The sequence below is a fragment of the Parasteatoda tepidariorum genome, chromosome 2, assembly GCF_982258835.1.
Source record: "Parasteatoda tepidariorum strain Cologne lab strain chromosome 2, Ptep-v5.0, whole genome shotgun sequence".
NCBI classification, from domain to species: Eukaryota; Metazoa; Arthropoda; class Arachnida; order Araneae; family Theridiidae; genus Parasteatoda; species Parasteatoda tepidariorum.
The window spans coordinates 65,881,987-66,003,265 of NC_141756.1; the positions used below are offsets into that span (position 1 = coordinate 65,881,987).

Below are 121,279 nucleotides of genomic sequence, written 5' to 3' on the forward strand. Positions count from 1 at the left end.
TTCTAAAAGAAAGCGTCATGGAAATTTTAAAAAATACTTTTAACAATTAAATACGAAAAATATTAAGAAAGGGAAAAATATCGTAGTACATTCCTATACAACTGAAAAAGGGAGGAGAGGGAAGGGCTAAAGGCATGAAACCGGCTTCTCCCCTGATGGCGTATTCGAGCGTTGCTATCGCCCCTGTATGTCCTCAAAGCACAAAGTTATAATTAATAAACTGGTAAAAGTTTCTAAATCAAAAACCCTTTAATTTTCATTTTAATTGAAATAGTTATGAGTAACAAAACAATAGTAATATCCTTAGATTATTTGACGGAGAGTGTATATGGACGAGAGGTATAGTCGGGGAAATAGCGAGAATTCAAATCGTGTCAACACGCTGCATGCATCTAAAGAGCCAGAAAAAATATGGACGGCATTTAATAGCATTCGATCGTCGACATTTAATAGCATTCTTGAATTACGTGGCCTGGTTTTTCACCCAAATTTCTATGCATTGAATTCGCATATATTGATATGTGAAAGAGGCTCTACAGAACGAAGCAGACCCTGCTCTGCAAACATGTGTGAAAGTTGCTTTATTGTGCTATCTGAAAAAAAACTTGTTTTAGAAAAATTAGGTGTTGCATTAATTTCAGAAAAGAATTATTATACCCCAATTTATTAAAACCGATACAAGTAAAAGCAGACATTTTGAGAAAACAAATCTACTATTTAGCTATCACGAGCACTCTTCCCGACTGAAATTCCAACTTGTTTGACGTTATGGATGGCGTTTTTACCACTAGGGAAAGCTGCAAACTCTTGAATGCCTATACTTCTGGATTTCTGTTTCCGTTACATTTTGAAGCCATTTGGCTCACAAAGTGATCATTGTGTTTTGAGATTCTTTTGAATAGTAGTTCTAGCATACGTTGGGTCTCACAACATACTGTTCAGCTATCACGAGCACTCTTCAGGATTGAAAATCAATGCTTATAATGGATAATACTAGATTAAATTGAACAAATGTCAATGAATATTCCAATTACCCTTTAGCTTAGAAAAGTACATGCAAGACTGCAAAAAGGAACTACCTGCATCTGAATAAATCCCATTTGCGTCTGTTGAAGTGATGAATGCCCTTCCTCCCCCAAGTCACAAAATTCTAGCATTTGACAACTTTATACACTGAACCATCATATTTGAAATGGTAAACGAAAAAAGGTTCCAATCAACATTTTTAAATAAAATTTTAATTTCTCAGAGAAAGTTGTTCTTGTTCATTTACGTTGCACTAAAGCTGCACAATGGGCTTTTGGCGACGGTCTGGGAAACGTCCCTGAGGATGAACCGAAGACGTGCCATCACAATTTTGATCCTCTGGAAAGGGGATGGCACCCAAACGACCTGCACGCGATGTCGATCATTTTACGGTAGAACAGTTTGACGAGGATCAATACTGCACACCCATTCACAAGTAGTACACACGATGTATGTCAGCATGCACATACAATTTAAGAAAGTATGTAAGCAAACGTACATGAGTGTACTGGTGCCCATACAATGTATATATACCACACCATTGGGACCCTTCGGACATTGGAAAACAATGAAACCATATTTTGCCTCCTCGTGGGCCAATTTGTCTAGAATTATTTCCATTGGTAGGATTGTATAGTATGTTAAAATATAGTATCCTGTCGAGATTGAAAATTATAGGTTAATATTAAGGGTATATATGAGGTCATTTGACAGGGTTTATACAGAGATCAGAAGAAATCCAAGGAGTTCAAAATGTTAAGGACTTATCAAAAATTTTGTGTAAAAGATAACTAGACAGTTTTTTTTAAAAAAATTAAAAAGCAGTTATTATTAGAAACTTGCAAAAATGTTTATTTTGCATATTTTTTTCTAGCTCTTTTGAAATAAATTTTGTCATAGTCTAACTTCATCAAGAAAAATAAAATAAAATCATCACTTCTACACACAAGTACATTTACATTTTCCAGTTTCAAATATTTTAATAAATCTTGTTTAAGTACAAAAGTTAAAGATTACCATAAAAAACTGACCAATCTTTTATTTTCAAAAAATCTAAGGCATTTTATACACACAAAAAAAAAATTAAAATCATGGTAAATTATTAATTAAGTTTGCTTGTAACAAGTAAAATTAAAATTATTTGCTGTTATTTTTTTCTTCTAACTCTTTCGATTAAATTTTTTTTTCTTTTAAAGTTTTTCTTAAACTATTATATTTTGACAGCTAAGTCAAATGCCCATACAATGTATATAATACATTTAGTTTCCAGTCTGTATGCACCCTGTTTATATACATAGTATGAGCAAAAATTTCGCTATTTTTAAGCTATTATTCGCTCTTATAAAAAGAAAAATAATAATTTAAGGAATATTCTATTTACGTTACAATATTGAAAAAAAAATGATGAAAGATAATTTTTTAAATATTGACCCTTAACCCGGTTTGAACACTGGATCCGTGGGTCTAGTAATTTGTTGCTTCCTATCACGTAACACAAATACATGTAACACAAATTGCTATAAGCTACAATTATTACAGATGTTATCTTTAAAATAGGTTACTTGTTGAACAGTCTATATTTAAATTTAAAACAATGGCTAACACTAATAAAAAAATTACTTGTTTTTGTGCATTGTAGAACGTATTAATGTGACCTTCCTCGTGCTTTGAACTATCTGCATCCCAAATTTCACCGCTTCTGGTAGAATGGTTTAAGAGTCTATAAAGGACACACACAGACAGACCTTCATTTTTACATATATAAATAGATCAAAATAAAGTTAATCTTCAATAATGGCAATTTAATTAAAAGCAATCTTGTTTGAATTTGGTGTTTTAGTTTTTTAAATTCATGTATTCTGAAAATGGATTATTGATTAAGGTAGATTCTGCACACTATATTCTGAAGATCTCGTTTATATCAAGTAGGGTTAGTGTAAAATTAGTTAATTATTTGAAATTCTATTATACATAAACCTAATATGACCTATTAAGGTGATTATGGGCTTGTTAGCATAAATATTACTAGAAAAAGGTGGTATGATCTGGACAGCACAGTCTAATTACATAATTAAGAAATTATACGACAAGGGAATGATTCAAATTGCATAGTTATTTTGTTCACCACTTCATTTCAAATAACCACTAACTGTCAGATGTCTTGACTTTTAATAGCACAAATGGTGCAAAATTAAAATCTTCGGGAAACCCCTTAATTCATACTTAAAACAAGACTACACATATAAAAACAGATCTAAAATTCATCTTTATTTGATATACATAAAGCAAGATACAATTTATAACAGCAAACAAGCTGAAAACACAATTTAAGCATAGTTAAGTTCAATATACAAAATTGAATCCTTGCAAATTGATCTAAAACAATTGAGGACCAACAAAGTCCCAGGAATATGAACTTATTTTTAAAATCAAGTCATCAAAAAGGTAACAATAATGATCTATCATTTGAGTATTTATAGAAATATTTACATAAGAATTTCCCTACTCTTCAAGTTATATATTGACAAATGATCATCTGGAGATGCGAACTGGATATAAAAAAATAATCAGTAATGCAGTTCTTTGATTTGGGGGTTGTGATGCCGTTAGCGGACTATGATTATATTACAATAGTTTCTGAAAGCACAAAGCCGAACATGCATACAGACAGGCCGTAATTTTTTTTTCTACGCAAAAAGAAAAGCAATCTAATAGACAAAAACAAAAATTTATTTACAATAAGTTGCTTACTTCATCAATAAAATTTGCAACAATGTTAATAGATTATAATACATACAGTTTAACTTTGTGTAATACTAAAAGTTACAAATAGGCTTAAAAATGAATTAAATATCTCTACAATTCAATTTATGTAGGAATATTCAAACAGAGAAGCATCACACGCTTCAAATGCTTATTGTTTCAACAACAATAAATAGAATTTTGTAACAATTTGATAAAAAGTATCTCACACTCTTAAAGTTTGGTTTTCCCTTAAAGACACATTAGTTAAAAAATATTGAATAGGTGCAATCAATTAGTACTTCAACTGAAACATCATCACACTTGATTAAAAAATGAAACTTCAAATGTTTCTCCATCTCCAAAGAATGTGTACTTGAATAAGAGAGGGAAAAATGGAATACTTTATTACAATATGCACGATGGAAATGATGTAAGGAAACGAACGAACAAGAATTTACAGTATGCATGAACAATTTCATGAAAAACAAAATATACAATTCTCAGTTTCAGCAAAATGATAAAAAATCTCTCATATTCACGAATCTTCTAATTTCATTTTCTTTGATACACTGTTGCTTTTCCTATAATGAAAAATAGTCATACAATAAGCACATAAAAACAACATTCGCAGATAAATTTGTTCCAAAAATTTTATTTAGCTATAATTTTTATAGTATTGTTCTTTTTACAATTTTGAACATGCGCAATAACTATTTTCACTTAAAAAAAAAAAAGAAAAAGTTAAATTTCGATTGAAGCAAATTTTCTAATTGATTGAAATATTATAGAATAAATAACGAGATAGTATCGATTATTATATAAGATGAAGGCTGCAATCTTTGGGCTTCTATCACAGACATATTTTGAGCATTATTTTCCTTATGTAAATATCAATCGCAAGGACAACTCAAGACTTGATATCTGACTCTAAAAAAAGTTTATCTTCCATTCTATAGTTTGCTGCCTTTCTAGAAAAATTTTTAAAGAACAAAATGTTACATCTGAAAATACTTTTGAGTAGCTTTATTTAAACTAAAATACATTACCAAAGAGGGTATTTTACAGTTGGCAAAAATTTACAGAAACTATTATTAAACACAGGTACATTATACATTAACAAGAGTAAAACTTGTCAATCTGTTGATTTTACAAACAATTTTTGCTTCAGAAAATTAAAATTTCATCAAATACACTTCAGATCTTCCACACTTTCAAAGATTGCATAAGCATTATCACTTATCTATATTTTAATAATTTAAAGAGTATTTCCTTTAATATATGCTAATTTTGAAATTATATTCCTAATGATTTCCTTTCATTGTTGTGTTGATGTTTAATTCCTAAATTTTAATATTTCAATACTTTTAATTGTTTTGCCATTTACTCAATAAAAAATTTAACATTCATTGTTAATATATATCATTTTGGAGTTTTTGATATTATTAAAAAAAAAAAGTAAACCAGTCTTCAAAAAATATATAATATATATAATGTTATACTATTTTTATACTATATTATGCAAATTTCATACTATTTTTTTTCGAAAAAATTTATCATTTACAAAATTAGATTTTTATTAAAAAGTGATTAAGAACAAATAAACAAAATTAAGAAGAAAAAAAAACTATAATTATTGACAAAAAAATTTTTTTTTGGAGGGGTGTAGATATAAGTATTTAATGGTCAAATAGAACTTTATTAAAAATTTCTGTAGTTTTTTAAAATGAATAACATATAATTTATTATTCTGTTATTGCTTGCTGCATATAAAATACTCAAAGAGAAAACACAATGAATGACTTACTCAGTTGTTCGCTTAGTGGCAGTTTTGGTATTGTTGGTAGCTGAGTTATCTGAAATAAATTGAAATTTCATTTAAGTACATAATTAAATAAACAAAATTTTTGCAAAAACAGAAATACATTTTTATTTTTGTGAAAACATCTATTTCTTTCTTTAAAAAATTAATAAATGGATATCTAATAGTACATTATTGTAATTATGTATGTAGTATTAAAAGAAAACAAAGAAGCAACATTGCAACAGCAAATTAATAATAATTTTGTTTAAAGGAGTCCAAGTATGAAATTTAATACTTTATATTATTAATTATAGTTATTTAAACTGTGATAGTAAGATACTTAGGTTTAAAAAAAATCCAGCTTGTCAGCATCTGATCTCATTTGTTATCAATAAATATTTACAATTTTATTTTATTAGTTCATATATAATCGGTGAAATGCATGACGGAAAATTTTGAGGCACATGTTCATTTTTCACTCTTTAAGGGAAAAAATTATCAGGAAAGGTTCAAAACACAAAAAATAAAAACAGACTGCATACAGGCAAGCAAAAGAATAAAATTATTTATGTATACACAGGGGTCTGCCCAGGCCGAATTTACTACAGTTTAGCAATACCTTCACAAATTCAATTTTAGGAACTTTTTCTTAAAATTTTATTTTTGTATCCCTTAAGAAACAATAAATCCATATTTTTGCGTAGATTTTTAAATATAATTTTTCACAAATTATGTCTAAATTTTCACAAAATAGGTATCTCTCAGAAAAACCTAGACAGACCCCACATACATCAAACTAAAATGCAACAGAAGTTTCTTGCTAAAAAGCATATTTAGGAGTTTTTTTTAATACTACAAAAAATATCAATTAAATTGTTTCTACTTCTCAGAACTCCAGATTAAATTAGGAAAAAATATTGATGAATACATGAAAATTTAAGACATACAATTTTCAGTTCAGATTAGGAGACTTGAATAACAGTAGCAATTAAAGATTGAAAACAACTAGCCATCTCTTGAAAACATATTTGAAAAAAATTATATAAGTATATGTATGTGTGAGCATCAATAAATATGTTATCTTAACGAAACAGTCCTAACATACTTGTATAGCATTGTTTTAGTTATATTACATGTGATTTCATTTTATTAAGTTTGCAATAAATTGTGCATTCACCCTCTTCCTTCTTTCTGTCAAATGTATAGTGTGAGGTTTCTGCATTACAGTAAAGCTTATGTCACACTAAAGCTAATTACATATATTGCACAGAAGCAGAATGCTTAGAACTATGGTAAGATGGACAATAGCCTGTCCACAAGATGAATTCAAGATGGTCGACACATTGTAGTAAGACAGTCACTATAGAAACGAATTATTCAAATCTTTTGTAGGTATAAGCATGCAAGGAAAGAAACCCTTTTTTGCATTTAATATTTTACATTCACTAAATACCATAACAGAAACTTTTCAATCATATATATCTAATAATAACAAGTTGCGAATTGCCATATCATATAATACGTCAGCTGTCATGGCCCGATAGATGTTTTCAAAAATTAAATAATGCAGATTACCTTAAGTTATAATCAAAAAATTTTCATTTTTAGAGTTTTAAGATAGAGCTAATATCTCTAATTTTAGAGAATTGACAATTATCACACATAAGTGAACAATTATAGTAATTTGAATTACCTTGAAGCCACCTCACTTGAGTGGCAGGACCATAACCTTTTTCATTTCGAGCAGCTATTCTGAAGATTATAGCTGCTTTAGTAGTCATATCAATGTGTGCCGAGTTTAAGTTCTGACTGTTGACAGTACAAGAGGGCTCTGGGCCACAGTATACACGAACAAATGCTAACTGAGATGTGTTGGATTGTACAGTCTGTTTGCCTTCACCCTGACCACCTGTAGTGGCTGACCTCATGGCCAAGTACACAGAATATTCGGTTATTTCTCCTGAGGTTGTTTGAGGGGCTTCCCATGACAGATGAGCTCCATCAAGACTCTGAAGAGGAATACGAAATATATTTATCCATAATATGAAAATATGACTGAACATTCTTATTACATGAAAAAATAAAGACAGTAAACAAACAAGGCAAAAAGTTAAGCTACCCATATCATAAAATTTATCAACATGTGTGCAAATTTTCAGAGTAGAAATAGTATTTTTAATTATTCAGTAACATTATATTCTAATATTATAAATATTGTGCTGCAAATTCTAAATATTATGGTTGGCAATTTTAACAACCAAGTGTTTCATAATCATCTAATAAAAATGAATTATTATAGCTATTTTTCAGTTCATTCTTATGCAGAATTTTGATCAACTGCAGTCAGATGAACAAATTAGGTTAAGACCATTTTGCTATTTCTAATATAAGGAATTCTGATGCCATAGTCCTAGGAAATTTAAACACTTTTTACAGACGTAGAAGAGGCAGATGAATTTATGAAAGAAAAAATATATAATTATTTACTTTGCTGATTTTGATGGCAGATGGAGCTCCAGGGTAACCAGGCAAACATGTTTTAAATGCAGACACTTCACTCCAGGGTCCTCTACCACATGTATTGACAGCAGCAACTCTAAATTTATAAGCTGTGCCAGGTTCCAAATCTTGTTGTTTCATATTTGACAAATCTGGCAGTGGTTCAAATGACTGTAAGAGTGCATAATATGAGTAACAAATATAAAGTTTTTTCTTGATGAAAGGATTTATCATTGTTTCAGGTAAAAATTAGTCATTTGTAAGCCAAAATAAAGCCTTGAAACCTATGTATTTGTTAATTTAAATAAAAATTCCAATCTTATTTTCTTTTTTATAGATAAAAAACATCCTACACAACATTTTTAAAACTAAATGAAAAAATACCTTAAATATTATGACAAAAGGACATATCCAATATATTATCCAATTCATTAGTAATGCAAATTTAAACAAGATACTCAATAACTCAATGAGCCAATATCATCATATAAGAGCATGAAACTTTTCTTTTTATACCCATCACAGCATAAACATTGAGTTAAATTACTAAAAAAAAAATTTAAAAAAATCTAACAAATAGGTAAACTTCAGGCTTTAAGATTATACCAATATTTATAATTTTTAATAGCTATATAATATATATTCACACTTTTCACTTACACTTTTCTTATCTTCATTATCAGGTACATAGAACTGCGTGACTAGAGCACAACTGTCCTTGTAAATGCCAACATCGTACCATTGAGCATCTTGATGACGATATATTTCAGATTTGATCGGTGTAGTTGGTTCCTACAATAATATATATAGATTCAATAAACAATCCAAAAAATGTTAAGAAAATTAAAGTAGATAAAAAAGAAATAAACCAAGCAGATTGAAATAAATAAATAAATAAAAAAACAACTATTTAACAAGCAAAATAAAATCTAAGACAATTACTTTGCAGTTTTTCTAACTCGGAATATATAAAATATCAATTAGCACAACTTTTAATGCGGGGTTTTGATTCACAAGCTAAAAAACTTAGGCAAACAGCATTACAAACAGATTATGTGTGGTCAAATAATCAAGTCCAAGAGCACCTGGACTGTACGATTTTGTTACTCATAAGCTTAACCAAAGCAGCTTGTCACTGCACAAATTAGTTACCATTTAAGGTTAGACCAGGAAAAATTCATAGTTTCTAAAAGATGGTGCAATGCTGAGTGAATAAAATTGTGAAATCAATGCTCTCCTGACTTAACTAATGGAAAAATAGTTTTTTTTTTCTTGGGGGAGGTAGGACTATATAAGTTTCCTCACAATTAAATCTCAAAACATGTATACCCTATGTAATTTCATTTAAAAAATTCACCTACTTGTTTTATACTTGTAAGATCCAACTTCAGAGCTGAATCAAATCCTTCTTCAGTATTAGAATTGGCAATTCCATTGGAACAATCTCTTTTTATTATAAGAGGAGAAGTAGGACTTGCAGTTGAAATGGCTGCAGTAGCAAGTGTTGTTAATGAATCTAAAATATAATAGTTTTCAAAAATTTAATCTTTAAAAGCATAAATGATAAGGTCACAAAATAATATTTCAAATTAAGATACTTCTCAACAATATCACAAATCTAATTTATAATTAATTACATAAAGTTGAAATGGCTGCAACAGCAAGTGTAAAATTTTTTTTTATACATCATTAAACAGTTTGCCTTAGCCTTACTACAAAATAACAGTCAGAAATACAAAATGCAAGAGAGTAATTTACAAATGTAAAATACACAACACATTCCTAAATTAATAATGGTATTAAAAATTACTTTTCTCCTTTTTTATTCATACTTTTATAAATGTAATAAATAATTGTAACAAAAAAAAATTGTTAAAGCTTTTTATAGCAAGAAAAAGTAAAGATATTTGTAATAAAATACATACGCCTGCCTGACACAAGCTTTGATAGAGCATTGTTGTTTGCAGCTTCAGTAGACTGTTCATCTATTTGAACTGGAGGATCATCTGACAACATTTGAGCAGGAGGTTCAGCTCCAGGCTGTTCCAGTGTAAGAGGTGTGATATGGGATGTAGGTTGAGAACTGGTGACACCTGAATAGTTAAATATAAATTATAAAGATAAATGTCATTAAATAAAGTTAAGAATGACTGAAATGTTAACTTTAAGTCAAACCTAGAAGGAATTAAAAAAAATTATACTGGTAATTAAGTCTAACCGTCATTGATCATGAAAAAATATTGATGCATTACAAACAATGAAGTAGGTGCAAATAAAATAATTCTGCATTTATTGTTTTCAAAAACTGAAAATGTTATATGCAATTAATTTTATATTTTCTATCATCTATCTTATCTTCTTTACATCGGAAGGCTTGTTTAGAAAAACTACTTTAAATTGCTTTTAGAAAAAAAAAAGGAAAAATAAGAAAAAGAAATGTTACAATTTATTCACGAGTATTTCAAAAAATATAACAAAATGAAAACACAAAGCTGCAAATTTAAAAAAAATCCAGATAATCTGTGTCGGATTCAAAAATGATAGCCGTGGCGTCATACGGACCCCACTCTGCAATGGATTATACTTCCTCTGCTTAAATATAAAATATCAGCTTTTCAGCAGTCAACTTACATACCCAACATACTAGATATTCGCTACCTTGTTATCAAAATAGCAAGTTAGATAATACACTCAGGGTTGCCACAGAAAAAAATGAACAAAATAGTTGCTTTTAGTAGCCTAAAACATGAAGTTGCCTAAATAAGAACAAAAATATGACTAAAATTTTGTTATATATATATATATATGAAAAGTGATTATTCAAATTCGAAATTCATGCATCGTAATATCATCGTATTAAAAATAGTTCTTTTTTGTTGCTTTCTTTGAAAGAAAAAAAAAATTCATGCGGAATTTCGTAGCAATAATCATTGAAAAGGCGATCGAGAAATGAAATAAACTAATAGATGTGAATTGAGTCTGTGCAGAGTGAATTAAAAAGTGAAGACTCAAATTTGCAATTCAAAATTTTTTATTTTTTAAGAAAAAAAAAAAGTTCAGTGTGTTCAGAAACTATCTCATGGGACGCAGATTTTCCACCCAATTTATGCTTTAAAAAAAAAATTGATAGGAGTTTAGAAAAGTTTCCCAATAGTCTCCTTTTCCTGAAAATAGTTGCTTTTTTTTTTTTTTAGCCTTTTTAGGCAAAAAAAGTTGCTACAGTCGCTTCACGCCAAAAATAGTTGCATTTTAGTCGCCTGTGGCAACCCTGTACACTGAGATATACAGTAAATCAAGAAAAAAAAAACTCTTCATAAATTGAAAAAAAGTATAATTACATTTTGAAAGGGAAAAAAAAGGCATAATTTATAAATGAACCAGTAGTGTCCTATTGAGCAACAGTTACAATAGGCATAAATCAATATCAGTGAAGTACATAGTTGAAAATACAAAAGATTACAGAGTATAAAAGACAAAAAGTAAAATTATGGTTCAAATATACAAATAAATAAAACATTGAAGAAGTTATCTATTTCACAAATTAGGGTAACAAGGTAGAAAGTTATTTACTACAGTGGTAGAAACCTATTTCTTCCACTTTTTTACAATTATTGGAAAACATCAATTAAAAGGAATTTTATAATATAATACAAAACACTTTAAATACAATTTAAATTCTCTTCTTACTGCAGATATTAACAAAATTGGTACGCCTACAAAATAACTTCACATTATGTTGTGGTACATTACTAGAACATTATTTAATTATAAGAAGTGTTTGGAAAAAACTATTCTTCAGTCATTTGGAAATAAGACTGATATTTTCATACATTCAAAAACATCCTTTTCTCAAGTTCACAATAAAAGATGAAAATTGTTAAATTTACAAAGTTTAGATGCCTGAAGCTAAGAAAATTTTAAAGTATTAGATTAATTACTTTAAAGGATAAAAAAAAAGTTAGAAATATTGAGTTAATTTAGTATGATAAATAGGATTCTAGGCATGAATTTATAAATAAGACATCATTAACCCTTTAGAAGGCCGTGGTAAGTATACTTACCACCACGTTTTACCACTTTTAATTTAGGTTTCCATTTTTCAATAACTTCAGCTTTCCTGAAGTGAGTTTGAATAAATTTGGTAACCATTTGTCACTTTTTAAAAACGTATAAAAGTTATAAAATATATAATTCCTTTTGAAGTTTGTAGCATTTAAGGAATTTATTTTATAAATAAAGAAAAATAAAAGTCAGTAAGTTTCTAATAGGTCATGTTAAGTATATTTTTTATCTAATGAGTTTTTTTTTATATATATCAATTACTGTTCTTAAAACAATTTCAATTCCAAAAATAATTTAATTTACATTTACTAGAAATAAAGGGCCCGTTAAAGGGTTAACAGAAAAAAGTCATTCTTATATTAGCTATTAGAGTCCAAAAACAAACCTGTAAACCTAGACAGATAATTGTACAGTGCAGGAAAAAAATTAAAAGATGAATTTTTGATCAAATAATCACATTTTCACATACAAAGATTCACTCTTAAATGGTTGAGAGGGCAACATCAAATATACTAATTAGTTAGTGGAGACAATATTTTATTACTCTGAATTAACACACTTTTTTCTTTTCTACAGATTCGGATTTCAGACCTTCAAAATATAAAAGGTAGCCGTAATCCAAAAAATATGGTCCAAATAATTAGTTCAAGAGAGCAGACGAAAGTTTTGGACACCTACATGTTAATTTTATTTTTGCACATTTCGAGAGCTTTTCAAGCAAATTGAAACATTTTTGCACATGCTTTTTTAAAGAATGTAATTTCAAATACTTTTATATAAAATTTGAACAAAATCAATCCAATAGTTTCTGAGAAATCAAATTTCAAATGCATGTTCATTGGAACTATTCAATCAATTTTGCGGAATATATAATTTTTTTTTTTTTTTTTTTTTTGCCAAAAGTATAAAAAGATCTGCAAATCTTTAAAAAGATGTAAAAATTTATATACCTTACTATTTAATTTTCTTACATTAAGTAATAAATAATAAAATAATAAATAATCATCAATAACTTTTATTACATGATAATATCTTTATATTATGCAAATTTTATAATAGTGTGCCATTTTTTTTTCAATTTGCTAAAAAAATTAGCGAAACATACAAAAAGAAAAATTACCATAAGGGGTCCATACGTTCAACTGCTCTCCTGGGGACCATTTTTTCCAGATTGCAGCTACCCCCATATTTTGGGAGGCAGAAATCCATATATGACGGGAAAAAAAGAAGGCATATTTATTAAGAGAAAGCACGTTTTTGTGTCTGATTTCATAACATAAAATATCGTCTGCACTTATTAATTATGATATTTGAGGTCACCCCTTCAAGATAAAGTTCTAGTATGTAACAATCTGATCAGTAGATCAAAAACTAGTCAGAGTTGCTTGTCCTTTTTTCTTTGCACACTGTACATGCAGCTATACTAATTGACAGAACACATTGTATTTACAATAGAATGCCATAATTAGAGCTTATTGAGGTTGTGGATTTCTGATACTTGGGTGAAGCAATTTTTAATATCACCAAAATATTACTTTCAAATATAAATATAATAGGCAATTTTATGTTGTGAAAGTCGAAAGACAGTAATAAAATTGCGATTTAACAAATTACATTATTACGAATGTTTGCTTTTAAAAGCTATCTTCCTATGATTTAAGAATAATACCTCTCAACCAGGGCCGGATTGACCTATAGGCACACTAGGCACGTGTCTAGGGCATACGAAAAACTTGGGAGAAAAAAATTTGTTGTCGAAATAATTTAGCTTTAAAAACAACAAGTGTATTTTGCACAAAATTATGAAGATACAAATAAAAATATAATATTTTACGGTAATAAATATTTTTGCAGAATCTTATGATCTAATATATTACTTTTTTGCGATTTTTGGATTCAACGAAATCTTGCATTATGCTGTCGAATTTCAAACTATGCAAAATGTCGGATTCAATAGACATAAGTGCGAGCGATGCCAAACGATCTTGATTCATTGTTGAAAGCAAATAATTTTTTTATCAATTTTAATCTGGAGAAAGATCTTTCTCCTTCTGCACTTGAACCAAGAATCGACAAATATATTCTTAATGCAATGTGAACGTTAGGAAAAGTATTCACAAGTTTATCTTTAATTTGAGCCTTCAACATTTATTGTGCAGACTTATGTTCATACAAATTTGAAAATAGTAAAAATTCATCTACAAAGTTTTCCTCTAAATCGGATGAGTAAATTTTCACCAAATTTTGTGCTTTTAGTTTAATCTCAGATTCTGACAAATTTTTGTGAACAAGAAAACCGAAATTATCGTACAAATCACTGTAAGCCTTACGCCTTTTAGTCATTTCTGAAATTAATACATCTAAAATGGCGTAATACGTTTCCATACGAAGAGAATTTTAGCATATATTTTGAAAAGAGGGGAGGAGTGGGGGAAGAAGGGGAGGGCCCATAAACGGCTGTGCCTAGGGCCTACGAGAGGTATAATCCGGCTCTGCTCTCAACTCAATTTGAAATCAGTAGTAAGCCCAGACGCAGAATATTCTCAAATGTTCTGCAACAGGACTTATTAATTTATACAAATGTTCTGCAAGCATTTCACAGCGAAAAAAGTCAGCTTTACGTTAAAATACTATATTTTCATTTATTAAAATACAGGATCATACACAGATACTCTACATTATTTTTTAAACCAAGGCAAATATTCTTGATTTGTTACTTTTTCAATCACTTTTGAAGTGTAAAATTTTGTTAATGACTATGAATTATTATCGCAGGCACTGGTTTAGGCACTGTCTGCTTCTGGGGTAGTAAGTAGCAAAATAAAAAAAATATTGATGCAAAAAAAAAAAAATTTTTTTTTAAAAAATAACTTCGTGAAAAAATTTATGATTTACTGCCTGCATAAGTGATACGTTTATGAAACCTGTGTGAATGAGAAGAAAAAAAATTAACTTAAGAAACGCTCATTACTTTGTAGGTCCTCCTATAAAAATGAAATGTCTCATATAAAAGGCGCGCGGATACATATTTAAAATATTTTTATCGGTTAATTCTGAAAGTTGCCAGAAATAGTTATCAAAGCAATAAGAAAAACATATAAAAAAAGTAATCATAAGATAATTAATTCAAGTTAAAAAAACAAAATGAAAAATATTATTACATTAATCTACTTACTTTTATCTTCACTATTCTGTGATTTAGCAACAGAAATATTTTCACTATTTTCACCGGGAGTATCATTTTGATTAGTATTGTCTTTAGTTGATGTTTCAGTAGATTCAGAAGTATCAAGTTTTTCACCATTATCTTCTTCATCTGTACCACAATGAATACCATCATCACAAGCTTTACGAGTCTTGGTTGGAGTTTGTTCACTTTCATCATCAGTGCCACAATGGATACCATCATCACACACTTTACGAGCCTTACCTTGAGGTTGCTCATCTTCATCATCAGTACCGCAATGAATGCCATCATCACAAACTTTTTTAACTTTAACTTGTGCATCTTCCGTTTCATCATCAGTCCCACAATGTATACCATCATCACACACTTTTTTTGATTTGTGATCTACTGCATCTGATTCATCATCAGTACCACAGTGAATACCATCTTCACACACTTTTTTATTGGATACATCATCTGCTTCATCATCTGTTCCACAATGAATACCATCGTCACAGACTTTTTTAGACTTGGATGCTGGCGTTTCTTCGGCTTCATCATCCGTACCACAATGTATGCCATCAGCACATTCACTTACTGGCTTAGTCCTATTAATAGAATCGGCACTAACCTCACCTTTAGGTAAAGTATCAGCTGTTTGAACAGAGATAATACTGTCACTGTCATTTTGACATTTAACTTCATCACCACAAGTCTTTACGGTATTTTTAGTGTTTGGAGTCCTGTTTTCTCCACTAGTTTCTTCAGATTTAGAGCCACTTAGACTAGAATCATTTTCTGTGGAGGAGTTTGCTGTGGAAGCAGTTCCAACATTTTCAGGATTATTAGGCTATAAAAAATATTAAACTTTATTAAATTAACAAAACTTAAAAAATACAAGTTAAAACAATAAAACATAAAATCATTTATTCAATGTGAATTTTATAATACATTAAAATAATAATGAGTTAGGAAAAGGAGCATCAATGAGAAGTTCAGTATCATGAACCATTTTTAAGATCAACTTCCTAAAATAAAAAGTAAATAATTTTTAATATGTGGCCAACAGATGGCCATCTAGAGATAATTTACAGGGATCTGTCTAGGTTTTTCTGAAAGGTACTTATTTTGTGAAAATTTTGACATAATTTGTGAAAAATGAAAAATTATGTTAAAAAACCGACACAAAAACATGGTAAAAATATAGATTTATCGTTTCTTAAGCGACAAAAAAAAAAATTCACGAAAAAGTATTTTGTGAAACTAGTTTTTCCCAAAGTTGAATTAGTGAAACTACCGTTTTGCCTAAAATTGAATTTGTGAAGGTATCGCTAAACGGTAGTAAATTTGGTCCGGACAGATCTTTGATTTAGTAGTACTTCAAAACATTTTTTAAATAAAACGGACAATTTGATACTAAGTCAAGCATAAAACTGGTAAATCAGTACACAGAAAGAAAACTATAATAAAACGCTCACTAATAAAATAAATTAATGATAAGTTATTTCTTTCTTTCAATGTGATCTAAAGATAAAAAGTAGTCTCAACTATTTCAAGGTAAATTATTGGGGCATTAGAACGTGCCCCGATAAATAGTAAAGATTGAAAACGATTCACTAATCATTCAACAGCAAGTGAAAATAGAAACATGATAAAAACAAAGAAATAATAAATCTGTGAGAAAAAAAATTGTTTGCGTTTCACACTTTTGTAACCAAAGAAATCAGAAAACTATCTTCAGGTTGAAAGATGACAGGCAATCTATTCTGATGACTAGCCACAGTCATTGAAGAAAAGAAAACACAACCTTTCCCCCCTTCTTTGAAACAGGGATGAGATTAGCCAAAAGGCAAAAAAGCTGAATTTCCACGATAGTAAATTTTACGCAAGCGCAACCCTTTAATAATAAATTCCAGACAGTTTAAGGTAATAAATAATGTGTTGACATATAATTGCGTACTAATCTATTATTATATAATAATATTACATTGATACTTAACATTTAGTGAAAATAAAAATTACCAATTGAAAAAATAAAGCTGGAAAATATATTTTTCCTCAGTTAACATAAGAGACAATTCCCATTCGATCATTGGATCTCCCAGAGTAAGGTTGTGTTGAAACCAAGCTCCGGCAACGATGACTTCCATTAGATTCGGCCGCAGCGGGAAGGTGTTCCGACCCAACCGCGTACCTGCAATTCACGTTGACATAGATGCGATTCGGAAAGAATCGAAAGACTATTTTACTGCCAGATTGCCAAAGATTTTGCTTAACTTCGATAAGGAGTTCGCTGATGCAGAAAAGCATGCACGCAACATTGATGATGAAATAGAGAGTGCACGAAGCAGAAAATCGACCAACAAAAATTATCTCGAGAACTGCTACAGAGTGAAATTCCATTACGAGGAAATGCTAATTCTAAAAGCATCCAGAGACAATAAGAACGCCTCACCTCCCAGCAGTCCTGACCCAGAAATGGAGACTACTGAGCCTATGTTAACATCAAATTCAGTTAACTGCTCTGAAACACCAGAAAACCAGATGAAGGAGAAAGAGCCAGCAGCCGAGCCATTAGAACCCTCAGAGCCAATGGAACCTGAAATGACTACAGATCCCACAGCAAACATAGAGCCAACGCTGCCTGAGCCCTCACCCGACATCATTACTGATATTCCCACTGAGCCTGAGACAGAATCACCTGCCCAGGAGATAGAACCAACGAAGGAGGAAAACACCGAGCCTCCAAAAAAGAAGAGAAAGAGGAAAAATTCTCCTACTACTACTACAGAGAGTACGGACATCCCCCCTACTACCAACATCCCAGATCCTGTAGCCTCACCAGTGGAGGAGACCACAGAAAAGATACAACCAGAAATTCTACATAAGAACAGTAGAAATTTAAAATTCCTCATCAAAGGACTCCCATCTGAAACCAAGATTTCGGACTTGGAAGAAAATCTCACAGTTTTTGGTCATCGGCCAATCAGAGTGGAACAGTTCAAGAAGAGGCGTGACGAAGGGTACAAGCTCCTCCTCCTTTTCCTGATCATACTTCCAGACAGCCCTATGCATAGGGATTGCATCAACATCAAGGAGATTCTCCATACAACTGTGCAGATAGAGCGATTTCGAGGAGGTCGCTATGAAGTGCAATGTTTTCGTTGCCAAAAATTTGGCCACACACAAAAGAACTGTACCAATGATCCTGCATGCATGAAGTGTGCGGGAGCACACTTTTCGTTTGAATGCTCCAAACCCAGAAGTCTACCAGCCACCTGCATTAACTGCAATGGAGCGCACCCGGCCTGTTTTACAGGCTGCAGTGCTAGGCCTAGGAGAAAGCCCAAACAGAAGAACAGGCAGCCCAGGAGTGCTACTGATTCAGCCAACCGTTTCCTGCAGATCTTCCAAGAGCTGCAAGACCTACTTAAGAACGAGGAGCTAGTGCAGCTTCTCAGATCCCTACTACCCGAGAACAAGTCTTAGTGAGCATCACTACTCCACCATGCCGACTACGCAGCCCAGTCACCATCTTTTACATCTACTTCAGTCTTTAATTTTACCTAAAGACAGTACGACAGGCGCCCACGGGCACTATTTTAGTTGAAGGAGTGAAGTGTCCGCTTCGCGGACAGGGACTCCGAAGAAGAACTCAGTCTAAGTCTAAAGAGACAATTATTACTTGAAAAACTACCTGGTTTAGCAAATTAAAACTACTGAGAATATACATTAATATTTCATTTCTTTTAATAGATATTGTTATGTGATTTATAGCAAATATATCAGTAATATTACTTTTTAAATGATATTGGAAAAAAAAACTTTAACAATGGACCGAATCATTATGTTCATATTATAGTCTAATCTAACTAGAGCACTCTGAAACATATCAATAACAGTGAAGTAGAAATATATAGTAACTCCCTAACATACAAAAATTGCTATTTTAGTTTGAAAATTACATGACAATCAGCAACTGTTTAGATAATTGTTTTTTATTTGATAAGAATTTTGCATTTTATAGCATAAATAATAGCAATTACAAATAAAATTTTGATGATGAGTTAAATAACTCTTTTTCCAAAATTGATGTGATTGCTTTTGTTTGCTATATCTTATATGCTTGCTATATTTAGTCGTTAGTCCATCTTCAAACATCTTGTGACAAATCCTATTTTTTCTTCTTTGCAAACACAGAATGTAAGTTTTGAATATATTCCCTTCCACTTTCTCTGATGTTGGTAACACTTACATATACTAATAATCGTCATTAGAAAAACAGTCACCTTTATAGTAACTAATTAAAATAATAATTTACTTCTTACAAGAATCGCGATAGTTGATCTTAAAATTGCGTGAATATGAATAACAATTATGGATTTTGAAATCACATGAATATGAAACTAGATATACGATTTTGAAAATAAGAAAATACAAACTGGGATATAGAATTTTTGAAACGCGTAAATACAAATCACGATTCATAATTTTTAGATCGTGTAAATACGAATCATGATGCGTAATTTTTAGATTAAATAAATAAGAATTATGATGTGTAATTTTTAGACAGCGTGAATGCGAATCCAAATGCCTTATTTTAAAATCACATATAAATACGAAAATCAATGCTTGATATTACAAACCGCATGAGCAAATCAAGACATTGAATTTTAAAATTGCGTGAATACCAATCGCTACATAGGTTTTTAAAAAGGCGTAAATACGAATCACAATACCGGGATTTTAAGTCTCGCAAATAAGAATCGCAACGTACAATATTCAAATCGCGTGAATAAGAATCGCAACACGCAAATACGAAAAGCTATGTTTGATATTAAAATCGTGTGAATAAGAATCGAGATATTAACAGATTCCAGGCTTGGGACCTCTAAAAGGCTTGTCAGAAGCAGCGTCGTTTGAACTACGAAAATCGGATCTATCTGGAGGGCGGGAAAAAAATTAGGAAAATCTTATCTGCTGCGTGTAAAAGAGGAGAGAATAGCTAAAATAAGTAAAAATGAGAAAGGATTGGTAGCTATGTAGTTTGAATTTTCTGTTTCTCTTTGAAAATCGGTGAATTTTCTGAAAAAGCGGAATACTTATAAAAAAAAAAGTGAAATTTTTAGAAAACCTGAATTTTTGATAAAAAGGCTGAAATTCAAGAGATAAAAGTGAAAAAAGCGGAAATCCGCTAAAAAGCGGAAAAATCTCATCCCTGTTTGAAAAGTGATTGAATCTGTCTCTTATCTGCAAGAACGGATTCCCCCCCCCCAAAAAAAAATTTGCAATATTGCAGTATTTTTATAATTTTTTACTTCTCATTTAGGGGAAGATTTTTTTTCTTACTGGTTAAGAATTTCTTTTTTTGTTAGGTCACATTTTAAGGAAGTCTTAAAAATACTGAAATTAAAACTTCATATCAAGAAAAAATAAAGGACAAAACATTTTTTAAATGTAGGACATTTAACAGCAATTTTTATGAAAAAAATTACAGGAAAACAAGGAAATATAGGAGAAGTGTAAGGCTTGAATTAGTGTTCTGTCGACAAAGGAACCAAAAAAAAGGGGGGGGGGAGAAATTTATATAAATTTGATTCACTGGCCTTAGATTCACTCAGGAATAAAAACTCAATTCGTTTACTGATTTCAGTCTGCATTGACCATAGAACTGATACAAAATAGTAGGCATAGAATGGCAGTCATAGGTTATCTAGCTTATTGCCTTAATTTGGATTTTTTCCCCTCTGTGTCATGCGAATGCCAATGAGTTTCACTACATAAGAACTCTGCTTAAAGTTGAATTTTTTTAAATGATATAATCCAGAAGTTTCTTTGCCTTCATAATTATTAAGTTTAACATTATAACCTGCTGGTAGGTTGGCCGCTGATGAAAAAAATTAAATTATAATATCTTAAAATTTTAAATTAAGTATATAACCCACTTAACATAAAAAAACAAGCATGCAAAAGAGGTTTATTTCAACTAAAGATCAAAAAGAGTCTACACTAAAAAGGTACATGGTAAAGCAAAGTAGCCCAATCACCAAAAATATAAAAATTTATAACACAGCATGCTTATATTTTTAACGAAAATACCTCAGGTGCTGAAGTTGCAACTGATGGAGGAGGTTGGATGAGGGTTAAAACTTTTTGCCCTCCAACTACAGATTGTTTAGCTTGGAGGATGCCTTGAGTTGGCAATGTAAGTATTTGTGCTCCACCACTTGAAATCTGAATGGAATCAAAAGTCATTATAGAAAAGAAATAAAATCTATCCTGAGATTTTTACTCCATGCAAAACATACATTTTCCTGGGCTTTGAAATAGTTAATAAATAAAATTGAATGGCTGAAGTAAATTAAATTGCAAGTAACACAATAAACATAGGTAAAGTAGCTGGGAGACAAGCAGTCATTCTAAACTGCCAGTGCTCTCACTGGCTTCTGAATAACCATCCTCAAGAGTGATTTAGCTGTAGAAAAAAATTATCAATATAAATACACCTCACCTTCTGTTACTGATTCAATTCATCTATCGGCTATATAATCTATCAAAGCAATTATACTCTCTGTTTAAATAAAAATTATAAACAAGCACCATAAAAAAATTTAATTTAACATATTCAATTTTCAGGTGTAAAATGAGTAATGTGCAGATTAAAAAAGTGTTTTTGTTGATATTGAAATACTTTGTTGCCAAAGTAGTTAGTCCAATGCTTTTATTTTAATAATGCATATTATATTATTTTTATTTATCACATCATTTAGGTTCAAATTTCATCTGAATTTATAAGACTAGATAGTAAAATCAATTGTTATTATCAAGAAAATTAGGTGAGTACGATAAATATAAATTAAGAAAAAGAAATATATCTGTAAGCTCTAACATGTGTAAACTCTTATTTACTGGGCAAAAAATAAAATAAACATAAGAGAGAGAATATAAATACCTGATTTGTATTCGTAGTGGTTAAAGATTTGGCTGGAATAGAGATACTGCTGACTTTATTTGTCAATGAAGATGGCATGGTAATAGTAATGGGAGATGTTACAGTTGATGATGATTGAGATACTGAAAATAAACATTGAAGTTATAAATATGAATTATAGCTTGTATATTTTATTTACTTCCGACATTTTCTTTTCTAACTTCATTAAATACACAAAACAAACAACGTAAGAAATATTTTAACTATTAATACCTTGAAAATGTTACTAAATTATAATTAATTAAAAATATAAGTAGATTAAGTAGAAGTAGTAAGTAGAATGTATTTTAACAAAAATTTGAAATAACTTTCAAATCTTCAAGATATAAGTTTCTTTATTGATCTTCTAATTCAGTGTTTCCCAAACTTATGACTTTTGTGTACCACTAACAAAAAAATGAATGTATTTTTTAAAAAATATCTTCATTTTTCTTTTTTGGTACAAAGTTTTGTAAATAAGTTTATTTGCACGAGTGAGAAGGATGATATTTTCACTGTGATAAAAAAAATTGCACAAAAAGTTAAAAATCACAACTGTTTGTTGACACCACTAATTATTAACTGTTAACTCTGCAAAAAATTGTCAGTAGAAAAATACGTAATCGTAAATTTACATGGCTAGCTTTGTTTTTAAATAAAATTTTTTGAAATTTTAGTTTGTTGCAAGATATTTCGCTAAGAACATGTACCCCTGCTAAACTCATCCTGCACCCCTGGGGCTACATGTACCACACTTTGGGAAACACTGTTCTAATACATTAGCCTCAGAAAATCTAAAATATCTCTCAAATAATAATACAAAAATCAGGTGAAAATTTTTATGATAAAATTCGAAATCAATTATAATTTTGCATAATAGGAACTACATAAAAGACAAAAAATAAATATCAGTATTAAAAAAACTATTAGTTCTAAATTGTTTTAACAAAAATTTAATTAACAATACTTTCTTGCTGTTTTAAAAAGTTGAGCATAAAACCTAGACTTATAATACATTAAAAGACAATTTCATATTGTTGCTAACTCAACTTAAATTATCATTCGCATGGAATGTTAGACTGATTCCAGAAAACTAAGGAAATCAAAGATAAAGGAATAACACCTACCATTGGTTGATGTAGTAGTGATGATGGTGATGCCTTGCTGTCCAGAGGTCAAACCAGCGGAGGAAACTACAATCATTTTAACACCAGAAGGTGTAGTAATGGTATTTAATGGTGTAGCTCCACCAAGAGGAAGCATAGTTTTTCCTGAAAAAGACAATTTTAACCATTACTCTAAAAAAAAAAGACAGTTAAAAATTAAATAAAAAACTATAAAAACATTAGCATTAAAATTGACTCCAGTCGGAACAAAACTTTTGTATGGAGAAAAACCTTTTTATTTATTTTTTTTTATTCACATAAAATTAATCATTTTATACGAATGAAAAAAATTAATTTTGTTAGTTAAGTTGGTTTTGTCAGGGAAAATAGATTTAGCTAAATTGTTTTTCTAAACACTGCAAATGAATTATTTACCTTTAAAAAAAAAAATTTCAAGTTTTAAAAATTGTATACCTTAAATTCTAAAGTAGAGTTCATACTTAATTTAAGGAAGACCACTCTTATTGATAATATCAGAAATATTCTACACTTCAACGAACGAAATTGATTTTGAAGTTCATCAACTGTTACATCTTTAGATTTAATTAGTGATAGAAATAAACTAAAAAAAAAAAAAAAGAAAAAAACAACAACTGAACAATAGAAAATTTTGCAGATTCTATTCTGGTCACTTCAGCATCAATTATATTCTATGAAAAATGCCATAAATAATATTTCAGCGTTAAGTACATTCGTATAATCATTCTTCAGATATCCATCTAATTTGAGTTTGGGTTGACTGATTCAGTGAATTTTCCGTGCCTGATGAGAAATGATAAAATAGTAACGACAAATCTGTTAAACAAATAAACGCTAAAGGGTTGTTTTTTCCCCCTATTTTGATTAAATAACATAAAAATAAAGGGTATAGGTTCGATCTTCATCAGTCGTTCAAGATGACGGTTTCATACATTCAACTTCAGTCGGCAACGTCATAGCCAGAGGGGATCAGCCAGTTTCTTTTAATTTACTGTTAGTCGTTCTTGCGTGGATCATGACGTCATCTGTTTAAAGAGTATTGAAGCTTCTGTTGAAGCTGATTATTCTGCATTATTTCTTTTCGTTATTCATTTGTCACTGTGTTTGGGAGAGTATGTCTACCAGTTTAATGCTTTAAAAATAAAATTTATTGCTATAGAAATTTCGTCATTTATTCGTTTTGTTGACAAACAGATGCAATGATATTCTACAACAATCTCGGATGTCAAAATCTCGCAGAACAAGCATTTACCGCCAAGTTTAGAGGGTCTTAAAAATGGAAATTCCTTTGAACATTTTGCCTAAGTCTTTTTATTGCCATGACTTTTATCATAAGTGAAAAAAATATTCAAAATAAACAATAAAAATTTAAAAGTATTGCTCGCCATCCATGTGATCTATACAAAAACAATCATTGAGTTGCACATATGACACAAACTCCTATGCAAGAAATGCTTAAGTCACGCCTACATAACACAGTTTATCTGCTGAAGGTTGTTCTCGCTGCTATGTTTTGGTACATCAGTTCCCTTCTGCATAGGTATCTGCACAATGGGAAAACCAATTCCATACACAAGAAACGCACTTGTGGTGCAAATCTAGAAGCGTCATTTTTAAAAAAATGTACTCGGAAAAAATAATTTAAAATGCATAAAAAATGGTGTACAAGCTTAGAGGTGACTGGAAATGCATAAAAGTTGGCAGGTATGAAAACTTATTACTTTTTCTAAAATTCTTACCAGGGGTCTGTTTAGAAGAAATTTGAGTTTGTTAACGGACCCTTCACAAAATAATTTAACCTAAAAACGGACCCTTCACAAATTTGATTATCTTCATTATTGTTTTGTTAATTGAATAAATTCTTCCCAGGGAAGTGGTAAAAGAACTAAGTTTTGTCATAAATGCGTTTAACGCTTCTTGTTTAAGACCACTAAGTAATGTGCTTTTTTATAAGTTCATTGCTGAAAAGCCCCTTTCAACCGTTGCAGTACTCCCAAACAGAGAAAACATCAATTCCACCATGCGCAGTATGTTGCTCAGGGGTCTGTTTAGAAGAAATTTGGGTCCGTTAACGGACCCTTCACAAAATATCTTTTCATAAAAACGGACCCTTCACAAAATATTTTAACTTAAAAACGGACCCTTCACAAAATGATTTTTCTTTTAATCGGACCCTTCACAAATTTGTTTATCTTCATTATTATTTTGTTAATCGAATAAACCCTTTCCAGGGCAGAAAACAAGAAAGATGGATGTAAACGAATTAAGTTTTGTCTTCGGCTGACGCTTCTTCCTTTATTCGACCGAAATGAATATTCTGCATTCAGCAGTATAGGCTAAATACCGATAATTTGTATGTTGCATCTCTAATTTAGTACCAGCAATTGCTGTTTATTTTTTAAAATTAAATTTTATTTTATTATAATTTTACAGTGTTAAGCATAATCTTGTATCTCTTTACAATTTAAAAACTCCTTGAAAAAGTTTTTTGCAATAACAGGACCCTATTTGTACAAATTCACAAAAGCAGAACCTGATTGAAAGAATGTGACTTAACGTTTATTTTATATTCACAAATTACGAGTAATTTGTTCATAATTTTACAAAGACGGACATCTAAAAAATTATTCAAATATTACAGTAAATGAACAATTATAAAGTTTCAATATTGTATTGGAAAACTAACAAGTACAATAAAACTGACATCTAAAAAAAATTTAAAAGGGTAAAAATTGTCTCAATGCGTTTCAGGCTCTTTGTTTTAAGGGTTTTTAATAAAAAATCTCATTCTCACAGAGTTTTCCAGAATTTGGTTGAAGTGTATGAATCCAGCTGTTTTTAAACATCTTCTAGCTTTTCTTTTACATTATAGCTTTTATTTTTGATAATTTTGGCAGATTTGGCTTTAACATGGACCTTGATTTAACGAGTTCAACTGCATGTATACAAATAAAATATATAATCAGAGAATATATACTTCATTAAATTTTTAGAAACAGGTACAATTTTACAATGCATACAGTAAAAACACAATTATGCATACCTTTTCCACTTTCTGCAGCAACAGTTGTTAATATTGATTTAACTCCACTGGCAGAAGAGGATACTAAAAGTGAACTTCCTGATCCAGCCAACTTTGGAACAGTTGAAATGATTTTTGCAGGTGTGCCTGATTTACCTGTTCCAGGAGCTGCTATGACAAAAGTTTGCTTTGGTGAGGCAGATATAGTAGAGACAGAATTTGTACTAGAGGTACCAGCAGCAGATGGTTTGGCAACACTTATTATATTTGTTGGCAAAGTTCGGAGTATTGTTGTCATTAATTTTGGCTGTAGACCTCCCTACAAAAAACATTCAAAAAGAGATTAATAAAATGACATAAATATTAAAAATATAAAATAAAACACCTACATAAAACAAAACAGGGTTATCACTTTGTTTAAGTCATGGTTAAAATTTCATTAGAGAAATGCTAAAATAAGAAAAATGCTTAGCCAAAATGACACAAGGCTTATGAATAGGAGTTTGTAAATCAATTTAGAAGTTTAAATATGTTTAGTTTTTATTAGCAAAAAATCATAAATTTTTTGAACAGTATACATGAACAGGGTGCCAAGCATAAAATTTTTTAACATACATAATCATTTCTCTATTTATCTGTGACCCAGGATTCATATTTTTTCTTTAGTAAAAATCATAAGAATATGTGTTACTTTTTATTAAACACTTAAAAAAATCTTTAACCTCAATTATGACATTTTTATATTCAAAACAACTGAAAACCATATTATACTTAAGTTTCACCAATGTTTTCAATGCTAATCCTATTTTTTATGATTTTCACGAGATTTAATTTTATATCAACCAATTAAGAATGTTTTAAAGTACAGTTACAAACACAGTGCCTTTCAATGCATATATTCTAAATTTGGGGGGAAGAAGTCAAGAATTGCATATTTGAATATGGATCATAGAGAATATTTCGTAATAAATGAAGAGATGCTTCTGATGTTGAGATGTAAGCATTAATAGTAGTTTAGCAGAATACTAGTGAAAATGGTAAAATGATTAAGATCTAAAATCCAGCTATGCAACTTGACATTACCTGTGGCGATAGTCCAACAACTGTTGCTTGGCTAGTATTTGGAGAAGATGCTAGAACACCACCAGGTTTTCCTGTAGTATTGGCTTGAGTTGTAACCAGTTTAACAATTGTAGCTCCTTGAGGAATCGTACCTTTTGTCTGTATTAAATGTAATGAATGTTTAATTAATGTTTGAAGAAAAAAAACAAAGTAATAGGTAACAATAAATTATTTGAAAAAGTACCTGTTGTCCTTGAATGCCAGTGGCTTTGCTTTGTACTAGACTTACTTTAGGGACCTGAAAAACAAATTAAGCATATTCAGTTACCATAAAACTAACATGTAATATTATGTAAAGCATGTCACTTAGTTTTAAAAAAAGCATTCTTTCTTTTTTTTTCCTGCAAAAAAATTCATTAATTGCATAAATGTAAATAAGTTCATAAATTATTTTTCTTAAACATTTTGCCACTGCTTATAATTATCTGCTCTAAATAATTATCTTAAAAACAATATGCAGTTAGATACTCATATTTTACAAAAAATGTACATTTATTTGTGGATTTTCCAACTATATATAGAGAGAGGAATGTGTAGGGAACTGCTGTAAAAAACATCCAAAATGTTTAAACATTTTAAAAATATATATTTCTAGTTTTACTCTTTATGAGCCATAAAGCTTCAGATATCATATAAGAAACAATAGTTGTAATTAAAGAAAAAACATTTTTAAAAAAAAGAAGCTAGGGACTAAAATTTTAGGCATTATAAAAAAATGAAGTAGAAATGACAATTACTTTCATACATAAATTTTTTTTAACCTTCCTATAAAATAAAAATTTATATATATCATATTCATATAATAAACAAAATCTGTATCTTAAAAGTACTTAAATAATTTTAAACAATAATATCAGGGGTCTGTCCAGGCCGAATTTACTACCGTTTAGCGGTACCTTCACAAATTCAACTTTAGGAAAAACGGTAGTTTCACAAATTCAATTTTAAGAAAACCGGTAGTTTCACAAAATACTTTTTCTTAAAATTTTATTTTTGTATCCCTTAAGAAACGATAAATCCACATTTTTACCATATTTTTGTGTTGATTTTTAAATATAATTTTTAATTTTTCGCAAATTATGTCTACATTTTCACAAAATAGGAACCTCTCAGAAAAAACTAGACAGACCCCTGAATATGAAAAGAAAATTATTATATAGGTACAATTATGATTGCAAAAGCACGCTTTTGTAAGTAGCGAAAATCGACATGGTAACATAAAAAAACCTCATTTTTGAAAAGGGAAAATTAAGCACTTTTTAAAAACACCCAATGAAAAAAGCACCTTTAAAGGCTTTTAAATAACGAAAATCAAAAATAAGCACCTTTAAGTACTTTTTTAAAAATGCTATGCACCATAAAAATCTTTCTGCAAAAACTCTGTAATGTATCTCTGTATGTCGTCTGGATTCTGGCTCTGGATTATTAATATTATCTAGAGTTTAACTTTGGTTTCAAGATTTTGCTGAAACAATAATCGAATTCAGAAGGAAAAACAAGTGTATCTATCTTAAGCTGTGCGAATTTTTACCTCCTCAACTCCAGTTAAACATAAATTGGCAAGCAGACACAGAAGCTAATTTACTAAGAAGAATTCATGTTCTGCTCCTCATGCCCCCTTTCAAAATGAATGAATTGAAAAACAGGTGCAGTTGTAATACTTGACCTCGAGTCATTATTCCGTTTTCTTGGCTGTCACTATGCTTTTTAAAGGAGGAATAGCAGAAATGAGAAGATTTCATAGAAATAAGAAAAATAGGAAATAACATGAAAAAAAAGGAAAAGTGCCGAAATAGAAAAAGTAGGAGATATGCGGTCCCTGCAAACTTCAATATTCCAAATCGAACCGAACATCAAAACAAATTAATCTGAAATTGCATTTAACTACTGGCCCATTATTCTTTCACACTACACATAAAAACAGGGAGTTTTATTTTTTATCTGCTACTGAACAGTTGAATTTGAAACTTGAATTTCTTTTCTCGGTTCGAATTTGCAGCTGCTTAGTTAGAGTTAGTTAGTTAAAAGAAATATTGCAATTTAATTCATTTCAATTTTATTCTGTTTATTTTTCATAACTGTCACATTTCCAAATTTAATAATTAAATAAACTTTAGTAATACTTTTGAGCTGTAATAAAACGAAGTATCCTATGAAGGTCAAACAGTTTTATCCTTTGAAAGGTTAATAAAAAAAACAGAAGTAATTAAGTGGAAAATCTTTGGGAAGAATTAAAACTCAGTAAAAACAATTGAATTTAGAGTTACACATCCATTTAAGTTAGACATACTTACTGTTGCCACTGTCACACCTTGGCTAGTTTTTACTAAAGTAACAATCTGAGGCTGACTGCCACCACCAGGAGCTTTGTGCACAATTATCTGCTTTTGACCTTGTGCACCAACAGTAGCAGGTGATTTTAAAAGAGTAGTAGGAGTACTCATCCTCACAGTTTGATTACCAATACCTAGAAACCAGCATTTAATTTTTTAAAGTTTCGTATATTATATGATACACTTTTTTGCAGTGTATTGTGAAACAAAGTGTTTATTAACATTCCAAAAACCAATAGCATAAAACCAAAAAATCTTCAAAATACACTTCTAATTGTTTGGGAAACAATTAATATTTTCCAAGTAAAATTTTAACAGCAAAATTGGAAACTTAAAACTTACATAACTTGAAAGTATTTTATGTAAATATTAACAAAAAAAACTTCAATTTAATATATAATAACCATAACTTAATATATGTATAAAAGCAACTTAATTTATAATCAATAAATTTTTCAACGTTATTCCATAATTTTTATAAATAACGTACACAATGCCCAATTCAGAATGTTCAGTTGTTGTTAAATTTTAAATACATAATAAATGCTTAACAGTAAGAGTAACTTTCATGTAAATTTGTGATTGCACAGTTTACACCACTCAGTTTTTTCTCTATGTTTTTTTCCTTGGTATGGTATCATATACTCTAGAAAATAAAGTCAAAATGGACTTTTTCACACTGGATAGCTTTTTTTTCTACGTAATAATTTAAGTTTTGATCAAAAAGCATCAGCAAAATAAAGCATGAAATTTTTATTTGCAAATGGGTGATTCTTCAAAAATTTAACATCATGCTAAAACAAAATTGATTTTCGGGTGAAAATTATTTTTCATGTTAAGAAATAATTTTTACCATACACTTCCATGCATACAAAAAAAGATTATCTATTTACAATTTCTGAAAAATTTCTTATAATAACCTAAAAATCATTCTACTGCCATATCCAAAACTTTTTCTTAAACTTATTTTCTTTATTTGAAATTTTTACACCAACATTTAACATAAGTAATACCAGTACACTAAGTATTTGAAGGTGAAAAATAATATCTTAATATATCTTTTTTTTTAATCTGTTTAATTATTTAACTCACCATTTTAAGTTTTTTTCAAGGTTTTCATATCACTCACTTGACCTAGTGAATTTTTGGATTATTTTAGGGAGAAAAAAAAAGAGATAAAACATTTAGCTGTTTATTCTTACGATTTTGTATGATCCCACTATCCTTTTTAAGCCTAAATATGCTTTTAGAAGTCAGTAGCAGGTCTTACAAAAACAATTAAAAAAATTTCACGCTTTTATTATGCAAAAATGTTATTCCACTCTCATAGCATTTTCTAAGCCACGAGATTGACTTTTATGACAATAGTTATTTATTGACAATGTTTAAGTGCATTCATCTTTATTTTTATTAAGTGTAAGGATGATATTTTTAAAGAACTATTAGTTTTTAAGATTTTGTGATTTAAAAACATCAAGTTTTTTGAGAATCAATCATACATTTCTTTAAAAAATTGTGCAACTTAGAGAAAATGACTTGTTAATCAGGTAGGCAACTGTTTTAAATAGCCTGCAATTTGCAATAACTAAAAGTTGCACAAATGTACAAGATAGATGGGCAAACTGTAAAATACAATAGACAGATTTAATAATAAGTTATCTATATATAAAAAATATTAATCACCTCCAACTGTATTAAGTTTCAAGCCTTGAGAGCCTAATAAAGATGGGGTGACAACTCTAATATTGCTTACAGTAGAAGTTGCACTTGTTGTTAGTTTTTGGGTAGAGGCTGCAGCATGAGCAAGTGCGGCCATACCTGTCATTGGTTGTACTGTTGTTGTAACGGCTGTTGTCTAAAATAAGATTTTATTTAAATTTTATATAAAGTTAAAATAAACAAAATAATAACTTACAAAAGCCAAATAAAAACATTGCACAGCAAAGGATTGTTATTTTTCTGATTACACACAGCTATGATGAGTCAGAGATACGATTATATAAATTGCAGAGTTAAGTTTACAGTGTATACAATATATCAATACACACATATATAAAGTTATTTAGAAGTTAAATGCTGTCTAAGATATGATTTCGCTGAAATTTTATATTAATATATAAGATTGATTGATAAGATTATATTAATATAAATTTTATATTAATATATAAGAAACAAAAGAATATATTTTAAATATTTTAATGATTTACAGCTAAAGATGTTATCATTCAGATTATATCAAATATATACGTATACTGTTTGTCTAAGATAGGTACCCTTCCAGACATTCGTCTGGAGCTGTGGCGGTGACTATGGTAATGAGGTATGATTATTTTAAGTAGGGGTGCGGGGTCCCTCTTTAGGACTGGTTTCGGCGAGAGAAAAGGAGGCCTCTACATCGAAGGTACCCTCCCTAAAATGCCCTCTTGTTTCCACAGCACCAGTCTGCCGCAGACTTTGTGGTGGGAAGAGTATCTATCTTAGACAAACAGTATATATATATATATATATATATTTATATATATATGTGTGTGTGTGTGAAAAATTAGGTGCTCTAATATGACTCATTTATAACAAAATCAGATAACTTCAAGTGGTTCAAATTTTCGTTTCAACCTTCACTTATTTTCACTAAGATTCTTAAAAAAAAAAAAAAAAAAAAACTCTTTAGCAAAGGATAATGTTGCTGACCAAAATACAAACACTTCCTTTGAAAGCTATAAATAATAATATTAATAACTTACAGAGGTGGTTGTCAATGGACGTACAACGTGAGTTCCACTAGCAGTTTGAGTGACTACCCTTATTTGCTGCTTAGGCATTGATTGATTTTTTGACTGCAAAACTGTAACAGCTACAATGGAAGAAAAGAAAGAAGATCCAAATCAATTTTTAAACAGTTTTTAAATTGGTAGTGTTATAAAAAATTTATAATTACTCTAGTCATAAAAGCTTAGTTCCATAAGACTTAAACAGATTTCTGCAATATCTTTTATAAAATATCATGATTCAAACGGAATTTTTTTTTTCTTTCATTTTTTAAAAATTATTTGGAAATAAATAAACAGAATTTGAAGAACTGATAGAATTCATATTTCTTTTTTGCCACAGATTTGTCTATAACTATTTTAAGATTTAAATATATATATATTTTTTAAACAAAAGATTGAAAATTTGGTTACCTCTTGGAAAATTTTAATATACATACTTTTATTAGCAGAGCCAGCTGAACTAACCGGGTTCACAGAAAATCGAACAAGAGTTTGAGGTTGAGCTGTTAGAAGGAAAGAAATTTCAATTATTATTTTTTTAAAATAAGTATTTGATATCAAAATTTTTAATAAGATTACAAGATTGAAAAAAAATAGACAATAAAAAAGTGCAAGATTGTAATAAAGATTTGTAGTTCAAAAAATATCTCTTGATATAACTTAAAAATTAAATTAACAAACACAGTTAATATGCTCTAACCTGTAGTAGTTACTGCTGATGTTGCTAATGAGAGTGATGATGTAACAGGTGTTGAATTCAATGAACTGGCTGTTGAAAGAATATTATGAGGCACAACTGGTGTAGCAGTTGAAGCAATACTAGACGAGGCAGATATCTGCTGAGGTGTGGTAGGGGTTGGCAATTGAGGGGATGTTGGAGGCATATCATATTTCTGAAGTTGCAGCAAGTAAGAATCAGCTGAAAGAAAAATAATAAACCTTTCACTCTTGGTTACAGTTGCATATTTAATATTTATACAATATTTTGCTCCTTTATGTTTCACACTGATGAGTACATTTATAAAACTGCTAAAATTTATTTTAAAATTCATTAAATTTAACACTACAGAAAACACTTTACAAGAACAGAATTTTAAGAACATTAATATATCTACAATCAAGCACAGCTAACTCCTTAACATTTCAAATTGTGTGACAATTTACTGTTTTAAATTACTATATATGTGTAAAGTATTGTTAGATTTATTCATTAACAGAAGACAAATTAACTATCAATATTTAATGCATATTATTACATAAAGCTTTTAAAATTAGTTATGACAATCTTTTGATTAACTTTATTATAAACAAAGTTACATTTTTTCCATAGCAAAACAAAATAGTCACTATAAAAATTTATGCACTTTATTAAAAATCTTTTATTTTGTCAATAAATTACATATTTAGTCAATAAATTCAACCTGTAGGAACTGCACCCCAATGAACTTCAAGAGAGTTAGTAGAAGCACGAATAAGTTGTACACGGGGTGGAGCAGCAGGCTTGTCAGTTTCCAAAAACCACAAATCTTTACAACACACCTAAAAAAAATCAGAGTTAAAAAATATGTCGAAATACAAATATAGAGAAAATATATGAGCAAACTTAATGTTTTAGGCAATAAGAGTGTTTATTATCTTCCTATTTTTAATCACAATTATGAGATTATGTGTAAATGATGTATACATACACGAGGAGCAAAACTTTTTTAAAGACAGGAAATATATGTTTGCTAATGGCATAAGTTTGTAGTGAAATATACTGGAAGGGAATGAAATAAGATTGAATAATACAATTTTATTCAATAAAGAGAAATGCTTGAATAGACTTAAATCAACCAATTAGTTATGAAAAAAAGAAAGATAAGACTAAAGACTGTCATCATAAACTTAATAACTTATTTTCTACAAAAAAATTATAAATGTTTCATCGAGCTAAACCAATGCATATATTATTTGAGTATTAACTTTTAATGAGGTCTTTGACAATTTCATCAGGATTTTGTGTGTTTTGTTAATCGCATACATAATTTTTAAAATCTAAATTACATTAATAAATAAACATTCTACGTGAAATTTGTAAAACGAATGAATAAGCAAATCTCCTAAAATGTTAGAACTTACTCATTTTTGAAAAGAGTTCAAAAAGTGTAAATGTTAATTTTGGTAATTATTTTTAAATTGAAATGGAAAAAAAAAAGTGCCATGAACATTACGGGTCACTTAAGATCAATGGTATTTTTGTTGCATTTTCCTTTTTCAGTTCTATGCATTTTCCTTTTTCTCCCCAACTTTTTGAGTGTAGAATGAACATTTTTAATTTATAAATAAAACAATATTCATCTGTTAGAGGGTCTAAAATTTTTTTTTTAACTAATCTCTTCTTTTTTCGATTAAAAAAAATAAAGAATGTTAGAATATAAACATACTGATTAGATAATTCTCCAACAAGTCTTTAATAGACATTTGCCGGATCAATAAATAGGTAAATACTAGTTCTTTATAAAATGTATTAAAATAAATCCAAAAGGAACAGAACGATAAACACCACCTGGTTATTCCAAGCTTTCCTGTAGCCATCTCTTCCACTCCATATGTAGAGCCTGGAATTTATTGCTACTGCACAATGTCCCGCTCGAGCTCTTGGCACTGCATCATCAAAACCCTCCATTGCAAGGGGTTCCCATGTCATTGTTTCTGTTAAATTAGAGAGAAATTGGTATTTTAAACAGATAACATATTACTATGAAAACATTAATCTTTTTGATTAAAATTCTAAAAAATTCATTTTAGAAATTTTAAGTCAATTTAAAGACATATAATTTTTTAAAACTAAAAAGAAAGTTACATTGATTTTACAAAGATAAAGACCAGCTAAAATCACTTATTGGACACAATTTGAAACTATCATGCATTCAAAGAATGTATGGTAAAACAAAATTAAAATAACAGGTGAACTTCTTTAGTATTAGCCGAGTAAACACAATCATTGATGATTTAGAGATATAGTCAACACATATTTAAAAACCATGTCTAAAAATATATTCAAAATATACGATTAAAACAATTTCTGTCAAACAAAAAAATGTTTCACAGACAAAAACTTACTAATTATCAAGGTTAAGAGTTAAAAAACAATAGAAATGTATGGAATTACAATAGGATTTATGCCAGTATGGCTACAACTGTCATCAAATGTTTTACAAATCTCACTAAAATCATACACATGGGCAACAAACTTGTTGGATTGGAATATGTTTGAAATTTACAAAATAGCAATGAGAAAGAAAATAGTTTTTTTCCCATCAAATTCCATGCATTTAAAATAAACCGCTCTACAAATTTTATTTTTATATGCATGGTAATGAATTCAAATGGAATAATTGAAAATGTCTGGTAAAAATTTTTTATTTTGTGCTCTACCTTGCAATCTCATACAAGTGGTATATTTCTTCAATAAAATAATATATCTGGCTCTTTTTGAATTGCTTTATTTAGAATTTTAGATAAGTAACCTTTAATATAATTTCTTGTTTGCTCTTACTTTATCTGTTTTCTTTATTTATTTGTTCTCAGCATTTTAATCTCTATGTTGAATCTATTTACTAATATTATTTTAGCTTTTCTTTTACTTAATTTTAATGGAAACTAATCTTTAATAATTACGGGGGTAATGCCCCTAATTAGTTTTAGAATGTTAGAGGACAATTAATAACTTTTGATACGTACCACAATGTGTTGCGGTACATTTAAATTATGTAATTGTAAAGTTTGATTTTTTTTATCAACTTTTCTACCACGACTTTGAACCATTAAATTTTCATTGCTGGTGTGAACTCTAGGAATTAAGAAAGCACATTCTCTAGAAAAATAGTACCCTAGACAAAAACAGAATTGAAAAAGAAAATACGAGTAAAATAAGACAAATTAAAGATATGCATAAGTGTTCTTTTAATTTCTTTAATCGAAACAATATTATGAGAGAAATTGAATATAATGTTCATTTTACTTTGAAATTAAAATTAAATATCTACATTTAAAAATAACTTCAGAAATAGATATAACTGAAAAAATGAAAACAGCATACCAAGATTTAAAGAAGCTAAAGTATTTGTACACTTCCACTCTTTTTCATGGGTAGCTGCTTTATTATCATCCATTACCAACGGTACCCAACCTCCAAACACAAGCATCCGATGTCCAATCAGTGTAGCAGAATGTAAACTTCGAGGCAAAGGTGAAAGACCCTGAACAACAGGCTTTGCCCATGACATTGATTCTGAAAGTAGAATAATAGAAATTTCATTTACAAGTACATACTTTATAAAGTTGAAATTTAATTCTAAAATTACACAAAGATCACATAAAAACTAATGAAATTCAACGAATTTCTCTTTATTAGGGTTTACTAGGATAAGAAATAATAATCACATTTCTCAATTTGCCTTATTTTGTCTTTTGGAGAGAGTAATTTCACCAAATGTATTCTTTTTCACGTTCACACATAAAACTTAAAATTGTTATTACAGAAAATCCTTAAAAAATGAATTTTTTAAAATTTTAATTGGTTTTATTATTTCCTATTGCAGAATCGTTACAACATGGTCCCAGAAAAATACAGAGTTCCTGCAGAAGATTTTTTATTTGGGAAGCAAGGTTTTTTTTATCAGTAGAAGTTTTCAAAAAATATTTTTCTGTAGAACTTTTTTCCCCCTTTCTGCAGAATTATAATCAAAAAATGCCTTTTTCGCATGTCAGAGGTTAAAAAAACGCTTGTGATTTTTTTTACTTCTACTTTCTTTTGAGAATTAAAAATTCTGTAATGACTGGCTTTAGATGGAATTTCCGATTGATATTATAAACTATAAACAATATTTCTAAACAGTAGAAATTTAAAAAAAGTTAACAGAATTTAAAAAAAGCAAATAGAAATATTTTTTCGGAACAGAAGAATATCACCAATAATATTAGAATATGTATTCTTTCATATGCAGATTAAAAAAAAACTCTTACATTTATAATTAAAAAATGTATATACTGTTCTATTCTATACATTAAGTTCTAGTCTATACAGAAAGCGCTTCTGTTACTTTTAATTAGTAAAATATATATTTGCTACAATTAAAAATGTCTCTCAGAGAGATATTAGTATTTGAGAAAATTGTCGACTGGCACCAAGTTTTACTGCGTATAAATTCATATTAAAGTAGGCAAGTTTTAGAAGTACGGTTCTTTACTGTCCTTTCAAAACCATCTTTGTCAAAAATATCAGAAACCCAGATCTTTGGTAACATTGTATTTTCATTTTATTTCAATTAATTACAATTTGAATAAAAATTGTATCTTAAATCTTACGTCATTAAATTAAAAAAAAAAGTTATGAAAGATATTTGACAAAAAAATAACTTAAACTTATAACTTAACTATAAACATTTAACTAAGTTTTTAACACTACTTAAATTATTGGTTAAAACAATCTATCAAGATGAATAATAACTATAGTGTTGCCAACAGATAGAGAAAATTCTCAAATTTATGGTGCCACTTAAATGAAATATATATAGAGATAAGCCATAAAGAGGACATAAAAATACATATATATGAGCACAATAAATTTACCCATGTCTAACTGCCACAGATCTCCTAATCTGCATCCACTCATTCCTCCATATATGATTAGTCTTGAATGCTTATCAAACTTTCCAGTATATGCTACAGCAGTATGTGACTCTCTAGGAGGGGGTGGCTGACCACCAAAATTGGGAATTTCCCAATGGATGGCATTAGATTGACCTCTTAACTCTAATGCATACAAATCATTTAAATACCTAAAAAAAAAATTATATGAATAGCACAACTTACTACATTATGAAACAAAAACAGTTAAAGTATCATGATACAATAAAAGGTATAAAACCACTATAACAAGAAAGGAACTTAATTAACGAGTTTATATGACTTGAGGAACTTTTGATCTACTAATCCTAAGGAGTCATAAAAAATTCTAGAAAACTAGGAAATAAGGTTTTAAACATAGCATAACTTTTAACAACCTAGTAAACATTTGCAATTACTCATACATTTTTATTTATATTATCATTAACTTTCTTTTTTCCTCTTTGATGAATAAAAACTATTATTAAGAAAGCACGATTCTTAAAGCCAGTATTAACATAATGTTATAATTGTAAAAATGCTTTGAGTTATCAGATTCTAATTTAAAGTAACATGATGACTTACACAAGTAAAAATAATTTTTTCCACGATTGCAGATATTAAAATTTATTTAGCATACATCATTTTAAGCAAGCATGCTTATAAGGTTATAGAGAAAATTAATGGGGCAAACTTACAGTTATTAAAGAAAAAGAAGCTGTCATTAGACTTTCAATTTTTGCTTATTTTACATATCTTTTTCCTAACTTAATTGCAGGAATTTATAAAAAGTTCCATTTCATTACAAACACTGCTTTAAACAAACAAAATTAATTGTTTGAAAAAATGTTTGAACTGGATCAATGATTTACTGTTACAGATGACGATGGAAAAAATTTTTTGGTTCATATTTTCATATTATTTACCCAGTTCAATTGGCCAACCAAATTAAAAGATTTGAGGGCTTCTTAAAGCTTAGTGATTTTTTTAGACTTTGGAAACTAAGGGTCCTCCAAGAAAAGCAAGCCTTATTTAAAATAATACAATTCTTTACTTTAAAGGCATACATAGAAAATATTTCACATTAATTGATTTATTTCACTAATTAGTAATTTTCATTAAATAAAGAATTAAAATCAAAATTTATATTATTAACTCATTAAACTAAATATCATTCTTATGTTCTCTTTCTGATTTTAACACAGAAAAAAAAGTTGCAATTTGCCTACAGAAGTTATTTACTTAGCGATGTAAAATTATGCATCCTGAGGAAACATCTTTTTGGGGTCATAGCTTTTTCATATCTTTCTAACGATTTTCGACTTCCAATAGAGAAAACTCTAAGGCCCAGATATGTGTAGTATAAAGGAACCAGGAATGTTGTGGAAAATTCGTCACCTTCACAGAATCTTTTTTTTTTTCACTCATTATAAAAATAAAAATGTTAAAATTCCCTGTTAATCCATAGTACAATATATTTTTAAACATCGTTTTACTCATTATAGCAACAAAAAAAAGAAGAAAGAAAGAATAAAATAAAAGACAAAATTCTCTAATTTTATCCCGTTGATCAATTTCATAGAGATTGATCTTAACACTTTTCACTCTGCACTTTACCAGTGATTACGTCATTACATTATTTATAATAACCAACAATATAGTGTTTGTTTTATAAAAGTTGAGACATTTCTTAAAAAAGCAGTGATTTTCAAATTTTGCCAAAATAGGTGGCAACAAAAGAGCTGAAACTAGGGTCAAGAGTTAAATATAATTACATGCAGAAAGTTTTTCATTTTATATAAGTCTGCTGAGGCCCATGGGCCATTGGTTAAGCATCCTAGCAATTTATACAAAAGAAACTACAAATATAAAACTATTTCAATGAATAATTTTCCACACCAATTAAAAAAACAAAACAATTACCTTGGAATATTGTTCTTTGGATCATCACTATCATTAGCAAGACCACCAAAAAGATAAACTCTATTTCCCATTAAAGTAAAACTGTGACCCAGTCGAGGACAAGGTGGAGGCTGACCTTTAGGAGCACGAGGTTTTAATCTTTTCCATTCCCACCTGCTAGCCTGAAGTTCATAAAGTTCATTTGAATACTTGCCATATTCCACCATGCCACCAAATACCAGAAGTCTGGTATTATCACACACAAATCCATAAGCTGCACAACCAGGTGGTACATCTCCTTTGACAGGTGGTATAAACCACTGATTACTTGCTGCAAAATAAAATAATGAAGATAATGAATCATGAAGCTAACAATCCAAAACAAATTATCATTAAAAAAAATTTCATTACAAATTTGCTATAGTTGATTTAAATTTTAATAACAGTAAACTCCTGATCAGTCTGGCCTTTTTCTATAACAGAATATTCCTGTATTTTGTTTGCGTTTGACTGTATATTACAAAATTATTTTATTTCTGAGAAATTCTGTCCCTGAATATTTTTTCTTAGTATGAGTGATATTCTCTCCCAGAGTAACATTATTCATGAGTTTCTCTCGTCAAATTATTTGGTTCAAAAGAATTCATTCTGTAACATTATTATCCAGGTTGATTGTGACACAAAGTGAAACCTCCTGAAAATTTCATGTGCAAAAAAACAATATCAATTTATGTATCATGCATGCTTCAAATTTCAAATAATTGTTTGAACTAATATTTAAAATTAAATTACCTACTAATAAAGAATATCACCTTTTATAATAACTAATAATCACAATATTGGATTTCAAAATTTTGGAATATGAATCGCTATAATGAATTTTTAAATTGCGCAGTTTTTAAATCATGCATTAATACAAAAATAGATGTTTGATATAAGAACAGCGAGAATATGAACTGCAATATTTGATTTAAAAAAAATGTGAGTACGAACTGCAATATCGGATTTTAAACTAGCATAAAAACGGATGGATTTTAAGAACGTGCACGTACGAGCCGTGACATTGAATTTTTAAAACGCATGAACAAGAATTGCAGCGTTTAACTTTTAAATCAAGTAAATATGAAAATCGATGTTTGATAGTAAAATCGTGTAATAAAGAATTGCGATATTAGCACATTCCTGTGCAGTTCCTAATATTCAAAATGGAAAAAATCCACCAAACCAAAACTATCAAATTGGGGTAAGAATCTTCTTGTTAACAGGATTTAGCAAAATTTTTCTTCTGATTATAAGTTTCTAATTCACGGAAGTATTCGAATTAATGGTCTTGAGATAAAGAAATTCTGTGAATATTTGTGAAAAAATTACATGCTCTGCTTCTAGTTTTTAGACCTGAAAGAACGAAAAACCTGGGACTCTGGGTACACACGGAATACAATAATTCTCCCAGTGGCAGAATTGGAGTGACACTGTGGCAGAAAGTTAGAGTTCTTGCACAAAGATTTTTTTTAGGAAGTAAAAAATTGTGATTTCGTAAATGCATACTGTTACGATTGTATTTTCGGCAGATATTGATTTTTGCGTGGTCTTTAAATCCAACATTCTTAATATAATGTTTATTACAAAAACAGAATCTCGAAACAAAACACGCAATTGAATAACACACGATTGAATTTTTGAAATCTTAAATTTATATCATTCGACAAACTTCGAAGGATTCCCTTTTTTACGCAATTGATTATAGACGTTTTACCACCAAAATACACATGGTTTTATTGATTACAACATTGTTAGCTACTGCCACAGATTTTAAATAGATTAGTTTCTTAATGAAATATCGTTTTATATAGGAAATTTTCAATTCCACATTTGAAGAATCAGTTTCTTACGCACTACATTACTAACGATTAACACGCAAGCTCACACAGATTGTATTTTAACTAGTTCTTATTACCACGCAATTCTCATATCGTTTTTAAAATTTAGATTTTTTAGTACATTATTTTTTGCAGAATATTTGGAATTGCACATTTGAAGAATAACTTTTTGATGCATTTGATTAGTGACGATTTTATTATTCACCTGGTTTTGTTGATTCTATTATTGAATTTCTACAGAATTTTTCAAATTTTGATTCCTTTTTTTATATAATAGAGTTACGATCTGCAAATTACAAGTCACGCGTTTGACTAAAGATGCTAGCCAGACTAAATTGCTCAACATTAATTGCAAGATTAGTGAGTTGCATGATCATTTACTACACATAAAAGCAGATGTTTAGTTATGTCCTTCTTATACTTGGGCAATGCAATATGATTTTCCTGGAAATTTCATAATATGTTGCATATGTATATGATAAAATTACTAAATTTATTATAAGATTAATCTGCAATTACTACCGCCAGAAGTTTATTTTGTAACCGATGCTTTTTCGCATAGATTTCTTGCTTTATCGAATTAAACTCCTCAGAATTATCATTTTTATTATTCTTATTCTGAAATGTTATATAAAATTTATATTTAAAAATTGCATTCGTAAATAAATTGCGAATTTTAATCGAGCAAAGCGGTTTTTATTATTCAAAATTCGTGCAGAGATACTGTAACAGATTGTAAATTAGCTTTAAATTTAATCAGATCAGACACAAAATTTATTTATATATATAGATGTACAGAAATGATTCAAAGAACAAAGTTTAAAAAAAGTATAACAAATCGACAGTTAAAACTTAACAATTTAAATAATTCAAGCGCAATCAGAATATTGTATTCTCAAAGTTTATGTTTTCAAATGACAATCAAAATGTTAACATACATAAATACCCGCCACTTTATTTACAATTAATATAAGTCTGCTTTGAGAGTATGGCGGCCAAATGCGGCTGAATATGACATTTCTATAACGGATGTTGATAGAGTGCAGAAAAAAATATAAATACAAAACCGAAACTTTAAATATGTATGTAAGTTATAGGCATATGACTTGGTTCTGATAAAATTAGCTTATTTTGACATTATAATGTCTTGCAGGATGAATGTATCAGTTTGTTTTTATTTGTCACGACGTACTCACGGGCGCCGCCATCTTGAAATCGCTATACAGTAATAAAGTATAATGAATATAACTAAATTTTATTATGTAAATCGATGAAATAAAGAGATCATCGACATTAAGATCATTGAAAAATAACACATAGTTTTCATAATAAAAATATAATATCAGAGATTTCATCAAAAACATTACAGTAGTAAATAGCGGTATAAAGCTAAGACACTTATTTATTTACTTGTGTTATAAACATGAAGTTCATCAACAATTCCTTCATTACCACCACCAAAAACGATCATTAGATCTTTGATTGCAACTGCACGATGTCCATGTCGAGGTCTAGGAGCTTGTCCACCAGTATTTGTTACTCTTTTCCATTTCAGTATGGGTGCCGCCATCTTAGGCTTATATCCCACAATTCACACTTTTGTATTTTGTATTGACGCGATCTCAGCCCGAACCTGCTATAATCTCAACACCGCTGGGAGAACTAAGTAAGAAAAAAAAAACTGTGAAAACAAATTTTAAATAGAAAAGTAAATAATAAATCAAACATTTTTTTTAAAAGATTTTATACTTTTAAGAATTTAAAACAATTTGTTATTTTCTAAAATAATTTTGTTGTAGATGAACTTTATGGTAAAAGGCATTATTTTAAGCCATATTTTCTGCGGAACTTCTTTGTATTGATGTTGAATTTAATGTTGTTTTGTTTTCTGTCACATGCTGTTGGACTTGGGATCCCTAGATCCGAAACAGAAATAAAGATCCCTGTGAAATTTAGTTATATTAATTTTACTTCGTAATTAAACAATCGTTTAAAATCTTTTTCATGCTACTCTTGATTAGATATGTAATTTAAAATAATTTCTTTGGTGCGCTCAAAATTTTAATATTCCACTACGAAAATTATTGAAGTTTTATTCTCCGCGAATTAATTCTCTTACTGTTATTTGAATAATCTAGAATTTCACTTTAATTAAAAAGTCTTAGCTGACCGAACGATAAAGAATGCTCATTATATTTATAAAGAATATGAAAAAAATATATTTTAAACTTTTCTTTTTATATTGAGAAACAAATATCAAATAGAGTTTTATTTTATTTTATAACCGTTGTTGAACAGACGACTCAATTCTGGGTTTATGACTATCAGTTCATCTCCGTATCCTTGTAATTTTCATCCCATTTCAAAAGACAAGGCAGATGCTGAATCAGTACCCCCAGAGGAATTGATTTGTTATGGGAACATGGAGGACTCTGTGCCCTGTCAGATTTAACATGCACCAGACACCATTTACTACACGGGGAGTCTTCGGTCGCGGAGTTCAAACACACGATCTCTTCACCATGAGCCCTACCAACCTGGATTTAGATATTTGTAAAAAATCATTAAAATTACTTAATCTTGATTATTATCGTTTGGTGGTCTTATTCTAGGTGATATTTCATTTGGAAGTGTAACAGCTTGCAAAAAATTCTGCCCCTTTTACAACGCTCCTACTAATTAATATATTTTACCCTTTAATGCCCTTTACTTATTTAAAAGGAAAATAATTGTACTAATTAAGAGGGAAAATAATAAAAAATTCACTTGTTTTAAAAGAAATAAAAATAATTGATGATATTACTTATTTGTAAAGGGAAAACCTTTTTTTTCTCTCTGCAAAGTTTTAAAAAAAACTATGCAAATGATAGATTTTCTAAAAAATCAACCAACTTTTTTAAAAACATGCTGAAGATATAGTTCCAGGATTTTTCAGGAATAAAAAAAGCATAGGTTTGGCTGTAAAAATTTTATATTTTTAACTAGTATTTTAAGAAGTTTTTCATGTAATCAAAACATCCTTAAAATGATGATGAATGACGAGATCCTACCTGATTAACAGCGAAACTTATTCTTAACAAATTAGAAATTTTAAAACTCTTAGTCAAAGCAACTTAATGTTTTTATTTTGCAGTCTCATCTACTTTGCTGATTTACTAAATGTACAGATGTCATGTAAATAAACATGTTTAAAAAATATTTTTCTGTTCACCCTGATTTTTTAAAAAATAAAAACAAATTGAAATTAGTTATTCTGACCTCATATTAACAAGTACCTTTGTGAAAAATTATATAGTTAAATGTTTAAAGGTGACATATGTTAGAGCTTTCTAAAGATCTTAAATTAAAAATTGATTTTAGCAGAAATTAGGTACTAAAATGAGTTTTTATTACTAAAGATGTGAGTGGATTCTGTTTCAATTAAAGTCCTAAAATGATCACCAAATAATGGTGACATTCTTAAAAAAATTAAACATTGCAGTCGAAAACCAATTTAAATGGTAAAATTCATAGCCAATTCTGAATAAACCACTATATATATATTTTGAGTATATTTATTGGATACTTCTTGATTAGCTAGGCTAAAGAAAATTCAACAATTCTTTTTTAATTTTTTTTATTTATTTTCCTGTAAACATCCATTTTGTTCTGTGTTTAAAAAAATTGACGTAAGTCTACATTTTTTGGCGACTTTCGGCTTGCGCCCTGTTAACCATGAAGTACCATTTATTGCAAGTGAATGAACAACATTGTAGAGCTTTCTTGATTGTTGTTAAATTAAGCATTCTTGATTCGCCCCAATAATAAAGTGACTACATTTTTCTTTTTAGATTTTAAAAAAGGATTGACTAAACTAATTTTTTTATTACAAATGATTAGATATCAAACAAGACTGGGTCTCATAATAATTATCGCTGCGTGCAGATCTCAGAGAGGAAAAAAAAAAAAAGCCTGTAAAAATTTTTTTAATTAACTGTAGGAAAATGATTAAACATAGCTTTTCTATTGGTCTCATTTCATCCTTTTTCAGATTATTTTGAAATAAGTAGATTCTTGCACCTTTTTTTTATCAGTAGTTTGCAGAGACTATTTTTATTAATGGTAACTTATCGCTTTATTAATCACATATTTCAAATGTATGAAATAAAATAAACCATATTATTATTTAAGTTTAACCCTCAAATTTCCAAACGTTACCATTACCTGTAATATACTTTCTATGTATCTTAGATGACAGATAAGCATATGCATAAAAAATCACTGTTTTTCAATTGCATTATAAAGCATGTTTTGTCTCCTAATGTTCTATTAATATACTACAGAATGGCAAAAGAACAATGTTGGGTATGAATCTAGAAAAATGAGTTAAATGTCAGGAAATTTCTTTTTAAAAACCAAAGAAATTAGAATTAATTTGAGTTTAGCATCTAAAAATTTCAATATTTGTCCTTAAAATAAAAAATACTGATTCTGAAAAATACTTTCTGGTGCTTAATTTTAGTTCAATTCATATTGTTAAATATCTACCAAAAAATTTTCACCTTATATTTATAAAATTATATCAAAATTTTGCTGATTATTAAAAAGAACTTTAGCAAAAAACTGACATAGCATTATCAGAAAATATTGGATTATTAAAACCAAAACTTAGCTTTTTCAACTGACAACAAATGTTTCTCACCATGTTACAAAAATTACTCTTACTGTTACCTTTGATCTGTCATAAGTATAGTGTGCTAAAATAAGAACTCCTCCAGACATTCGTCTGGAAGGGGTGCGGTGTTACTGTTTTGGAGTGGTTTCGGCTCGGGTCGGCGGGAATCTTTTTCTTCAGTCTATTATGTTAGTCCTAGAGTGAAGCTACCCTCCCTAAAATACGCCTTGTTTCCATAGCACCAGACGACCTCAGACTTTGTGGCGGGAGGAGTTCTTAGCTTAGACAGACTATAGTAGTTGCAATATATATCTATATTTTATTTTGAAATAAAACAAACTATCTAATTAAATAAATGTACCAATTTCATCACTTAATGCAGTGGTCCCCAACCCTTGGTCTGGTGCCAGTGTATGAATCAATTGGTACTTGGTTGCCAAAGAAACATTCCATACAGAATTATTATACAGAAATAGAGTTATTTCCATTTTATTTATTGATACATTTCTCTTGAGTTAGTGCAACTTTTAATGGACGAGAAATTAACTGGGAGCTGAGAGACATATACTGCATCTGTTACAGTATTTTATTTCGAAGGCATTTATAAATACAATAAAATTAAAATTACTCAACTAGAACCATCTATAATTTAAACAATCAACGCCCCCCAGCAGATCATGGTAAAATTATCAAACGTTGACCAGTCCGTGCCGATAAAAAGGTTGGGGAGAACTGGCCTAATAGATACATCAAACACTTTCTTTTCCTTCTTATATTCATTATTCTTAGTAGATAATTTTTTTCTCTCGTTTTTTTTAAAACTTTACTCCCGGAATACATATTTTTTTATCTCTAAATTCTTCATTTCTTTGGCCAATTTCAAAAAAATTCAACGTAATGATCCTACTCAAATAACCACATATTTTCAGTAGCTGCTCAAAATTTTTACAGAACTCAGTTTTATCATGCTTGAACACCCAAATTTTTTTTTCAAAGGGAAGCACAAAAGCTGTTGAACTGGAAGGCAAATCACTAAAAAAGAAAAGAAAAAATGGCTTTTAATAAATTAGCTCATATTAACATCAATCAATATTTTTTACCTTAAACTACTTTTTATGAATTCTTTCAATTTTCAACATAGGTGTAAATTAAAACTTCCAAAAAAAATCTTATCTTATAAAAAATTTTAAGTATTGACTACATTTTAAAAAAGGTAGTTGCAGTTAGATACCGAAAATTTTAGTTATTCTGACCATTGTATGAAATCCATCAATGAGTGGAAGGATGTACATTGTAACTCTGTACCCTTATAAACGGTTCAGATGTGAAGCAATTGTTTGTTACTAAGGCACCATATCACTTGAAGATGACATATTCAGTAGAGTTCCAAAGCATGTTGCATAAATGAAAGATCCTACGAAATCGGACATTGCAGAAACATTTTTGCAGCAGTAGGGCTATGCTGTGGTATTGTTAAAGTCATCATCATGAACATTTTAAGTAGAGGCCACAAAGGAACTTCTGCATAAGTTCAAATGGGAAGTTTTGTGCCACCCACACAGTAGTCCAGATCTGTCCCCATGTACTTTCCACATCTTCAGTCAGCTCAAAAAAGTACTGTAGGGACGATAACTTCAAACAGACACTGAAGTTAAGGAATAACTTGCTTAAACAGCAGCCAATGTTTTATTTTATTATTATATTTTTATTTTGTTTACTATTTTTTTTATTAGCAAGCATGTCATTGTGTAACTTGCGTCAGTATGGGATTGAAACCTAAGCAATAGCGGACAAATTGTCCCAATAGAATAAATTTGGAAACTTATACTTTAGAGTTTCATTGCATAAATTTTTCTAAATTAGCCTTTACCTCGTTATTTACTGACTGGAACTACTGCATTAAATAACATTTAAAAAATTTTATTGACACTGAATAATAAAAAATATATACTAAGATATTATTTAAAGTTCTTTGACTTAGAATAATATTCAGGTGCACAAGAAGAAATTCGGTAAGTGGTATGGGAAATAGTATTAGCTACATTAAGGATAAATAAACAGCTACAAACACAATAAAACAATTTTATTGTGAACAATTCAACATAAATGCTTTCAAGCAATAAAGGTAAACATTCTTGACACAGTTATTTTGTTTTCAAACAATAACTGAAATATAAAAGTAAATAGTATTTATACTGATACATTCAATGTAATTTAATTTTCTGATACATTTTACACAGTTAGAAATTAGTTTTGATACAGCAAATTTTAGAAATACAACATTACATTGATCTATTAATAAATAATGGTATTCTTTTTTACGCTTCACAAGTGTTATAACAAGCATGTGATATTGTATAAAATTTTAATATATAAATTAAAATGTTATATACATTGTAGTACAAAATAATTTCTGATGGAAATTTTATATTTACAAGCTTAATGGTCAAATCATAATACATAGTTACTTATTATGCAAATCAATTAAACAAAACATTTAAATAATTATTATAGAGATAAAATTTTAAGTGGCAATTTTAGGCAAACTGTTAAGACAATATTTTTTTTCCTTTGAAAAGTTATTTTTTTAAACTTTCTGAAATGTTAAACATTAATTCTTTTTTGAAATAATTTTCAGTTGTAGATAAAAAATAAAAAAAAGAGAAACTAAAAATTAATGTTTTTTTAAAAAATTTAAAAAAAAAGAAAATTTAAATAAAAAAAGATTTCCATTTTTTAGAACAGAAAATTGCTTTAAGACTCATTTGAAAATTATTGAACAATTAAAAATCAAATTTTTAAAAAAAATGTTCATTCTGTGTCAGGTGTTGATTAATAAATCATTAAGCCTTGAATAAATTTTCCAGTAAAAATTAAAATAGGTATAATTCTATAGTATACTAACTACTATAGCTATCAAGAATCAAAATAAGATTTTTAAATCTCACAGTAGTATTGCCTTCATTAAGACCCATAATCCATTGCAGCAATTACATTTCATTTTAAAAGCTCTGTCAATCATTCACACAGATAATTTGTGGGAGAAACATGACACATAAGCAATAAAGTTAACCAAGGTAAAATATTGACTAGTGACAAAAATTATTGAAGGAGGAAAAACAAGATATTTTCAATAAAGGTTTTTTCATACCCTTTAAAACTACCAGAATTAAAATAATTTTAATAATCTGTGAAGCAATTAAATTGCACCCAACAAATGAATCTTGTTATTGAAACAATCCTTTTGCCAAAAGTAAATAAGGAATATGACCAGGTGTTGTTTGGAGAGTTGAAGCGATAGGCTTAAACCAAAAGAGTGATGTTCCTTTGTAAAACAGCACAATACATAGAAACATCTTGTCTTCATAGAAATTATAGTGTTTCTAATCAAAAAATACTTTCAACAATTTAAATAAACAGCTTATTAATATACTGCCTAAACCTTTCCACTTTATGCTATTTCCAGAAATTTCTTTTAAGGGCCATTTCTTATATGATAAGATTTTGTCCTAATTCATCATCAGCATTGGCACGACAGCCCTTTGTGAGCCTGGGCCTTCCTCGGAAGTTTTTCCCATTCTGCCTTTCTCCCTTTGTCCTAATTAGGTGTACTAATATGTTAAAGAAGGTTTAAAATTCATATCTTCTTTCATTTTAACAAGGTATGTTTTGTAAGACAGCAATCACAGACTTTGTCACTATTCAAAAGGAAAGCAATCTTTTTTTTTTATAAGCATTGAAATATTTTGTCCATATTCATTGAGCCAATTTTTCAAAGATATTATCTTTTCCTGTTGCTAGTAAAATAACTGCAGTTAATCACTGAAACTAACCCTAAGTATAATTTTAAAATAAGTATAACTTAATTTTTTATGAGGCCTCCACCTTGCATTACATCAATAAGTAAACATCTTGACACCTTGTATCCACTATCTTTAATCTTGTATTAATTTTTCTAGGTTACTAGAGATTTAGTTCCATAAACGCAATTTTTTTTAACTTGATCCGACGTTATATAATTTGTCGGAACGACTTGTGTCAGCATTAGCGAAAGGGTTTATGAACTTGCATGCAACAATATTACATTGGATTACATGCATTGAGATTTTGAAATGAAAGTATTCAATTCAGCTGTATGTATTCAAATTTATCTCATTCATTTAAAACCCATCAGGTTTCAACGGACTTTGTGTTTATCATTTAATATTAGATTTTATGTGAAAGAAGTGTTATCACTAAAGATGTCTTGGCAAACGTTAAAAAGTCTTTAACCAGAAGGATATAATTGAACTATGAAGAATGATATAGGGTTGAATTATCACGGATGATGATGATTTAAGTGTAAGAGAAAATATTCTTAAAAGCTATGTATTAACAAATGCAATATAAAAAAAAAACAATTGTTATTATTTTTAAATTGAAAACCAACATGTCAAGTTTTCATAGAGTTATTATAAATCGACTGTAATAAGATAAATTTCACTTATTGTTAGCCTAAAAATTGAAGTATTTAAATGGTACAAAAGTCTTGGTATTAATTATAAACTACACTTATGTAAATCAATGAGCAGAATAAAGAATATATGGTTCTAAAAACATTCCCTGCCTATCATCTTAAAACAATAATTTGAAACTTTTTTTTTCAAATTTGCTCCCAGATTAACTTTTGTAATCTCTGATTAACATATTTACACATATATAAAGCGACTAAAAAAAGGCATGTGATATCAATTATTTAAAGTAAAAGCTGAAACTATCAATATTTTTTCAATGCTGTGCAACACTTATGAACTAATCCAGGCACTTTATCCAATTATCAGTAACCAACTTCACACAAATTTTCTATACAGTCATGTGAAAGACAATTGTGCATGAATTTTAGATACACTAGAAATGGCATGCATATGCAGATAAGAAGAAAAAAAAAAAGAATTTAGAAACATTACATTTAGTAATAGTCTTTCACTTATCTTTGATATAAATAATCTTTAAACATGTTTCAATAAATAAAAATTAATTTGTAACCATTCTTTAGAAATAAGATTGCTTTTTTTCATTATTAATTTATTAAGAACTAAAAAGTAATACACTTAAACTTTAATTTTTATTCAATAATTAAGAAAGAATATCAAAAGATATTCATTGAATCATTAACTAAAAAATTATGACATCTTTTTATAGCAAAGTACATAATTTTGTACCATTTATGAATTGTATTTAAAATTAGCGTAACAATAACTAAAATTAAATAATTACGACATCTTAATAGCATTAATCATAATTTTTTCAGCAAACAGACAGCCAGCCAGGATATTTTTTTGAAAAAGTGACCTTTACAGAAAAAACTTTAAAAATACAAACAATAAGTAGTTTTAAAAACTTAAGGCTTTAACTGACGACTGATTGTTCTTCAGCAATCTGATGTACCATGAAAGAAAAATTGATAGCTAAGGAATTTTTTACCCAAGTTGCTTTTGAGTTTAATAGATAATGCAGTAATTAAAAAGAATATAGCAAACTAAAAACTAAGCAATATTATATAATTAAGCACATAAAAAATGGACGTTTAGTAATGAATGAACTGATTAAATTCTGTAATTCAATAAAATTAAAAACAATATAAACTCATTTACAGATAAACATTTATATACTTGTAACCAAATAAAAAGAACAATGTTTTATAGCAGGACTGTAGTGAAGTAGCAGTAATATTTGTAGTCAATTTAGTTTTCGTTAAAAATGAATTATTATTAGACACGAATAAATCAAGAAAAATCTTTTCCATAACCGCTCTTCTAAAACAATTTTTGGCAGTAATTTTATGCTTTCCACATTTAAGTCTTTTGACTAATTATGAATGATTTTATCTAAGTTAATTATTATATTATATTAATAAATATTCATTGCTTAACAACTATTTTAAAATACTATGCATGTAATTGGAGAAAAAAATGGAAAAGCCAGGGAATTTTGAAAAATTCAATATTTCTCAATTTTTATCAATTCATGGATTTAAAAAGTTTGGTTATTAAAAAACAAAAAGCATTGTAAAAATTTTTTAGTGATACGATTATTTTCGAATATTTCATTCAATATTTCTCACTAAATTTACAACTACAGTCCTGTTCTGAAAAACACATTAACAATTTAAAAAAGGAAAACAATGAACAATTATTTTATAACAGTTGACAGTGTAAGTTTAAAGTTGTTTATTTAAAAATAGAATAATTCACTAAAGAATAAAGAAGTATCAAGAAGGAAGGTATCTAAAGTGTTATTCAATTTTAATTTATTTGATTTTTTTCAAAATTTAATCACTTAAAATTCTTTTTAAATACTTTTTCTAATATGACAACTGCATGAAAATGGTTTTTGTTTACAGTTTTAGAAAATAGAAATTCTTAAAATATTTATACTAACTTAAAAATAAATATTTAAACTAAATCACGAAATGTTTGCCAAACTTTTAACTCAAAGCAAGGTCACTAAACAATATCTTCTACATAATTTGTAAGTTTATTTTATTAAAACCACATTTTTTTTAAAGAAAAGAAGATTACATTTACTGAAAAATATTTAATGAAAATTCTAGTAGAAACAACATTTCAATTATCGGTTTTTATTTTTCCCTCAAAGAAAGAAAATTTTAAATATTAATCACTTTTTTGGATCTATAATTCTAATAAAGATCTCTAAAATAAGAAATACTGTTTCACATAATAATTTCTTACGTTAAAATTCATTAACAAGAAAATTTATAATGTTTCGTGAATGCTGCTTGAGATATCTTCCTCGTGATTTAATAATTCAATATATATATATTTTTTACTTATCAAATACATTTACTAACAAAAGTTTTTAAGCAATATTTACTTTTTTTTAAAAAAACAACTTCAAATTGTAGAGAATAGGTTAATGAAATGCTATTATTTCTTGAGACATAATAGAAAAGTTGAACAGCAAAATTAAATCATGATTTTACCAAAGCATATCAAAAAAGGAATAAATCTGAGAGGAAAAATATTAACACATAAAAATCTATAATAAAATCAAATAATTTAGCATAACACACTGGGTCCTTGAAATTGATATTTTTATCTCTATTAGCTGTTAATCACTTGTTTTTTCCCCAAAATTGGTCCAGTCTACTACGAGCTCTATCTAATACATTAGCAGGAGTTATTTTACCAGAGTTTAGTGGCACATCAGTATCTTGAGACACAAGAGGCACTAAAAGCAATAATCAAAAAATAATTTACTAACTTCCTATATAACTGTAAGTACAAACAAATTAAAAGCTCATTTGATAAAAATTAACATGAAGAAAATACTAACTTCCATGTTTATTTAAATTCTTCTTTTCTTAGTTATAAAAACTTAAAATATTTATAATAGAATGTTAAAAATTTTATAACATATATATTTGAGTGAAACATTAACTTATAACTTACAGCATCACATTAATTAAAAATGCCTGGGAGAAATTTCAATTAGTTAGCTGATATTAAATTACAGATACCTCTACACTTTTTAGCGTAATATGATTACATTTTAAATTTGCATAAAAAATTGTGCAAATTGATACAAACTTTTAAATGAGTCACAAATTATAAAATGTTCAAAAGTATTCTATTTAAAAAGAAAAAAAACTTTTTTTAAATAAAATTTTATAATTATTTCTACTATTTAAAAAAAACATTAACTTATAACTTACAGCGTCACATTAATTAAAAATGCCTGGGAGAAATTTCAATTAGTTAGCTGATATTAAATAACAGATACCTCTACACTTTTTAGCGTAATATGATTACATTTTAAATCTGTATAAAAAATTGTGCAAATTGGTACAAACTTTTAAATGAGTCACAAATTATAAAATGTTCAAAAGTATTCTATTTAAAAAAAAAAAATTTTTTAAATAAAATTTTATAATTATTTCTACTATTTATATGGAAAATGTCCCTAAGAACTTTTAACTCGTTTATTAGATTCTTGAAACTATCTTGTAGAAACAAGGAATTTAAATTCACCATAAAATGATGGCAATGAGGATGTTTTAAAAATAAAGTAGTATCTAACAACATAACAAAATAGATTAGTTTAAGATTCTCAACCACTTGATTTTAAAGCAGTACTTTTTATGACCCAACAAAATGTTGCATTTCTGCAACAAAATTCTTAAATAGGGTATTGTAGTTTCACATCAAAACATAAACATTGAATAAAATAACAGTTTTAAAAATACATTATAAATAACTGAATACATTATTAATATTAATACTGAAGGCGAAAAAAGTTCGTCATATGAGTTAGATGATAAATTTGTATATTAGCTTATGCTAAATTTAGGGTATCTGTACCATTTTAAAAGTAAACAACCTTGAATGACACCACAATAGTTGACAACTTTACCTCATGAAAAAGGAAAAAATATCTACAAAAAGCTACTTTCTAGATTTTTCAGCCTACCACCACATCTTATTCAATAGGAAGAAAAAATTACTTATTTAAATTATTTTTGGGATAATCCTGTCGACCTGCAAATTGCTCGCGAAAATGAGCAAATTTTTTCAAGCCATCATAAGGAAAAGCAATGTCCAAAATAAACATTCTAAACACATTTAATTTATCAAATAATAATAGCAAAATAATCTAAATTTAAAAATATGTAATAAAAAGAATCAAAACAAAGTAAAAACCTCTATTTTTTTATAATTACACATTGAGTTATTCTTGAATCTAACCATATAAATTATTATAAATCAATTTAATGGACGAAAATCCCTGATAGCTTATAAAGTGCAAACAAGACATTATCCTTGTTCAGTTGCCGCCATATAAATTCGTTTAAATAAGAAATCCAGGTGTTTTCGAGCAGTTCCGGGGTGTTGGCGGAATATAAAATTTGCATTTATTGGCACAGAAGCTACCTTTTGGCGAAAATGATCGACGGGATAATCCCAAGGTAAGAAAGTAGTTGGCGGGATAATCCCAAATTACGAAAATGGTCAACGGGCAAATCCCAAAGTACCTTATTTTTTATATCATATTTACAATATTTATTATACGCATAAGGTAAAAAATACTAAGCAGAGAACATTAAAGCATTTAGTAAAAAATATATGAATAATAGAGGAAAATGTATTAACATTTTAAAGCAATATTAAATTTAAATTACAAGCACATTTACAGATGAAATTAAATTTTATAACGCCCTTTCATTTCTAAATTTCAATAAAATACATAGAAGTGTTGATGCTGAAAACGAAAGTAATAAGAACGGAAAAAAAAAGACTACTGATTATAACAGATGTTGTGTTACCCTCTTTTTAAACACTGTTGTAACATGTTCTGATTTGTGAACTCTATTGGGCAGGGATAGAAAGAAAAGTCATAAGAAACTTTTAGGTTATAGAATAATTTATAATGTTTTGCTTAAAAAATATTTTAAACAAATTATAATTAAAAGAAGTAAAAGTTAAGTAGCTCAGAATTATTCAAATGAAATCTAAATCAATCTAAAAGAGGCCTAATCTAATAAAAAAAAGAGTTTTAGTGATATTAGAGTTATTTAATTTTAATTGTAACAATTTATCAATAACAAATTAAAAACATATATATACCAGTTTCATCGGGTGTGGCAGTTTTTGTAAGTTTTTCAGCTATATCTTCTGGTGCCTTATATTTAGGTGGTGGAGTTTCTAAAGGAGTTGAAATAATAAAAGTAAAATTACTACAAAATATTTGTATATTAGCAACTCAAATATTAGTATGACAAAATGTAAAAAAAAAAAAATTATTTTGCTGTTACTAAATTATTTAAATATATTATTTCAAACAAAAGCTCAAATACAGCATATTAATAATATAAATTGTTTAATTACAAAATTTAGGAAGTAAAATTAATAAAGAGTAAAAACCCATAAAATTTAAATAAAGCAAAATTTCCCTTGACACAAGATTATCTCCTTTAATATTTTTTGATGGTCACTTCTTTAGTAAATTATAGCATAAGATAAGCTCTTGAGAAATAAACCAAAATTTTTGTATATTATTTTTACATTTTATTATAAAATAAATTTTGAAACAAGAATCTTCCATGATTTTTCTATAGCTCTAAGAACTTATGAGTATTTCAACTCTGTTTAAAAGTAATAGTTAATAATGTAAATGGATAAACTAGTTACAGATCATAAAAGGAAAAAAAGGTTCAAGCAGTATAGTTTGAATAATATTTGAAAAAATTAGGAAATTCGGCTTCAAATCATCTTGCTTTTACACAGTTTTATATGAAGTTTAACTGAAAGCTATATTTACAAAGAATTGTTAAGTATAATCAAATTCATCATCATATAGTAAATAAATTTAATTAATCAATATATATCATAAAAGCAAAGTATTTCAAACAATTAAAAATAATTTTTATTTGCCTAAAGGCACTTTTATTAGAAATGCAAGCCATACTCAAGGGGGAGAGAAGATAGCAAGGAATATTGTCTCTAGGACAGGACTGCTGGAGGCCTAGTCAAAATTTCTTATATATTTAATGTTTCTTTAATTAGTTTTTTTTAAAGGAAATTGTTGAGAACGTCTAAACTAAAACTACAATTTTGAATGAAGTGTCTTTTAAAAAAAAACTCTATAAATTAACAGTGTATTTAATTTAATCCATACAATAAAGGTTTTGAGTAAAATTGATGATATATATTTCTAAAAAAAAATTACACTGAAACATTTTTCTAGAGGAGAAATTTTAAGGAGTGATACTTAAAAATATTTATGACTCATTTTTACCAATGCTCTATAAATCTCTAAAAATTAGGTCAAAAATTTAATATTTATTTTCTGTACTTCAAAGAAAGTTATTTCCTGATAAAAAAATAAAGCATGTCTATGATTAACTTTAACATGTAATTGAAATACATATTAACTTCTTTAAAATGAATACATAAGTAAAAAAAATACCCGGGGTATTCACACCACTCCATTGCAATCGCTCACTATTCTCAATTGGAACAGTCCAATTTTCAGGATCTGGACTCTTAACTCCAGTTACTTCTTCTGGCGTTCGAACATGGGTTAATGGTACAACTGATGATTGTGATACAGCAAATTTAGCGTCTTCTGGTTCTACAGCAATTAAACAAATGCCTTAGTAAATATTATTAGTGTTGTAAGGTTTTCATAGTGCTATTTATGCAATTGTTTTCACAAATTATCAATTCTTCCCCCTAAATTTCACAATTTTCTCAAAAATGCTATGATTTGTACCAAAATGACATAAAGTTTGTGATTTTAATTTTGAGAGTTTTTAGATACATTTTAACAGTAATAAGTATTTTTCTGAAGCTTCAAAATTGATAATGTATTTTAAAAATAAGAGAATAATAATAAAACATATAAGAGAATTACACTTAATAAAACATATAAGAGAATAGCAAAATGACATTTTTAAGAGTAGCTAGATATTTAGGAAGAATGAATTTAATGCTTTAGGAAGAATGAATTTTAAAAAAAGAGAGAAATTAACCTAATTTTGGGAATCTAATGTAAAAATACATAGCTAAAACTATAGCAAACTAGCCAAAGTGCTTACAGTGGACACTGAGAGATCACATGTGCAGTATAAAAATTAGTTAAATGATGTAGCAAAAAACGTAAACAAATATAATTTAATTATGTACTAATTTTTAATCAAAATACTGTTCATTCTGTAAAAACACAAATGAAAAACTTTAAAAGAAATATTTTTATCTCTTTTATATCCTTTTGTCTGTTTATTTGTTTCATATCCACGTCTTTTGGTGCATAGATTCTATTTATTTTTCTCCTATTTGCTATTAGTTTCTTGCAAACAAAATTTATAAAGCAATACAGCATTCATATTGGAAATTCAATTGAATTGAATGTAGAGTTAAGGAGGAAAATAAAAGAGAATGAAATAAACATTTTATGATACTTGGAATCATAGGATCACATTAATAAAGTGTTGGGGAAAAAATAACTTATTAAAAGTGTCAAAAAAATTTCATTTCTATAATTTTCTCAGACTCACTGTTAGGTATTTCAACATTATTATGCGTAGCAGAAGGTTCTTGAGGAGCAACAGAAGCAGATGATATTGGCGACAAAGAGGAAGGCCTCACAGCATCCGAGTGCTCTTTCATTGGGGAGTCTTCTTTCCCCGTTGCTTCTGGAATTGATGGACCGGCCTGCAGCCAGACCTTCCCCCCACTGCTTTGGGATGATGGCGTCGGAGACTTCTTAGCGCTTGATGATGATGATGAGGGTGGCTTTGAAGCATGCTCTCTAGGCTTTCTTGGCTGTTTAGCTGCAACATATAAAATATGAATACACATCAATTAGAACATAAACTCTTCTTTTAAATTGTCCTGAGTAATATCAATGCTTTTACTAAAAAGCTTGCTTGTATTAATTCAGGCTTATCTCCCGGAAAGTTAGTTTGAGTAGAAAATGATGCCAATGTACAGATATGCTTCAAGGAAATGTATTTAGTTCCTTATTGATAACTTCACAAAAATTTCTCTTTGGCACAGATGGAACACCAATATCCCTTTTATATATGTTTCTTTTTCTGATACTCTGAATACAAGTAAAAAGATATTTTTTGGTATTTTTTAATTATAAAAAAAAAAGTATGATAATTACTAAAAAAATCTGCTAGGTTCTCAGAATTATTTTTGACAAAATATTTAAATATTTTTTCGAATATAAAATCGAAAAAAAAAGTGGTTTGAAAAGAAAAAAAAACTTTTTTTTTCATTATTATTTAAAAATTGATTTTATAAATTAAAGAAATTTCAATGATTAATTACCGTTCTTTCCAGATCTGAATAAATGCAAATTTGAAAAATTATTGTTTGGAAGTGAGCCATATTTGGAAAATTTTACCTTTAATGAAAGAGGGACAAATGTGTCTGATGCTATATTTCATACAATGCTAAATATAATATTTTTCAGCTATTTTTACCTAAATTAATATGAAAAATATGTTTAGGTTGAAAGTTACTAACAAAACTTGTTGAAATGTCCTAAGAGCAGTTTTTTCAAAGCAGAAAAATACTTTTACTTTGCAAAGTTAATTTTTAGACTGAATAATATCCTGATTTGCCTTGTTTATACATAGACAAATTCATCACTATTAATTGACTCTGAAAATAAATTTACTGGAATTCATTTAAGATAAACATTTTAATTTTTTAATCTGAGCCTAAGTAAAGAAATTTACTGTGAATATGCAAGTCATACAAATCAATTATAAATAGAAATAAAAGAAATTTTATATTTTTATGATTGTAGCATTGCATTGTTGCTTGTAGTAACATTTTATTCTTTAATTTTTATAGTAATTTGATAAAATAAAAAATATATTAATATCCCTGTCATATAGTATAATAAAACTAAACTAAGCAGTGTTCATTTAACTTAATATAAATGATGAGTGACATTTATTAGGTATCAATTTTTTTTTATTATTGGAATGATACAAATATTAATATAAATCTTTTTAAAAATATATAATTGTATATTTTACTTTTGGGCACTCTATCAGATTCTTCTGATTTTGGTGTCTTTTTTCTTGATGGCAGTGAATGAGTACTAAGCTTAGCTGGCGGCGTTGTAGCAGGGCGTTTATATTTCACAGTTTCTTTTGCTTTTGCAGGTTCAGCAGATTTAGGTCTCCCTATAAAATGATGAATAAATATTAAATTTTTCATGCAAATCACATATATACATTTAATTATAAATCTTAAAGTAAATTTTTTACTCAATTTCCTTGTTCCCTTTTCTAATTTTTTATCTTCAGTTCCTTCAGATGGTGTTTCTTTTTTCTTTGAATCTGCTTTCTTAGAAGTCGATTCATGACACCTTGAAGAATACATTAAAATAGTCAATTTAACAGAAATAAATGTGGTAAAACAAATTTTAACAAATCAATAATAATTTAGTTTTAAAATTTCTATAACTTATGAGAAATGAAACATTTTATAGGTTACATTTTTTACAGGTAAATATGAATTGAATCTTCAATGATTCAATTCATACTTAAAAATTTTAAATTGTATAGATCTATGATTAGGACAGGGCTATAAATCGACATATCGCGACATATGGATTTAACGTCTGTATCGGCAGGCCGATACAGGGACTTTCTTTCCAGGCAATGCATCAGAAATCTGATTTACGCCGTCGAGTAAAGAAGACGAACGATATAGCAACATACGATAAATAGATACAAGACACGCAAGGATCTCTTACATTCCGATGACAACTCATGCTGGGGAAGACGATGTTTGTATTGTTATATTGAAATGGCCTTGATTGATGAGCGGTAGAATCAGAATCAGTTTCGAGAACGTATATTGTGATCTCGCATGTTCATTTCCCCACCTCTTAGTTTTTTCTTCTTCTTTGTCGTGACTTGATATCGTTTCTTGTACATTATTTTCAGTGGGACTGACTTTGTGATCGCCGTCGTTACCTTGTTATGAACGAAATCTATTATTGAAAAGAATATACAAAGAAGTGTTTCTTGATTAATTAGGTACATTTTTTTTTTAAACAAAACTTTCTTTTTTATTTTTAAATGTGAAAATTAATTTTGATATTATATGTTTAAGTATTATTTTACATTAATGAATTTATTACAACCGGAAATCTAATTTAAGGTGCCCATAAAGAATTAAATTAAAAAGTAATTAAATTTGTTAGGCTATTTTTTACTTTATTTTAATTTATTAAAAACTTTTTGGATAAAATAATAATTTAATGGGTTTTTATTACTGATTTTAAATTTATAAGTCTTTAGTTGTTTTCATTTTTATAAATAAAATTATAACAAAACTTATTTTTCCTCTTTTGGATTTGGACATAAGTCAGTCAACTTTGTTTACTCAAAAAAATTAGTAATGTTTGCGATTGCGACTTCTGTTTTTTAAATCATTTAGCACTTCGTTTTATTAAAGAGTATAATCGTGTTTTTTAATTTTCTTTCAATATTGTCAGTTGAATATATTATCGAACATCATAATTCTTTTGTTCTTATTCTTAAGAAATTAAACCTTACTTTGCTTTTTCGTTCAGAATTCGGTAATTATTCAATTTAACTTTATTATTTATGTGAAATAATAATGATAAAAAATAGTGTTGTTTTAAAAGTGTTTTTTTTTTTTGTTTAATTCATTTAGCACCTTGTTTTAAGCATACAAATAATTTTTAATGAACTTATTTTTTAAATTTTCTTTCTATATTGTTAGGTAAATATATTGATAAATTCCAATTTCATTTATTTTTTTATTATTTATTTTTAAACTAAGAAATCTTTCGTTATTTGCGCGATCATTTTTAGAAAATATAACATTAATATCTTTCTTAAGCAAAGCATATACATCAAATTCATAAATTGATTTAAATCAATCTGAGTATGAAGTTTTGATAGAAATCCGACTTTCTGCGCCTTACAAGTAAATGAATTTCAAAAATACTATATTGCGATGCATCGCTATATCGCTATGCAAAACTGACGATGCATCACGATATAAAATTTCTCATATCGCTCAGTCCTATCTATGATTAGTTACATAATTCTTAATAAGAAATCAAGTTTGAATATCAAGAGCAATAAGTGATTTAAACTTCAAAAAGTGGAGATTATAATGTACTAAAATCTAATTTAGTGCTCAATGAATAATGGTCTATTAGTTATTTAAATTTGATAATAGCTTTAAAGCGGTAAAGAATAACTAATCTAGATCTAGAGACCAATCTACAGTTTGTTTATAAGTTGGCTTTTTTTTAATTTAAATTTTAGCACTCAAAAATTGAAATATAATTATATAACAATAGACTGCGTTGATTATAATCATTTTTTTCTTTTTTGCAAAAATAACAAAATAAAGTTGAATTTCTTTTAAGAATGGCTAATTTTTTTTTCATTTTGTAATTCTAATCTTTCATTTATTTTCATTCAATTAGTAAAAAATTAATTCATTACTAACTTTGTTTTCAATTCAATTTTAATTTTTTGTTAATTAATTTTATGCAGGAAACAAGAAACCTTAACAAGTAATAATTTTATGATGACATGGCACCCATCCTACAACACATGGATTTAAAATTTTTAAGAACAGGGCACACATTCTAAGTAGTTATTATAATGTTTCTAAAACAACTGATTTGTAAAACTAAAAATGACACAATACCAATTTATCATGCTTCATAAGAAGTTGACATACTTAGGCAAATTAAGTTGTAATTCATTAGGAATTCTTTTAGAGCGATGGTGAGGTACTTCCGAGGGTTGCTTAGAAATGTCCGGTAATAATTCTCCATAAGCTGAATGTCCGTGACCTCGAGACCGATATTCATTCGCTTTTTGCACTCGCTCAGCAACTTCTACAAACCAAGGTTCTTCTGGAATGTCTTCAGCTTTTTCCGTAACCTAAAGCCATTTACAGAATTTTTGATAAGATAAATTGACATATAAATAAAATATTCTTTTAAAAATATCAAAAGTGGATGTAGACAATAGTTTTGACAGAAAATTAAGGATATACAGACACAAATTAATTTAAATATTAAATAATAATTATATTTTTTGAAAATATTTTTATTTTATTTTTAAAAGCTATAAAATTTTAGGATTCAATATTTTATGAATCAAAGCAGTATAACAAAATTATCCACAGCTGGTCACAATTATCTACAGCAATTATCTACAAAATTATCTACAGCTGGTCACACACAAGCTTCTTTTGCAAAACAAACTAACTAGCATAAAAGCAGCCTGTAAGGCTGCTTTTATGTTAGTTAGTTTGTCATTTGATTTATTCTTCATGTGACAGCACTGAGCAATAAATGTTATATTTGATTATTTAGTGTTTAAGACATAAAATTGTGAGTTTTTTCTTACTTTTAAATATGAATATGCACAGAGAGCAAAATAAAAAAATGGACCACCCTGAACAACTTTTATTGACGTATCCTGTTTAGGCGGAGGGGGTGCGATTGTTCTTGTTTTCCTGTGGTGCTATCTATGGGCAAGAATTTGACTTCTGCCACACCGTACGTCACACCCGTTTATAGGGCGGACCCATTCATACATTCATTCATCCACAGATTGTAATTTTGACCTGATTCAGAGAGAGAGCGATCGATCTCCAATCCAATACCCCCAGAGGTATTGATTTGTTACGGGAACATGGAGGACTTTTGCGACTCGACAGATTTAACGTGCATCAGTCACTTTACTACACGGGGAGTCTTCGGCCAGCGATGTTCAAACCCACAAACTCTCAAACATGGGCCCAGCGCCCTACCGGCCAGGCTATCCCGGCCCCTCTGAACAACTTTTGATCTAATGATTGGATCTTCATGTTATAGGACTCAATCTTAATAGTTTGAGGGGATACCCTCAAATATGCTAACTACTTAGTGCAGACGATATTTCAAGTTATGGAATCTGACACAAAAACGTACTTTCTCTGAATAAATTATTTTTTTTACGAACTCAAATTTTTGACCTCGAAAATATGGTCCAGATAGTTTGGTCAGGAAAGCGGTCCAAAATTTGGTCCCTTTAATACTAATTTTATTTTTTGCGTATTTCGCTATATTTTTAATACTTTTTTAAAGAGAATTGAAAAACTTTTGCACCCAATTATAAAATTCGTTCATCCAAAAATATATCTATGCAAAATATAACTTTTAGTAAATATTTATTATATTTTATTTATTAATAGTCAAAAAACAATATTATATTTTGCATTTAATTATCTTTGAGTAAATGAATTTTATAATGAGTGCAAAAAATTTTCCATTCGATTTGAAAAATTTGGTTTGATGGTGAAATTTGAGAAACGTAAAGTTAATACATTGTTTGCTTTTTAATGGAACAAATGTTAAAAAATTAAATTTAATTACGAGAAAATACTTAACACATTGACGCCCGGTGGGTGAGCGGTAGCGCTTTGTGCTGTCGTGCCACAGGTCCCTGGTTCGATCCTCGGGCCGGGCAAGGTTGACTCAGCCTTTCATCCCTTCAGTGGGTCGATAAATGAGTACCAAGCATGCTTGAGAACTAAACACTGGGGGTTCCGCGTTCGGCTGACCACCTGACCGGAACATCTGCTCCTGCACCCCAGAGCCCAAGGTCAAGAAAACTGACATAGGCACAGTAGGCCTTGGCCCTCTATGGCCTGTCGCGCCACTGAGTTTAGTTCAGTTAAAATTAATATTAAGGGGTCCAAACTTTGAACCACACTCCAGAGCAATCTATTGGGATCATATTTCCCAGATTGCGGCTACCCCTTTTATTTTGGGAGTCTGAAATCCAAATCTGTCGGAAAAATACATGTTTATACAGAGAAAGTACACTTCTGCGCCTGATTCCGTAACTTAACATATTGTCTGCACTAATTAATTAGCATATTTGAAGTCATCCTTTCGAACCATTAAGATTGAGTCCTAGAACGCAAAGATCCAATCATAAGATCAAAAGTTGTTCATGATGGTTCGTTTGTTTTTTTGTGCACTGTACATATATAAAGCAGAATGTTTCTGCCGAATAATATTTTAATTTATTATAGAAAATTTCCTAGTGGAAATAAGATAAACATTGTAACTTTTAATTTAAATAAATATATTATATTTCTCAAGGCATAGACAAGTTGTTACAATATTTTTTTTAGGAGTTAATATCTACTTAATTCTAATTAGTGTTGTTCAAGCTTTTGAACCATGCCATTTTTTTAAACAGTTACATCCTAACCATCATCACTGTAAAGAATCAATTGTTTTTATCTATGCTTCTCTATGTGGGAATGACAATTGATGGAAGATTGTGGATTAAGGATAGGTAATTTCTAAACATTAAGCAGTTCTGACATGTGAACCAACTTTGAACTGGTATGCTTTTTCACGAAATAAGCCAGTTTCTCTGAGGCAAAGAAAATAGTGTATTATATAGGAAAATGGTGCATAGGGAAAATAATTTGCAAAATTTCAATTAATTAAAGTTCTAGAGTAGAAGGAGCGAAACTGTGATGTGAGTTATTCTATTTCTACTAACATGTTTAGCTATAAGCCAGTTTCTCTGATTCAAAGAAAATAGCGTATTAATCAGGCACATGGTATATAGGAGAAAAAATACACTGAAATTTCAATTCATGGAAGTCTTAGTGTAGAAATAGCCAAAGTATGGTGTGTATGTGTAGGATAATCACAAATGGCACTTTCATTGTGTTTCACTCAATTCTGATATAACAGGAAACCATTGCATTCTTTCTAAAATATTAATTTAATAATAATTTTATTAACTAAGGAAACAGAGTAAAAATTAAATTTGTTTAAAAATTATTTAGTTGTATGCATAATGTGTACAAAAAGATGGCCACCCCTAATTTAAAGGCTGACATTACAGCAATATTAAATTGCTTTGTTTAAAATTTTTTACATTTTATAGAAATTTGTATAAATGAAAGAAATTAACAAGTAAATAAATTGAAAAATTACCTTTAATAGCCTAGAAGTTTTTTTCCATTGACCATCTACGTAAACATAAGAAGTAAAAGGCTTATACTTTGCTTTGTACTCAGTCTTCACTTTTCTAAAAATAATAAGAATATTTTCTAATAATAATAAAATTTAAATTAAAAAACTAAATAATCTATTGTTTTAGCTCTTTTTTGGTATATCACAGTACGTGTCTAAAGGTTTCAAACAAGATCCATTCACTATCAATAAAAGTAAAAAACTAACATTTGAGCCACTGTGATTAAAAAAAATATTTAAATTTATTCAATTTTCTAATTCAATAATTTCTTCATTAAAACTCACTAAATGTAGTGCTTCAAATTATTTTCAATAAAATTTTAGACCCATAACAAAAATACTTAATCAGAGCGATTCCCAAATTTTTCTAATTGTTGCACTCTCATGAGATTTATTGCTATCCAGTCATACATTTTTTGTCTGGGGTATATTATTTATTATTTACACATACCGTATGTTTCATGTGTTAAGACTATGATAATAAACTATAGAAGTAGCTTACACTTAAGATGAACACTTAAATTTTAATCAGTAAGAAGTTATTAATAAAGATATATATATAAATAGTAAATAAAGATAAATTACCATCAATACTTGAAGGTATTATGAATTTGTTTAGTGCAATGGATGAGCTATCTGCTCATTATATTTAAAATTATTAAATAAAGTTTGATATGGCTGCTCGGATTTCTTATTTGATGTTTATTTTTAAGCAATATTTTCTCTTAGCTAGAAATACAGTTTTGCGCAAGTATTAATTATCATAGAAAAGGAAAACCCTCATAGATTTTTCACTTATGATATGCTATGCACATTTTACAGAAATCAAAAACTTTATCAATTCTACCAAGAAACTTTTTCCTTAGTTAAAGATTATTATTACAAGATTAATAAACTTAAAGTCAATGACACATTGTAGCACACTTAGTCTCATGCCATGGCACCTTAAGATACCATTTTCTGTATATTTTCAATTAAATAATAATTGAATAGTTTATAAATTGTAGCATAAAATTTTTTACACAATTATAAATGAGTTAATTTGAATGAGTATAACAAATCAGTTTTCCAGAAATGAAAAGTAAAAAGAATATGAATTTTTCACATTGCTCGAAAACAATATGACTGATTTGTGTGAATTTGTCATCTATTAATAAAGAAAATTTTTGCTTCAACAATTCAAGAGATATATTGAAATATGAGAAAGAAACAAAGAGTGATAAAACCCGAATCTATCAAACAAAAAAGAGATTTTATTCCAAGAAAGTGCTTTTCTAAATCTGATTTCGCGTATTAAAATATTGTGTGAACAAAATTAATTGAGTGTATTTTATATCATTGAACTATTAGGATTGAATTTTAGTAATTGAAGAATCGATCATTGGATGAAATGTTTTAATAGCATTTTAACATTGAAATTATTATTAATCCAATATAATAAAATATGAACATCTTTTACAAAAATATTTTGAATGACTCAAACAATGAAACAGTAAGATTTAGAAAATATATTCGATTTCAATAAATAAGAGAAACAAAATTTTAGTCATTAGTAGCCAATTACATAAATAAGTAACTTAATGTGTGAGGGAAGGATAATTTAAATAGATTTCAATAACTAGGCAAATGGATCAATACAATACAAACTCCAAAGTATTGATAACATTTAATCATGATTTGAATTTTATTCAACAAAATATTGTTTCAATGATTATTTTTGGTGACTCCAAAAGTTAATTTATAATATTAATTTACAGAGTATATTTTTTGAGGATGAGGAGGAAATATATTAAAATATTTATTTTATTGAAAGATTTATAAAAGATTATTTATTAGGTCAATATACTTAGATTAGTTGTAAATGTAATCTTAACATGAACATTTTTCAAAAAATGATTAAATTGGAGCAATGCTTGTTACTTTTATTTAAATTCGAAATTCATAGCTTTTATTAGTATTTTTTTTTAATTGCTGTTAAAATAGTATAATTTTGGTCAGGGATAATTACCCATTTTCACAAAATTGAGAGAAACTAGCTCCCTTTACCTACTGAGATAAATGGTATAATTATTATATATGTAAGTAAATACTAAGCACTTAATATTTTCAAAACCAAAAAGAGTTGCAATATTAAGTAAAAATTTAAAAGTTCAATCTAAGGAATAAAATAATTAATTTGATGACAAAAAGTCTAGGTAAAAAAATAACTACATAATAAAATAAAAAATTATATACAAGAGAACAAAAAACAAATTTGACTTATTGATTCTGTAGTGGATTTTTTAATGAGGTTTATAATGGTACATTTATTGATTAAGATACAAAAGATCATACTTTTTGGTATCTTGAAGTGGTTTTTCTAAGCTTGTTGCTTCTTTGTGTTTAACACACGGTCTATGAACAGGGGCTAGCTTAACTTTTGGCACAGCAGTATCAGCTGAAAAAACATGTTTGCAATATGAATATATTCTAGAAAATAAAAGAACGTTTTGAAAACTTTGAATAGTTCTCTAACATAAAATTACATTAGCCAACAAAATTTAGAGCTGAAAAAAAGAACTTAACTTTATAGGGTGATGTCAATTCAATAAATGTTTGGTTAAGTAATTTGAATACAAAACTAAAAAGTTTCCATCTTCCTTCAATTTTATGAGATTTATTATTAAAAATTCTAAAATTGAGATTTAGCAGTTTAAATATTTCATAACAAAAATTAAAAAGGTATAATATTTTAGCTTCATAAAAATCGAGATCACTTTACAACGAACCAAAAATACTAAGTTTTATTTAAATTTATTTGATAAACTTTGACCTACATTAACATGCAAAAGTTTGGTATTTTGGAAATTTTAGAAAATATAAACAGTTTTTTAACCTGTTAAACAAAGAACAAACTTTTGAGAAACGCTTTTCACAATGGGGACTTTTTTCTTCATAATTATGAGTAATATCATTATATTTCAAGTAATTTCCATGAAGAAAAATATTGTCATGCCAATTACAGTAGTAGTTTGTGTATGAAGAAATATTTTTTCTTACCTAGTTAACAGGTAAATACACATTTACTGGCTTTATATCCATCTGAATGATACTAAACATGTCCACTCTTTAACTCTCTCTTTAAAGAAACTTAGAGATACATTGTTGAAAATGCATTTGTTTAGATATTGATTTTTTGATACAGCCATATTTTCGAATATCATTCAACATTTTAACTGTAAATTATTTCAAAAATAAAACTTCACATATTTTTTTACAGTATTTCAAAGAAATTAAACTTATTTTCTATGTGGATAACAATTTCGTAGTGCTGCAATGCCTTTCCACTGAAATTCTATGAATAATAAAAAAATACTAAAAACATCAATTAAGTTTTGCTTCAAGCTGAAAACACAAGAACTCTACACAGTAAGCCTTTTTGAGTTGAGGACAATGATTTTTTTTTGGTTTCAATCTATGCAACAACACACAAATAAACTGTATGTATGTATGACAGTTCATTCTTGGAATCTATATCTTGTTTGTTAAATTTTGTTACAAATCATTATATAACAGATTGTTACATAATGATATATAACACATTAAGGATATATAACACATTAATAATATGTAACATATATACTTGTTATATTATCACATTGTTCAATAATAAAAAAAAGAGAATTCTTTAAGATTGAATTATTAACAAGGTCTTGAGCTATAAACAGGGTTTACACTTTCCTATTTAAAATATGGAGAATAATAGAATTAATTAGCTTTTTTTTTGTCTTAAAAAAGAATTTTAAACACTTCATAAAATATTATCACTATAGTTAAGGAGTAAAATGCAAAACATAATTATGAAATCAGAAATATAGTGTGAACATAATGTAAGCATACTTGTATCTTCAGAACTCTTAATAATGTTCATCGACACAGATTTCCGAGCAATGCACGGCATTTCTTCACTGCTTTTTCGTGGCCACGCAAACTGTGCTTTGTATTCAGTAGTCTCTGATGGTTGTTCAATGATGTCAGGGAATTCTTCTGTTTTCGGCAATACAGACACACGACCAAATGTAACCGGAGGAAAACTTTGAACCATTATCTAATAAATATAATCTATTATAAAATACATGAAATGAATAAAATACGTACTACAAAATAGTAAATCATGGCATACAGATTTTTGTTGATGGTGTTCCATTCCAGGCTCTGCAGAACGACTTCTGGGTCCTGACTTTGAAGTTAAATTATTATCCCTCTCTTCACTCTAAAATTGTTATAATTACTAATAAAATCAATCAGCAAGTACATATGAACTTGATTTTGTTTTGCATAAAAACTATGACAAAATAAAATGCTGCAAGTGCTCTGAAGTAGAATATAAACATAACTTACAAGATTGCATGGAAACAAAAAGACCTAAATTATTTTGAAATTCAAACAAACTCAGTTACTGCGAGTTCTGATTCAATGTAAACTAAAAAACTTATATAAAACTGAGCAGTTACAAATATAACTTGGACTTAACTAGAAATTTTTCATATGCAAACTGACTATATATAGACATTTCCCTCCCATCAAAAGAGTTTAAAAAATCTTTCTTAATTCAAAATTTGTTAAGTAAAAATCATTTTAAAGTTCTTTTTTGTGCACAATAGTTTTTAATTTTGATCATTTTAAACAAGCCACACTAATTTAATGAGTGAATGACCACAATTCATATATTTTCGATAATAACAAGTTAGACTTAATTTAAAAATATATGATCCCTGATTGTTAAAACTGGTATAAGTCCACTTCTCAAAAAATTAGTTAATGGTAATATAAAATGAGTTGATGATAAAAATGAACAAAAGAATCTGCTTTAAATATTTACTTTTCATATTTATACATTCAACACACTACAATTTATTTTAAATTGATTAACTTTTGCAAATATTAAGTTGATTCAAATCTACTATAAATATCTTGATATAGTATAACAATAAAATGAAGTTCAAAACAGCAGTTGAACAAAGTTCAAAGTGCAACAAAATAGTAAAATCTTAGAATAGCAGCATAAATTTCTAAAATATGTCATCAAAGTTTTATAAATATTCATTTTTTTACATAATAATTTTTTTTTCTACAGTGATTATTATTTCAAGAAAAATAATATTATCTTTTTTTAAATTAATATAACAACACCACATGGTTTAATTATATACATTTATGCACTCATAATCAGATTACATGTCTATCGATACTCAAGCATAAACAAATACTGTAGGATATATACATAGTCTTATGATAGTAAAATGCAATTTACTATTTCAATAGAGTAAAGTATAAATATTTACTTATAAGAGAACCACAAACTTTCAAAAAATCATTTTGAAGTCGTAGATCATATAAAAATAAGTACCAACCCTTGCTCGAGAATCGATAACATATTTTGAATGTGCTCCAATATCATGTCTTATCACCTCATGACTTCTATAAGCCAGTTCTGGATATTGCTTCTTTCTTTGTATTCCAATTTCTTTAACAACTAAATTTAAAAGAAGTTAAAATGTAAATGAAATAAAAAATTGTGAATTAACTTGTTAATAGATAAAAATCAATTAATACAAATATGCACTTATTTAGTTCATTTATATTTGTGAGGCTTAAATATAATAGAATTTAATTATATAAATAAGAATTTATAAAACAAAGTCAGCTCACTCATTTTTATTTTCCCTATTTATTTTTTATTTAAATACAAGTTTAGCTCAATGGCTGTGCATAAAAAAAAATAATAAATGTAAAATTTAAAATAGCTATGTGAAAGCAAGTATAAAAGTTAATTTGTTTTAAAAACTATTACTCAATACCTGTTACAAAGCATTAATAAAATTCAACAGTATCAGAGCAGATGATGCTTTATTATAAATAAAGTTGTTTAAAACTCAATGACTAACACATGTTATTTATAAAGGAACTTTGTTTTCATCAATTCCTTAAATGATTTTAGTTATCACTTTTATAAAATAAAAAGAAATTCATTTTATAAAAAAAAAAAATTATTTACTGCTGTTTTTAAACATTTAAGATTCAATCTAGAAGTTTCAATATTTTTTTCAGACTAAGATCATTTTAATTCTTAATGTGTTAACAAATTATTTATGCATTTTATGTTATTCCTTACATTTATGCATATTAAAATTTGCTAAGTACTCTTGCAACAGTTGGATAAAATAAAATAAATTATGCACATAAAGAGTAGAAATATTTTCTTGGCAAAATTTAACTTAAAATTATATCCTTACCTTCATAAAATAATGATCACTAACAACCTCTTTCCCTTTTTTTAATGCTTTTTAATACTAAAACTATATACATTTATGCACTTATAATTAGTGGAAATCTATATTATCTATGTTTTTTTGAATGAAAATGTATTTTCTGATAAATATTGTTTGAAGTTTAGGTGCAAATATGTTATTATAAAAATTTATAAAAACATAAAATAATCAAGCAGAATTATTCATTGATTAAATAAGGTCTATTAGTAAAAATAAGGAATTTTGATAGATCATTTACACTTTGACTACATATTTAAAATTCAATTTGCACAAATGTAACGTAAATCTAAAGATTATTGTTATTAATTTAGCAAGTTTATAACAATTATTTAACATTAAATATTTTGTGATATAATAATTTTATTATATCACGAAAATATATAATAAAACCATTTACATTTTTAGTTAGTTAGGAGTTTGAAAGTTTTCTCTCTGCAATATTAGTAACCAACTTTAAAATGTGAATTTGAAAATTGAAGTACATTAATTCCACGAAAATTATCCAGAGATTCTCTTTAAGAACATGAAACAATATCAATTAGGTTTTTTCAATATGAAAATGTTGTTAAAAAAATTAATTCTTTAACGATACTAAAAAATCAACATTTCAAAAGATAAAATATTTTACAAAAATGAATGGCAAAAAAAAATAGTTATAATAATTAATGTAATTTATACATTTGCCAGTTTGACTAATATATTATACAGAAAATCAATATGCAGTTAATTGGTAAACTATTCAACTCTAAAAATTAATTTGTAAAAAAAACTTTTTAAAAAATGAAGAATGGTGAAATTAGCACTTTTAAAATGCTTGCTTACTATTTTTTGAATAAGAATTTAAAATTATTCAAAACAGGAAATTACTTGATTGCGGAGCACAGCTAATAACATCTTGTGCCAAAGGTTTATATTGAGGATGCCACACATAATTCCTTTTGTATTCTGAATTCAACTAAAAAATAAATTAAATGATCAAATACTTATTATTTATATCAGTTAATTACAACACATTTTATTTTTGAACTGAAATTTCTTCATTCTTTGGTTGATGATTAAACAAAATCTTGCTAACTTTTTTAAATTTTAATTTAATAAAATGATACCATTGAAATTATCTATGAACCATTATTTTTATTGCAGTATTTTTAACACAGCGGAAAAGTAATTTTTAGGGTTCAAAACAGGGATTGTGAAAGTGGATCCAAGCTGAAAAAAAAAGTCTTTGTTTTTTCAGGTGGAGCCAAGTGAAATTTTTTTTTTTTTTCAAAATAATCTATACTAGATTTACTACTATATTCTACTACAAATAATAACTGTGCAAAATAATAATTGTAAATTATTGTTTATTAAATGAAAATTTCCAAACAATTCAAGATAAAATAATTTGATTATTTAGCTTTGATTATTACATAATATGACATATAAATTGAAATGCATTCAACTTGTTTTAAATGTGCTTTCAAATAGGCTGAAAAAGTGAAGTATCTATTCCTAAAAAGATTGTAGTTTATAAATCCTTAAGAATATTTTTCAATTTATGTGAAATTATTATTATTATGTTTTTAATAATCAAAATTTTATTACAATTTCTTTACTTTCGATTTGATAAACATCAGGCATCTTTTAATTATTTAAACAGTTAGTAGTGACGTAACTATAAACTATAATTAATATCAATTTATTTTATTTATGAAAAACTATAAGTTTTTAGGAAATGAAATTATTTATGTAGCTTGAAAAAGTTATTGGATTTTCTTCAGCAAATTGTAAGACATAGTTTATAAATTAAATTTCAACATTATTAAAAAAAAGCTGCTTCTTTATATTTTAATCACAACTATGAAAATAATTAGTATTCAATTTTTTACAGTTGCAATAAAATTAAATTAGGTTTCATATTTTTTTTTTCTTTTTCTGAGTTGTACAGTTAGATGCGGAAACTGAGATTCAAACATTTTTTTTTTTTCCTATTTAAAATCAAAAGTATGAAGAACAAAGTTTTGGGGTAAAAAATAGTTTATTTGACCAACTAATTATTATTTTTTTAAGGTATTTACTTGTAATAGTTATTTATCACCCATTCTTAATATTATTCTCTACAATTATTATGACTTGATTTCTATAATAATTCCAAATTAATGATTTCTTTTACTATATGAAGTAATCTTGTAATCTTACATTACATAACTTTTTATGAAAATTTATTGAAAACAGTATGTAACTTAATCATTTTGTAATTATTAAATAGTAAATAAGTTACATTTACTTACACAAAAAGCTTTATACTAAACAGTTTCCAGTCAAAAAGTGCAGTGCAATTAAAATATCAATTATAAAATTGATGTTATAAATTAACTTTACACAACACAAACAATCTGTTTAGCAAATAGCATTTAAATAGTTTCATAGCAAACAAAAGTTGAAAAGGAATTTAAAAAACAAAATAGTAGATCAAGTTGCTATGATAACCGAGCAAATATTTAAATATTATCCCAACAGACTCTGGAGCTAAATACAAGTTAATGGAATAAAAAAAAAATTGGGATCATCTTTTAAGTGAATCATTTTAAATTTTTATGAAACAATATGTTTATTGTTATGAAATGAAAATAATAACCCAGGAATTTATAGATTTCCTTAAAAATGGTTACATTGTAGCAAAACAAATAATAAATAGTTACGAAACATTCAATTCTTATGTTAGAAGCAAGTCCTGCAATCACATTAAGGGAACTGCAGTGGCTCAGGGGATAGAGCGCTTCCCGCAGGACCCGGATCCGAATCCCGGCCGATGATGGTCGGTTAACACGAATTCTGCACCTGACTTACCTCAGTGCAGACATAAAATATAATCAGTAATAGACAGATTATGGGTTAGAGTCCCTTTGTCGCCAGGCTAACCAAGGGAGGTTTCCCTCACCATGTAACAAAAATGCGGGTTGGTTAGGAAAAAAAATCATCTTCCACGAAGGCAAATTTTTTACGATAATTGATCAAGGTGTATCCTCGTCTTCTAGATTGGGTTCAAAATTTCAAGACTACGGAGTTGAACATTTGGTAGCTGTAATCCAGATAGAAATAAAGTCTGAAAAATCCAGGTGGGTTGGACTTTTTCAATCCCTGTTTCAAAATTACAATCTTTCACTGCAAACTTTTTGACAAATATAAGTTTGTTTTAATTTGTAATAAGTCTTGACATGGTTTTTTCTTTGTCATTAAACTATTTTCATCATCATGTAAATATGGTAGACATTTAAAATTTAAATAGAGCAAATAAAAAGGAATAATTTATCATGTTTATTCTTTTGTTAATTTTTCAATAGTCATGAGAAATCATAGTATACTTTCTCAATAATATATAATACCGATAGTTCAGGAATTTTATGATTATATATTTTTCTTCACACAATAGTGCACAAAACATATTTATTCAAATATCAGTGAAGCTTATATATAATAACTATAAACAATCAGTAGTTGTTTCATTTATCAACAACTATGAACACGTGCTATTTTCAAAAGAGAAAATGGTTACGATAAAATCAAGATGAAAATAAACTTTAGTGATAACATACTTACAAATAAAAATGGATATCAACTCTTTAAAAAAGAATAAAACAAAATCTTCTATATAGTTTCCAGGTCTATAAGAAACAATAAAATAAAAAAACAAAGAAATAACATGCAATAATGAAGAATAATAAAAATAGAAAACATATAAAAACAAAATATAAATAAAAATGCTGCCTAAAGTTTCTGTATATTAGAAAGAAAAAAAAATTCAGCTAAAAAAACTACTTAGTCTATTTTATTGCAAATTATTAAAAAGCATTGATTTAAATTACCTAATGTGAAACAAAACAGGTTTTTAATAATATAACAGTTGTTGTTGTTGTAATATAACAGAATATAATAATATAATAAACAACAATTGTGCAGGTCAGCATGCCTAATTACAAATTTATTAGAATACAAACATATAATTATAATTAAAAAAGGAATCATTACAATAAACTACTCAAGCTGAGAATAAAATGAACTCTGTTCACTCTCAGCTTGAATAGATTATTGCAAACTTCTTATTGACTTAATCTTAAACAATAGGGGTGCTCAACCTGCGGCCCGCGGGCAAAATGCGGCCCTTCGACTACTGAAGTGCGGCCCGCGAGAGTTTCTAAAAACAATAAGAATTTTTTTAAAAAATGGCAATTTTTAATCGCACTTTAAAGTCATCACGTTTTGACACAATCAATTTTAACAGATTCTTTAGTAAATGTACGTTTAACGCGCTTTCTTGAAGCCGAATTTATTGTAAATATAAATGATTTTTTTTAAACAGTTATTTCCGCTTTTTCTACGTTATTTTGAAAATTCCGAATTTTTAGAACGACGCGAGTTTCAGATCGCAAATTTAAATAATCACTTTTTGAGCACTTTATTTGTGACGATTTCATCTTGATTTTCTATCTTTTTTTTGCAATTCTTTCTTTTTCTTCAAAAATTTTTCTCGGCAGTTATTGCTATGCGTTCCTACGTATTATAAAAAATTCCAATAATGCTGTTACGACATGCAAATTTTAAATCATGCATTTGACGCGCTTTATTTGTGCTGAGTTCAGCCAGGGTGGCCACTCACTCTGGAAACCGGGAATTATCAGGGAATTTTGAAATACCACTGGAAAACCGGGAATTCTCAGGGAATTTCACGTCAATTCTGGAAAATAATTTTGTCGCGCGTCGCCGCTCTTTTCTTCCCATTCCGTTATGTTTAGTTTTTCGGAGCGAGACGCATCTGCTTCATCGCGATCAAGCATCACGTGATTATCCTTCAATGAACGCTTCATGTCCCCGCGAAAAAGCGGAAATTCGCCTTTTTTTTCTCCCAATTTTGAAAATTTCCGACCATGTTCCAAAAACTAAAATTTTTGGGAAGTCCTATTCGAGAAACCCAAGCCGCCCGAACGATAGTCGGATTACTGCGACTTCCGCTATAGAGTGAAAAGGAGTCTAAGCGTTTCGTTTCTACCGCCGATATTTGATTTTTTTTGTTTGACTGATTTTCGGAATTTTAAATATTAGGAATCTGCGAAAATCGCGATTTTTAATCAGACGATTTTAATATCAATCATCGATTTTCGTATTTAACTGATTTAAAACTTACGCGTTGCAATTTTTTTACGCGATTTAAAAATCGTACTAGCAATTCCTATTCACTCAATTTAAAAATCAATATCGCGATTTGTATTTAAGCGTTTTAAAAACCCAATATTGCGATTTGTATTCTTGTGAGTTTAAAATCCAACGTTGCGATTCGTATTCACGCATTTTTAAATCCAATTTTACGATTCGTTATCACGCAGTTGTAATATCAGATATCGTTTTTCGTATTTGTACGCTATTTAAAAATTACTCACTGCGATTCGTATTCACGTGATCTAAAAACTATGCATTGTGATTCGTATTTACGCGATTTAAAAATTCAATATCGCAATTTGTATTTTCGTGTTTTTAAAATCCAACAGCTCGATTCATATTCACGCGATTTTAAAATCCAAAATCGCGATTCATATTCACGCGATTTTAAAATCCAATATCGTGATTTGTTTTTTCGTGTTTTTAAAATCCAAAATCGTGATTCATATCCACGCGATTTTAAAATCCAAAATCGTGATTCATAGTCACGCGATTTTAAAATCTAATATCGTGATTCATATTCACGCGATTTTAAAATCTAATATCGTGATTTCTATTCACGCGATTTTAAAATCTAATATCGTGATTTCTATTCACGCGATTTTAAAATCTAATATCGTGATTTCTATTCACGCGATTTTAAAATCTAATATCGTGATTTCTATTCACGCGATTTTAAAATCCAATATCGTGATTTGTTTTTTCGTGTTTTTAAAATCCAAAATCGTGATTCATATTCACGCGATTTTAAAATCCAAAATCGCAATTCATATTCACGCGATTTTAAAATCTAATATCGTGATTTCTATTCACGCGATTTTAAAATCTAATATCGTGATTTCTATTCACGCGATTTTAAAATCTAATATCGTGATTTCTATTCACGCGATTTTAAAATCTAATATCGTGATTTCTATTCACGCGATTTTAAAATCTAATATCGTGATTTCTATTCACGCGATTTTAAAATCCAATATCGTGATTTGTATTTTCGTGTTTTTAAAATCCAATATCGTGATTTCTATTTTCGTGTTTTTAAAATCCAACAGCACGATTCCTATTCACGCGATTTTCAAATCGAAAATCGCGATTCATATTCACGTGATTTTGAAATCCGAAATCGCGATTCATATTCACGCGATTTTGAAATCCAAAATCGCGATTCATATTCATGCTATTTTAAAATCCAATATCAAGATTCTTGAAAGAAGTAGAAGTAAGTTTTCTCTTGAATTAGTTACTGTAAAGATGTGATATATTTTTCATTAGTAAGTAATTTAATAGTCGTGCCTTCCTATAATTGCTTTTTTAATATATTAGTGGTCAAAATTTTAAAATTATATTTAAGAAAAATTTAAAGTTAACTGTCTAAATGCTTCTGCCACTTTAAATATTGAATAAAAATCTCCCAGATAGTTAAGAGTTACTAAAAACTTATAAATCTCAGTATCATATAGAGCACTCTCCCCCCCTCCTTCCAGTGACCTGCGATGTAAAAGTTCAGCTTTTTTTTATTTTTGTCCACTTTCATGCCTGATTATGGCGAGCAATTTCAAAAAACCATAGCTAGCTGTGATTATTTAGTTATGGGCTTTGATGAAAGTCGAAATAAAATCTCTCAGAAACAACAAATCGGCGTTAGTGTTCGACTTTGGAATAAAGATACAAATAGTCCAGACACGATATTTGACATCAGTATTTCTTCGTCATTCAACAGCAATGGATTTGTTGGATAATTTCAAAGAAGCCCTTACCCAATTTTCCATCAATAAAAATAAAATAATTCAAATATTTATGGATGGACCTAATGTCAACCATAAATTTCTTAATGATCTTAAAAAAGAACTTGAGGAAATGCCGCAAGATCCTGTGCTGTTAGATATAGGTAGCTGTGGACTGCATACAATCCATTGTGGGTTTAAACATGCAATAAAGTCTACAGAGTGGAATGTAGTGGACTTTTTATGGGCGCTATACTACATTTTTAAAGATGTACCATCACATAGAGCTGATTTCATATATTTCACAGGATGTGAAAAATTTCCAAAGAAATTTTGTGCAATCCGATGGGTTCAAAATGTAGAAGTTGCTGAGAGGGCATTAGAAATGTTGCATCATATTTTCGAATTTGTAAAAGCAGCAAAGAAGGAGAAAAAATCTATGTTGGCTCAAAAAATTTCAGTGTACTCTCGGAGTGTATCAAATACAGTTTCTTTGCTGCAAAATTGGCATTTTTTCAGTCATTAGCTGCTTTTATTGAAACATTTCTCACAGAATTTCAGAGTGATGCTCTATTAGCTCCTTTACTTTTCTCTAATTTAACATAAATTTTAAGATCTCTTCTTGATAAATTTGTAAAACCCGATATTTTAGTGGAGAACTCTTCAAAATTAGGAAAAATAGATTTGTCATTGGCAGATAATCTGCTTCCAATCAACGAAGTTGCTCTTAGTTTTGCAGTTGCGGATGAAATAAGGAAAATAAAAGATTCTTCACCTTCTGAAGAATTTTCCTTTAGGAAAGAATGTGCAATTGCTTATAGAAAATTCTGTGAAAAGATTTTAGAAAGATCACCTTTTAAATTCCAGTTAACGAGGGGGCTATCTTGTCTTGATCCTGGTGTAATTTTAAATATAGCAATTATTGAAAAAAGGCTTTCATCTTGCCTTTCAATGTTGGTATCTAGCAATTGGATATCAGGTATCAAGGCTGACAGTGTGAAAGATAGTTACAAAACGTTCATTCGGAATCCTCTATTTAAGAAAGAAATGGAGCAATTTGAGATGAGGGAAAAACGACTGGATAATGTTTTCTTCTCTCTGTTTGAAGTTTGCAATGCACCAAAAAATTTACGTTCCTTTGTTAAGTTTCTCCTCATATTGTCACACGGAAGTGCTTTTATAGAAAGGGGCTTTTCTATTAATTCAGATTGTTTAATAGAAAATCAACATGAAGTTAGTTTAGTTGCTCTAAGACAAATTCATGATGGCGTTATGGATGCTGGTGATGTTGACAATATAACTGTGACGAAATCCATGATAAACTACGGAAAACAGTCTCACACACGTTATATCTAAGTGTTAGAAAAAAGGAAAGAGGCAACAGAAGAAAAAAAGAAAGTTATGTTGAAAAGAGGCAAAATGAAAAATTAAAAAAGAATTGCATGCTAAAAAACAAAAATTAACGGCTGATTTTTATTTAGAAACTTCTTTAATTGATGAACAATTAAAAGCTATAAGAAATTAATTTTTAAAAGCTTTCAATTATTCACTTGTTGAGCTATTTATACTGTAGAATTTGATTAATTCCACTTTTTAAAACATCTCAAACTTAAGTGTCAAAGAATATATTAATATATATATTGGTATATTTTTTATATTTATATTTAAAATAAGTTTCCCAGATAATATAAATGAACAACATTATATGACTAAATATTTTTGGCTTTTCATTTATTGATAATTTATTTCACAAGTAATTTAGATCTCAATTCTAAATTTTTAGTTTGATGGAGTTGATCAATTTGTGTAATAATCTATTTATATAACAACTTTTTATTTTATACAAAATAAAGTTTCTAAAATTCCTTGAAATGTAGATTTTTATTTTTATAAACTATTATTAATTTTTAAGTTTATTTTTATGGTTGAGTATACAGCAGTTATTTTTTTATATGTAAATTTTATGGCTGCTATTTCAATAATCTGTATTTTTAGCAGAAATATGTGTATTAATATATATTTTTTGTGCTAGAAATGCCTAACTTTTTACAGCTGTTTTATTAGAGAACATTTACACTTTTTTTCTCGTTTTAATGTGTCATCAGATCTTGTAAATGTGTATCCACATTTGTAAAAGAAATTCATACAACACATTTTAAATGCAACACAGCTGTATATATATATATATATATATATATATATATATATATATATATATATATATATATATATATATATATATATATATATATATATATATATATATATATATATATTATTTACTGTATATTGTTGTATAGCTAATAAATTTATGAAGTCTCGCTAATGTTGCGTTGTGGTATCTGGAATTTTAGAAATTTACTCTGGAAAGTCTGGAAAACTCAGGGAATTTTTTTTGGTCTGGAGAGTGGCCACCCTGTCAGCATAAATATATTTTTTCCTAATTATTTCTATACTTTTCCTCGTGATTTTGACGATCCCGTTATTTAACTATGATGTTATTACGACACGTGATTGCTAATCACGCAATTAAATAATCACTTTTTGATACGGTATTACCGTACAGTTTTATCGTAAATCCTAGTTGTTTTTCCTTCTTTTTTATTTCCGCAACGAATATGATTTGGTCGAATGTGGTAATGAATTGTGTTTGATCAAAAACCAAATATTCGGCAAAAAGAAGAAGAAAAAATCTATTGAACACCGTTCACTTGGGGCCAAATAGCAAAATCTTTTAGCAGTATAGCAACACTGAAACTAAAATTTCAATGCTCAGAATAATATTTCCTGGAAAAACGTTAATTAACTCTAAAAAATAAGGCCAATCAAGAACGTTTTTGAAAATGTCGAAAAGCGAAACAGAGAACATAAAAATCAATCTTAATTTTTGAAATTTTTTTTTAAAGCTTGGCAACATCTCAATTTTTCAATTACCAGAAAAAGCCAAGAAAAAAGAATTAAGTCCACAGAAATGCTATTAAAAATTACTGCGTTATAATGAAAACGTCGAAAAAAAGTTTTTTTTTTTATTTAAAGAAAATAAAAAGATAGAAAAAATGTTCTTAATTTTTTAAGTGAAAATCTTATGCCGAAAATCTCAATTTAAATTTTTCTCATTGCCATAATTTTAGAAGAAAAAAAATTGCTATAAAATTTTTTTTTATTTAACTTTATTTTTAAAAAAATGCTGAGTCATAATAAAAATGCCTAAAAAAAGAAAAACAGAAAAAACAAATTTTTCTTAGTTCCTGAAACAAAACTTTAATGCTGAAAATCACACTTTTCTATGTTACTGGTTATTTATATTATAGTACAGGGAAAGAGTGATAATAAATTAATAGTATGAGACGTTCTGTTAAAATGCTGGGTTATAATAAAAACTGCAAAAAATGGATCCTTCTCAATTCTCAAAGTATCGAAAAAATGACAAAATTGACTTGTCTGATTATAATTTGAAAAAAAAGTAATATCTATACAAATTTAAAAATAAAAAAAACTTAGAAAAATGCATTTCTAAAAAATATTTGACTGATCATTCAACCAACTGAATTTTTCACAGAAGGGCCAAATACTCGTTACATCCTTTCCTTATTTAAATGCAATGTTATTGCAACTTGAGAAATTCATAAAATGGCGGAAAACGTGAATTTTTAAACTGCTCACTGTTAGTAGTTTAGATTTCAATTTTTTGTTGCTTAAGTGATCTTTTTCGATAAAAAAAAGGAAAATGTTTACAATATAAAAAATCTAATAATTAATAAAATAAAATAATAAAGTACATTACAAAATAAGCATTGAATTTTATTTTGAACTATCACCAACTGAATTTTTCACAGAAGGGCCAAATACTCGTTACATCCCTCCCTTATTTAAATGCAATGTTATTGCAACTTGAGAAATTCATAAAATGGCGGAAAACGTGAATTTTTAAACTGCTCACTGTTAGTAGTTTAGATTTCAATTTTTTGTTGCTTAAGTGATCTTTTTCAATAAAAAAAAGGAAAATGTTTACGATATAAAAAATCTAATAATTAATAAAATAAAATAATAAAGTACATTACAAAATAAGCATTGAATTTTATTTTGAACTATCACAGTTTTGTTTTTATTTTAGGCTTTTGTTTAAAACCTATAAATTTTCTTCAGTTAAAATATTTAATTTGAATTTATATTACTTAATTACGACTAAACTTTATCCTACTTTCATTCTGTGGGCATTGCAGTTTTTTTTTAATTTATTAGAATTTAATTCTAAAATGAGTTTTCATATTGCATGATATGATAAAAAAAAATATTTCTTTTCTTCAATGTTTATTTATTTTGATAAATCTATTGTTCATATGAAAAAAATAGCAATTTTTTTTTCGTAAAAAAAAAAAAAGTATAAGTTTTTTTATATTTTTGAATGAATTCTAATAATGGAGCACTACTAAGTTATTGATATTACTAAGTTTATTAATAAAAAAAATGGAACGCTAATGTTTAAATAAACATTATTACATTTGTCATTAACATGTCTAAATACATGTGCGGCCCTTCGTTAGCCAACCTGCTGTGCAAGTGGCCCTTCACTCAAAAAGGTTGTGCACCCCTATTAAACAAGAAAGAAAAAAGTTCTTGTGATCCAACCAACTGTATGGAACCTACAACTATTATTGGATAAACAACATATTCAGAGAAAAAAGTGGCTAATTTGGAAACAAAGGGTATAGAAACAAAGTTAGTCAACATATGGTGAGAAGTTTTTCCTTTCTTTGTTAAATATAGAATTTAATACTGAGTTAAAGGTAAGTAATGATATCAACATCAAAAAAAAAAATTTTTTTTAAATTATTATATTTATGTACAAACCAAGATAAGACACAACGGCACATAAAATTGTAAAATTAATTGCGGTTTTTACTCTTAAAAAAGTTTCTTTATTTTTCATGCTATAATTTGTGGAAAATATTATCAATATCATATTTTTCTAATATCAATATTATTTATGGTATGATTAAAAAAAAAGTTGATTTTTTTCAATGTTTGTTCTTATAATGTATCAAAATAACTTTTAATGCAATAATAACCCTTTGATTTATTGCTTATACAGCTAAATTCTTAATGGAATTTTAAATTTAATTGGCTTTTAAACTCATGTTCACTTAAAACATAATGGAAGGAAAATCTTTGTTCAATATTTATATTTCCTGTTAACCCATCTAAATACTTGCAAGTCTCATAATGATAATAAAAAATCTCAAAAGTTTTAAAATTGCAATGGTGCTTTAAAAATTTAAAAAGTATTTAATAAGTAGGTTGTTTATATTTTATAGAATAGAAATTAAAATCTGAAATTACATCCCTAAATACAAAAAATATTTCCAACAAGAAATATATACTTAAAATTTTTTGCATACATAAAAATCATCTGCATATTTTATTATTTGTGATGCTGCATATTCTAAAGAGCAAGCTTTGATATTTATATTCAACAATTCCTAAAAATTAATCTTAAAAAATATTTTGCATCAAGTATTATTTCAAGTATAATGTTATTTCACGACTAACTATTAGCATAGCTATAAATATTTGATCACTTTTAAGTGAGTAGAACGAGGGTACTGATTTAATGATCACTATGGGAAATAACTTAATAACTACTAAGTATGCAAAATTAAAATTTACTTTGCGTTCAAAAGCTTTTAATTATCTCTAAAATAAAACAGTAGCAACGAATTGTAATATAGCAGATTAAAATTTTCGTTCAAATATAAAAATAAAATTTTTAATTAGCAACATTCATTAGACAGAAGACATACATTAAGTTATCATAATTTTTTTTTATAATTTATGTAACGAAAAGTTAGTAATATATCATTTTTTCAAAAAATACAATTGGCTATAGAGTTACTACATATGTACAAGAAAAATTAAAAATCAATAAATATTAACATCCCTTGATGATAATACCAAATAAAAATAATTTGAATACGCCCGAAATTTATCTAACCTTCTCCTCTTTGGGCATCGGACAAGTGCTACATATATTCCAAAACGAATTAATCATGTGCTACGATTTATGGAAACACCTTTACAATAAAATAACCAGTAGAGACTAGAATTGCCTCAATATAACTTTAATCATATGTTTTACAACCAAAAAGTTTATGCTGTTAGAAGAAAAAACGAAAGACGACGAAAATATGAGCAGAAGCGTTTAATATTTACTTCACTTCGCTTCATATCATTTATAGAAATTTTTTTTTCATTGTTGAATTTTTCAAAGAAATATATTGAATTTGGATCTTAGTCAGAATATCGTTTATAATCGTTATCAGTTTAGTTACCATGGTTGCAAAAGTCGCCGAAATTTGATTTGTTTACTGTGGAAAAATTTGAGTATCCAAACATTGAGTAAAAATCTATGTAAATAATAATGCCGTATGGTAAATATCATCAAAAATGATGAATAAAATCACTTTAAGAATAACTTTTTATCAGCTTTGTATTGTGGTTCTATGTGTTGTATTTAGTGATAGTTTTTAGACTGTTTTTATCCTAATTTAACAAGAAACCGCCACATTTCTAGATACTGCTTAAAACTCAAATGAGATTATAAAATTAACTTTAAGGCACAAAAATACAAATTAACTGGCATACAAATGAGATAAATATATTATTAGTTCTACATAGACTGGAGCCTCCCAAAAATAATAAATTAATATGAATTACATAAAATTAAAATATCTCTAAAGAACTAAAAAGGCAGAGTTTAAAAATAAAAGTACTGAAATTTTATATGCAGTAGATAATGAAATTTTTTATTGAAGTACGTGAAACAGAAGTTTAATTATATATTAAAATGTTATAAAGCACTGAATCTTTAGAAAACTATTAATCTTTAACAAATTTTTCAGTTTATTAATTTAAAATTATTGTTTTCTATTTTTGTGAGCTTCAGATATTATGTTAATTGCTTTATTTTTTTTATTTTCATATTAATAAAGTTACTGCCGCAGTTCTTTCAGAAAATTTTAACCACACAAAATGCTAACTTTTATTATGCAAAAACTATATTAAATTTTGAACATTTTTAGATAATTGTTAAAAAAAAAATTTAATATAAAAATATTGATGCATTTTGTTTTTAATTTATTTTTTCATCAATGTTAAATGGTTTATATTTTCTTTTATTTTTTTAAGCTGTTTGATTTAGTTTAGCAAAAGCAATTAATTAGAAGAGTTGCTATTTTTTTGCCAAGCAATGTTGTATTGGATTTTTCAAACTAGTTTTGAATTAAATTAAATAATTCATATGGGCAGTTTTTAAGATTGTTTGATTTAAATGAAAATTAATGGCAGCAAATTTTTTTTTTATAGTTTCAATTAGTTTTGGAGTTATTAAATTTTAAAGTTTTTAGATATTAATGAAATTCAATAAACATAGCCAAAACATTTACTGAAAATTCATATTTTTTCTCACCTTTTTGGTATAAAATGTAGCCAAACATTCAGTATTATTTTAATTGGAGGGGGCTCAATATAATAAATATTTAAAGGCACAAAAAAATTTTTTTTTTTCATTTTTCCTTCTTTTTCTTATTTTGGTGATACCCCCACTTTCTCAAAGTGATGTTAAACTAGCCTCTTCAATTTTATCTTTGGATTTTGTTGATATTTTTATCAATTTGCACGAAATTAATGTAAATCTCAACATGCCTGGTGAGCTTGTTCTAAAATAAAATTTTTTAGTTTGAATCTTTGTGGGATAATTCTTTTATTTGCTTGTAATTTGTTTTAATTTTTTTTCAGGTTGAATTTCATAACATAAACCTATTATAACTGGCAAAAACTTAAAGAAAGTAATTTGAACTTTGAATTTCAATTTAGTCTTTTTATTTTTGATTCTGTACCTATGTAATTTACAGTTTAGTTTTCATTCAGGTTGTATTTAATAGCTTGAATTTATTCTGGGAAAAGTTATCGAAAAATTCGAAATAATATTTTTTTATTTGAATTACCATTTTTGGTTGTTTAAATGTCTATATGTAGTTCTAATTTTATTTTGAATTGGTACTATCGTAATATGTGATCTACCTGTGTAGTTACTTCATGAATCAATAGTATAGTATGTTAGAGTATATCGAGCAGTGGCACTTACTTTTGGAAAAGCCTCAGTGTAGGGTATGCCGCACTTGACCTTAAAGAAACATCGGTGTAGGGCAGGGGTGGCGAACCTTTATACACCAACGTGCCATTTTTTCTAAAAAAATTGTTTATTGAGGTCATAGACGTGCCGTCAAATAATTTTCACTTCGTGATTATTGGGAAAATAATAATACTAAATACTATCAATTCAAAACTCTTTATTTACATTGAAAAAAAAAACATTTTGCCATCTCTTAAAACAATTTAAAGTAACATCAGTGTGACTTCTGTTGCTGCAGATTCGATGACAAATAACTTATATTATGTTGTAAGATGTTAGTTTAAGCAGGACTGTTAATTTTTTTTGTTGCTAGCTATTTATTGTTAGCTTGCTTTTTATGGTTATTAATTGTTTTTTTGGCATTAATTGTTAATTTTTTTATTAATAATTGTTTATTATTATTTTTTTTGTGAATTTTAATTTAATTGTTAAATATGCTTCATAGTGTAATAACATTTGTGTAATAACAATTCATAGTGTAATAACAATTGTGATCGATGGCGTGCCCAAAATATTGTGTCTCGTGCCATAAATGGCACGCGTGCTATTGGTTCGCCATCCCTGGTGTAGGGTATACCAGGCAGTGGCACTAAAAGAGCAGAACTGAAAAATCTTATTTATTAAAAAAATAAATGTCGATTACGCGGGTGGATCACATATTTTGAAAATACCTATGAATTATTAAACATAGATATGTTTTTTAAAAAGCTAGCTCGAAACTCAGAGCCACCTGAGAAGAGCTGCTTACGCAGTTCTGAGAGTAAACTGCAAGCAATTGAATGCCTCATAATATCTTTCTCTGTCTATGGCACTCTCTTCTTTATATGGCTAAACATTTTGGTTCTAACAAGTTTTATATTTCTACTAAACTGCTTTAGTTATTAAAAATAATTATCATTATTAGATTTTTTTATAATTTTGAATGTTGTAACATATCTGGTGATTGTATGCAATAATCAATTTCAACAATTGTAATATAGTATAGTTTAATTTTCAAATTATTTATCGTAGATATGTATCATTTTGTAGAAAAAGATAAAGTCTCAAGTTCAAGTGATTCCTCATCAATTTTGAGTAGGGATAATGTAAATACTGCTAGCCCTGAAATTAAGAAAAGAATAATCTATGGATACAAGCATAAAATTACAGGTAAAATTTATCATCATGCTGTAGCACAGACATTGCCTCCTCCTTGGAAATATGATGTTGTGATTAAATTTCACAGGTACTTTTATTTATTATTTTTTTAAAAAAAACTTTGATGCTTAATATTTATAGATTTTAAGCTCATTAATTGATGCATTTCATACATTATGTAGGTGTTGTAGTTGCAATTTTTTCAGTGAGGAAATTGTAAAGTTTAAATATATTTTAAATATTTCCTGTCTCCTTTTATTTTTTTATATTTGAAAATAACATATCGAAGTGTTATAGACATTGTTCCTAGCTTCATCTTGTTTTATATTATAACCATCAGATATGCATAGCAGGCACAAACTGGTGAATGGCGTTTGTGGAAAATTTGTCACCATAGAGGGGAAATTTTTTAATATTATACTCATAATGGAGAAATAAAATGTAAAAAAGAAATGTTCATGATTCTCATATTCTATCTCACTGTCAATTTTAGAAAATTTGAATACAACAACAGAAAATGTGGCAATTCAAAAACCAGTTTAATACAGTGCACTCCCGATTATTGGGGTTAATCAGCGGGACAGATCGCACGGACAATCGAAAGACGCGGATAATCCGAAATCTCCTTTTGTTAAAGAAAAATTAGATATCAGTACAAAAAATATAAAATTTACTGACATTTGCATGCATAACATCAAACTAGGAATTTTTCTTTTTAAAAAATTTGTAATGCGTCTTCGCCATATATCGATACACATATTTTACGAACCCCAGTAATGTCACCGTAATCAAATCCTCCCATATAATCTAATAAAGCTTCCACAGAGCAGTAGAATGAGAAATTGTATTTCATTCATTTACTACATCTTCTTCATCAGTTACTATCATCACTATTCGATTTAACAACATAACGATGTCTTCATCAGTCAAATACTGGAAGCCAGGCTCACATGCATCATTTTGAAGCCAATCTTCGAAGTTTTCTTCATCAAGAATTTCGAAACCTTAGATTTCTTTTGCTTGTTCGAGAATACTGTTATCATATTTTTCTTGAACATCTGAAGAGGATTGTTCATCAAGCGGTATGATCTTTCTCCAAGATCGTGATAACGTAGACGATTTTACCTCTGACCATGTTGCTGATATTCCATATACTGCAATCCAATAACGAATATTGCTTCCAAAAATTTGGTAGTGTTATAACTTCATGAATCAAATTTTTTTAATCTTGAAAATGTTTCTCTTTATATTTTTTGTGTGACTCCGGAATCAGCACGGTTAATCCGCAAACCGGATAATCCGCACACGGATAATCGAGAGTGTACTGTATCTTCAAAAAAATTGCTCAATTTAAAGAAATATACACCGAAGAGTCATTACATTATGACCACCCTCCATCTATGGCAGTGGACTCGCCCTGTTTTTCATGGTTTTTCGCCCAGGAACAATGTTTTCATGGGGCACATTAGGACTCATAATAGTCATAGAAAAATCCCTGATGTCTGTAAGCTACTTGAACATAGTTACAGAGCAGGTTCACCCATTCATGGCAACAGTTTTTCCTGTGAGGGATGGTGTTTACCAACAGGATAATGCACCATGTCATAAGGGTCGAATCGTCATGGATTGGTTCGAGGAACATTCCAATGACTTTCAAGTCATGTCTTGGCCCCCAAATTCACCTGACCTTAATCCAATAGAGCATTTGTGGTCCTACTTGGAAAACTGAATTCGTGCTGCCATGCTACCCTCTCGTAATATGAGGGAATTGCGGGACTAGTTGGTGAGCGCTTGGTACCAGATACCTCTGGCTACCTATCAGCACCTTGTGGAATCAATGCCACGGCAGGTGCTAGCAGTTTTGGGGGCTAAAGGGGGCCCTACATGTTATTAGCTGGGTGGTCATAATGTAATGGCTCTTCGGTGTATGTGGGTATATATGTAATTATATTCAATATGGACTTTTGTAAAAAAAAATTTAAAAAAAACACTTATAAAAAAATTTCATTAGAATTAGGTGGCAGCTAAAAGGTTGAATCTAGTTACAAGAGTAAAGAAACTTTTTCAATTTGTGATAGGTTTACAGAAAGTCTTTCATTTTATCCATGTCTGATAGCAACTTTGAAGTAAGATTTTTCCCATATAATTTAAATTCATAACTGAATTTAATACTAAATAACCTGTGTCACTTTCCCAGTAAAAGCTAATCTATTAGGGAGGTAACCAGTTTTCCTGATTAGAACCAGCTCTATAGAGGGAATGGTTGAAGTTTTCATCATATACCAAATTGGGTAATGGTAAATTAGTTTCTTGGGATTTTGTGCCATATTTCTGCTGAAGCACGAGATGATATTGCGCAAAAAACTTCTACCTTTTAAATAACTATAAAGTAACAAAAAACATTGCAGTACATAAAAAAATAATGATAAAAATAAAATGTTTAACCAATCATAAATGCAAAACAGACACACAAAAAAGGAATTCATCATGAAATCAGTTCCACTGTGGACACAGTTCTCAATTGATCATTGAAGTCCTTCACTGGTACCAATCAGTATTACCAATGAGTGGGTAACTACTTTGATTAGCCTGCAAAGGGACCAAGAGTGTGTTGCAACGGTCTTCATTAAATTGTTTTCGTGAAATGCTCGACTTCACATGCAAGTGGTCAGGATATTAAAGTGTATGGAACCATCCCCTCTACAGAACATCAAAATTGTGATTGCATGCCTTTGGATCATACTTAGGAATGTTTCCCAGACAATTTCTAATAACCCACTGTACAGCTCTAGTGTGAGGTAAATGAACTACTACTATTCTGAAAACCTGTTGGAATATTTTGTTTCCTATGTATGTCAGTTACTACTCCACTTATTATATATTCCATATAATTTGCATTTGTTTTGCACTAAAATATTTTCCAATTTATTTTTATTTTGAGAGAAAAAAAAAGAAAAAATTTATCTATATCTAAATCGTTTTTTTGTTTTAGAAATTCACAAACAGTTGATAAGAAGGACAAAACTCAACAAACTTCTAAAAATATTTCTACACAAGTTGAAGCAAGAAACATTTACATTAATACTAGTGGTGATAAGTGTTTGACCTATTCTGGTTCTTTTGTACATGCAGATGATGTAAAAGAAGATTATTTGAGTAAGGTACATAAAAATTTGAATCTAAATAACTTAAACTAATCATAACAGTCTCATGATTTTTAAATATTTTTATTAAATTTAATAGCATAATTTTTTGAGATAAATGTAAGCAATTCAGAATGTGAAAAGTTTCCTTTTTAATCACATTTAACTTTGTTTCATTAGTTATTTTGACTGGGAAATTAACTTAACCTTTCTATCAAATTCTTATTCCAAAAACCGGATTATAAGTGTATCTTTGACTGCTGAAAATCTTAGGCAACTTTGTATTCTTTGCCATTTATTGTTTCCTTTTTTATAAAAACTGACTTTCTAAAACTGACTGATAAAGGAAAGTAACCAAGTCTTATCACAAACTTAATTTAGTGTCAACAATTACGCTATTAACAAAATGGTCAGCAATGCTGTAAAAGTTTCTAGTAAAATCTAGGGTCTTTTGTATAACCTCTAATTGCAACAACTAATACATAATATAGGATTGGCTATTCTAGACACATTGTTATTTTAACACCCATTGGAATGTTTGCATGTGCTGTACGGTGTATTCCAGTATATTGAATGAAATTTTGTTTCACTCTTTTTTATTTTCATAAAATTCAAAATATACAAAAAAAATTCTGGGATTGCGGAACAAAATGATTTTGTTGACAATGAATAATTTGATTTAACAAAAGTTTAAGGAAATTGAAATTTTTTCTTTTCATGTTACCATATTTTAATTAAATGAGAAACTGCTTGAATTCCTTTTGAATGAAAGAAATATTACACGACTCCTTTGATTCTTAGTAGGTCATGATCTGTGGTCAAAAATTTAGAGAAAAATACCTGAAATCATGGGCAAACTTGGAAGAGAGTTAGAGCACATCATACGGTTTAAGAATTGCATGGGGACACATGCATTTAAATTTGTGCAATTTTAGATTTTTAATTAGAATTTAACGATTTAGCGACTAACATGACAAGCTCACAAAATCATTAAAATAATATAAAACAGCTATTTCTGCATGTGTTTGAATGCAATTTTTAACAATAATCATTGGAAAATATAAAATTAAGGTTCACATTGTAAAATTCTTTTCAAAGGGTATAATTATTTCATCATTCATATTTGAAACTTTTCATGTTTGAATTTCATATTATCAGGATATATAATATTTATAGAAGTGTATTTTTTTTTCATTTTGGATGTATTTTTCACCTCTAATTCATTATTTTGAATAGTATTTTTATGCATATTAACATAAAAATATCAGGTTGCATTATTATCTATTATTTTGTTGGTATCCTAATTCTTATTGAAGTATAACATTGTTTTGTCCAAAATTGTGTAGTAATATTTAATTATAAGTACAAAATATATTTAAGGTATTTTTGTGCACTTTCAATATAATGACTTCAAGTTATAATATCCATTTTCCTTTGGAAGACTGAGATCATTGTATTAAACATTGACTGTATAACTACATTTTATAATTTAGTAATACAGAGAATATATTCTGATTATAAAAGTGCCTTTGAAGTGGGAGTAAAAAAATCCGGTTGTAAAGAAAAAAAAGGTATAAAACCTGGCTAAAAGAATGCTAATTAAAAACTTTTATTCACGAGAACTGAGTAAGATTTTTAAAATGTTTTTCTGGCCAGATCAAAAATTTAGTTAGAATTTTTTTAATGCATTTTGTTTAAATTTTTACATACTCTTATGTGGATATGCATCTCACCAAAAATTTTGTTTTACGCAATGCAAAGAGATTTAATACAAGAGTTTTTATATCAAGAAAAGTATGATTACTAAATATTTATTGTTCCTTTTGAAAAGAAATTTATCGAGATTTTGAATGCAGTATTTTAAATCTAATGAATGTATACTAAATATCTCATGCATTTCCATAGATAAGGTAATTTTTTATTTCGATTGTTAATTCTGCAGAATAATTATTATTTCACCACTTCTTTTAGCTACCTCTTTTTTTGCAGATCAAAACAAAAACTAGAATAATAACCCAAGAGGTCATGTTATTCTTACTTCAGTCAAGTATACTCCATGACGGTAACATCTATGGATAACACTAAAATAAATTGTTATAAAGTTGAAAAAATATTGCAAGTGCGGTATTTTTTTAGTTGAATCGATAAAGTAAATTTGAACACTATTTTGTAATAAATGACTCAGTTCAAACATTCTAATTGTTAATAAAATATGTAACATTAATAATCACGATACATAATTTATTGTGTAATTTCAACACATAATTAAATGTATGAAAAAATTAGTAAATTTTGCATTTATTAAGAAAATTAAGAATTTTTTTTGGTAAATATGTCATAAATGTTTCCTTCGTGCTTTATAATTGACTAAGTTTATAATTGACTACGTTTATCAGACATTAACAAATTTAGACAAATGTTACTTCGGGAAGATGCAGCTTCTTTACCATTTCTTCACTCTGAAGCATCTTTTTTAAAACAAGTAGGATTTTTATTGTATACAATAGCACTTTAAATAGTTTATAATGTATTTAAATATTATATTGAAAGAGTATCAACATTTATGAGTTTTTTCATATCAAATTATGTATGAAGTGTTTTAATCACCTAACGTTTATTTTTTAAAAATGGTTTTGTTTAAATGTTTCACAAACAAAAAGTAAATCTAGTTTAGGAAATGCAATAATATTATTCTTGCAGCATGCAGAATTAATTTGTTTGAGTAATTAGTAAAGTTGTTGTGAAATTTCTTTTTTCTTCTTTTTTTCAATTGAAATAATTTCTTTTAATAAACTTTAAATTTGTGACTAAATAAAAATAATTTTGATATCATACAAAATGTCAAACAAAAACTCCAATTTCTATCTAATATTTCTAATATCATATAAACTTGTTAAATATAGTAACTCTATCAAATCTAATTTTAAAAGGTAGTTGTAGTACAAAAATATATTAGGCGATGGCTGGCCTGCCAAGAAGTTCTCCGAAGAAAGAAGAAAATTCTTTTACAACACATCTGGGATAAAGAAAGATTTAACTCAAGAATGCAACTGGACGTTGATTGGGATAAAAGCTTACGTGAGAGACGTGTAAATCCAAAAACAGATGAAGATTTCTTGTTACTGTTCAGCGATTTACAACGTAACAATTATTTATTATCATTTTCATATAAACTGAAATCAGTGTACATTAAGAATCAAAATGATTTGAAATATTCCATGAAAATAAATTCCTAAGTATCAAATTGTTGTTTTTTTTCCCTCACCCTAAGCACCTATTCCATGTGAAAGAAAAGATATTAACTTCTTATTTGTTAGTTGATTCATAAATTAGTTGTCTTTAGCAATAAAAAAAAATTTATTAGAAATTTTTAGGAATAAAAATTTTTATTTTGGATTCAAGTTATTTATCGGTAAACTATTAATGACACAACCCAGTAAAATATTACTAACATTCAAAATTGCTCATCACTATTTTTGTTCTAAATGAATTATTTGCTCACTGTGTGTATACTATCTTACTAAGAACTGAAAATATATGGCTGGTCAAACTAAAACTACTAATTATTTTTTAATATTTTAAGTCTCTCTTGTATATTTTTGATACATGTAAAATTTAATTCTCTATTTGTTCTCTATATGTTCTTATATAGTAGATTGAATTTTAATAAATCATCATTATTTTGCTTATAAATTGTAGAGACATGATTTTTTAATATTTTAAGTCTCTCTTGTATATTTTTGATACATATAAAATTTAATTCTCTATTTGTTCTCTATATGTTCTTAGATAGTAGATTGAATTTTAATAAATCATCATTATTTTGCTTATAAATTGTAGAGACATGATATTTATTATGAAATAGACTCAAACTTAGAAATCAAATAGCTCGTACCCATAGCTTTTATAAATAAAATATTGCAATTAATAAAAAAAATACAAGGGTTTAAAAATAATTTAATTTATACAATAGTTTAAACAAAATGAAAGAAATTCATCAACTGTTTATTATATTTTTATCCTCAGAAATTTATTTATAAATTACTTTTCTTATATGGACAATATCTGAATTTCACTTTTGTATCAAACATTTCTATTTTTTCTATTATTGTTTAAACTGTTATTCCTATATTTATGTTATGTCATTTTATGTTTTTGAGCTTATTGAGATGTTTTTATTTTGAGTATGCTTTACTTCATTAGAATATTATTCATGTAATGAAATTGAATTAAAAATGATTCAACAGTGAGCTTTTTATTCTAAACACAACTCAAAATGCATGTTTAAAAAATTGGGAATATCTACTTAGAAAAATGGGCATAGCAAATTCCATTTTAAAATCTTCCCATAAAAATTGTTCTTTCATTATAAAATAAACTACTGGATCTAAATAAATTCATTATATGATGTCGTCCTTCAGCCTCAAAATGTGTTTTTCAGTTAATGGACATATCTATTTAAGAAAATAGACATAGCAAGAGATTCCGTTTTCAAACCTAGCCTATGAAAATTGTTCTTTCATAATAAAATAAACTAATAGATCTAAATAAATTCATTATGTGATGTGGTCCATCAGCCTTAATCAGGTCAATTAACCTCAAAATGCGTGTTTAAGAAAATTGACATATCTATTTAAGAAAATGACCATTGTATTTTAATCCATTTTTCAAACTTTTCTCACTTTTTTTCTTCTAAAGAATAAACTAATGGATCGAAATAAATTCATAAAGTGATGTTGACTATCAGCCTTAATCACTTAGTACATTTTTTAAAATAAGTCTTATTTCAAACATTTTCAAATTCCATAGTTTTTTCTTTTACAAGTTTATAACAAGTTCTTTAAATTTATAATAGTGGTATTCAATTAGCAACGAATTCTGATTTTTTAAAACTACTTTATCATTTATTGTTCTGAATATAAATATATGCCTGAAAGTGTTAGTAAATTTAAATTGAAGATATTTAGAGTTTTAAAATTAACTTTATCATTTAGAGTTCTAAATACGAAAACATCTCCTGAAAAGTTACATCTGTAATATACCCAGCCAAAGATCCCTGATCCCAAAGTTCTGGATTTTTCTCTATAATGATTAGTAATTAAGAAAGTAAGAACGAAACATTATTTAGTTGTTAAATTTGGTTTAATCAATAAAAAGCATACTTTTTGTTGCATCAATTTTCCTAAATGTGCATTTTAAGCTGTGCCGATTTTCCTGGACATGCTTCTTGAGTTGCGTCCATTGTATAAGAAGCTCACTGGCGAATTATTGTGTTTACTAATAAAAATAAATTAGGTTGGATTCTTTAGAAGTTTTACAATTTATTGAATTTTAGAATAATCAAACTAATACAAAACTAAAGTGATAGTTGTTTTCAGGATGGTGGGAAAGAAAATCAAAGTGTATTAATTCTCATCTGACAGAATCAGATATGAAAGCAGCATTTTGGTCTTTGGTGAATGAAGAAGTTAAAAAAATTCTGCAAATAAACCAAAAGAAATATATATGCCACCAAAAACAAGATACTGAATTTAAAGAAAATTCTTTGAAAATGGTAAGTTCAAAATTTTAGGAGAAAAAGAAAAGATTTAAATATTAAGTTAGCTATTTCATTTTGACAATTGCGTCCCATTGAATTAAATTTGCAAATATTAAAATTTAATTATAAAACAATTTTATAAAAACAATATTCTAACTCAAAAACAGATGATATAGTCATATATTTTATGTCTAACAATAATAAGTGCAGGCATACTCACTATAATGAATGTGTTTTAACCTTCTTCTTTGGTACAAAATGATAATAATAAAGAGGGAAAGAAAAGAATCTTAATAAATGTATCTTAAACTAATGACCTTGCAGGGTGATAAATTCATACTGACGCAGTCATACTCACTATAATGAATATGTTTTAATCTTCTTTATATGTTTTGATAGAAATTTATAGTAATAAAGAAGGAAAGAAAAAAATCTTAATGAATGTATCTTAAACTAATTACCTTACAAAATGATGTATCTTAAACTAATTACCTTACAAATGACCAAAAATTACCTTACATAATTTAAAACTTAATATAGTACAATAGAAGATCTTTGTAACTTGAAATCTTGAAATATGAATATTTGCATTATAAAAAATTTGTATTTGATAGATCATTTCACTTATCATTAAACTTACCTAATAAACATAGCAATACATATTTGCTGCAGATCAATATTAATACTTTAAAATAATTTTATAGTAAAAATACTTAAAAACACTAAAATGTGCACTTAAATATTTATTTTTATTAAAAATATTTAGGTTATCAAGAGCATTAGAAATAATATTTAACAAATTTATTAAATTTGGTTTGCTTTAGAGATTATAAAGATAATACGGTTTGTGGCGTATTGTGGTTTTTGGAATTGAATTATATAGGTTTTTTGTTGTAGTTTCTTTATTGTACTTTCTTTTCTTTATTTATTTCAATAATTATTTTCTTATAATTTTTTATCTTTCTCATGGAAGCTTTTTAAATACAAGTTAATGATTTTTTTTATTAGACTAATTCATTATAGTTGATGTTATTTATTGGATAAGGAGTTATTAGTAATTGAATTTAAAAAATTTACTTTTAATTATGTTTTAAATGAATTATTATTGTCTAACCTTTTAAAATCTTGTTTAGCTGTAGTGACACAGAAATAAGTCATTAGGTTTTTTCTTTATCACATTTTTGGTAGCTCCACTCTTATCTATTTAAAAAACCTTTATTTTAACACGTTATTAATAAATTTATTTATTAACGTTTTTTATTATGTTGAATACACATAAATCTATATGAATACACATAAATATCATGAGTCCATAATATTTTGTACAAAGAAAACTCTTTTACCTGAATGAACAAATGTTTAAAATGCAATGACAGTTTTATAACTCTATTCGTTATATATATTTTAATAGTTTGAAAGTTTTTATTTATCTTTATAATAATATTTATTTTTTACAGTTTTTTTATCAGCTGTAGAATTCAGTACTTTTTGAGACTTTATATTAACTAATATGCTTGTATCTATATTATGTGATAAAGTAAAAAAAAAAAAATTTTAAAAATTATTTTAGTTAAAAAAAAAAATTCTTTTTTTAAACAACATCTTCAAGATTAAGAACTTTTCAAACTTCACTGAACTCTTTTGTTGCTTTTCCATAATCTTAAAACAAGTGTCAAAAATATTTAACCGAACATTTTATAATGCTGACCTAAATGCTAAAAATTATTATTATAAATTTGTAGACATATATAAACCAATTTCTTATAAATGTTTTAATACACCAATGTGTGCATATTTACCCATTCTATCTATTCCTTTTCCCATTCTACAATAGTTAATTAAAATTAGTAATATCAGTTTTGGTAAATTTTTTAGGCAGCTCAACCAAAATTATGGATGGGATATGATAGAAAAATTTCTGTTGAAACATCAAGCACTCTGAGAGGAAAATATTTTCAAGACTTATATCAAACTTTAGGTATGAAATACATATCTTCACAAGACCGAATATCTGCTCTTACAACTTTAAAAGAAATGGTTCAGGTAATAAATATACTTTTTTAAGTATGATTTTCTTTAAATGTGATGCATTTCGAATTCGAACACACAAGTTTCAAATAGCATTTATGAGGTATCAAAAAAGCTTTTTTATACTTTTTTTTAAAAGAAAAAAAAACTATAGTTATTTCAAGTCAGTCAATTTTTGATGTACAAAGCTCAATAAAAGTGTAAAACTCTTAAATGGGGGTACTTTTTAATCACTAGGCTCTTTTCTCTCTAAGATCAGAATTGCATATTTTAAGTTTTTTTTTCTTCTGTTAGTAGGTTCCTTTCCTTAGGTGTCTTCTCATACTTAATCAATGACATTACAACTTTTTTCCTATCTGAAATTGTTTTCAAGATAGGAACGTTATCTTCTCAGTTTTCCATTAGATGGTGCTCTAAGAGTCTCATCAAGTAGAGCATAGCCACTTTGCTATAGCTACTCACCATTTTTATAACTAAAGCTAAAGTGAATCAAAAGTTAAGACGATGGATTCAAATGAATGAAAGGCAGAAAAGCTTCATACTTTCAAAACATCTTTATCACTGTAGTTCAGTGGTCCTCAATCCCTAAGTCGGAGACCGATAAAAGTCTGTAAATCAAATGATATTGGGCCCTCCCAGACACATTAAAGTATTTCTATTTTATCTACTGTAGCGTATTTCTCTTTGGTTTGAGCTATTGAAGGCATTACCTAAGGCCACACTAATATCGCGAATGTATCTGTATTTTGTTTGAAGGCATGTTTTACTACAATTACATTAAATTGTTAAATCAAAACCATCTGAAATATAAAAAATCAACGTCCGCAACTCCCTCAGGAGACCGTGTAAAATGTATCAACTTTAACCAATGCCCAGCAGTAAAAAAGTTGGGAAGCACTGCTCTAGATTATTTTACTTCAGACGATTAAATTATTTTACTTTAGAAAAACTTTAGGAATCATATTTTTTTGAAGTTAAACTTGCAAAAAAAGAATCACAGAATGAAGGATTTAGACTTTTTAATTTGATTATTTTAATTATTATCTTCTTGGTAATTAGAATTATGTTAAACTGAATAAAAAAACGAAATATTCCGACTGATAATTTGCATTGATGTTCATCCTATGAACCAAACCTGGCAACAGTACACCAAGACTTATAAGTTACCCAATCAATTGAATTTTTTAAAATTATAAGTATGCTTTTTGTACTGTTTGTAATTCTCAGGAATAAATAAATAACATACTATGATTTTTGACCCCCATTTATTCACATATCATTTCTACAAACTATGATTATGATCAATTAAAAACTGTAACTAATACTTGTATTTAAGGGAAACTAACATCAAATTTATATTTATTCATACTTTATGTTTACCTGCTTTCTTTTTTTCCTAATTAGCACTACCATGGGAAGCTTTCTGAAAATTTAATTCAATTGGCAAATCGTGAAATCGATTTATTGCTGAGAAACACAAAAGCTGATCGATTGGAAGGTTTGCGGAGTAGAATCCAAAACTTGTTTTGGCAACTTGCTAGACAACCAGTTTATAATCCACAGATGAAAACAGTTGAGGTGAGATTGATTGTTATCATTATTATAGCAATTTTGTTTGATTTTTCCAACTTTAAATTAATAATTTATTATAAAATAATATATGTGTATATAATGGTAATATATGTGTATATAATGGTAATATGTGTATATAATGGATTGTGGTATAGTAACTCAAAACTTTTTCGACTTGTGTCTTAAAAGAAAGAAAATGCTATGATTTTGTTATTCTGAAATTTGGATATTTTTAGGGTTCTGAGTTTGATTTGAAAAGAATTGACATTATCACCAGTCTGAATCCCTTGTCAAGGAAGCAGTTTTTTTTAAAACAAAAAAATGAGGTTTGGTTAGGCTTTACAATAAGTGAAGAATTAGTTAGTCAATAATGCTTATTAGTTATTACTTTTTACAATCATTTAAATTTTATACTACCTACATAATAATAAAAGGTATACATTACTTGATGAGTTGCAATGGTTCAGTGGTAAAAGCATTGAACTGTCATTGTGAAGATCTGGGATTCAATCCCCAGTGGCAGCTTGTAGCATACCCAGCTTCAGACTGGTGGTGCTAACCTGTCTAGAAAGTAAAAGAGGCCTGACCGCATCGCTACAATCATGCCATTAGTTAGGAAATTGTGGAGCTTTTAACCCACCTGGCTCTCACTGAGCTGTAGCATTAAGGATTTGCATATGTATATGTAGATTGATAGATAAATAAATAGGTTTGTTTTAAATGAAACTTAATTCATATAATAATATGCTTTAAAAAAAGTGAAACTATTAAGAAAGTTAATTAAAATTCATTTTTTCAATAGAAAGATGTACCCAAACATGTTCTTTGCTGTGCTTCCTGTAAACGCTTTTACACTTTGACATCAGATTCAACCGATGAAACTTTAGGCAAATCTGTGGAAGCAAATTATTTTACAAAATGTGCCAAGTGTTCCTACATCGAAAATGAAGCATGGATCAGAAAAGACTTGGAAATTTATAAGAAGTTATTAAAAGTTTTAATCAAAGATGAAGAAAATAGATCATTAATTTCTGGTCTTATTTACATTTTACAAGTTAGTATAAATTAATTACTTTTACAACTCTTTTTACTTAAAGTTAACATACTGTATCTTGAATTATCTACAACTTAGAATATTAGATTATTTTGGAGAAATAAGAAATAAACTTTTTCAAGAAATTATTTTTTAATTTGGAAAAATTCCTCCTCCCCTAAGTTTTAATGAATCGACAGTGTTTTATATCAGAGCTATTATGTTATAGTTTTACATAGTGATGACTTTGTGGAGTTTATTCTGTTGTATCTTAACTAGTTATGTTGCACAGTCCTCTGTGCATCAATGAAAACTAAATAAAATGTAGTCTTATAACAAAAACATTCAGTGTGATGAAATAACAGTTTTGATAACAAAATGTTCTTAATATTTTCATTTATCATGCTCCGTATAGTTGCAACAGTTAAAATCGAAAGTATACCTTTTTGAACTGTGTCATGCATTTGGGCAAGGTGCAAAATAAATATATCTCCTTAATTTTTCTTCTTATGATTAAATTTTTACAAACAAAGTGACAACCTTAATGATGCAGAAAGGTCACCTTTGTGCTTATTAATTGGTGCTAAGGATTTTGAAGAACTTCATTTATTTAATCTTGAAAAGTTCACAAAGGTTCTGTTTTTCACAAGATAACATAGCTATTTAATCTGCTTTCATTAAAAAAAAATTTTTTTTTTTTTGCTGGAAAGTTTGAAAATCTCTGAAAAAAGTTTTGTAAGCAATTTCAGTGGCTGGAGGCAAGACAAGAAGTAGTGGGAACCACTGGGTTTTGAAGATAAATATTAGGATAAATTTCAAAAGAATACTTTTTAAGTATTTATTTTATTGATATATAATTTTTTTATTTTCCTACTTAGCATCCCGAAAGTCTCTTTCTGTGCATTTGTTTCACTATTAATTCAGCCACAGCTGCTACTTTGATATTCATGAACATTCTATAGATACTACTATAATTAAAAAGATTAGCATATTAATTTGTTTTTTAATATATTTTCGAACTTTTGGTTTGTTTAAAACAACTATGTTCTATGCATAAAAAAGTACTATATTTTTATATCTTGATTATTATTATTCATTAATTACATCCATGAAATGCATTATATTTTCATCAAAATTTAAAGTGTTATTTTTACAAGTTCCTTGAAATTGATAGTTTTTGAAAAATAAGTAATTTAAACATAAGAAATATACTAAAAACCTATTATATTTCACTCTAATAACAATTTATTTCAGTATTTATATTTTCACTATGACAATAATTATTTAAACTTATCACTATTAAGAACTGGAGAGCTTGGGGGTAATTGAATGACAAAACTCATTTTTTCCAAAGGTTACTTTTTCACATCAAATTGTATCTTAACATTGTTTTCAGATAGATACTCAATAAATTTCTAGAATTTCCACTAAATAACAGCACAAAACGAAAAAACATAGTATGCCTGCCTAGAAGTTATTTTTTTAACATTAAGCTCTCTTAAAAAATTGTCTTATCATATCCTCCTGCCTTTCAAATATATATTTAAAAAACATTGTGATGCCCAAGAAGTTTGCATGTAAGTTTTGATTAGTTAAAAATGTATAATGTTAAAATATTTTTAAATAGCCAAGAGATATGAAACATTTAATGGAAAAAGTTTGGAAAGGTGAAAGCTGCATCAGTGGTTTAACAAACAAAGATGATTTGGAATTTACAAGGTATGATTTTGAAAAAAGTTGGACTCCTTGGAACTGTTTGCTAGTTACGAGACAGGAAGCTCAAATTTTACAACGAACACCATACCCTGAGACGGTAAGATAAACTTTAATTGACAAATTGCAAAAAAAAACTTGTTTTTAAAGGTAATTTTCTTTAAAGCAATAAGTTTTTCAAAATGAAAAACTTTATCAAAATATTTCTACAACCTCATAAAAATAAACGAAAAATTTATAAAAAATAATTTAACTTGTATTTTTTCTAATAAGATAAATAATTTTTTGCTCACTTTACACACCAATTTCCTATTTTGAAACTTAGGGATGAATTAATTTGTAATTTAGAAAAATAAACATATCAAAATACTTTTCATTTTTAAAAAAATATGGTTTGATTCATATTAAAATAAAAAAAATCATTGAACTTGTAAAGATGAATTTTTTTTGACAACAGATTTTGCTTGTATTTTAACCATAGACAGTTTTCTTTTCAATTTAATTTACCATCTCACAACGATAACATGAGAAATTGGTTTCCTCAAAAACGCATAGTTGGAAAAGCAGTTAAGCAAGTCCATCAGAAGGTTATAAAAGTTTTTTTAATGCCTATTTTCAAATAATTTGTATACTATTTTCATTTTTTTAGAAAGAAATATTTTACATAAAATTATAGTAGCTGATCTTTTCAATATGTTATATTAATAAGGTATAAAATGTCTAAAGAGAGATTTTTTTTTATACTAATAAAAAACTAAGTTTTTAACAAGTAAACTTTAAAGTAGTATGTACTGTACAACAAGAAAAATTTCCTTTAGAAGAAAATATGTGTTTCTTGTATATTTTTGACTGAAAATAATGAATCTATTATTATTTTTTGTTTACCATGCACCAATTTTTCAAAGAGTTTGGCAATTTTACATATTCTACCAGCACACAATAAAAACTTACAGACAAAGGAAAGAGCTCTCCCATTGACAGTAAGTCATTTTGAAAGAAAAAAAACATCTATTTTCCCAATTTGTAAGTTAAACATCTGAAAATTCACCTGAATTATAGTGACTTATCTCTTACAAAGACAATTGGTTTAAATACATGAATCAAGCGCTTTTTGTTTACACCGAATCACTTAGTTTCCTCTTAAAGACAGAAAAAAAGTTTACATTTGTAATACAAGGTAACTGAAAAGAGATTTACATGAAACTAATGAGTCGATATTTCTAAAATAATTACTAAGTATGATTGTTGAACTACAAAGTATAATTTCGTGGTTAAAAATGACAGTTTTTAAAATAAAATTTTACCAATTGTATTATTTTTTGAAAACACGGGACTTTCTTTTGGGTAAATTCTAATTATATGAAATTTTGATTTAGTAAACTTTATAAAAACAATTCTTTTTTAGTGTAAAATTAATAAAAAATAAGCTTGAAGTTTTTTAATATTCCTTTGATAGTTTTAATTATTTATGAAGACTAATAAAAATATAAGCATGGCGGTTTACGAAACAAAATTTTAATAACCATCTATATTAAGAAATTATTTTGAACAACTAAAAATTTAGTAAATTTTATGTTTTACTTTCACTTTTTATGTTTGAAGGGCGTGGTTTATCAGGGTAAAACCAATTTTAAAAAAATAAATAAAATAGTGCATTTTTAATTAAGCTAATATAATTAGTTTATAGAGAACTGGTCACAAGTATAATATATATATACATATACCACATATTCATATTCTGTTAGCTATTAATTTGAAACTCTTTAAAACTTATATAAATAATGAAAAATCATTTTACTATATTTTGTATAATCAAAAGTTTTCTAAGTAGTATGATATTTTCAAAAGTTTTCTAAGTAGTATGATATTTTCAAAACTTTAGGAAGTTATTTTAAATAAGTATAGGATTTGTATGTATAAAAAGTTAAACTTTTTTTATCAAATAAAATAAATAGCATAGCAGTCAACTTTTATGAATTTCCATGTTCAAAATGGTAGCAAAATTTAAAATTTACTTTTCATTCTTTAAATTTATAAATTTAATTTAAAATGATTTTAGCCACTACTTCAAAAAAAAAAAAAAAAAAAAAAAGAAGATATATACTAATGCATTAAAATCTTATGGTGGTATGTTTTAGTCATATCAAATTTTTAAAAAAATTTCTGCATACGATTGTAATTCAATTGTCATCTTATAACCACTCTAAAAATTGACTCTCGAAAAGAGTTAAAGTTGACAAGCATGATATAATATTGTATAAAAAAAAGTCTAATGCTCATTTTAAAAACAAATCTTTATTATTTTTATTTAAAATATATATTTACAGATCTATGATGAAAAGTTCAAGGAATGTGTATTGCAAAGACATGCAGAAGCAAAAGTTTATTTTTCAACAATTCCCCGATTTTTTCCATACATATTTGAACAGAATTAGACATGAAGGTGATATTTTTATAATAAAGTTTGCATATTTGTTTTCTTTTTTAAATCCCAGCAGTTACTTTTTCGAAGATTTATTACGTTGATTTTGCTTTTTCGGCTGCTTTGTAAAACCTCTTATAGCTGATTTCCTCCTCTTTTTGAAAATATCCTAAATATAAATGATAAAACTACTTTATTCAAATACAAAAAAAAAACTCTTTACAAAATTTAATCTAGTTAAATTTCTAAGTAAGATAAAGACAAAATAAGCATCTATAAATTGAATCTTTTACAAATAGCAATTTTAACAAGCTCAGCTGTAAAATATACATTTTTTTAAATATTTACTAAACTTTTTAACTATTTTAAAATTTACTAATTTTTAATTAATGTAAATCAAAATATTATTTATTGTAATCTATTAAATGTTCACTTTGCTTTGCTATATTACAATATCAGCACTTGTAAGCAACGTGTGTGGACTAACAAGGACTTTTTTTAAAAAATGCACACCACTCAAAGTGTTTGAAAGATTAATCTAAAATCTTTCAGTTAAAATCTTCAGAAGGTTTCACACCTTCTTCCAAACACTTTCATTACATTTTTGAAATTACAAATGAAAAATCTTTGGTTTTATTTAACTAAACAATATTAATTTATTTTACTTTGTCTCTAACTTTGCAGATCTCAGTGGATGAAAGTACTAAATGACAATTAAAATTTTTTTTTTTTTAAATTAAAAGAAGATATCAAGTGCATTTTGCAGCAAATCGTTGACGATTAATCTGTGTTTACTATGTGTCTAAGGGGTTATAGATAAGATTTTGCCAATCAGAAGCTAGTGGACAAGATATAAAAGCAACACAATATCTTTATTTCATAATGTTAATGTATAAGCTAATTCGTTCATTAATTAAAACTGTCAATTAGAAATTTCATCTCCTCAACTGTTCCATTATAAGATTAGTTCTAACATTAAATAACAGGTTAGTCTTACCAAATGAAATACTTAAAACCCACAAATTGTTTAAAACAAGACATTAATCTTAACTTTACATTTACATTATTAACATTATGATGCTATTATATAAATTATATTTCTGTATGCTATTATAATGAGATTTTATTATAATGTATTCTATATGCAATTATATTTCCATTTAGAAAATTATTATTTAAAGCAAATTAATAACTAATACAAAATTAAATATCAAAATATCTCTGAAAATTTTTATAAAAATATAATAAAATTGTTACCAAAATGCGTTCTCTTTTTTTAGTCCAATCTTCTCTAATCTGATCTAGAGGTTTAGGTCTTGTAAAGAATTCAATACCTTCTGTAATAGAAGAAACAATTGAATGTAAAAAATAACTTCAAATATATTTTAATTTAAAAAAATGCACAATTTAGTTCATTACAAACCTTTCAGTCTTTCATCTGATTTTGAAATGAAAAATGGATCTTTGAAACCAGAGTTGAATTCACAATTATTTCTGGAAAAAAAAAATTTATTTATATATACAGACACATAAAGAGCAAATAAAAGAATAATGAAAAAAAAAAAGCTTACAATGGATAACTTTTGCCAAAACAATTATATAAAATTCTTCATAAAAATAGATAGTACAGATTGCTTATTATAAAGCAGAAGTAACTGCAGTATAACTCACAAAGTTTTTGCTTTACTTGCCATCAAAAAGTATGGCTAGTTCGCAAAAAAAAAATAAAAATAAATAAATATAAAAAAAAAATAAACGTTTAATATGCCAGTATTGCATATTTAATTCAACTTTCTGATATAAAAGACTAAATACAACTATTCATAAAATAATGAAAAAATGTCATTAAATATTTTGAAAATAATTGATATCTTCAAAATAATCAATTATAAATAGTATTTTCAAACAATTAATATATTATCACACATCTTTCTTTCTTCTATGTTCACAACTGCTTATGAAGTTTATTCATAAAATCTGGGTTCTGACAAAAAAAAAAAAAAAAAAAAAAGAAACAGTTAGATTTTTGAGTTCCGCAGCTGAAAAAATTTGGGAACTGCTGCGTTAGACAATCTGATGTGTTTCTAATGCTAGTTCTTAAGCAGGCCTCACTTTTTAGATTTTATTCTATATTAAGTTGCAAAATATCCTTTTCATAAGCAATTGTAGTTAGTTATTATACTAGAGTATACAGAGTTAGACAATCTGATGTGTTTCTAATGCTAGTTCTTAAGCAGGCCTCACTTTTTAGATTTTATTCTATATTAAGTTGCAAAATATCCTTTTCATAAGCAATTGTAGTTAGTTATTGGCAATATTAGAATAATTTCCTCAATACAAGATACTTGAAAGGTGTATTAGTGTTTTTATCATTTTTGTACATTTAAAAATTAAAGAAAAAGAAAGGAAAAAAACAGGGGAAAAATGAAACTAATTATTTTGACAAAAATTTACGAGAAGTATTTTCACTCCTAAAAAAATTTCTGAGGGGTGAAACTCAAACACACGATGTGTGAAACGCAATTCTAGTGTTCGTGAAATCTAGTCTCAAAGTATTAGTTTAAAGAGTGGCTGACTTTAGTTAACTACATTGTGGTTCATACAGAACTGGTCTATTTTGTTCGATATTTCTTGTCTGACATTATGTTTTAAAGGTTTATTACTTTTTAAAATAGCTATATTTCCAGTTACAATAGAGCATTATTTGTTTGGATATTGATTAATCAAGTAGTTTAAGTAACCAGACCAATTCAGGACTATGTTTGTTTGTTTTTTTCTTTTTCAAATTATTATTTATTTGTTTGTTTATTTACCAAAATCTGTCTTTAAGTTCAGATTATATGAAGTACTCTAAAAATGTTCTTTTTGTACTGTGTCTTCGAAAAGAGGCTTTCCCTCCCAGCTCGCCTCCTACCAATCTCAACTTGCTTCTGCATTTTTATTTTTAAGAATTTGAGAGAGGAGGTAAAAGTTTCCAGTTTTATTTGCTTTTGAAACATATACTAGAGTTCACATATTTTTCTAATAAGTTTTGAAATGTGTGTCATTGGCATACCTGCCAACATTGGAGAAATAAAATAACAGAGATTTTACTAGTCACATATTTTAGGCAGCGAGTAAAGTTTTGATACATCATACATTATCATGTAAGTCAAAATTAGAAATATAAGCACTTACATTTAGCAAGGTAAAAAATATGTATATAAATGTTAATCTAAAGAAGTTTTTTTAATCCTTTATTTATTATTACTTAAAATATTAGCACTCAACATACTGCAATACTGGCAATAGCACTAACTGTTGAGGAATAAAAGAACCATTTTTGCCATCAGCAGATACAGGAAAATACAGAGAAATATGAGAATATACAGGTAAACAGGAGATAGTCGTAAAATACAGGAGTCTTCATTAAAAAACTGTTGACTTGGCAAATATGCATTGATTCTTTTTTCAAAAAAAGAAAGGTAGAAACAATATAACATTTAAAAATTGTAGTGACATATTATTTCTATATAATACAGAGCTAAAAAGCTCAAAATGCATCTGTGGTAAAAAGTTAAAAAATATACACTGCTAATGCTAGTTGCACATATGTGTAATGATTGCTAGTCCTAAACCTGAAAAAACTTTCCTGGGTAGTTACAAAAAAAATAATAAAAGCATTGCCATAGCTATCATTATTATTTTTTAAAGTTGTCCGGTAAGATCAGCCTCGGTGCCGACTGTTCCAGATAACTATTCTGTATCTTTGATTGATGCACCTTTTGTATAAATAAAGATATCTTCCACATAAATAAGCATGGCATGTACTTATATTTATAGAAATTGATTGCAAAATTACTAAGCACAAATTCACACTATGTATTAAATATTTATATCTTTTGGGAAATCTGTTATTAAGAATACATTTCTTTTCAATCACACATTTAGGTATCGAATTTTTCATACTCACATTGTAATTTTATTTGCATTTTTATTTAGTGCTATTCCAGTTAAAGGCAAATCTTTTCGCAATGTAGAATTTTCATGATCATTACTTTTCCCTAAAAAAGACGAAATATTATAAACAATCAATGAAGCTTAAATTTAGCAATTTTAGAAAACATATCTGAGTAAAAAATTTCTAAAAAATATAACATTTTAACAAAAAGAAATGAATACACATTTTTTCATTATTAAATAAATTACTAATTATGTTAATAATAAAATAAATTACTAATTATGTTAATAATAAAATAAATTACTAATTATATTAATAATAAAATAAATTAAAGCTCTTGCTTTCATCTTTATTATTACATTTTTCAAAATAGACTTATTTAAACAGAAAAAGATAGAACCTGGTGCCAGCAAAAAATGATAAGGCTCTAAAGATCCTTGGAGCTTTCTCAAAAGCTAAAATCACAGTTGAATCAATAATTTACTCAAATGTGGTAACATAAGTATTTATTCCTCTCCTCAACATAAGGTTGAAAAATTATATGATAAAAAAATTAGTTTATTTCAGTAATTAAAAGTAAATTACAGGTAATGACTCATCATTGGAACAAAACTCTAACAGGGCCATTAAGAAAGGCTATTGAATCTATGTCAAAATCAGAAGTCTATTTTAATAGCACATTAAGACCATAAAACTTTTTCAGGCAAACCATCCTGCTAATAAATCATTATTTATGCAACCATGTCTCTAAACACAGCATATAATGCTTTTATTGCTGTGAAATGTGTTTTTGAATAAAAACTAGATTAAATGCAGGAAGAAAAATAAACTGAATTGATGAATTCAGAAACAGGTCAGGTCATCTACAATAGATTTTGAATGGCGATTATTAGTTTTCAGACTTATTGGTTTTTACGCACCAATTGAAAATTTAAATAATAATGTATATTAGTTTTTAATGAGTGATATATGCTGTAAAAAAGTTTAATATTTTTACAATACACATTTTATGCAATTAATATTATAAGAAAACCTTACAAATATTATTCTCATGACCAAAAATAGCACTAAATAGATTTTTTTTAAAAAAGAAGAATATTGCATATATGTATGTATGATCCAGTTTTAGTCAAATAATTGTTGTTATAGTCATGAAATTAATTCAATTTTATATTAAAATTTTAAAATAAAATAAGAAGTTGATCTGTTGAACAACAAATCAGTTAAATTAATCTTAATATCCACAACTTAGAGACATATAGCTAGCCTGTATACAATAGCTTTACCTTCGTTATTCTTATCTTCCTTTGAATCAACCACTACATTAAATTTTTCTGAAAAGGTAAAACTTCCAGCTGAATTCATAATATCTTTTAAATTTGATGTAACTTCAATGTAGCGTTCTGTGGAAATTGGTATCTCTTCAGGTATTGGAACCTCTGGTTCAGACTTCCTATAGAGATAAAATTAAAGCAAAAACTAAGTTAAGCAAAGAGATAAAATTAAATTTTAAATCATAAAATGAAATAGAACTTTTAGGAAATATCTAAAATCTAAATGTAACGTAACAAACGTAAACAAATTTTTAATCAGAAAAAATTACTTTGGTTTATTTAATTGTTATCAGAAAAACAAACAGGAATTTAAAAAATTAAAATTGAAGAGCAGATTTTTTAAAAAATTAAAAATCTGAATGAGTACAAAGACTAACACAATTTTTTTAAAGCATATTCATTAATTCAATTATTTAAGTAATCATTCAATTATTTTACAAAATTGATTACAATTTTGTAGCTGTTGAACTGTTTCTCCGTTGATGACAGACATTTACACACTCAAGAAATTGAATCAGCAGTATCACTCAACAGAAAACATCAAAAAATAAATTATTATTACCAATTAAAACTCAATGTGGCCAATAATACAAAATTAGACAGGGGAGCAAATTAATCATTTGTTTGAAGATTCCAAAATATGTGCAACAGATTATAAAGTATACAAATAATTCATTTCAGGTAGCACAAATTATTAAGAACAAAATATTAAAAAAAATAACTTATCAAGTAACAAAACATATAAAAATTCATTAATTTCAACCTAACTCCTCTTTCTTATTTTTTTTTCTTTTAAATTATTTCAATGGAAGTATACATTATGGATTTACCTTTTTTTTGCTTTGGGTTTCTTTGAAACATTTTCACTTTCTTTTATACAACTGGCATTATTTTCATCATCTGGATCAAATCTCTCAATTTCTTTTCTCCTATTAAGTAAAAAAGGAAACTTTTTTTTATTTTATTGAAATTTAGATTAGATGTAGAAGCTTAAGTATTTAACATATCCCTACCAACTTATTTTAATCAAGTATCTGTATTGCACCAACGAACGCATTACAAACTCAATATATCAGAGAATTAAGCACAAAGAATACCATATTAAAGTACAGCACAGTATACAAAAAAAAAATGGAAATTATGCTTCTCCTAAATGAAAAATATACACCAACTTAATGGCAATTATTTTTCTTATTCAAACGTAATTATTCGCTTTTTCTATCTCACTTATTAAAGAAGCTCATTTCACTTCTCTGTCAATGTATTATAATTTCTGACTATTAAAAAACTAGCAATATTAATTTCTTTCAGTTATCTTTTTACCAGTAATAATTGTTTCAAAAAGTAGTAATTCTTATTAATGAAAAGACTTGTAGATAGTTAATTGAATAAATATCATTAATCAAGAATTTTAATTCAATGCTACTAAATGATAAACACATTATCAAAACTATACTTAGAAGAAGAAAAAAATTTAAATTAATTAAAATTTCAATTTCATTAAAATATTATAATATTTATTTTAAAAGATTTCACTTACTTTTTTGCATTTTGAGCAATTGGATGTTTTTTACTAACTTCATGGCCAAGAATTGACTCTAATATTCTAATGTTTTTTTCCTTTTCAGAGTCATCAAAAACTAAGGAAAAATAAATAATGATAACTAATATAAATTTTTTCAGTTTTTTTTTTTTTTTTTTTTTTTTTTATAAAAAGTCGGGTATAATATGTTACAAACATTTTTAATAAAGTTTAGCAAAAAATATTGTATTTAATAACATCATTTATGAAGTTAGAAAATATAAAACCAGTACCTATCAAAGTATTTGTAACCCTCTTGCTGCCAGATGGCATTTGATAAATATAGATCTGTTAGATAATTACTTTCAATAACTTTAATTAAAACTGATAAAATCAGATATTTTTCTTAAAACTCAACTTTTTATTAAGTATGTAAATCCTCTTTTATCTTCTTTTCTTACATAGTTTTAATATGTGCACAAAAAAAAGAGCTGAAAAAAAAAGCATTACATTCAATTCATTTTTACATAATTAAATTTTAATAACATATAGGCAGACATACTTTTATCATTAACAGATTCTTCTTCATCTTCTTTGAATCGCTCATCTAATTTAAAACGATCAGAAAGCTCAGAACTCATCTCTAACATCTGAAAACAATATTGACTTAAGAATTTTTCAAAAATAATTTTTAATTGCATAGAAAAGAATTTAACTTTAAATTTTGACCCTTCAGTTAAGTAAATATTTTACAAAATTCTAAATAAATAGAACCATATGTATAAACAGAGGTTCATCTAAAGAGAATTCAAAGATTTTGATTTAAAACATTTAAAATATATATATATGAATTAGAAATAAAATTAGTCAACGACTCTTTCTTAAAAACTGCATTCAAAAACATACATTTAAAAGTAAAAATAATGTTTTTACATTTTGTGTATCATTATAAAAAGTTTAATAAACTCCAAAATAAATGCAATTTAACAATACAAAAAAATGCTTTTTTTATACATGTTTTATTAATTTCCCCCTTTAACTTTTAATCAACCTTCATCATTTTTTTTTTTCAATTTAGGCCTATAAATATTCTGTACTTTATAACACTGTAGAATCTTGATAATTCGAGGTGAACGAAACTAAGCCTGGCTTGAACTTCCGAAAATTTAATATATATTTAAATAAATGTACACAAAGCAATTTTTATATTTCAGCATTCAATTGAAAAATATATTATGTTTACAGAAAATTAACTTACATTAGAGGATCAGGGCACATTTACTGCATTACACTAAGTTACAATAATCATTATAGAGCAGAGTAATCGCACTCATTCAGTCACAGTAATCGTCAGAAAATCAATTGTCAATTAAAAATCAACCGAAACTCAAATTATTGAGACTCTACTGAACTCAGAAAAAAAAACTTACTTATTACATTTTGAAAGGTTTAGTTTGAATGGCAGAGAATATGCAAAGGAAAAAGATTGGTAACTGTCAAAATCTTTAACAAATTTCAAATTCTGTATAAATAGAGTTGCACAACCTTTTTGAGTGAAGAGCCACTTGCACAGCATGTTGACTAAGAAGGGCTGCTTGCATATTTAGTCATTTTGGTGGCAAATATGATCATTTTTATTTTAAAACTGGTATTCTATACTCGAAATATTTTATCAGTAAACTTGGTAACATATTTTCTGAAAATTAAATATTTATAACTATTAGAATTCATTCAAAACTAAAAAAAAAAAAAACTTTATACTTTTTTTAAAAATTTTTATTGTGTTTTTATCAATTGATTTATTAATATATATATATATATATATATATTTGGAGAAAACAGATACTATAAACTGTAACAATAAAGAAAAACAAACTATAATTTTTACAGACTAAACATGTAAAAAAAACTACATACATATTTTAATGTGTAATATAAATTTGAACTAAATATTTTAATTAAAGGAAATTTATTGGGCTTAAGCAAAAAATTAAAACACAACTATTAAAGTACATATTAAGATTCAATATTTATTTGGTATTATGCTATTTCTTGAATTAATAGAATCTTTTGGAGTTTTCAGTAGAAAAGGTATTTTTTTTCCTAAGAAAATCATAAGCTACAAGAAATTTGAAACAAAATTACAAAAAATGAGCAATTTAAAAATTTAAGTTTTCCTGCACGTTTAGATTTGTTCATGTTGCAATAATACTGTATTAAAATATCAGAATCCTAAATACCATGTACAAATGCATGTCACTAATTGCCGAAAAAACTATGGAAAATAACTTGAAATATGCCGAAATAAATCGTATCAAAAAGTGATTATTTAAATGCACCATTATAAATCGTCATAATAACATTGCAGTTAAAATAACAGATCTGAAATAATGGGAAATTTTTTTAATTTTTTCTTTTACATTTACAATTAAATCAGCATAAATAAAACTAACCCTTAAGTAATTACTTAAATGTATGATTTACAATTAGTAAATTGTAATAAAATTCAGAATTTTTAAAACCACAATGGAATGTATAGCAACTTTAGCAAAGCAATGCATAGCAAAGTATTAATAACGCATGATTCATAAAATTGCAATAATTGTATCAGGATTTTAAAAACTACATGAAAATTGGTAGTTATAAATGCCAAAAAAACACTAGAAACATCACTTGAATATTATAGCAAAAATAATGTAAGTCGAAAAGAAATCGCTCAAATTTGAAACTCGAGCATCGTAGTATCGTATTAAAATATTGGGTTTTTTAAAACAATTCCGAATTTCATAGCAATAGCCATTGAAAAAGCTATCGAGAAACAACATAGATTAACAATAGAATCTGCACAAATTGAGCGCATAAAAAAGTCAAAACTCAAATTTGCGCTCCAGAATTTTTAATTTTCAAAAAAAAATTTTTTTTGTTCAAATGCTCTTGCAGGCCACATAACAACAGTTGGCGTGCGACAGGTTGTGTACCTCTACATGTATATCTATTTTGCAAATATACATACACGTTGTCCATTCCTTCCTTCAAACTGGGGCCGAATTTTAAAGCAGTCACTAAAGTCTTCATTTTCATCATCAGAATCAAATAATTTGAGTTGATTACTGTTATCAGTTGTCTCTTCATCAGAATTATATACTTTTTTCTTGTTTTGAGTGGTGTTAACTTTGATATCCTAAAATTAAAGCAACAAAAATACATTTGCAAGTTTTTGAAATTGAACCCAACAAAACAGGTTGACAGAGACAAAAAATTAGATTCTTTGATTATTTTTTCAAACCATAAAACTTTTTAAGCAAATACATTGCAAAATTTTTAAGAAGTTAATGCTTACGGCACATTCTCAATAAAGAAAGAATATTACTCTATTTACACTCTTCTCAATAATCAGAGCAAGAACAATTTTAACTTTAGTAAGGAATCGAAATCAAATATAACAATAATAAATAAATAACAGAACAGACATAAAAATTTTACCCAAAATGATAGGGTATACTTTAAGTTACGTAGACTAAAGTGGAAAACGTTAATAAAACACAAATAAAGAACAGAAATGGACACACTATATATACAAAAAATATTTTGACAGTGAGGAAGGTTCTTGTTTAGAGAACCAAAACTATAGTATGTCCATTTTCATACTTTATTTGTGCTTTATTCATGTTTTTTTTTTTTTTTTACTTTAGTAAAAATGCTATATTTACACAGAATGAAATCAATAGAGTACAAAAAGTTTCATGCAACCCTTGAAAGGTTCATACCTACATAACTTTTTTGTATACTGTAAAGATAATGTAAAAAAAAGGGGGAAACCTTTAAGTATTGTTAATGTTTAATAGATGAAATTTATTACTGACATTAATTATAAATTATAATCGAAGTTAATCATTTAAATCTATAACCACAAACTAAATACTCCTAAGATAGTTTCCCAACTGCAAAAAATTCTTTTTCATATAGGTATTACTAAATTTTTCTATTCATTTGTACCATCTATGAATGTTACTATCCATAAATGAGATCCAATTGCAGTTTTTATTCATGCGAAAAAATTTATGAATTGTATTTGATAAATAAATTTGATTCTATCCATAAATGACAAAATTTCAATTTGTATGAAAATCCAATAACATTTTTTATTTGGGTGCCAAAATTTATACATTATATTTGATAAACTTATTTTGTCTTATAAATCTTTAAGTAAAATGTAAAAATGCATACACAATAATACTTATACTAATTAGTACAGGTCCTTTTGACTAGTGAAATTATCTTCATTTTTATTTCTGCTTGCTATTTTAAATTTCTTATTACAACAGAAAACTCTGTCAACATAGTTTTGAAGGAAAAAAAAGTGCTTTCAGAAATAGAAAATATATATTTTTGAAAAATTGCACTTTACCAAATTTTTTGAAGATGTTTTGGCACTGATGTTATGTCTATTTTTCTGCCACTCTTTAATGGCCTTAAGACGTTTTTCGTTTGCTAATCTTTTCTTCTCAAAATTATCCATAGCTAAATAAAAGAAAATAATATTAAAATGAAATAATATAACAGTCATACATTTAAATAAAGTAATAAAAAAATGCCAGTTCAATGCAGGACTCAAAACTTCATCTTAAACACAACAAAATTAAATTCTATCACCATATGAAATTAGATGCTTCATAAAATATTTCATAAATCTTTTATTTTTATGAAGCAACCCAAACAAAATAACATTCAATTTACAAAATTTTTTGAACAATTAGATGTAACAGCTGATAAAAAATCAAACTTAATAAGCAGTAACCCATTTTGTATACATATAAAAATAAATTATGAAAAACTTGTTTGGAAAGGTAAGGTAATATGATTATAGAATATGTAACATGAATGTAGGACTCAACAGTATCTTAAGATGACATGATAAAAATCAAGGAAATTTTTTAATATCAATCATATTTTCCTTTTGAAATTTTTTTTAAAAAAATACCTCTAAAAATTTTGTTTCATAATTAGTTAAATTTTTTAACATAATAAAACTTTGAATATTTTTAAAAATAAATTAAGACAATATATTTGAAATAGAGCTACATAAAAAATGTCTTTGAGTAATATATAATGCATTCATATTTTATAAAAGTATTTTTTTTAATGATAGAAAGGAGAGAAAGACTTTTATTTTTCAAAATTATTCAAGAAGAAGAGGAAAAATTAGTTTTATCTGAGGGCTGCATATTTTTGCTCTCTCTTTCAAGGAGTAGAAGATGCTTGTTTCATTCCCAGTTAGTAATATAAGAGAGGACAATATTTAAATGAATAAGAGAAAAGGCTTTTATAAAATAAAAAAAAACAATTATTCAAAAGAATTTTTAAAAAAAACTAATTTGAGATGTGTAGTTTGTCTTATATTTAGAGAAGCAAGATGGCTCCCAGTTAATGACATCAACATTGCAAACCAGAAAACCCAGAGGCGGATTAAGCGTATGCGGGGCCCTAGACCATTCAAATTTTTGGGGCCCTTAAATTAAATTTTCTTGTATATTTTTTATTTATTCAAATATAAAAGTATTTATATATCTTTTCATTTAGGAAAACATATTTAAAATAAAAATAAATAATAATAAATTAAATTTTACCTTATTTTGTTAAATAAGAACTAAAAATAATCATAAAATTTTTAAAAAATTTAATTACATTTTGAAATTCTTTGCTTCTTGTTTAAACAAGTCTTAGCTCGCTATAGTACTGCCTTTAATTTTTTTGCACGCTAATCAAAATGACAAATTTGAACTTAAAAAACATTGATAAATCTTATAATACATAAACTACTCGTATAATAATACTTATAAATAATAACTAAAATAAGTAATAAATAAATATGATTAACATTATGTCAAAAAATTATCGTATTTTATTAATATATATTTAAAATTGATTTTTTTCAAAAAATCATTGTTTTTCTTAATATTTTTAAATTTATTTTTAAAAAATCCATTTTAAGGGGGGCCTCTAATCATTGGGGCCATGGCCTAATGGGCAATCCGGCACTGAGAAAACCAATGAGCTTAATGAGGTTCCAATACTATTTTTGATAACAATTATGGTTTTTCTTTCAATGGTTTTGAAGATTGTGTTTTAATTTTCATCTAAACTTGTAATACATATGTTTAGTTTCATATTTTTATTTTTTCTGTCTTAATATTATTTGTTTATTTCTAAAACATTTTTAATAACAAATGCAATAATTAAAAATTACTAAAACTAAAATATATATCCCAAAACTATTTTTGTAATTATATTTCTAAAATGTATTTAATTAAATTATTTAGTTTCATGTACATTGTTAAAAAATTTTCTAAAAATACAACTATTAATATTCATCACATCTAACATGTTGACTTCACAATTTTAATGATCGTATTTTGCAATCGGAAAAGTTGAACCACCTCTGATAAAAAATTCACATTTTTCATTATATTTTTTGGCGTGCTTAATCCGCATTTTATGGCATGTTTAAAATAGCTTCCCAATTAATAATCAAATCCAATTTTTTGTGTCAAAAAAATTGCATTTATGTTAGAAATTTTAAACCTTTCTTTTTGCTCAAAATTATATAAATCAGACATCAACAAACAACTATAAGGTTTTAAGTATAGGGACAGAGAACAAGTGATGTGGGCTTAAAAATATGATTAGAACATATCTTAATACAGTTACCTAACATTGAAAACTCAAGAATTTACAATTTGAAATCATATTGGAAAGTTTTATAATACAAATCAAGTGGCAAAAGGTAGTGTAGTACTTCTTTAGGCTGCATGATAAAACTATGCAATAATGAATTTAATCTAAAAAATATACAATGCTTGTAATTCAAGATCATTCTTTTCATAAAGAAATGTTATATTTTTTCATTTTTTAAACAATTTTTATGCAATTAAACGTGAAACAAATCAGAATAAAATAATTTGGGAAGAAGACAATAAATTTCCTGATTCGGCTTTTTTATTTTTAAATTCGGAGTAGAATAATTAAATATCTTAATAACAACGAAATTTAATAACCTAAATATCATGAAACATATAAATGTATAGTAAAATAAACAACTTTGAAGGCTTTTATTTTAATTAAAAATCAGTATGAATAATTTTAAGACACCTCTAATATTTAAGTTGAAACAAAGTTTTGATATTTAAGATGAATCTTCACAGTTTATATAAAAATTTGCTGTAACTAATGAATCGCTAGCAATTTGTAAGAAAGATGTTTGCACTTCAAATAGCTTGATATTGAAATTTAAAAATTATTTGTGGTTATATATTGAGAACACATGTTGTTTTATTTAGTTGTTGTCTGTTTAACTCTCGGCTTCCGTTTACCTATTTCTGCTGTACCTAATACCTGCTTAAATGTTTCTAGTGTTTTACGTTACATTGTTCAGGTTTGCCATCTGGAGAAAACACTGGTTCCATGTTTTAATAGTGTAGAACAATATTTTATGAAGAGAAAAGAAAACATGATAAAACAAATTTAATAATGAAGTTTATAAATATAGTATATATAAAAATTCTGAAAAAAATTGTTAGTACTTTTCTGCGTATGAGCTCTATAAAAGAGCTACTTTAATTACTTATATATTACGCAGTTTTCAACGATATTTAAACTAGGATTTGGAAATTTTGTACAATTCTTGCATATAATAACTAAAGTAATTGTTGCAAGTTAAAAAGTTATTTCGACATTTTTTGACACAATGTGTTCAATTTTTAAGTATTTCTTGAGAAATATAAGAAAATTTAGAAGTATAGAAGTGTTTTCATTATTTAGTGCACCTCATGTATGCAACACAATAATGACTAAAGAAGAATTAAAGAAAAGAGTAATTAACGAAGAAAATTAAGAAAAATAATAATGAAGTGTTATTTACTATGCATAAACTGGAAATACGTTGAAAATAAGTTGAAAATTCAAAGAAGACATGGAAAAAAGAGATAAAATTATTTATAAATAAATAAAAAAAAATTCATTATTCTACTTTTAATTACTTTATTCAATTTCCTAATATTCACTTCGTCTTGTAAAATTTCTGCTGAGGTTTCATTAGTATAACTAGAGTATTATTTACTACTAAATAGTATGTTTATTTACTTTTATAATTGGTTCGTAA

General features: G+C 27.4%; 4 protein-coding genes across 16 annotated transcripts; 1 reads left to right on the forward strand and 3 right to left on the reverse strand.

Annotated features, from left to right (window-relative positions):
* Window positions 1-3,269: 3,269 nt before the first annotated feature.
* Hcf (Host cell factor) lies at window positions 3,270-43,752 on the reverse strand. 4 transcript variants are annotated; one of them, XM_087157456.1, is made up of 25 exons: window positions 43,504-43,752; window positions 40,235-40,544; window positions 38,276-38,484; window positions 36,744-36,935; window positions 35,208-35,353; window positions 34,081-34,198; window positions 33,360-33,578; window positions 33,097-33,162; window positions 32,633-32,742; window positions 31,575-31,746; window positions 29,853-30,025; window positions 27,743-27,796; window positions 27,520-27,657; window positions 26,458-26,755; window positions 23,397-23,540; window positions 22,252-22,373; window positions 21,399-21,533; window positions 15,309-16,149; window positions 9,997-10,164; window positions 9,433-9,587; window positions 8,732-8,863; window positions 8,060-8,242; window positions 7,266-7,581; window positions 5,576-5,624; window positions 3,270-4,352 (listed from the first exon to the last, which is right to left on the reverse strand). In XM_087157456.1, the coding sequence occupies exons 1-25, from the start codon at window positions 43,661-43,663 to the stop codon at window positions 4,307-4,309; spliced, it is 4,656 nt and encodes a 1,551-aa protein (XP_087013582.1). In that variant the 5' UTR covers window positions 43,664-43,752; the 3' UTR covers window positions 3,270-4,306. The 4 variants fall into 4 exon arrangements, with proteins under 4 accessions (XP_087013582.1, XP_087013581.1, XP_087013584.1 ...); XM_087157455.1 differs by having other exon boundaries at window positions 35,205-35,353; window positions 43,504-43,747; XM_087157458.1 differs by lacking the exon at window positions 21,399-21,533.
* A 9,971-nt stretch (window positions 43,753-53,723) lies between these two features.
* On the reverse strand, window positions 53,724-85,770 carry LOC107438054 (uncharacterized). 3 transcript variants are annotated; one of them, XM_016050218.4, is made up of 15 exons: window positions 85,540-85,767; window positions 76,213-76,277; window positions 73,498-73,585; window positions 71,713-71,834; window positions 70,482-70,571; window positions 70,199-70,406; window positions 68,654-68,756; window positions 66,281-66,374; window positions 63,004-63,209; window positions 60,537-60,637; window positions 60,303-60,452; window positions 58,803-59,078; window positions 57,713-57,877; window positions 56,371-56,448; window positions 53,724-53,977 (listed from the first exon to the last, which is right to left on the reverse strand). In XM_016050218.4, exons 5-15 carry the CDS (start codon window positions 70,503-70,505, stop codon window positions 53,862-53,864), a joined length of 1,521 nt encoding a protein of 506 aa, XP_015905704.2. In that variant the 5' UTR covers window positions 70,506-70,571; window positions 71,713-71,834; window positions 73,498-73,585; window positions 76,213-76,277; window positions 85,540-85,767; the 3' UTR covers window positions 53,724-53,861. The 3 variants fall into 3 exon arrangements, with proteins under 3 accessions (XP_015905704.2, XP_015905701.2, XP_042895555.2); XM_016050215.4 differs by lacking the exon at window positions 76,213-76,277 and having other exon boundaries at window positions 85,540-85,770; XM_043039621.3 differs by lacking the exons at window positions 57,713-57,877; window positions 76,213-76,277 and having other exon boundaries at window positions 85,540-85,768.
* Window positions 85,771-85,865: 95 nt separating this feature from the next.
* Window positions 85,866-106,392, forward strand: LOC107438056 (IQ motif and ubiquitin-like domain-containing protein). Of its 7 annotated transcripts, none has more exons than XM_043039623.3 (11): window positions 85,868-85,975; window positions 87,342-87,391; window positions 88,750-88,963; window positions 91,868-92,036; window positions 94,949-95,159; window positions 97,397-97,572; window positions 99,433-99,600; window positions 100,990-101,163; window positions 101,960-102,211; window positions 103,818-104,003; window positions 106,231-106,392. In XM_043039623.3, the coding sequence occupies exons 3-11, from the start codon at window positions 88,752-88,754 to the stop codon at window positions 106,336-106,338; spliced, it is 1,656 nt and encodes a 551-aa protein (XP_042895557.2). In that variant the 5' UTR covers window positions 85,868-85,975; window positions 87,342-87,391; window positions 88,750-88,751; the 3' UTR covers window positions 106,339-106,392. The 7 variants fall into 7 exon arrangements, with proteins under 7 accessions (XP_015905706.3, XP_071033740.2, XP_042895557.2 ...); XM_071177637.2 differs by having other exon boundaries at window positions 85,889-85,955; XM_016050220.4 differs by lacking the exon at window positions 87,342-87,391 and having other exon boundaries at window positions 85,866-85,975; window positions 88,768-88,963.
* On the reverse strand, window positions 106,180-120,489 carry LOC107438058 (uncharacterized). 2 transcript variants are annotated; one of them, XM_043039624.3, is made up of 11 exons: window positions 120,271-120,489; window positions 117,530-117,642; window positions 116,135-116,302; window positions 113,684-113,771; window positions 113,140-113,239; window positions 112,430-112,528; window positions 111,552-111,718; window positions 110,278-110,368; window positions 107,749-107,819; window positions 107,583-107,662; window positions 106,180-106,494 (listed from the first exon to the last, which is right to left on the reverse strand). In XM_043039624.3, the coding sequence occupies exons 2-11, from the start codon at window positions 117,638-117,640 to the stop codon at window positions 106,402-106,404; spliced, it is 1,068 nt and encodes a 355-aa protein (XP_042895558.2). In that variant the 5' UTR covers window positions 117,641-117,642; window positions 120,271-120,489; the 3' UTR covers window positions 106,180-106,401. The 2 variants fall into 2 exon arrangements, with proteins under 2 accessions (XP_042895558.2, XP_042895559.2); XM_043039625.3 differs by having other exon boundaries at window positions 120,386-120,476.
* Window positions 120,490-121,279: the final 790 nt, after the last annotated feature.

What these genes read in the sequence shown, in the direction of transcription:
- Hcf (XM_087157455.1), bottom strand. Translation starts at nt 43,663, where the DNA reads ATGGCGGCACCCATACTGAAATGGAAAAGAGTAACAAATACTGGTGGA. An exon ending in CCACTACGAATACAAATCAG is followed by an intron (nt 21,534 to 22,251) that starts GTATTTATATTC and finishes GATTCCATTCAG; the next exon opens with ATTTCAAGTGGTGGAGCACA. An exon ending in ACAGAATAGTGAAGATAAAA is followed by an intron (nt 10,165 to 15,308) that starts GTAAGTAGATTA and finishes TTAACTATTCAG; the next exon opens with GTGTCACCAGTTCTCAACCT.
- LOC107438054 (XM_016050215.4), bottom strand. Translation starts at nt 85,596, where the DNA reads ATGATTAATTCGTTTTGGAATATATGTAGCACTTGTCCGATGCCCAAA. An exon ending in TAGCTGTGCTCCGCAATCAA is followed by an intron (nt 71,835 to 73,497) that starts GTAATTTCCTGT and finishes TTTTAAATTTAG; the next exon opens with TTGTTAAAGAAATTGGAATA. An exon ending in AAAGGGAACAAGGAAATTGA is followed by an intron (nt 60,453 to 60,536) that starts GTAAAAAATTTA and finishes ATCATTTTATAG; the next exon opens with GGAGACCTAAATCTGCTGAA.
- LOC107438056 (XM_016050219.4), top strand. An exon ending in GTTGTGATTAAATTTCACAG is followed by an intron (nt 88,964 to 91,867) that starts GTACTTTTATTT and finishes TTTTTGTTTTAG; the next exon opens with AAATTCACAAACAGTTGATA. An exon ending in CTTTAAAAGAAATGGTTCAG is followed by an intron (nt 99,601 to 100,989) that starts GTAATAAATATA and finishes TTTCCTAATTAG; the next exon opens with CACTACCATGGGAAGCTTTC.
- LOC107438058 (XM_043039624.3), bottom strand. Translation starts at nt 117,640, where the DNA reads ATGGATAATTTTGAGAAGAAAAGATTAGCAAACGAAAAACGTCTTAAG. An exon ending in AAGGAAGGAATGGACAACGT is followed by an intron (nt 113,772 to 116,134) that starts GTATGTATATTT and finishes TATTGTTTTCAG; the next exon opens with ATGTTAGAGATGAGTTCTGA. An exon ending in ATTGCTCAAAATGCAAAAAA is followed by an intron (nt 112,529 to 113,139) that starts GTAAGTGAAATC and finishes TTTACTTAATAG; the next exon opens with GAGAAAAGAAATTGAGAGAT.